General features: G+C 48.7%; 1 protein-coding gene across 4 annotated transcripts; it reads left to right on the top strand.

Moving 5' to 3' along the window:
- The first annotated feature begins 25,910 nt into the window (after positions 1–25,910).
- Positions 25,911–126,809, top strand: LOC139276120 (NXPE family member 3-like). 4 transcript variants are annotated; one of them, XM_070893635.1, is made up of 7 exons: positions 25,911–26,242; positions 54,091–54,256; positions 57,103–57,263; positions 60,494–61,275; positions 62,880–62,953; positions 97,189–97,398; positions 120,123–126,809. In XM_070893635.1, exons 4-7 carry the CDS (start codon positions 60,527–60,529, stop codon positions 120,674–120,676), a joined length of 1,587 nt encoding a protein of 528 aa, XP_070749736.1. In that variant the 5' UTR covers positions 25,911–26,242; positions 54,091–54,256; positions 57,103–57,263; positions 60,494–60,526; the 3' UTR covers positions 120,677–126,809. The 4 variants fall into 4 exon arrangements, with proteins under 4 accessions (XP_070749736.1, XP_070749735.1, XP_070749734.1 ...); XM_070893634.1 differs by lacking the exon at positions 57,103–57,263 and adding an exon at positions 53,934–54,007; XM_070893633.1 differs by lacking the exon at positions 57,103–57,263.
- The last annotated feature ends 17,370 nt before the right edge of the window (positions 126,810–144,179 follow it).

The following is a 144,179-nucleotide window of genomic DNA, read 5'->3' as shown; positions in this document are numbered from 1 at the left end:
GGGGGGGGCGGAGCGGGAGGCCTCGGCAGACATGGGGGTCTCCCTGCCTCCGCGTGCCCCCAGGAACAAAAGGAGGCGTGGCTCCGATGAGGCGGAGGGGGAACAACATCCCTCCGTGGAGGAGTCGGTGCCCGCCGCGTGTCCCGCGTCCCCCACCAGCGCTCCCAAATTGCGCTGCAGGCGCGAAGAGTCTGTCCCCGGGGAGGGTGAGGCAGTCGAGGCTGCCCAGCCGCTGCCTCCTGGGGATGGCATGGAAGATCTGCCTGTCGTGGGGGGCGTGGGGACCGCGGAGGAATGCGTAGCCGCCGGGCCGGGCGTCCCGGGGACTGAGGCGGGCGAGGCCGAAAAGGCCGAACCTGAGCCCGCCCGGCCAATACCCAACTTCCCCCGGGAGTCGCTCGACCCGGCAGAAACACAAACTGATTTTAATGAAACTGTAGATGCTGGGCCGGGGGGTTGGAGTGGGGAGGGGGAGGAACACCCACCCTCGCCTCTTACTTTGGAGCTGGAGCACTTGGGGAGCCTGGGGATCTCCTATGGCCGGGTCTCTCCTTGTTCTCCGGTTCCTGGGGCGGAGGGGGAACCCCTTCCGCTGTCATTTCCCGACCCAGCACCATTTTTAAAAGAGCCCAGTGGGGACTCCTCTGCCGACGATCCTGGGGGTGGGATCGGGGCAGTGCCAGGGCTGGTTGGAGCGGCCGGTTCATTTGCCGTACCTTGTGCGGTCGATGGGCTGGCTGCTGGCGGCCACCTCCCGGAGGAGGACGGGGACTCGGTGGGGGACGCGGGTGAAGACCTAGAGACCACCGCCAGCGAGGCGGTGGATCTGCTCGCGGCCGCCGCTGAGGCCCTCCTCATTCCTGCAAAGGAACTCCGGGACTTTTTGGCCCAGAGCCGGGGTCGCCGCGACCAAGCCCGACTGGCCCTGGAAAAATGGTCCGAGCCGGAGCTGATCAAGGGGTCTGTCCGCGCCGCCGTTAAAACCTTGGCCGCGGGCGGGCCCTTGACAAAGGAGCAGCACCTTGAGCTGCGCGAGCTCGAGGGACTCCTCGCTGGGCTGCGGAGGGAGCGGAGTTCAACAGAAGACTCCGCTCCCTCCCCCACATTAGGTTAAGGTAGAGGTTGCACTATGCTTTTGCCATGAAGATAACCATAGCCAGCCTCAACATCAACGGCGGCAGAGGGGCACGCCGTAGATTTGACAATTTTTCGCTCCTGCGGGAGGGGAAATATGCGGTGTGCTTCCTGCAAGAAACCCACACCGTTCCGGGAGACGAAGCCACGTGGCTCCTGGAATGGCAAGGAGAGGTCCGCATGAGCCACCTCACCGCCATTTCTAGTGGGGTGGCCATCTTGCTGGGCCCGCATTTTCAGCCGGAGATCTTGGGGGTCGAGGAGCCCGTGCCAGGCCGCTTGCTGCACGTAACGGTTCGCCTGGGGGACGTGCCGCTCCATCTCGTGAATGTGTACGCCCCTCATCCCGGCCCGCAGCAGACGCGCTTCTTTGAAGAGGTGTCCGCTCTTCTTGGCTCCGTCGACGTCGGCGACTGCATTGTCCTCAGGGGGGATTTTAACTGCACCCTCGAGGCGAGGGACCGCTCCGGTGCCCCGCAGTGCATGACGGCGATGGAGAAGTTGAGGGACCTGGTCGGGTCCTTCGAATTGGTGGACGTCTGGTGAAATCTCCACCCCGACTCCAGCGCCTTTACTTGGGTGAGGCCTGGAGTTGGATGGTCTAGAGTCGACCGCCTTTACGTGTCTCGGGCGTACGTTTCCTGCGTCCCGGCGGCCTCCATGCGGCCGGTGCCGTGTTCGGACCACCACCTGGTGTGGGCGGAGCTCGCTTCGCTCCGCGCGAGGACGGGGTCCGCGTACTGGCACTTTAACAACCAGCTGCTGGAGGACGTGCGGTTCCAGGACTCGTTCCGTCGATTCTGGTCCGACTGGAGAAGGAAGCGGGGGGCTTCCCCTCCTTGAGGCTATGGTGGGACGTGGGCAAGGCTCACGTCCGCGTCTTCTGTCAAGAGTACGCGAGGGGGTCGACCAAGAGGCGGGCGGCCAGAGTCGGGCGCCTAGAAAAAGAGGTGCTCGACCTGGAAGCCCGTCTCGGTCAAGTCGTCCAGGACCCGGCCCTGCGGACGGTGTACGAAGCGAAGAAGGCCGCGCTGAAGGACCTGCAGCTCGTCGGGTCCCGAGGCGCGTTCGTGAGGTCGCGGATCCGGTTCCTGCGGGATCTGGACCGCGGCTCCCCCTTCTTCTACTCGCTGGAAAAAAGGCAGAGTGTCCGTAAGCAGCTCTTGACGCTGCTGGCCGACGACGGCTCTCTCGTCTCGGATCCGGAGGGCGTCAACAACAGGGCCCGTGAATATTACGGGGCTCTGTTCTCTCCGGATCCGTCCAGCGAGGAAGCGCGTAGAGTTTTGTGGGAGGACCTGCCGAAGGTCAGCCCGGAGGGCGCCGAAAATCTGGAAGCTCCGCTAAGCCTGGCGGAGCTGACCGGTGCCCTCGACCGGCTCTCGAGGGGAAAATCCCCGGGGCTGGACGGGCTGACCGTGGAGTTCCACAGGGCGTTCTGGGACGTCCTGGGGAGCGACTACGCGCGGGTCCTGGGGGAAAGTCTGGCGACCGGGGAGATGCCCCTCTCTTGGCGCAGGGCAGTCATCGTCCTGCTGCCTAAGAAGGGCGATCTCCGCCTCCTTAAGAACTGGCGCCCGGTCTCCCTCCTCAGCACGGACTACAAAATCTTCGCCTGGGCGATGTCTGCTCGCCTTGGTGCCGTGCTGGACCACATGATCCACCCCGACCAGTCCTACACGGTCCCGGGCCGGACAATCCACGATAACATCCATCTGGTCCGGGACCTCATCCATTGTTCCCAGGAGGCTGGTCTGTCGGTCGCCTTCCTATCCCTCGACCAAGAGAAGGCGTTCGACAGGGTGGATCACGACTATCTGCTCGGAACTCTGCGCGCTTTCGGGTTCGGGACGCATTTCGTCGCCCGGATCCGACTTTTGTACGCCGCCGCGGAGTGTCTGATTAAGGTTAACGGGTCCTTGACGGCGCCCCTTCGCTTTAGGAGAGGGGTGCGCCAGGGATGCCCCATGTCCGGCCAGTTATACGCCGTTTGCGTGGAGCCTTTCCTGCGCCTCTTGCGGATGAGGTTGACGGGACTGGCTCTGCAAGGGCCGGGCGTGGAGGTCGTCCTCTCGGCTTACGCCGATGACGTGCTCCTCGCGATAGAGGATCCCGCTGACCTGCGGAGGATGCGTGAGTGCCAGGAGATTTACTCGGCCGCGTCCTCCGCCAGGATCAACTGGGAGAAATGTTCCGGACTCCTGGTGGGTCAGTGGCGGGTGGACTCCCTGCCGGAGGAGCTCAGGCCTTTTGCCTGGAGCACGACCATCTCCTCTATCTGGGAGTCTACCTTAGCCCCGACGAGGGAGCCTGGCCGGCGAACTGGCAGGAGCTGGAGGCCAAGGGCGCCGCTCGCCTAGGGCGCTGGACAGGACTGCTCCGAGTGCTGTCCTACAGGGGTCGAGCGCTAGTCATAAACCAGCTGGTGGCCGCAATGCTGTGGTACCGGCTGGTCACTTTGACCCCTCCCCCTGCGTTTGTCGCCAAGATACAGAAGAAGCTGGTGGACTTCTTCTGGAACAACAGGAAGCACTGGGTCTCTGCTGCGGTCTTGAGTCTCCCGCTTGAGGAGGGCGGTCAGTCGTTGGTGTGCGTCAGCGCCCAGCTCGCGACTTTCCGTCTTCAGACCCTGCAGAGATACCTTTAAGTCGAGCCCCCTCCTAGGTGGTGTGCTCTGGCGAGGTATTTCTTCCGCCAGCAGCGCGACCTCAATTATGACACGCAGCTCCTGTTTGTGAACTTGGGGGGTGCCAGGACCGCCCTCCGGGAGCTGCCTGTCTTTTACAGGGAACTCATCAGGGTCTGGAACAAAGTCTCCACCAAGCGCAGCTCTCCGCCGTCTGGAGTGGCGGCCGTCCTGCAGGAACCGCTGCTCGGGAATCCGTACCTCCACGGCCGAGGTTTTATGTGGCGGTCGGAAGAGAGGGCTGTGGCTGGTGAGGTGACCAGGGTCAGGGACCTGCTCGATGGCGGAGGAGCGGGCTGGATGGCGCCAGACACGCTGGCGCGGCGCCTAAATTCTGCCAACGTCCGCCACGCGGCCGATGCCATCGAGTCGCTAAAAACAGCTCTGGGCCCTGACTCCGTTAGGTGCATCGAGGAGGCTCAAGCACGTGGGGAGATCCCGTCCGAACTGACCCCCGTCCGGACGGAATTCCTCATCGGCGCCAAACCCCGGAACCTCCCTCGGGGGCCGGCGCCTCACAACTTGAGCCGCCTCGGGGAAATCCCCTCCGCGCCTTTCAGTTCCGCGCGGAGGGGTTTCCTGTACGGGCTGCTCCTGCACACCCTCAACTTTGCCATCCTCGCCGGCCGTCCGGACACGCCATGGCGTACCATCTTGCCGTCCGGAGGAGGCGGGGGTCCCCGATGGAGGGCACTCTACGCAGGGGTCCTCCCACTATTCATCGGGGACTTGGCCTGGAGGGTGGTGCACGGAGCAGTGCCGTGCAACAAATTTTTAAGCCGGTTCACGGACTCCCAGGCCGCCTGCAATTTCTGCGGTCTGGAGGAGTCCGTGTTCCATGTTTTTATTGAGTGCACGAGGTTGCAGCCCCTGTTCCATTATTTGAAGGGGCTGCTCCTGAAATTCTGGCTGCACTTCAGTCCCACTCTCCTGATCTTTGGGCACCCTGTGCGGAGGGGAGCAGGTAGGTCCGAAGGCCTCCTCGTAGGACTGCTCCTGGGCACGGCCAAGGGTGCCATCAGCCGGTCCAGGCAGCGGGCGGTCGAGGGGGTCGTTCAACCTGACTGCCTGCCTCTCTTCCGCTCTTACATCCGGTCCAGGGTGTCCTTGGAGATGGAGCACGCGGTGTCCACCGGTACGCTCGCGGCCTTCCGCGAGAGGTGGGCACCGGAGGGACTGGAGTGCATCATCACGCCCGGCAACCAAATTTTAATTTGATTTTACGTTTTAAAGTTTAATTTGTTTTAATTGCCAGTGCTTTTAGTGTCCCCCTTCCCTTTTATAGGGGGCACTGGGGAAAATTGTGATTTTTGTGCCCAAAAAAAACAAAAAAACAAAAAAAGAAAAACACAAAAAAAAACAAAAAAACGGGGGAAAAGAAAAAAAGGGCCTTGTAAATGTCTGGAGTGTCACCCAGGTCGGGTGGCACCGTTTAATGTTTCATGTTTTCGCAGGTGAACTCAAAAGAGTTTCATGCACAAGAACCAATCGTGGAGCAGTTGAGGCGTGTCCTGCTCAGTTGGAGCTGTGAGCAGTGAGAGAAGGAGCTAGCAACCTGTGCTCCTGCCTGGAGAGCCCTGAGACCAGCCAGGAAGAGAAGGAAGGAAGGGGTTTCAACACCAACTTTCACCCAGAGGGAGAGGAGGAAAAAAGACAACTTTTAACAACTTTACCATTTCTGCAAGGAGTTGGAGAGAGGGGGAAAAACCAACAACATCCAGTGTGGAAGGAGGGAGACTCTACATTTCTACAGGTGGGTGTGGGTGCATTTCCCAAAAGACTTTGTTGTATCGGTGGGGGGAGGAAAGAAGACCACTGAGGGCCGGAACATCGCGGGGTGTGTGTGTGTGTGTGGTAGTGTGCGTGGGGGCCTTGCTTACAACTAGGCCCCCCCTCACAATTGGAACCCCCCCCCACCCCCCCCACATTTGCCTAGCCTGGGATAGCTGGAGCTACCAGGCTGAAGTTTCTTTAAATCACCAATTAACATCGTTAGGAGTGTGTGCCTGGTGGCTCTAGCTACCCCAGGTGAAGACATCTTCTCCCCCCACCTGAAGACCAACCCAAAGACTGTGCTTGTGTGTTTTGCCATCTGGGGAGTGCACCCACCCACAGCTGCGAAGGGAGACCTGCCCTAGCAGTCCCCCCCCCCCCTTCCCACCCCCCTCTCTCTTTTCTCCGTTACTCTCTGTTTCTCCCCTCTCTCTCTGAGAGCCCTTTTCCTCCCAAATCGATTAAAAAAAACCAAAAAAAAACAAACAAACAATTGAGACAACTGAGCAGAGGGAGCAAGGCCCCTCCCCAATTGCCAACTAGGGGAGAGGTACCTCATTAAGGGCTCCTCTGCTCAGTCTAATCAAACGAGGCCAATTAAGACCATTAAGGCCTGTGACTTTGGGGTGGGTGTAGCCCTTAAAGGGACCCCGTGATGGCGACCACATCCACGCCGGTGGCAGGGCCAGCGAGGACATATGCGCAGGTGGCAACCGCTTCCACGGCACCTCCTGCGCCACCCGCTGCCCTGCCACCTTTCAGATTAATCACTAAAAAACACGGGGTCAAGAGCTACACTCACCCCACAATGAGCATTGAGGAGTGCGTGCGGGCGATGGCTGGGGTAGTCGGCCCCTCGGCCATTGTCGCAGCCTCCAAGATGTCTGGGAAGGCCGTGTTCTTCCTGGGGTCGGAGCGGGCGGTGTCCCTGGCCCTCGAAAAGGGGCTCACGGTGGGCGGGACGTTCCTGCCGGTGGACCCTCTCGAGGCCACCGCGCAGAGGGTCATCATATCGAACGTCCCGCCCTTTGTTCCCGCTGAGCTCCTCCTCCCTCACCTACACCAACTGGGGGAGGTAAGGTCGGGGATCAACCCCATACCGCTCGGCCTCAGGGAGAGCAGCCTGCGCCACGTGTTCTCCTTCCGCCGCCAGCTCTTTGTCCGGCTGGCGCGGGAGGAGACGACGGAGGGGAACTTTAATGTGGTGCACGAGGGGACTGCCTACCGCGTCTTTTGGACGTCGGACGGCGTGCGGTGCCATGCCTGCAGGGAGGTGGGGCATGTTCGTAAGAACTGCCCCGCCTCCAAGGCCGCCAAACCACCGAAGGCGGCCAAGGCTGGCGCCGCCGCCACCCCTCCCCCTAGTTGCGTCCGTGTGCCGGGAGCCGTAGGTGCGCGGGCATCGTCGGAGGCCTTTGTTTTCAGGGCCTCCGGCGGGGGGGAGGGAGAGCGTCCGACCGGAAAGAAGGCGCGGAAGAAGGCAAAACATCAAGAGGCGGGTCCCCTCAGTGCGCCAGATAATTTGACCACTGCGCTCAGCCCAACCCCGTCACCGGCGAGCGCGTGGTGCCCCGAGCCCGTGCCCGAGCCCTTGAACAACACCACAGAGGGGCCCGGGCGCGGGCAAGAAAAGGAAAAGGGGGGGGCGGAGCGGGAGGCCTCGGCAGACATGGAGGTCTCCCTGACTCCGCGCGCCCCCAGGAACAAAAGGAGGCACGGCTCCGATGAGGCGGAGGGGGAACAACATCCCTCCGCGGAGGAGTCGGTGCCCGCCGCGTGTCCCGCGTCCCCAACCAGCGCCCCCAAGCTGCGCTGTAGGCGAGAGGAGTCTGTCCCCGGGGAGGGTGAGACAGTCGAGGCTGCCCAGCCTCTGCCTCCCGGGGATGGCGTGGAAGATCTGCCTGTCGTGGGGGGCGTGGGGATCGCGGAGGAATGCATTGCCGCCGGGTCGGGCGTCCCGGGGACTGAGGCGGGCGGGACCGAAGAGGCCGAACCTGAGCCCGCCCAGCCAATACCCAACTTCCCCCGGGAGTCGCTCGACCCGGCAGAAACACAAATTAATGCTTATTATGACACTGTAGATGCTGGGCCGGGGGGTGGCAGCGGGGAGGGGGAGGAACACCCACCCTCGCCTCTTGCTGTGGAGCTGGAGCACTTGGAGAGCCTGGGGATTTCCTATGGCCGGGTCTCTCCTTGTTCCCCGGTTCCTGGGGCGGAGGGGGAACCCCTTCTGCTGTCATTTCCCGACCCAGCACCATTTTTAAAAGAGCCCAGTGGGGACTCCTCTGCCGACGATCCTGGGGGTGGGATCGGGGCAGAGCCAGGGCCGGTTGGAGCGGCCGGTTCATTTGCCGTACCTTGTGCGGTCGATGGGCCGGCTGCTGGCGGCCACCTCCCGGAGGAGGACGGGGACTCGGTGGGGGACGCGGGTGAAGACCTAGAGACCACCGCCAGCGAGGCGGTGGATCTGCTCGCGGCCGCCGCCGAGACCATCCTCATTCCTGCAAAGGAACTCCGGGACTTTTTGGCCCAGAGCCGGGGTCGCTGCAACCAAGCCCGACTGGCCCTGGAAAAATGGTCCGAGCCAGAGCTGATTAAGGGGTCCGTCCGCGCCGCCGTCAAAACCTTGGCCGCGGGCGGGCCCTTGACAAAGGCGCAACACCTTGAGCTGCGCGAGCTCGAGGGACTCCTCGCTGGGCTGCGGAGGGAGCGGAGTTCAACAAAAGACTCCGCTCCCTCCCCCACAATAGGTTAAGGTAGAGGTTGCACTATGCTTTTGCCATGAAGATAACCATAGCCAGCCTCAACATCAACGGCAGCAGAGGGGCACGCCGTAGATTTGACAATTTTTCGCTCCTGCGGGAGGGGAAATATGCGGTGTGCTTCCTGCAAGAAACCCACACCGTTCCGGGAGATGAAGCCACGTGGCTCCTGGAATGGCAAGGAGAGGTCCGCATGAGCCACCTCACCGCCATTTCTAGTGGGGTGGCCATCTTGCTGGGCCCGCATTTTCAGCCGGAGATCTTGGGGGTCGAGGAGCCCGTGCCAGGCCGCTTGCTGCACGTAACGGTTCGCCTGGGGGACGTGCCGCTCCATCTCGTGAACGTGTACGCCCCTCAGCCCGGCCCGCAGCAAACGCGCTTCTTTGAAGAGGTGTCCGCTCTTCTTGGCTCCGTCGACGTCGGCGACTGCATTGTCCTCGGGGGGGATTTTAACTGCACCCTCGAGGCGAGGGACCGCTCCGGTGCCCCGCAGTGCATGACGGCAATGGAGAAGTTGAGGGACCTGGTCGGGTACTTCGACTTGGTGGACGTCTGGCGAAATCTCCACCCCGACTCCAGCGCCTTTACTTGGGTGAGGCCTTGAGTTGGATGGTCTAGAGTCGACCGCCTTTACGTGTCTCGGGCGTACGTTTCCTGCGTCCCGGCGGCCTCCATGCGGCCGGTGCCGTGTTCGGACCACCACCTGGTGTGGGCGGAGCTCGCTTCGCTCCGCGCGAGGACGGGGTCCGCGTACTGGCACTTTAACAACCGGCTGCTGGAGGACGTGCGGTTCCAGGACTCGTTCCGTCGATTCTGTTCCGACTGGAGAAGGAAGCAGGGGGGCTTCCCCTCCTTGAGGCTATGGTGGGACGTGGGCAAGGCTCACGTCCGCGTCTTCTGTCAAGAGTACGCGAGGGGGTCGACCAAGAGGCGGGCGGCCAGAGTCGGGCGCCTAGAAAAAGAGGTGCTCGACCTGGAAGCCCGTCTCGGTCAAGTCGTCCAGGACCCGGCCCTGCGGACGGTGTACGAAGCGAAGAAGGCCGCGCTGAAGGACCTGCAGCTCGTCGGGTCCCGAGGCGCGTTCGTGAGGTCGCGGATCCGGTTCCTGCGGGATCTGGACCGCGGCTCCCCCTTCTTCTACTCGCTGGAAAAAAGGCAGAGTGTCCGTAAGCAGCTCTTGACGCTGCTGGCCGACGACGGCTCTCTCGTCTCGGATCCGGAGGGCGTCAACAACAGGGCCCGTGAATATTACGGGGCTCTGTTCTCTCCGGATCCGTCCAGCGAGGAAGCGCGTAGAGTTTTGTGGGAGGACCTGCCGAAGGTCAGCCCGGAGGGCGCCGAAAATCTGGAAGCTCCGCTAAGCCTGGCGGAGCTGACCGGTGCCCTCGACCGGCTCTCGAGGGGAAAATCCCCGGGGCTGGACGGGCTGACCGTGGAGTTCCACAGGGCGTTCTGGGACGTCCTGGGGAGCGACTACGCGCGGGTCCTGGGGGAAAGTCTGGCGACCGGGGAGATGCCCCTCTCTTGGCGCAGGGCAGTCATCGTCCTGCTGCCTAAGAAGGGCGATCTCCGCCTCCTTAAGAACTGGCGCCCGGTCTCCCTCCTCAGCACGGACTACAAAATCTTCGCCTGGGCGATGTCTGCTCGCCTTGGTGCCGTGCTGGACCACATGATCCACCCCGACCAGTCCTACACGGTCCCGGGCCGGACAATCCACGATAACATCCATCTGGTCCGGGACCTCATCCATTGTTCCCAGGAGGCTGGTCTGTCGGTCGCCTTCCTATCCCTCGACCAAGAGAAGGCGTTCGACAGGGTGGATCACGACTATCTGCTCGGAACTCTGCGCGCTTTCGGGTTCGGGACGCATTTCGTCGCCCGGATCCGACTTTTGTACGCCGCCGCGGAGTGTCTGATTAAGGTTAACGGGTCCTTGACGGCGCCCCTTCGCTTTAGGAGAGGGGTGCGCCAGGGATGCCCCATGTCCGGCCAGTTATACGCCGTTTGCGTGGAGCCTTTCCTGCGCCTCTTGCGGACGAGGTTGACGGGACTGGCTCTGCAAGGGCCGGGCGTGGAGGTCGTCCTCTCGGCTTTCGCCGATGACATGCTCCTCGCGGTAGAGGATCCCGCTGACCTGCGGAGGATGCGTGAGTGCCAGGAGATTTACTCGGCCGCGTCCTCCGCCAGGATCAACTGGGAGAAATGTTCCGGACTCCTGGTGGGTCAGTGGCGGGTGGACTCCCTGCCGGAGGAGCTCAGGCCTTTTGACTGGAGCACGACCCATCTCCTCTATCTGGGAGTCGACCTTAGCCCCGACGAGTGAGCCTGGCCGGCGAACTGGCAGGAGCTGGAGGCCAAGGTCGCCGCTCGCCTAGGGCGCTGGACAGGACTGCTCCGAGTGCTGTCCTACAGGGGTCGAGCGCTAGTCATAAACCAGCTGGTGGCCGCAATGTTGTGGTACCGGCTGGTCACTTTGACCCCTCCCCCTGCGTTTGTCGCCAAGATACAGAAGAAGCTGGTGGACTTCTTCTGGAACAACAGGAAGCACTGGGTCTCTGCTGCGGTCTTGAGTCTCCCGCTTGAGGAGGGCGGTCAGTCGTTGGTGTGCGTCAGCGCCCAGTTCGCGACTTTCCATCTTCAGACCCTGCAGAGATACCTTTACGTCGAGCCCCCTCCTAGGTGGTGTGCTCTGGCGAGGTATTTCTTCCGCCAGCAGCGCGACCTCAATTATGACATGCAGCTCCTGTTTGTGAACTTGGGGGGTGCCAGGACCGCCCTCCAGGAGCTGCCTGTCTTTTACAGGGAACTCATCAGGGTCTGGAACAAAGTCTCCACCAAGCGCAGCTCTCCGCCGGCTGGAGTGGCGGCCGTCCTGCAGGAGCCGCTGCTCGGGAATCCGTACCTCCACGACCGAGGTTTCATGTGGCGGTCGGAAGAGAGGGCTGTGGCTGGTGAGGTGACCAGGGTCAGGGACCTGCTCGATGGTGGAGGAGCGGGCTGGATGGCGCCAGACACCCTGGCGCGGCGCCTAAATTCTGCCAACGTCCGCCACACGGCCGATGCCATCGAGTCGCTAAAAACAGCTCTGGGCCCTTACTCTGTTAGGTGCATCGAGGAGGCTCAAGCACGTGGGGAGATCCCGTCCGAACTGACCCCCGTCCGGACGGAATTCCTCATCGGCGCCAAACCCCGGAACCTCCCTCGGGGGCCGGCGCCTCACAACTTGAGCCGCCTCGGGGAAATCCCCTCCGCGCCTTTCAGTTCCGCGCGGAGGGGTTTCCTGTACGGGCTGCTCCTGCACACTCTCAACTTTGCCATCCTCGCCGGCCGTCCGGACACGCCATAGCGTACCATCCTGCCGTCCGGAGGAGGCGGGGGTCCCCGATGGAGGGCACTCTACACACGGGTCCTCCCACTATTCATCGGGGACTTGGCCTGGAGGGTGGTGCACGGAGCAGTGCCGTGCAATAAATTTTTAAGCCGGTTCACGGACTCCCAGGCCGCCTGCAATTTCTGCGGTCTGGAGGAGTCCGTGTTCCATGTTTTTATTGAGTGCACGAGGTTGCAGCCCATGTTCCATTATTTGAAGGGGCTGCTCCTGAAATTCTGGCTGCACTTCAGTCCCACTCTCCTGATCTTTGGGCACCCTGTGCGGAGGGGAGCGGGTAGGTCCGAAGGCCTCCTCGTAGGACTGCTCCTGGGCACGGCCAAGGGTGCCATCAGCCGGTCCAGGCAGCGGGCGGTCGAGGGGGTCGTTCAACCTGACTGCCTGCCTCTCTTCCGCTCTTACATCCAGTCCAGGGTGTCCTTGGAGATGGAGCACGCGGTGTCCACCGGTACGCTCGCGGCCTTCCGCGAGAGGTGGGCACCGGAGGGACTGGAGTGCATCATCACGCCCGGCAACCAAATTTTAATTTGATTTTACGTTTTAAAGTTTAATTTGTTTTAATTGCCAGTGCTTTTAGTGTCCCCCTTCCCTTTTATAGGGGGCACTGGGGAAAAATTGTGATTTTAGTGCCCAAAAAAAAACCAAAAAAAGAAAAACACAAAAAAAAAACCCAAAAAAATAAAAGGGGGAAAAAAAAAAAAAGGGCCTTGTAAATGTCTGGTGTGTCACCCAGGTCGGGTGGCACGGTTTAATGTTTTTTGTTTTGCAGATAAACTCCAAATAGAGTTTCATGCACAAGGACCCCCAGGTCCCTCTGCACCTCAGCATGTTGTAATTTCTCCCCATTCAAATAATATTCCCTTTTACTGTTTTTTTTCCCAAGGTGGATGACCTCACACTTTCTGACATTGTATTCCATCTGCCAAACCTTAGCCCATTCTCTTAACCTATCTAAATCTCTTTGCAGCCTCTCTGTGTCCTCTGCATAACCCATTTTCCCACTAATCTTTGTGTCATCTGCAAATGTTGTTACACTACACTCTGTCCCCTCTTCCAGGTCATCTATGTATATTGTAAACAGTTGTGGTCCCAGCACTGATCCCTGTGGCACACCACTGATTTCCAACCCGAAAACGACCTATTTATCCCGACTCTCTGCTTTCCGTTAGCCAGCCAATTCTCGATCCATGCTAATACATTTCCACTGACTCTGCGTACCTTTATCTTCTGCAGTAACCTTTTGTGTGGCACCTTTTCGAATGTCTTTTGGAAATCTATATACACCACATCCATCGGTACACCTCTATCCACCATGCTCGTTATATCCTCAAAGAATTCCAATAAATTAGTTAAACATGATTTCCCCTTCATGAATCCATGCTGCGTCTGCTTGATTGCACTATTCCTATCTAGATGTCCCACTATTTCTTCCTTAATGATAGCTTCAAGCATTTTCCCCACTACAGATGTTCAACTAACCGGCCTTTTGTCTGCCCCCTTTTTTAAACACAGGCGTTACATTAGCTGCTTTCCAATCCGCTGGTACCTCCCCAGAGTCCAGAGAAATTTGGTAGATTATAACGAATGCATCTGCTATAACTTCCGCCATCTCTTTTAATACCCTGGGATGCATTTCATCAGGACCAGGGGACTTGTCTACCTTGAGTCCCATTAGCCTGTCCAGCACTAGTGATAGTGATTTTCTCAAGGTCCTCCCTTCCCACATTCCCGTGACAGCAATTTCTGGCATGGTTCCTGTGTCTTCCATTGTGAAGACCGAAGCAAAATAATTGTTTAAGGTCTCAGCCATTTCCACATTTCCCATTATTAAATCCCCCTTCTCATCTTCTAAAGGACCAACATTTACTTTAGTCACTCTTTTCCGTTTTATATATCGGTAAAAGCTTTTACTATCTGTTTTTATGTTTTGCGCAAGTTTACCTCCGTAATCTATCTTTCCTTTCTTTATTGCTTTCTTAGTCATTCTTTGCTGTCGTTTAAAATTTTCCCAAGCTTCTGGTTTCCCACTAACCTTGGCCACCTTATACGCATTGGTTTTTAATTTGATACTCTCCTTTATTTCCTTGGTTATCCATGGCTGGTTATCCCTTCTCTTACCGCCCTTCTTTTTCACTGGAATATATTTTTGTTGAGCACTATGAAAGAGCTCCTTAAAAGTCCTCCACTGTTCCTCAATTGTTCCACCGTTTAGTCTGTGTTTCCAGTCTACTTTAGCTAACTCTGCCCTCATCCCACTGCAGTCCCCTTTGTTTGAGCATAGTATGCTCGTTTGAGACACTACTTCCTCACCCTCAATCTGTATTACAAATTCAACCATACTGGGATCACTCATTCCGAGAGGATCTTTTACCAGGAGATCGTTTATTATTCCTGTCTCATTACACAGGACCAGATCTAAGATAGCTTGCTCCCGTGTAGGTTCTGTAACATACTGTTCGAAGAAACAATCCCGTATGCATTCTATGAATTCCTCCTCAAGGCTACCCCATGCGATTTGATTTGACCAATCGATATGTAGGTTAAATACCCCATGACTACTGCCGTTCCTTTTTCACATGCCTCCATTATTCCCTTGATTATTGCCCGCCCCACCGTGAAGTTATTATTTGGGGGCCTATAAACTACGCCCACCAGTGACTTTTTCCCATTACTATCTCTAATCTCCACCCACAATGATTCAACATTTTGTTCATTAGAGCCAATATCGTCTCTCACAACTGCCCTGATATCATCCTTTATTAACAGAGCTTCCCCACCTCAACACGGTAAGTTTCCAACAAGGTCAAACTTCATCAAAACACATATCTGACACACACTTATAAACTATGAAAATCTATGGGAAGAAACGGACACAACGAAAACCTTACACAATTTTATCTTTACAAGACATTTCCAACAATACTCCCACCCCTCTTTTTACCTGACTGACCGAGGCTGACAGTTGGGAAAAGAAACCTCAGGATAATACTTACGATCCCTTTTGACAGTTATTTTTTTTAGCCTAAGGATGGTTGGTTTACGGGGTAGCTGGAGTGAATGTTGCCTCTCCCAGTTACCTCGGTCTCCGGTTCTTCAGCTGGTTGGCCTCGGAGCGTTGTTCGGTGTGCGGTTCGGCTTCTTGAGATGATGTTGGGCCTCTCGGTAGTTGGGTTGTATATTCTGCACACAAGTCGTGTCCAGGGCCTGTTCGATGGTAGATTTCCCAGCCGGTAACAGTCCGTCTCCGTTCTCTCTATATTTCTGTCTATCTGTGACTGCTACTGCTCCTTGACTCCTTCTCCTACTGCTCCAGCTGCTTCTTCCCTTTTCGGTGGTTCTGTAGGTCCTATATTTGTATTCAATTTAGTTCTGGCCTTTTCGCGCCCAAACTCAGTTGGTGGTCCATTGTGTAAGTTTGGGCGGGGAGATAGCTTTGAATATTTAATCAGAAGATGTCACAGGTACAGGTAGGTGTGAGGACAGTGGTATTGTTTCAGTGCACAGTGGTGCCTCAAAGTCTGCTGGTCCATTGTAACAGTCCTGGGCATCCCCTTTGATGGGCCATCACCGCAGTGATCTCAGGACTATTGTCCACTGTCCATATTAATTAGGTAGATGATGGTCCACATTCATAATTTGATTCGGGGTGAGTCATATTTTCAAACTGGGCCAGGTAGTCCCCACTGGTTGAGGATTTCCCCGCTTCAGGCCCAAATCGACCCCTGATTGGCCTGCCAGAATGCACTTTCCCCCCATTGGCCAGTGCCCCTGTCTCGCTTGTGAGCCAGACTCCACAATGTCTGTATCCACCCACACGTTTCCCAGCCTGCCTGGACTGAGGATTTTAGTTGGCCAAAAATGTTCATTTAAAATGAATAGAACGATCCCATCTTAGTTTTCTTGTCCTTAGGGTGTTCCAATAAAATGCGGCCGTGGATTTTCGAACCTTACACTCCCCCATCTTGACACACCTGGATATAGAGGGAATGTGTCAAAAGGTTTGCAACAAAATCCTAGAGCTCCCCAAGTGTCAGCCATCCCCATAATTACTTTAAACTATGGACCCACATTAATCAATGTGCACAAACAATATTTCTATCCATAATTTGTGCACTACCCACGCTCCTTTACAGGTAAACTACAATCAAGGTACCATTTTTGCTTTTAGTTACGTAGAGTTAATACATAATTATAGCACATCATGTCGCGTGTTCCTTGCGTTCCTTGAAAGATTTTTCCGCCATCACAGCATATCGAACAGATGTATTTACGCTGTACAAATTATATCTGTGATAATAAGTCCGTATTGTGTTCTGTCATGGATAGTTTTAACAGCTTACGTAGTTGACAGAGCCACTCAGTTTCCAGGTACGGGCTTTTGTGGTGCTACGGTAAACCAGAATGTTCCCTTTTGTTTAAAACCACCTGGAAACAAAATGGCATTCTTGTGTGTTAGACTGGGCTGTTCTTCTGTTGTTTCTGGAATATTTTAAGATAACCCCGTGCTATTTGGACTCTTTTGGATCTGCAGGCATTGATGCTGAGACATAGGACACTACTCGATGCCAAGCTTGCAGCCAACATCTCGCCGTATGCAATAGGCTCATACAGCAGTGCCTGGTATCCAGTTGTCTTGGAACCCCTTGTCATTAGACCAAGATATTGCTCAGCTCAGCCCATGTGGTTGCCGGCCAAGTTAAAAGAACTTATGCACAGGCATCTTCCACTTCGTTAACATGAAGTTCTGGACCTGGAACATCGGCACCCTCATGGACAACTTCAACAGCGACAGGCCGGAACACCGCACCGCCATAGTTGCCCGGGAACTTAGATGCTTTGACATCTTCATCACTGCCCTAAACGAGACCCAGCAGGCAGGGGAGGGCCAGCTCAAGGAACAAGGTGGAGGTTACACCTTTTTCTGGAAAGGAAAACCAGAGGAAGAACGCTGCTTTCATGGAGTCGGCTTCGCCATCAAAAATGAGCTGGTCGACCGTCTCAAAGACTCCCCCTGCGGGGTTAATGAACGCCTCATGACTCTCCGACTCACCCTATCCTGGAACTAATGTGCCACAGTCATCAGTGCGTATGCCCCAACACTCGATGCAACAGATGAGAACAAAGAGGGCTTTTATTCCAACCTTGTAACATCTCTGTCCCGCGTCCCCGTGGGCGACAAATTGATCCTCCGAGGTGACTTCAACGCCAGGGTCGGCAAAGACACAGCCCTCTGGGGAGGTGTGATTAACAGAGAGGGGATAGGGAAAGCCAACTCGAGCAGTACCCTACTCCTGACAAAATGTCTCGAACATGAACTCCTCATCATCAACACCCTGTTCCACCAGAGGGACAAATACAAGGCATCGTGGCAACACCCTCGCTCCAAACACTGGCACCTGCTCGACTATGTCATCGTCCAAGCCAGGGATCGCAAGGATGTGTGCATCACCCATGTCATGACAGGAGCTGACGACTGCTGGACGTACCACCACCTGATCCGATCCATCATCGACATTAACATATCTCCAAAGCAGAGGGGACAGCAGAAGCAGTGCCGCAAAAATGTCAATGCTGAGGCACTTAAAGACCCAGCTAAGAGAGCCCTATACAGCCAGTGCCTCACAGTTAATCTGGCGTGCCTTCATGACCCTGAGATGCAGAATGCCCACAGCGCTTGGTCTGCCCTCCAGGCCTCCATAACGAGTGCCTGTGAAGACACTAGGTCACTCAACCAGGAAACACCAGGACTGATTTGATGAAAATGATCTGGAGATCCAAGAGCTAATAGATCACAAGCACAGAGTATTTCTGAGCCTTAAACAACAACCCAACACGGAAGCAGCAAAGCAACATTACAGACAGCTCAAGGCTGAGGTCCAACAAAAAACCCGGGACCTAAAGAACAGAAGATACAACAACTGGCCGACAGCCACGATATGCGAGGATTCATCATCGCAGTCAAGGCCACCTACGGTCAAACTCCCAAGGCCCCACCCCACTGCTGGCCAAGAATGGGGAAACACTCACCAAGGACACCGAGGCAGTCAGAGCCCACTGGAAGGAACACTTCGAAGATCTCCTCAATCGAGACTCTGCCTTTGACTCGAGTGTTACTGACTCCATCCCGCAGCATGTGACCCGCCACCAACTCAGTGAAACCCCAACGTTGCATGAAGTCGGAAAAGCCATAAAACAGCTCAAGAACAACAAGGCTACGGGAGTGGATGGAATCCCTGCTGAGGTGCTAAAGTATGGCGGAGAGGCGCTGTTGGCGCGGATACATGACCTCATCTCTCTCATCTGGAGGGAGGAGAGCATGCCGGGAGATCTCAGAGATGCAGTGATCGTGACTGCCTTTAAAAAAGGGGGACAAGTTCGACTGCGGCAACGACGGGGGAATCTCCCTGCTATCAGCCACTGGGAAAGTTGTCGCAAGAGTTCTCCTCAAACGTCTTCTCCCTGTGGATGAGGAGCTCCTCCCGGAGTCACAGTGGGGATTTCATCCTCTACGGGGCACAACGGATATGATTTTTGCAGCACGACAGCTGCAGGAAAAATGCAGGGAGCAGCATCAGCCCTTATACATGGCCTTCTTTGACCTTACAAAGGCCTTTGACGCTGTCAACCGCGAGGGTCTATGGAGCGTCCTCCTCCGTTTTGGATGCCCCCAAAAGTTTGTCAACATCCTCCGTCTGCTCCATGACGATATGCAGGCCGTAATCCTTACCAACGGATCCATTACAGACCCAATCCACATCCGGACCGGGGTCAAGCAGGGCTGCGTCATTGCTCCAACCCTCTTCTCAATCTTCCTCGCTTCCGTGCTCCACCTCCCTGCTGGAGTGGAACTAAACTACAGAATTAGTGGGAAGCTGTTGAACCTACACAGCCTCCAGGCCAGGTTCAAGATCATCTCAACCTCTATCGTTGAGTTACAGTACGTGGACGACGCCTGCGTCTGCGCACATTCTGAGGGTGAACTCCAGGATATATTCGATGTATTTACTGAGGCTTATGAAAGCATGGGCCTTACGCTAAACATCCACACGACAAAGCTCCACCAGCCTGTCCTCGCTACACAGCACTGCCCCCCCAATCAGCGTGGCCCTTGACAACGTGGACCATTTCCCATACCTCGGAAGCTCTTGTCAACAAAAGCAGACATTGATATGGAGATTCAACACCGCCTCCAGTGCGCTAGTGCAGCCTTCGGCCGCCTGAGGAAAAGAGTGTTCGAAGACCAGGCCCTCAAATCTACCACCAAGCTCATGGTCTACAGGGCTGTAGTAATACCCGCCCTCCTGTATGGCTCAGAGACATGGACGATGAACAAAAGACACCTCAAGTCGCTGGAGATATATCACCAACAATGTCTCCGCAAGATCCTGCAAATCTCCTGGGACGACAGACGCACCAACATCAGCGCCCTTGACCAGGCTAACATCCCCAGCATTAAACCGCTGATCACACTCGATCAGCTTCGCTAGGCAGGCCACATAGTTCGCATGCCAGACACGAGATACCCAAAGCAAGTGCCCTATGTTTAGCACCTTCACGGCAAAAGAGCCAAAGGTGGGCAGAGGAAACTGCATTTTCCCAGCCTGCTTTTACTTGGCCAAAAATGTTCATTTAGTGTATGGAACGATCCCACGTTAGTTTTCTTGTCCTTATGGTGTTTCAAATGCAGCCGTGGATTTTTGAACCTTACGCTGGGATGACCTGGCGCGATAGCCTGAGCCTTCTAAAATACTGCTGCTCAGTCATGTTGAGGAAGCTCGCCCTCTGCCTGTAAACCCTGTGTTGGGGGTATCACCCCCTGCATGGTCTAGCCCTGCACTGATGCCCTCTGCCCTATGCAGTATCAGGTGGTTGAGGAGAAGGTTGACAGTTTTGTTGTTGGTGCTGCTGGTATGCCTGGTGCTGCTGCTGTTGCGACGGATCATCATCAGATTCGAGGACCAAGGTGAGACAGTATAAATCGTGCTCATTCTAAAGTAATATGTGGCAGATGAAGTTGAGATGACAGAAGCAATCTATCAATGGGGAGAGAGATTGTTCGAATGAGGTGACACGGGATAGATCAGCCATGTTCTTATTGAATGGTGGAGCAGGCTTGAGGTCCATATGGCCTACTAGTGGTCCTATTTATTATGTTCTTATGGCAGCAGTCATGATGCCTTCATCCTGCGTCAGTTCATTGTGCAAGCAAGCAATCGCCCAGCCACCATGTCAATCCCATGAGACAAGGGCTATCCATTCTGAACCTAGCTGATGACTCACCTCCACAACCCCACCGCTCATATAAGATCATGAGCACAGAGCTTGGAGACAGAGCTGGGAGATTCACAAACTGAGTGATTCGTAAGCAGAGTGAGGAATTTTGTGAGCACAGAAATTGGTGGAGAGATGGAAGGAGGTGGAGACTTCAGACTGAAAAGGAGGAATGGAGCCACAGAACCTAAGGTCTCTAATTTACCAGAAAGGAGAGTGGACCTGCGGGATAGCTAGAGCAGCAGCGGAAGATCAAGGTAGGCCCAAGAGCCCGGTGGGAACGCAAGTGTCAAGGAGCAAGGTAAGTTACATCAGCGCAAGGGAAGGAGCTGATAAGTGAGTAGTTGGTGATTGGTTTTTTTTAAGTCTTAAGTTTATTTCTGTTAAGTTACTTAAAAAAAAGAAGTTAGTTAATAGTTAATAGTTGAATAAATAAAGGCATGGCAAGGCAACTTGGTCCAGCAGAATGCACATCCTGTGCCATATGGGAACTCCAGGATGCTTCCCATGACCTGGAAAATCACATGTGCCGGAGGTGTTGTCAACTGGAGGAACTCGAGCTCCGGGTTTGGGAGCTTGAGAACCTGCTGGTGTCACTATAGTGAATCTATGAGGCTGAGAGCTACGTAGATAGTACATTTCAGGAGGTAAGGAGTACGCAGGCAGAGAGGGAATGGGTGACTGCCAGAAAGAAGAGGAGGACCAGGCAGGTAGTGCAGAAATCCCCTGAGCGCATCTCACTCCAACCAGTATTTTGTTCTGAGTACTGGTGAGGGCGATAGTTCCTCTGAGGAGTACAGACAGAGCCAAGTCCATGGCACCACAGGTGCCTCAGCTGTACAAGGTGGGAGGAGGAAGACAGGGAAAGCAATAGTGATGGGGGATTTGATAGGGGAGCAGACATGCATTTCCGCAGCTGCAGATGTGACTCCAGGATGGTATGTTGCCTCCCTGGTGCCAGGATTAAGGATGTCACTGAGCAGTGGCCAGGACATTCTGAAGGAGAGGGTGAACAGCCAGAGATCATGGTACATATTGGTGCCAACGACAAAGGTAGAAAGAGGGATGAGGTCCTACAGACAGATCTTAGGGAGCTAGGAAAGAGATTAAAAAGCAGGTCCTCAAAGGCAGTAATCTCTGGATTGCTCCCTGTGCCATGCGTGACTGAGTATAGATATTGAAGGATAGAGCAGGTGAATGTGTGGCTGGAGAAATGGTGCAATTCATTTGTGCCTGTCGTTCGTGTGCCTTTGCCTACTCTAGTGCTCTGACAATGTGTTTCCCCCCCAATGGCTGCAGCATGGCTGGTGGAAGGCTGCAGGATGACCTTGACCAGCTGTAGACCTAGAAATCATGGGCTCCAAGCATTGCGTAAAGCCCCATCCAATGTTGGAGCCAGACTCCTTCATGTTCCTTGACATTTCCAAGAAGCTCTCTGGCAGGCTTGCCATTGCACCTAGCAATTCGGTGTGCATGGCCATCACCCTTCTTCTGAAGGCCGCCCCATCGAGATCATCGTCTGAGTTGTGTGCAGCAGAACACGTAGGTTAACTCGCCCTCCGGGAAGCTGGCCCCTGAGCTAGTGCTAAGGATGTGAGGGCGAAGTGAAACCATGATTGTGAGGTATGAGTGTTGCTAGTTAGAGATTCTTGGTGGTGAATGATGGGAGGGTGGTGCATTGAGCAGTGTGTGAGGCTTGTGGTGCAGATGGTGGGATCTGGCATTTGCTGAAGCCTTCACTCACCTTGACCTGTCGTGTGAGGTCATTAAACTTCTTTTGGCACTGTATCCAGGTCGTTGGCACGACACTGTTGGCCGTGATGTGGGTAGTTATCTCCTGACAGAGCCTTCTACTGGTAGCCACCCTGCAGCACACCTTCTCTCAAGGTGTTACTACCAAAGCCTTGAGTGCAACATCCAGAAACCTTCTGGCTCACTCTCTGGGTTGTTGTTGCTGTGCCATGGCTTCAGTCTGTAAGAATGTACAGACCCTTAAATTTTGGCATATATTAAAATGCTCTGCCAGGTCAAAAGACTTTTTGAAGTAAAATAACATTGCTGAATGTAACAAACTGTCTTTCACTGATAAATGGAGATAGACGACCAACGTTGATATGCCTACATTTGTTGAGAAAATGTACCTGCTGAACTTGTAAACTGTTTTGTGAGTTCAAAAGCTGTGTTTAGGTGGATGAGCGCAGGTGGTACTCACAGATAAACAAACCTCTTTTTAGCTGAAAACAAGTTCCAGACCAAGTGTCTCCAACAAGGGGAAACTGGGTTATAAAATGACTTTTGGGGCTCAAAGGAGGAAACAAACCTTGGGAATTCTGCAAAAACTGGACACGAATTAATGAGGTGTATGTGACCAAATGGTTGCTGACCACTTCTGACAGCTAACAGGTGACAACGGACATAGGACGTGTATGCGTGAAAGATTAACAGCTCTGGCAACTCAAGTCGAACATTGGAGGAACGCATCTCACAATCCCTGAATGATTGATGAAAGAGCAAAAACTGTATAAATGACAGTGACTAAAAGTTATAAGCATTGCAGTTGGAGGGAGCGTCCTGGCCAGTCATCTCGTCTACGAGGACCAACAATCAATGCTGGACTGATCATCCGCAGCTGGTTGTATGTATGAACTCTTGTAACATTATTGGTGTACTGCTCGAACTGTGATTGGGGTTTTGAATCTGTCTTGGGAACACGAAAATGTTAAAGGCAGATCTCATGTGTCTTGCATAATTTTTCACAAATCTCAAGTCTGAACTTTATAACCTGTTAGACGGGGCAAGGTGTAATTCCGTATGTCTTACAACTCTGCAATAACTATGAGGTGTTGGGGCTTCAAAGCCTTCTCTTTAAGTAGTGGAACGAGCCTATGCCAAATATTATGGGCCATTAGACTGCACCTGATATTGGCCCCCACCCCTCTGTTGAGTGCGAAGCCAAGCAACAACAACAACTTGTATTTATATAGCACGCTTCATGCAGTAAAACGCCCCAAGGTGCTTCTCAGGCGTGTTATAAGACACAAAATTGACAATGAGCCACATAAGAAATCAGGCCAAATGACCAAAAGCTTGGTCAAAGAGGTAGGTTTTAAGAAACATCTTAAAGGAGGAAAGAGAGGTAGAGAGACGGAGAGGTTTAGGGAGTGAATTTCAGAGCTAAGGGCCTAGGCAGCTGAAAGCATGGCCACCGATGGTTGAGCAGTTATAATCAAGGATGCTCAAGAGGGCAGAATTAGAGGAGCACAGATATCTCGGGCGTGGGGGGGAGGGGGGGTTGTGGGGCTGGAGGAGATGACAGAGATAGGAAGAGGCGAGGCCATGGAGGGATTTGAAAACAAGGATGAGAATTTTGAAATTGAGGCATTGCTAAACCGGGAGCCAATATAGATCAGCGAGCACAGGGTGATGGCTAAGCAGGACTTGGTGCAAGTTCGGACATGGGCAGCCAACATTTGGATGAACTCAAGTTTACATAGGTTAGAATATGGGATGCCAGCCAGGAAAGCATTGTAATAGTCAAGTCTAGAGGTAACAAAGGCATGGATGAGGGTTTCAGCAGCAGATGAGCTGAAGAAGGGTCAGAGATGGGCAATGTTACGGAGATGGAAATAGGAGGTCTTAGTTATGCCATGGATATGTGGTTGAAAGCTCATTTCAGGGACAAATATGACACCAAGCTTGTGAACAGTCTGGTTCAGCCTCAGAGAGATGCTAGGGAGAGGGATGGAGTTGGTAGCTCGGGAACAGAGTTTATGGTGGGGCCCGGAGACAATGGCTTCGGTCTTCCCAATATTTAATTGGAGAAAATTTCTGCTCATCCAGTACTGGATGTCAGACAAGCAATGTGTCAATTTAGAGACTGTGGAGGGGTCGTGAGAAGCAGTGGTGAGGTAGATCTGGGTGTCATCAGCGTATATGTGGAAGCACTGCAATCATGACAATGAGCAAGCAGCAAGAATGTTCAACAGACGCAGGCAATTAGTGCTGGCCCGTGACACTGCGGGGCCGGAATTCACTTCCGCAAGAAAGCTGGCGGACCTACGCTTTTTTGAAAGTTTTTTCCGCTGGGATCATTGAGGCTCTGTTGATTTTCAGCACTTATGTTTATTTTTGACATTGGACCGGATATCGGTCTTAGTGGGGGCGGGAGATCGACTGAAAGGCAGGCTATGGGGCTGAATTTGGGTTGGGACCGGGACTCCGTCAATGTCAATCAGCGGTGGAGCGGTGGTGACGTCACAGTACATGTGCGTCACCACACTCTCTCCCCTCCGTTAAAGGGGAGAGAATCAGTCATTTTAAATCTTCGGCCACTGGGCCACCAGGGAGGGTTTCAGACAGGCCAGTGGCCTGGCACCCAAGAGGGCGTGCCAGGCTGCCCACTGGTAGCCCAGCTGATCCCGTGGGCAAAAGTAAATACATGGCGGCCGTGGCAGTGGACTCTCCCCTTGAAGGGCCATCATGCCGCACACACTCTGGATAAGGTGCACCGACAGAAAAGGCTGTCGGGGGCATCACGCAGCGGGGTATCGATTTTTTGTGCTAAAGTCCGCTCGGTGTCTTTTTCAGGTGAGAGAGAACGGCGGTGCGCATTCTGCTGACGTGCTTGCGGCGGTCATCAGCATCGGGGCGGAATCAGGTCCAGGCCGAAAAATCCCCGACCTGACTTTGGGTCAGGGCGGCCAGTTGACCACACAGCGGTCGCCGCATGGCCGTCGCAAACGGGTAGTAACGGGTCTTTCTGAGACCCTGAATTTCGTCCCCCGCATGTTTTCAGGTCAAATCCAATTTCTCGTCTTACTGTTTTTATTGTCATGTGATCCTTGTGTGCTATATGCTGCACCAGTAGGTGGCAATATTGCACCATATATGCTTCATTCTAACTGGAATATGGGAAACATTTCAGATGAATGTTGATTACTTCAAAATGTTAAGATAACCTTCCATGATTGAGTCAGAAGGTTGTGGGCTCAAGTCCCATTCCAGAGACCTGAGCACAAAATCTAGGCTGACATTCCAGTGCAGTACTGAGGCAGTGTTGCACTATCGGAGGTGCCATTTTTTGGATGAGACATTAAACCAAGGTCCCGTCTGCCCTCTCCAGTGGATGTATAAGATCCCTATTCGAAGAAGAAGAGAGGAGTTCTCCCCAGTGTTAAGGGCAATATTTGCCCCTCAGCCAACATTACTTAAAAAAAAACAGAGTGCTGCATTTCCTACATTACAACAGTGACTACACATCAAAAGTACATCATTGGCTTTAAAGGGATTTGGACATCCTGAGGTCGTGAAAGGCGCTATATAAATGCAAATCTTTCTATTTAAACATTCACACTTTTCCAGAATATTAGCAATTTAAACCTCGACATGATGGGAGCAATAGTGTAAAAATGTGAATTTCAGCACACACACCAAATGTTCCCTCTCCCCTCCTATCGACTTTCAGCATTGGTTTTTCAATATAACCGACTGGCTGTTCCTCTTCCCGTGACTAGCTTTGGCCTGAAAACATTCTAGTGTCCTCGAGTAGACATTAGAAATTTCCTGTTTGTGTTGACCGTACTGCATAAAACATTGTGAACTTTTGAGAGTTCACACTACAAGGGAAGTGTGATTTGTGGTTGTGTGTGCAGTATGCTCAGATAATAGTTTATCTTTCTTGGTGCTGTTATTCTTTTGATTTTGTAGTTAAATCAGATGCTTATACTTTTATTTTTAACTCCACAAGTTTCGATAACCAGTTCCTTTAATTGTTTTGCTCACGTATAAGTACACAACAGAATAACCAGAGAGGCCACCTTAATGGAAAAAGTGGAGAATTTGGTAACAGTACATCACGTGGGCTGTTTTATTCTGCAGATGGTGCATGGTTAGCAGAGTGACAGTTAATTGAATGTAATAAACAGGAACCCGGATATTTGTCGCAGAATACACTGGTACAGGAAACTAAATCAACCATTTGGGGGCACAAATTAACTGAAGTTTGAAGGCATGCAAGAAGAGAATGGAGAAATAAAATTGGAAAAAAAACAAAGACTTCTTAAGAAACAGCAGCAAATTTCAGCCAAAAGGAGGGAAGAGTTATAATTACTTCCAAAAGTAAAATGAAATATAAACACAGCACAGTGTTTGTGGGCAGACAGTTTTGAGACAATTCTGCTGGTGAAAAAGGAGCTGAATAGGAATCGCCGGATTATTAAGAATATGACTGTAAGTTAGTTAACATTGCAAAATATATTGACATGAATGTTTATACAAAGTTAATAATTAAAGATGTGAGTAACTTTATCAAACAAATTTACACTTTTAGTGATGGTTGAATGACAGAACAAGACTGAATAATTTGGAATTATGGTTGTGTTTATGTATTTGTTTTATCTTCCAGAAAGATAGTTACTGTTTAAAAAGGTAAAAATATGACAGCAGATAGTCGCAGCCTGATGTGAACAGACTGATTCCTGTTTTGAATTGCTTACGGTGTTGCTGTACAAGTAAGATGTAAAACTGTATGCGAAGTCTGATGGCATGACGGTTCCCGGGTTTACTTAGTGCTTAGAATTCTTTATTGTACTTTTTTTCCTGCAGATTTAAGAAGCAGAAAGTATTGACCAGACTGATTTATGATCCAAGTGCACCGTATCCCTCTTTTAAGTTTGACTCTATGTCCCCATAATCTAGTTTTGGCAATCTTGAACATATTATTGGAGTTCAATTTAGTTATTCCCCCATCTCGGCTCTTGAATAATATGTTCCCTGAGCTTTTTCTTCTCCAGAAAGCCATACCCATGAGGAACTCAGTGGTGACTAGCAAGCACCAGCAGCTGAGGTGCAAAATTAGGCATGAAGATGGGCAATGGTCCAGTTACGAGAGATTTTCTTTTCATAAGCCTATAAATTATTTATTGCAAATGTAAGTAGCAGGTAGGAAACGAGCTATTGGGCAGAAACCAGACAGGCAGGCAGTTAAAATGGAGGGAAGGAATTACCAACTTGTTTCCTGCCCCAATCTGGCCGACAGCAATCCTAAATTTCAGGCAGCAAAGACACCTGCCCCAAGCTGGCAGGGTCACCTTTAAATACGCCTGATCTGCCATTTTAACCTGAGGCCTAAACGGGGGAGCACTGATGGGTCTCCCCTACCCCGGACTTCCTCCCTTGACTGAGGTTCTCCTCACTTACCGAGTGCAAGAAACCATATCCCTGGCTTTCCGGTGGTGGCTTCCAGCTGCCCAATTTCAATGGCCAAGCAGCCACTTCCTGCCCGTTTTGGTTGGGATATTGGTAAATGGCATAAAATGGGCTCCGGCTGATATGTCCTTACTATACAGTATAAATGCACACGAGGCCCAGTGCCACGTGCAAGTCAGAGTAGGAATCGCAGGATAGCTCAGATGAATACGTGGCTTGAGGAGTGGTGCAAGAGGGAGAGGTTCAAATTCCTGGGACACGAGAACCGATTCTGGGGGAGGTGCAACCAGTACAAACCGGATGGTCTGCACCTGGGCAGGACCAGAACCAATGTCCTCGGGGGAGTGTTTGCTAGTGCTGTTGGGGAGGAGTTAAACTAACATGGCAGGGGGATGGGAACCTATGCAGGGAGACAGAGGGAAATAAAATGGAGGCAGAAGCAAAAGATAGAAAGGAGAATAGTAAAAGTGGAGGGCAGAGAAACCCAAGGCAAAAAACAAAAAGTGCCACATGACAGAAAAATTCTAAAGGGGCAAAGTGTGTTAAAAAGACAAGCCTGAAGGCTCTGTGCCTCACTGCGAGGAGTATTCGGAATAAGGTGGACGGATTAACTGCGGAGACAGCAGTTAACGGATATGATATAATTGGCATCACGGAGACATGGCTCCAGGGTGACCAAGGCTGGGAACTCAACATCCAGGGGTATTCAACATTTAGGAAGGATAGGTAGAGAGGAAAAGGAGGCAGGGTGGCTTTGCTGGTTAAAGAGGAAATTAATGCAATAGTAAGGAGGGACATTAGCCTGGATGATGTGGAATTGGTATGGATGGAGCTGCGGAATCCCAAAGGGCAGAAAACACTAGTGGGAGTTGTGTACAGACCACCAAACAGGAGTAGTGATGTTGGGGACAGCATCAAACAAGAAATAAGGGATGTGTGCAATAAAGGTACAGCAGTTATCATGGGCGACTTTAATCTAAATATTGATTGGGCTAACCAAACTGGTAGCAATGCGGTGGAGGAAGATTTCCAAGAGCGTATTAGGGGTGGTTTTCTGTATATCGAGGAACCAACTAGAGAGCTGGCCATCCTAGACTGGGTGATGTGTAATGAGCAATCTTGTTGCGTGAGGCTCCTTGGGTAGGAGTGACCATAGTATGGTAGAATTCTTTATTAAGGTGGAGAGTGACACAGTTAATTCAGAAACTAGGATCCTGAACTTAAGGAAAGGTAACTTCGACGGTATGAGGCGTGAATTGGCTAGAATAGACTGGCAAAGGATACTTAAAGGGTTGACGGTGGATAAGCAATGGCAAACATTTAAAGATCACATGGATGAACTTCAGCAATTGTACATCCCTGTCTGAAGTAAAAATAAAACGGGGAAGGTGGCTCAACCATGGCTAACAAGGGAAATTAAGGATAGTGTTAAAGCCAAGGAAGAGTCATATAAATTAGCTAGAAAAAGCAACAAACCTGAGGACTGGGAGAAATTTAGAATTCAACAGAGGAGGACTAACGGTTTAATTAAGAGGGGGAAAATAGAGTACGAGGGGGAGCTTGCAGGGAACATAAAAACTGACTGCAAAAGCTTCTATAAATATGTGAAGAGAAAAAGATTAGCGAAGACATACGTATGTCCCTTGCAGTCAGATTCAGATGAATTTATAATGGGATACAAAGAAATGGCAGACCAATTGAACAAATACTTCGGTTCTGTCTTCACGAAGGAAGACACAAATAACCTTCCGAATGTACTCGGGGACAGTGGGTCTAGTGAGAAGGAGGAACTGAAGAATATCCTTATTCGGCGGGAAATTGTGTTAGGGAAATTGATGGGATTGAAGGCCAATAAATCCCTGGGGCCTGATAGTCTGCATCCCAGAGTACTTAAGGAAGTGCCCTAGAAATAGTGGATGCATTGGTGATCATTTTCCAATAGTCTATCGATTCTGGATCAGTTCCTATGGACTGGAGGGTACCTAATGTAACACCACTTTTTAAAAAAGGAGAGAGAGAGAAAGTGGGTAATTATAGACCGGCTAGCCTGACATCAGTAGTGGGGAAAATATTGGAATCAATCATTAAGGATGAAATAGCAGCACATTTGGAAAGCAGTGACAGGGTCGGACCAAGTCAGCATGGATTTATGAAAGGGAAATCATGCTTGACGAATCTTCTGGAATTTTTTGAGGATGTAACTAGCAGAGTGGACAAGGGAGAACCACTGGATGTGGTGTATTTGGACTTTCAAAAGGCTTTTGACAAGGTCCCGCACAAGAGATTGGTGTGCAAAATCAAAGCGCATGGTATTGGGGGTAATGTACTGATGTGGATAGAGAACTGGTTGGCAGACAGGAAGCAGAGAGTCGGGATAAACGGGTACTTTTCAGAATGGCAGGCAGTGACTAGTGGAGTGTCGCAGGGCTCAGTGCTGGGACCCCAGCTCTTTACAATATACATTAACGATTTAGATGAAGGAATTGAGTGCAATATCTCCAAGTTTGCAGATGACACTAAACTGGGTGGCGGTGTGAGCTGTGAGGATGACGCTAAGAGGCTGCAGGGTGACTTGGACAGGTTAGGTGAGTGGGCAAATGCGTGGCAGATGCAATATAATGTGGATAAATGTGAGATTATCCATTTTGGGGGCAAAAAAACGAAGGCAGAATATTATCTGAATGGCAGCAGATTAGGAAAAGGGGAGGGGCAATGAGACCTGGGTGTCATGATTCATCAGTCACTGAAAGTGGGCATGCAGGTACAGCAGGCGGTGAAGAAGACAAATGCTATGTTGGCCTTCATAGTAAAGGGATTTGAGTATTGGAGCAGAGAGGTCTTATTGCAGCTATACAGCCTTAGTGAGGCCTCACCTGGAATATTGTGTTCAGTTTTGGTCTCCTAATCTGAGGAAGGACATTCTTGCTATTGATTGACTGCAGCGAAGGTTCACCAGACTGATTCCAGGGATGGTTGGACTGTCATATGAGGAGAGACTGGATCAACTGGGCCTTTATTCACTGGACTTTAGAAGGATGAGAGGGGATCTCATAGAAACGTATAAGATTCTGATGGGACTGGACAGGTTAGATGCGGGAAGAATGTTCCCGATGTTGGGGAAGTCCAGAACCAGGGGACATAGTCTTAGGATAAGGGGTAGACCATTTAGTACTGAGATGAGGAGAAACTTCTTCACTCAGAGAGTTGTTAACCTATGTAATTCCCTGCCGCAGAGAGTTGTTGATGCCAGTTCATTGGATATATTCAAGAGGGAGTTAGATATGGCCCTTATGGCTAAGGGGATCAAGGGGTATGGAGAGAAAGCAGGAAAGGGGTACTGAGGGAATGATCAGCCGTGATCTTATTGAATGGCGGTGCAGGCTCAAAGGGCCGAATGGCCTACTCCGGCACCTATTTTCTATGTTTCTATGTTTCTATGAGCACATAAATCTAGGCTGACACTCCAGTCCAGTGCTGAGGGAGAGCTGCACTGTCAGAGGTGTCGTCTTGTAGGGTGTTTGTTTTCCACTCTACTTTGATTCATAGACCTTGGGAATTACAGGAAGGACTCCACGTAATGCAAAGTTTAGGCTTAAACCCAACTGTTAGTTTATTACACAAAAAACAACTTAAAATTACAGAACAAGATTTCTTAGATATTGATCGAAGACATACAATCACCCATCCAGCCAGTTGCTGTTGTTGTCGATTGTAGGCTCATGCAGCTGGGGAAGATGTTGGGTCCCAACTGCTTGCTTCATGGTCATTGTTCCTTTGACCTGTTGCTCTGAGGTGTTTATTCGACCTGTTCCCCCTCTTCCTTCTTCTGAGCTGTTTGTTCTCTGCTCTTACATATATATCCATTCGATTATACAAGTCTCCTACTGAGCTGCTTTCCAGTTAATGTGTCTGGATAGGTCTCGATGGCTGTGATGATGGGTCTGGATCTGTTTGGATGGCCACAATTCACACCTTCTTCCGTGCACGGAATCGACTGAGCAAAAGATATATCCTTATCTTTTGTGCCCCGTTATCCAAACATGCACGCCTTGTCAGATCTTTTGTTGTCTTGGGTTTTCGCAGACTTGTAGTCTCCATAGGGAACTGTTTTTCCCCCTCCAACCAATTAATCCATGGGCTTCTCTGCTTGATTGTATCAAAACCCTTTGTCTCGATGTTAATCGGGCCTCGCTCCTGACCGCAGAAATTGCATTAATCAGTTATGAGTCACCATCTGCCCCAGGCTGAAGCTCTTTTTCTCAGCCAACAGTCCCACAGGTTTTCTTTTAAACCATTTTAGTTCGTGGCCTCTTGCTGTGCCTTGATCACAAAATGTGTAACCCTGTAATGTCTCTTGTTATAAACTCAGAGACATTACTGTAGGTTGCTTCTTCTTTTCCCTGAGCCTTTTTGGGTGTATTGCAGTCTTCAGTCAAATCTCCATATTGCATACTTTTTGCATAAAAACAATGTTTGGCCTTAATCCATCTGACTTCAGTTTATGCTTTTACAAACACTTTGGCCTTGGATCATTTTAGTAATCCTTCAAGATTCCCTTTCCTCGTCTTTTGCTTTAACTTATAGGACAAGACGAATAGATACAATACTGTTACTAACTGTACAATTACTAACAAGTATAATACGATTCGAACCTGGGGGTAGGGGGAGATCTCAATATTGAGTCCCACATCCCATCATGGAAGGCCAATTATTTCCCCGATTTATTCCCTTACTTTTTCGTTCTTTGGTGTAACGTGTAATAATGTTCTTGGGAGGATAGTGACATAGAGGGTCACGAACTTCAGGAAGACCAGGTAATAACAATCCATTTGAAGGAGATGGTAGCTGAGGTGGAGCCACATGCTCAGACCATCAATGCTTTCATAAATGAGGATAGAAACGCGTCAGATCAAGCTGCTCAGAATGACGTGTGTGTCATGTACGGAGCTTGGTTGTTAAATGAAGGACGCAGTAATTTAGAGGATTCAAAACAAGACCACGTACCATCGTGGGTCGGTAACAAGCACCTAAAAGCTTTGAGTGTCTCCAATAGCCTCCTTATAGAAACTCGATTCGCTTCTATAAAGACAAAATTAAGGAAATAACTCTGCACTGTGGGGGGTCTCCCCCTCACAGGTCCTCCTTCAGTTATACATATATGTACATTTACATGACTTAGATCACTGCTTTCCTCTTCCTTTATCCTGATGCTTGGGCTTTTGGAGACTCGGGAGTGAAGATGGAGGAGGCGTCCAGGAAACCCTAGGTCGCGGCACCCGACCACTCTGTCTTAATGCTCCATCCCTTACATTGCCATCATCTTCATCCCACAGCATGGATGGAAGGCTTACGTTAATCAAACTCATCACAGTTCCTTGGGCCTTGGCCCGCTTTTTACTTTTCTCGACGAGGTTGTACATCTTACATTGGTTTATGTGAAACCACTTTATTCGTTTTGACAGCTGGATCGTAAAGAGCATAGGACTTGCCTTGTCTACTATGTTATATGGTCATTTTACAATGGTTCAAATGCCCTATTCTGGCATAATTCCTGACTATCACTTGATCCCCTACACTCCATTCCTGTGTAACCCGGGGTTCCAGCAGCAGTTTATTCTGCTGGTGCTTTTTGCCCATATTGTTAGCTGCTTCCCAATGCAGCCCCTTCAGAGTATCATACAGATCTCTGACAAACCTATCCCGTGTGACATCTTTAATTTGCATTTTAGTTAGGACTGGTGCTAATATATGAGTCATTAGTCTCCCTGTCATCAGCGCATGCGGGGAGTGTCCCGTACTTTTAGAGAGACTGGCTCGATGATTCATCAGTACTAGCAGTAGGATCTCATCCCATTTCTTCAGGGGATCTCCTATTTCCTTCCTAAGCCACTCTTTTAAGGTCCGGTTTGTCCTCTCTACTGGACCTGACGATTGGGGGTTATATACCAGATCCATTTTTCCTGTATTCCGAACAGCTTTAAGGTGGCCTGCATTTACCGCTCCGGTAAAATGACTCCCTTGATCTGATTCCACTATCAGGGGCAGTCCCCATCGAGAAAATACTTCTCGCACTAGAAACTTTGCTGTGACTACTGTGGTGGCCGCCCTACAAGGAAAATCTTCTACCCATTTCGTAAAAAGATCTACTAACATAAGAACATAAGAAATAGGAACAGGAGAAGGCCATATGGCCCTTCGTGCCTGCTCCGCCATTCAATACGATCATGGCTGATCTGATCATGGACTCAGCTCCACTTCCCTGCCCGCTCTCCATAACCCCTTATTCCCTTATCGTTTAAGAAACTGTCTATTTCTGTCTTAAATTTATTCAATGTCCCAGCTTCCACAGCTCTCTGAGGCAGCGAATTCCACAGATCCACAACCCTCTGAAAGAAGAAATTTCTCCTCATCTCTGTTTTAAATGGGTGGCCCCTTATTCTAAGATCGTGCTCTCTAGTTCTAGTCTCCCCCATCAGCGGAAACATCCTCTCTGCAGCCACTTTGTCAAGCCCCCTCATAATATTATGCGTTTCGATAAGATCACCTCTCATTCTCTGAATTCCAATGAGTCGAGGCCCAAGCTAATTAACCTTTCCTCATAAGTCAACCCCCTCATCTCCAGAATCAAACTAATGAACCTTCTCTGAACTGCCTCCAAAGCAAGTTTATCCTTTCGTTAATATGGAAACCAAAACTGCATGCAGTATTCCAGGTGTGGCCTCACCAAAACCCTGTACAACTGTCGTAAGACTTCCCTGCTTTTATACTCCATCCCCTTTGCAATAAAGACCAAGATTCCATTGGCCTTCCTGATCACTTGCTGTACCTGCATACTAACTTTTTGTGTTTCATGCACAAGTACCCCTAGGTCCTGCTGTACTGCAGCAATTTGCAATCTTTCTCCATTTAAATAATAACTTGCTCTTTGATTTTTTTCTGCCAAAGTGCATGACCTCACACTTTCCAACATTATAATTCATCTGCCAAATTTTTGCCCACTCACTTAGCCTGTCCATGTCCTTTTGCAGATTTTCTGTGTCCTCCTCACACATTGCTTTTCCTCCCATTTTTGTATCATCGGCAAACTTGACTACAATACACTCAGTCTCTTCTTCCAAGTTGTTAATATAAATTGTAAATAGTTGGGGTCCCAGTACTGATCCCTGCGGCACCCTACTAGTTACTGATTGCCAACCCGAGAATGAACCATTTATCCCTACTTTCTGTTTTCTGGCAATATTTGTTGCCTCTGCCTGAGGTGGGCAGTGACCCAATGAACTCTATCTCTGTAGACTGCCATGGCCCCTCTACCCTCCTTGTGTGTCCCAACAGAACCTTCTTCTGCTGGGGGTCTGGATTGTTTGCAGCACATACCAGACAGTTCTGACAATAATCCTTTACATCGTTTCTAAGTCCAGGCCATCATCCCACAGCCTCCATTTTATTCCACGTCGTTTCTGGCCCTGGATGTCCAGCCCCTGGTCCCCCATGAGCTAGCTGCAAGAATTCTTCCCTGCACTGCCCTGGCACGATCCAACTGCCTCCTTTAAATAGCATTCCCTGTCTTACTGCTACGTCTGCAGTTCCTAAAGGTCCCGCTACAGGCTTCCCGTCTACCTTGTCTCTAATTGCTGTCTAACGTCTGCATCTCGTAGTTGAGGCTGTTTTAAATCAGGCGGCAATGGTACTTCTTTGGGTCCCTCTCTGCCTGTTACAGCCATGATCTGTCCACAGTGATATGGGTCCCAAGGTATCTCTTCTTCTGTGCCTGTTTTGGCCAGTGTGTCAGCTTTCTCATTCCCTTCCCCCTTGGGTTCTGTCTTAGAGTGTGCTTTGATCTTTTGGATGTAGTAATCCTTCTGGACCCTACCTGTAACGTCCAGAATGACTTTTAACAGAGGAGACATCACCAACGGCTTCCTGTCTGAGAACTTAAACCCTCACCGAGCCCATATTGCTAAATACTCTGCACAGGAGTTACAAGTGAACATGGAGTCCGAACATATCGTATAGGGAGTTGGGGATTCATTAGGGTGTGTGACCACATATGCTACGGCTGCCAGTTCGGCCTGTTGCGCAATTAAAGTGTTGGGAAGCTTTATGGCCTTTTCTATCCCTGCCTGTTTTTCGCTCTCCATTCGTCACTGAACTCAACCCATCTACATAAATGTTTCTGCCTGTTGGATGTTCCCCTGCTTGGAATCCCACAGCTACATCCCACACTTCTTCCACTGAACACACGTGAGCTGCTCCCGGATAAACTAGGTTCGGGGCTAGCTTTGGTTCTCCAAGCCTTTCTTCCTTCAGGTCTAACTGACTAAGCAACAATGTCCAGCGGGCAATCCTGTTACTGCTCACTGTCCCATCTTTCATCCTACCGTCCAGTAACATTTGTGTCGGGGTATGACAGGTCAGTAGAGTCACTGTTGCTAACCCTGTGAGCGACCGAAAATGTTTTACTGCCCAATAAGTTGCTAACAGATATCGCTCTCAATTCGAAAAGCTCTTTTCTACTTCGGTGAGAACCCGGGAGGCATAGGCCACCAGTCTCAGCTTGCCGTGTCGTTCCTGGAGTAACACTGCACTCAAACTGTCCCCAGTCGCTGCTACCTCCAGACTTAATTCCTGGTCCCCATTTACTGCTCCCAACGCTGGTGCTGTCTATAACACCGCCTTTAAACAAATGAAAGTTTCCTGACAACTCTCACTCCAGTCCCACTCTATTCCTTTCCTAAGTAGCCTCAACAAAGGAGCTGCCATGGCTGCATATCCTTCGATAAATTACCTGCAGTAACCCGTTATTCCCAGGAAAGACCTGACCCCAGACACGTTGTTAGGAACCGGTAGCTCCTGGACTGCCTTTCTCTTAGCTCCATCTATAGCTCTCTCTCCTGCTCTAAAGGTCAATTCTAGAAATTGCACCTCCTCTTAGCCGACGAGCTTTCTTTGAATTCACCTTAAAACCTGTTATGTCTTTAGATGCTCTGATAATGACTCCATGAGGCAATGTGTTGTACTTGAACTGTGGTGACAGTTCTTTATTAGTAACTCCAGAGTGAGGATCACACATAGTGGCCTGCCTTTTATACTAGGCCAGGCACAACTGTACAGGTAACTTACATGTCTCCCACTGCAATGCCCTCTGGTGGTACATCATGTGTAATGTTACCAGCAGTAAACATGTAGGATACATGACATCACTCCCCAAAGACTTTAATGCAAATCGCCATCCTGCTTAGGTTGGAAGCCCAGGTGAGGAGCTCACTCCCTGTGGTCAGGGTGTGCATTACAAAGGTACAGGTACAGTATGCATGAGTTACAGTTACATACTTATAGTCATTGCAAGATGGTGAAATACATGACATCACCTCCCCCTTAGGTCTTTTAGTTTCAGAGGTTAAGTCTATCGGGTGGTCGGCGCTCTCTCGTGGAATGTCGCAGTTGTGATTCTGGTGGCTGAGCCTCAGCACGCATCTCTGTCACTTGAGGTGATTCTGGCCTGTCCCGGCTGGCCGCAGGGACTGTGCATGCTGAGGGCTGACTTAGTTACTCATGCGCTGGCAGTGGTGTGGGTGCTATCTCATCATACTCTTCTTCCGGTTCCTCCGTGTCTGCACTAAACCTTGTCTTTACTTGTCCGATGCCTGCAGGGGGGGGATGTTAAAGGACTTTTTCATCGAGGGCATTAATCATGCCGGCATTTTCAAGAAGCTCATAAAGACTAAGAATTTGACTTTAGAAGGGGCAACGTTGATAGCTCAGACCTTCATGGCAGGGGAAGAGGAGACCAAGCTAATTTACGCACACAGCCCTGGTTTCAATGTTGCGATGAACCAGGGAGTTAATGTTGTAAAAAGGACACAGAACCCCACAGGCAGGCAAGGGCAATTCGACACCGTCCAGGCAGGCAGGCAAGGGCAATTCGAAACCATCCAGGCAGCAACTAGCTCCAGGTTGCGCCTGCAACAGGGACAATGGAAAGGGGATTGGCAATGCACGCCATCCGAGGAACAATGCATCCTGTGATGGGATAATTAACACCATCCATCAGAGTGCTTAGAAACAACCAAACGAGCCTTCAGAGAGGAATGCCTGGGATTAACCCTTTTGTTAACAGCAATCTCAGCTCATGTTGGAGATGTGGGGGTAGACACACTGCAAAAATCTGCAGGTTCCAACTTTACACCTGTAGGATTTGTAATGTCAAGGGACACCTGGCCAGGCAATAGCGAGGCTAGTCTGCGAGACAGACGAACCAGACGAGGGGTCTGAAATGCACGATGAAGCCTGGGGAACAACCATGGATGCTAAAGTTCAGAGAGTTCATGTGGCCGACGTCCACAGCTCATGTACCAAAACGCCACCCATGATGATGAAAGTCTTACTGAATGGCATCCCGGTGCACATGGAGCTGGATACCTGAGCTAGCCAGTCCCTCATGAGTGCCCAACAATTTGAGAGACTATGGCCACACAGAGCTAGCAGGCCCAAATTGGAACGCATTGAGACGCAGCTACGCACATACACCAAAGAGATCATCCCAGTGCTGGGCAGTGCAAACTTGGTGGTAACGCATAATGGATCACAGAACCGGCTGCCACTCTGGATTGTTCCGGGAAATGGCCCCGTGCTCTTGGGGAGGAGTTAGCTAGCTGAGATGAATTGGAAATGGGGGGATGCGCACGCCATTTCATCCGTGGAGCGAAGTTCATGCTCTCAGGTATTGCAAAAATTCGAGTCACTCTTTCAACCCGGTGTCGGAACGTTCAAGGGCACCAAAGTAGTGATACACATCACTCTGAACGCCATACCAGTGCACCACAAAGCCAGAGCGGTGCCACACGTGATGCGTGAAAAAATTGAAAGGGAACTGGACAGGCTGCTCAGAGAGGGCATAATTTCGCCCGTTGAATTCAGCGACTGGGCAAGTCCCATTGTTCCCGTCCTCAAAGCAGATGGCTCGGTTAGGATTTGTGGCAACTACAATGCCACCATCAACTGAGTGTCGCTGCAAGACCAATACCCGCTCCCGAGAGCGGAGGACCTTTTTGCCATGCTGGCAGGTGGAAAGCTGTTCACAAAGCTGTACCTCCCTTCGGGCTACATGACTCAGGAACTGCCTGAAGAATCCAAGTTTCTGACCACCATCATGACACACAAAAGATTATTTGTTTACAGTAGGTGCCCATTTGGCATTCGTTCGGCAGCGGCTATCTTTCAGTGAAACATGGAAAGCTTGCTCAAGTCCATCCCTGGAACAGTCGTGTTCCAAGACGACATCCTCATAACGGGTCGAGACACTGAGGAACATCTCCGCAACCTGGAGGAGGTGCTACGCCGATTGGAACGGGTAGACCTGCAGCTGAAAAAGGCAAAGTGCGTGTTTTTGGCCCCAGAGTCGAGTTCCTGGGCAGGAGGGTTGCCGCAGACGGGATCCGGCCCACCGAATCAAAAAGTGAGGCGATTCACTGGGCGCCCAGGCCTGGCAACACGTCGGAGTTGCGATCATTCCTGGGACTCTTGAACTATTTTGGGAACTTCCTGCCGAACTTAAGAACATTGTTGGAGCTGTTACACATGCTCCTCCATAAAGGTTGTGAATGATCTTGGGGGGATTGTCAAGAACGGGCTTTCAATAAGGTGAGGAATCTGCTGTGTTCCAACAAATTGTTGACTTTGTATGACCCCTGTAAAAAACTGGTTTTAACATGCGATGCGTCATCCTACGGGGTTGGGTGTGTTTTGCAGCAGAGTAACGATGACGACCGACTCCAACCGGTGGCTTATGCATCCAGGTCGCTCTCCCAGGCAGAGCGTGGATATGGCATGGTTGAGAAGGAGGCACTCGCGTGTGTGTACGGTGTGAAAAAGATGTACCAGTACCTTTTCGGTAGACGGTTCGAGCTAGAGACGGACCACAAGCCGTTAACATCCCTGTTGTCCGACAGCAAGGCTGTCAACGCTAATGTGTCAGCTCGCATACAGCGATGGGCCCTCATGCTGGCTGCGTATGACTACACCATACAGCACCGGCCAGGCACCGAAAATTGCGCTGACGCGCTCAGCAGGCTCCCACTGGCCACCACCAAGGAGGCGTCGGAGCAGAGCGCCGAGATGGTCATGGCCGTTGAGGCTTTTGACACTGCGGGCTCCCCATCACAGCCCGCCAGATCAAACTCTGGACCAACAGGAACCCCCTCCTATCCATGATAAAGAAATGTGCCCTGACTGGGGACTGGGCGCCCGCACATAGGGCGTGCCCCGAGGAAGTCAGGCCGTTTCAGAGACAGATGGATGAACTCTCCGTCCAAGCCAACTGCTTGTTATGGGGCAGCCAGGTAGTCATGCCCCTGAAAGGAAGGGAAGCATTCATCAGGGAACTCCACAGCGAGCACCCTGGCATCGTGTTAATGAAGACCATTGCCCAGTCAAACGTGTGGTGGCCGGGGATTGACTCAGACCAGGAACACTGGGTTTGCAGGTGCACGATGTGTGCCCAGCTGGGCAATGCCCCCAGGGAGGCCCCACTCAGCGTGTGGCCCTGGCCCACCAGGCCATGGTCACGTATTCACGTGGACTATGTGGGCCCATTCATGGGAAAAATGTTCCTGATCGTTGTCGATGCATACTCGAAGTGGATCGAGTGCATCATATTGAACTTGTGCATGACATCCATCACTGTGGAGAGTCTGCGTACGGTTTTCATGATCCACAGCTTGCCAGACATCCTGGTCAGCGATAATGGCCCATGTTTTACCAGCCATGAATTCCAGGAGTTTATGTCGGGCAATGGGATCAAGCACGTCTGGATAGCATTGTTCAAGCTGGCCTCCAATGGCCAGGCGGAACGGGTGGTCCAACTCATAAAGCAGGGCATGCTACACATCCAAGGACCCTCCCTTCAGTACCACCTACAGGTCCCGGCCGCACTCGCTCACGGGAATCCCGCCAGCGGAACTCCTCATGAAACGCACGATCAAGATGTGGCTGTCCCTTATTCATCCAGCCCTGGCAGACATTGTTGAGGGCAAGTGGCAGTCCCAAACCGAGCTCCATGATCGAGGCTCAAGGGGGAGGTGTATAGAAATAGATGACCTGGTATTTGTTCTTAACCAGGCTTTGGGACCCAAATGGCTTGAGGGCACCGTAATTGGCAAAGAAGGAAACAGGATCATGGTGGTCAGACTAAACAATGGGCAGATATGCCGCAAACACTTGGACCAAGTAAAGACAAGGTTCAGTGCAGACACTGAGGAACTGGAAGAAGAGCATGATGAGATAGCACCCACACCACTGCCAGCGCACGAGCAACAAAGACTGCCCTCAGCATGTACAGTCCCTGTGGCCAGCCCAGACAGGCCGGAATCACCAAGTGAAGAGACGCGTGCTGAGGCTCGGTGCTCCACGAGAGAGCGCCGACCACCCGATAAACTTAAACTCTGAAACGAAAAGACCTAAGGGGGGAGGTGATGTAATGTATTTCACCATCTTGCAATGACTATAAGTATGTAACTGTAACTTATGCATACTGTACCTGTACCTTTGTAATGCACACACTGGCCACAGGGAGTGAGCTCCTCATCTGGGCTTCCAGGTATAAAAGGGGAGGTTCCACCCAGGATCAGCACTCTTCAGTCCTGGAAATAAAGTGAAGGTTACAGTGTGACCATGTCTGATATAGCCATGCCTCGTGTGAGTTTGTAACAAGGTGCAGAGACACTACAGTCCCGGTCCCATTTGGGAAAACCGTTGCAGGTGACCCTTCATTCCCGGGTATGGCCTTGCTGGCGATGGGGTCTGGAGGCTGGCTGTGCCTTTGCTCTTTCAGGCTCTTGCCGGTTATCGACCAGGGCCAGGGTGTCGTTGCCCTCCTGAGATTGCTTGCTCTGCAGCTTGTCTATATTGGCTGTTTGTGGCCACACTCCATGGTGCATAACTCTGATCCCAGGGACGCAGGCGACTGCATTGGGTAGCTCACTAGACCTGTGTGCTCCTGATGGGTGTCTGCCCGCTGCACTGACTGAATGCAGTTGAAATCCTACATCGCACAACGTTTCATTACTCATTGTAAATGACCTGTAGCTCCGATCGCGCGACTTTTCTTTGCTTATTGCATGAACACAACTCTGATCATCAATTATACATTTTACATCTAACTCACAGTTGCTATTACATTAATTGAGAGTGTGGAACTGTCCTTTTAAGTGTGGTGGGTTGCAGACCTCCTTTAAGAGAGCCTTGCTATCTTTACCCCAATCCTCTTCTCCGTTTGGTGCCACGTGTTGCTCCATCAGCGCTGCACCTCGTGGTCTGGCCGCCGCCGTCTTTTCCTTCAGCGCATCACCTCGTGGTTTGGGCGCCATCTTTCCTCCATCCATGATGTCAACTGCGGTGATCCTCTTCTCCCCGGGTTCTGCCACCGAAGCTGGGAAGTCGCCTTTGGATTCAATTTTCTTCCTCCGGAGTCCTGCCACTGGAGCCTGGAAGGTGTGTTCGGGTCGTCTCAGCTGGATCATCTCCACGCAGTCATGTTGGGCAGTCTGTGCCTCGGGTGCCGTGCTGGTCTGCTCTCTGGTGCCGGATCCAACCTCAGGTGAGGGCTTGCTTTGCCTCTGAGCGCGGGGGACGTCGATCGCTGGAGGGGTGAAGTCTTCCGAGCTCCAATGGATCTTCTCCATCCACCTTCTTCCGAGTCGCATTGGTCCATCACCTGCAACAATCCACAGGGGTAACTTGTGCACCATGCCATCATGGAGTACCTTTACATCCGCACTACCAACAACTGGGATAAGTTCATCGGTGTAGATGCGCAGCTTTGCCTGAACCGGGACCAACTTGGGTCGTTCAGTTTGATTGTCCCATAGCCTCTCAAAGACTTCTTGATTCATTACTGACTGGCTCGCCCCAGTGTCCACTTCCATGAAGACTAGAACACCACTTATCTCGACTTCCATCCTCAACGGAGAACATTCGGTGGTGCAGGTAAACATGCTTTATACCTCGCCGTGGGGCTGAGCTGCCTCCCTGCCTATCGTTTCATAATCCGCGCTGGATTCATGGCCATCTGCAGACTCTTCATCAACACAGTGAGTCATATTTCTCTTACACATTCACTGGAGGTGGCCCTTTGTGCTGCAGCCTTTACACACATAGTCTTTAAAGCGGCACTGGTGAGTCCTGTGATTCCCTCCACAACGCCAGCATGGAGCTACTCGGTTAGCCCCCCTCGGCGGACTCTGCGTTAAGGGACTTGGGGGGCCTGTTCTCTCTTCCCTGAGAAGATTCACGCTCTACAGTCCAGCCTCTAAAAGGTGCCATTCTGTGTACAGAACTTGCCGGGTTTGAGTCCTGAGGATGAGTCATCCTCCTAGAGCCGCAGGTCGAGGTCATGAATGCTTGGCTCACAGAGATGGCCTTCTGCAGTGTGACTGTGATATCTGCAGATAGTAGCTTATGAAGAAGGCCCTTAAGGCCGATTCCGATGACAAAGATATCCCGCAGAGCTTCGGTGAGGTGGTCATCGAAATCACACGGTGCCAGCAGCCTCCTGAGGTCTGCAGCATATTTGCGATTTCCTGGCATTTGGGCTGTTGGTGTGTATAAAAGCGGTGTCTGGGTGTGAGGATGCTCTCTTTGGGCTTGAGTTGTTCTTGGATCAGCATTACAAGCTCCTCGTACGTCTTGGTCGTTGTCTTCGCTGGTGCCAGCAAGTCCCTGATGAGGCCATAGACGGTGGGCCCACAACTGGTTAACAGGATCGCTCTGCGCTTATCAGCCAGTGTGGCCGGATTGTCGCCTGCCAGATCATTTGCTGTAAAGAAATGATTGAGCCTCTCCACAAAGCCGTTGCAATCATCACCATCGGCGAACTGCTGCAACGTCCCAAGGTTAGCCATTTTCGCGTGAAAGTCCGTAATCTTGTCGCCAATTGTGATGTCTTTGGATGCTCTGATAATGACTCCACGAGACAATGTGTTGTACTTGAAAACTGTAGTGACCTTAGTCCTTTATTGGTAACTCCAGAGTGAGGATCACACATGGTGGCCTGCCTTTTATACTAGGCCAGGCACACCTGTACAGGTAACCTACAAGTCTCCCACTGCAGTGCCCTCTGGTGGTACATCATGTGTAATAGTACCAGCAGTAAACATGTAGGATACATGACAAAACCTGCTTCCTTTAACAAATGTAACAATTCACTCAATAATGGTCCGTGGTCCTCCGCACTTTCGGAGAAAAACAACAGGTCATCCACATATTGGACCAACCGATCTGGCTGACTAAAACCTCTTAGTGCCTCGTACATACTCTGGTGAAAGATTGAGGGACTGTTGTGAAACTCTTGCGAAAGACATGTCTACGTGTATTGCTGACCCTTAAAGGTCCTCCCATCTCAGGGGAATGAACCAAAGCCCGTTTGAAATGTCCAGCACAGTAAAAGTTGTTGCGGCCGCAGGGATATTCACTATCAAATCTGCTACCACTGTTACCGTGGATGCACAGGCTGAAATATTTTTATTCAGCACTCGGTAATCTATCGTGGCCCTCCATGAGTTATCGAGCTTCTTTACTGGCCATCGGGGTGAATTTACGTGTGTGGCTATGGTTCTTAACGCACCTTGCGCCACCAGGGAATTTATAGCAGTTTCAAAATCCTTTTCTGCTTCGCGGGGAAAATTATACTGTTTCTGGGGCTGTGTCCCCGTCTATCTTCACCTCTACCCCAGTTACTCTCTCGCAAGCATGCTTGTGCTTTGCAAATGCATCTATATTCTCCCATACATGCCATTGATACCGGGCTGGAATGTTATCGACTAATCTTTCTAAGTCATAACTCCCTTTCGGCTTCACTGTGCAGGTGTTGCCTTTATCTGTACTGTTCCTGGGAATCACTATGATCTCTCCCATCCTATCTGCATCAACTGCCCCCCATAGACAATTGTTCTTCATATCCACTATAGCGTGGTGTGCCAACATGTAGTCGGCCCCGTGAACTCCCGAACCAGGCTGTGCCCACTTCATTAAAATGCATTCCCACTTTGTTGTATTCGGTCCTAATTCTATGGTTAAGGGTTTTGACACTGTCCCAGCCTGTTCATTACCCGTAAAGCCTGCCTGTTTAAATGGGACTCCACTCGAATACGGGGAAGTGGTCAGATTTGGTGAGTGGACAACCGTGCTAGAGGCTCCTGCATCTACCAGATATCTTCCCCCAACGGCTTCCATCTTTACATCTACACATGGTCTTCCCCACTCATTGTAGATGAGCGGACACAGGTATTCTGACTGGGTGCAACGTCAAAGTGGGAATGCCGACGCATTGGGTCCCTTTTCACCCACTGCAGCGTCCAGCTTTCCTCCTCCATTTCCCATAACCTGCTGTAATGTGGCCACTAAAACCTGTAGTGGTCATCGGCTATCTTCCTTTGGCCCTTCTCTGCCTCAGCACCCTCGTAACCTGGCTTCCCTCCTCTTGAGTGCCTACAATCCTTGCTCCAGTGTCTTAACTTCCCACAGTTAAAACACCCTCTGGATCGACCCACATTACCTCCTTCTTGTCTTCATTCTCTCTTTGCCCGAACCTCTGCTCTTACTTCATGCACGTTCCCTTTTTGTTTCTACTCTTGCCCTTGTTTGGACTTAAATGCTAGAGTCAATCTTCTCAATACCCCGGCCTCAGTATTTTGGAGATCGTCTGGTCAAACCATGCTACGACCTTTGCTCTGAGCCGTGGCAAACTGTTAGCTATTATGGTTCTCGGCCAATGAACATAAGAACATAAGAATTAGGAACAAGAGTAGGCCATCTAGCCCCTCGAGCCTGCTCCGCCATTCAACAAGATCATGGCTGATCTGGCCGTGTACTCAGCTCCACTTACCCGTCCGCTCCTCATAACCCTTAATTCCGTTATTGGTTAAAAATCTATCTATCTGTGATTTGAATACATTCAATGAGCTAGCCTCAGCTGCTTTCTTGGGCAGAGAATTCCACAGATTCACAACCCTCTGGGAGAAGAAATTCCTTCTCAACTCGGTTTTAAATTGGCTCCCCCGTATTTTGAGGCTGTGCCCCCTAGTTCTAGTCTCCCCGACCAATTGAAACAACCTCTCTGCCTGTATCTTGTCTATCCCTTTCATTATTTTAAATGTTTCTATAAGATCACACCTCATCCTTCTGAACTCCGAGTAAAGACCCAGTCTACTCAATCTATCATCATAAGGTAACCCCCACATCTCCGGAATCAGCCTAGTGAATCGTCTCTGTACCCTCTCCAAAGCTAGTATATCCTTCCTTAAGTAAGGTGACCAAAACTGCACGCAGTACTCCAGGTACAGCATCACCAATACCCTGTACAGTTGCAGCAGGACCTCCCTGCTTTTGTACTCCATCCCTCTCGCAATGAAGGCCAACATTTCATTCGCCTTCCTGATTACCTGTTGCACCTGCAAATTAACTTTTTGGGATTCATGCACAAGGACCCCCAGGTCCCTCTGCACCGCAGCATGTTGGAATTTCTCCCCATTCAAATAATAGTCCCTTTTACTTTTTTTTTCCCCAAGGTGAATGACCTCACACTTTCCGACATTGTATTCCATCTGCCAAACCTTAGCCCATTCGCTTAACCTATCTAAATCTCTTTGCAGCCTCTCTGTGTCCTCTACACAACCCGCTTTCCCACTAATCTTTGTGTCATCTGCAAATTTTGTTACACTGCACTCTGTCCCCTCTTCCAGGTCATCTATGTATATTGTAAACAGTTGTGGTCCCACCACTGATCCCTGTGGCACACCACTAACCACCGATTTCCAACCTGAAAAGGACTCATTTATCCCAACTCTCTTCTTTCTGTTAGCCAGCCAATTCTCGATCCATGCTGATATATTTCCTCTGACTCCGCGTACGTTTATCTTCTGCAGTAACCTTTTGTGTGGCACATTATTGAATGCCTTTTGGAAATCTAAATATACCACATCCATCGGTAAACCTCTATCCACCATGCTCGTTATATCCTCAAAGAATTCCAGTAAATTAGTTATACATGATTTCACCTTCATGAATCCATGTTGCGTCTGCTTGATTGCACTATTCCTATCTAGATGTCCCGCTATTTCTTCCTTAATGATAGCTTCAAGCATTTTCCCCACTACAGATATTAAACTAACCGGCCTATAGTTTCCTGCCTTTTGTCTGCCCCCTTTTTTAAACAGAGGCGTTACATTAGCTGCTTTCCAATCCGCTGGTACCTCCCCAGAGTCCAGAGAATTTTGGTAGATTATAACCAATGCATCTGCTATAACTTCCGCCATCTCTTTTAATACTCTGGGATGCATTTCATCAAGACCAGGGGATTTGTCTACCTTGAGTCCCATTAGCCTGTTCAGCACTACCCCCCTAGTGATAAGTCCTCCCTTCTCACATTCCCGTAACCAGCAATTTCTGGCATGGTTTTTGTGTCTTCCACTGTGAAGACCGAAGCAAAATAATTGTTTAAGGTCTCAGCCATTTCCACATTTCCCATTACTAAATCCCTCTTCTCATCTTATAAAGGACCAACATTTACTTTAGTCACTCTTTTTCTTCTTCTTTTTTGGTCAAAGCTTTTACTATCTGTTTTTATGTTTTGCGCAAGTTTACCTTCGTAATCTATCTTTCCTTTCTTTATTGCTTTCTTAGTCATTCTTTGCTGTCGTTTAAAATTTTCCCAATCTTCTAGTTTCCCACTAACCTTGGCCACCTTATACGCATTGGTTTTTAATTTGATACTCTCCTTTATTTCCTTGGTTATCCACGGCTGGTTATCCCTTCTCTTACCGCCCTTCTTTTTCACTGGAATATATTTTTGTTGAGCACTATGAAAGAGCTCCTTAAAAGTCTTCCACTGTTCCTCAATTGTGCCACCAGTCTGTGTTCCCAGTCTACTTTAGCCAACCCTCTGCCCTCATCCCACTGTAGTCCCCTTTGTTTAAACATAGTATGCTCATTTGAGACACTACTTCCTCACCCTCAATCTGTTTTACAAATTCAACCATACTGTGATCACTCATTCCAAGAGGATCTTTTACCCGGAGATCGTTTATTATTCCTGTCTCATAACACAGGACCAGATCTAAGATAGCTTGCTCCCTTGTAGGTTCTGTAACATACTGTTCAAAGAAACAATCCCGTATGCATTCTATGAATTCCTCCTCAAGGCTACCCCGTGCGATTTGATTTGACCAATCGATATGTAGGTTAAAATTCCCCATGATTACTGTCGTTCCTTTTTCACATGCCTCCATTATTCCCTTGATTATTGTCCGCCCCACCATGATGTTATTATTTGGGGGCCTATAAACTACTCCTACCAGTGACTTTTTCCCCTTACTATCTCTAATCTCCACCCACAATGATTCAACATTTTGTTCATTAGAGCCAATATCATCTCTCACAACTGCCCTGATATCATCCTTTATTAACAGAGCTACCCCACCTCCTTTCCCTTCTTGTCTATCTTTCCGAATTGTCAGATACTCCTGTATGTTTAATTCCCAGTCTTGGCCACCCTGCAACCACGTTTCTGTAATGGCCACCAAATCATACCCATTTGTAATGATTTGTGCCGTCAACTCATTTACTTTATTTCGAATGGTGCGTGCGTTTAGGTAGAGTGTTTTAATACTAGTTTTTAAACTATGATTTTTAGTTTTGACCCCTTCTGCAGCCCCTTTATATTCATACATATTGTCCCTTCCTATCATCTTGTGGTTTACACTTACCCCAGTGCTACTCTGCTCTGTTGCCTCCTGCCTTTTGCATTCTTTCTTGGGGTCCTGTTCATCTGAGCTCTCACCCACTCTAACTAGCTCAGAGCCCTCTCCTGGGTTCCGAATACTCCTCGCATTTAGGCACCGAGCTTTCATGCTTGCCTTTTTATTACACTTTGACCCTTTAGAATTTTGCTGTAAAGTGGCCCTTTTTGTTTTTTGCCCTGGGTTTCTCTGCCCTCCACTTTTACTCATTTCCTTTCTGTCTTTTGCTTCTGTCTCCATTTTGTGTCCCTCTGTCTCCCTACATTGGTTCCCATCCCCCTGCCATATTAGTTTAACTCCTCCCCAACAGCACTAGCAAACATTCCCCCTAGGGCATAGGTTCCGGTCCTGCCCAGGTGCAAACCGTCCGGTTTGTACTGGTCCCACCTTCCCAGAACCGGTTCCAATGCCCCAGGAATTTGAATCCCTCCCTGCTGCACCACTGCTCAAGCCACGTATTCATCTGAGCTATCCTGCAATTCGTAGTCTGACTAGCACGTGGCACTGGTAGCAATCCCGAGATTACTACTTTTGAGGTCCTACGTTTTAATTTAGCTCCTCGCTCCTCAAATTCTTCTCGTAGGACCTCATCCCGTTTTTTACCTATATCGTTGGTATCAATGTGCACCATGACAATTGGCTGTTCACCCTCCCTTTACAGAATGCTCTGCAGCCGCTCCGAGACATCCTTGACCCCTGCACCAGGGAGGCAACATACCATCCTGGAGTCTCGGTTGCGGCCGCAGAAACGCTTATCTAATCCCCTTACTATTGAATCCCCTATCACTATCGCTCTCCCCCTCTTTTTCCTGTCCTCCTGTGCAGCAGAGCCAGCCATGGTGCCATGAACTTGGCTGCTGCTGCCCTTCCATGATGAGTCATCCCCTCAACAGTACTCAAAGCGGTGTATCTGTTTTGCCGGGGGATGGCCGCAGGGGACCCTGCACTACCTTCCTTGCACTGCTCTTCCTGCTGGTCTTCCATTCCCTAGCTGGCTGTGGACCCTTCACCTGCGGTAAGATCAACTCGCTAAATGTGCTATTCACGTCATTCTCAGCATCGTGGATGCTCCAGAGTGAATCCACCCTCAGCTCCAATTCCGCCACGCAGTCCGTCAGGAGCTGGAGGCGGATACACTTCCCGCACACGTAGTCGTCAGGGACACCAGAAGTGTCCCTGAGTTCCCACATGGTACGTGACCGAGCTCTCCTGCCATGACTTAACCCTTAGATACACTTAAATTGGCAACAACAATGCTAAAAGTTACTCACTGTTTTGGAAGAGAAAAAAGAAAAACTACTTACCAATCACCAGCCAATCACTTACCCCCTTGGCTGTGATGTCACCTTTCTATTTCTTTCTACTTCTTTTTTGCCTTCTCCCTGTAGCTGTACAAGCTGGTTTCTGTATTCCCCTATTAAGTCGGCCCATATCAGATTTCCTCCAGTGGCCCTTAAATAAATAGGTCATAGACTATCTGCAAACATATTGGGTGATTTGTTTACTTGCTGCCTAGTCTGTTCTACCTGCCAGAATGGACTACCTTGACTGTACCCTAACGCTGCCAAGATTTCCTCCTTTATGCCCTGTGGGGTTCCTCCACCTAACTTGGTGGCTGTTGACAAACTCCGATATAGCTTCCCTTCCAGGGAGAGCAGTGTTAACTTCGCTATCTCCTCCTTGCTGCAGTTATTGATATCCCCTATCTGCTCTATGTTGTCAAAATGAACGGAGGCATCCCCTCCTTGCTTTAATTTTGCCCGACCTGTCAGCATCTCCTGAGCTGAAGCAGCGTGTATGGGATCACATCGTCGCTCTGTAATGGTGCCGGACCACCACTTGGTGGGAGTGGGCCGAATTTCTGCTCTCTCAAGGGTCACAGTGATCTCGGGGGTCCCGGTGCCTCGGGAGCTGACCGATGTTCACTATATTGGGGCCCATCGTCTGACTCCTTTTCCTCTGGGTCCCAAACTTCCTTGCCTTCCGCGGGTGCCATAAGACAAACCAACCCTTTGGCCCCGTCTAACTCTCTCATTAACTGGCGGATCTTTTCTTTACAAGGTCCATGATCTGCCCTCTCGTAACCCTGTTTCTGTGCTACCTGATATGCTATCTTTGTCCTTAGCTGTTCTTCTGCTTCTTTGGCTCCCTCTAAGTGCCTCTCACTTTGCTCGATGTATGCCTGCTGCTGCCTTTTGCACTTGGTCACCTGACACTGCAAAAATTCTAGCAGATTCTGCGCCATTTCTTCTTTAATACCTTGGTCCTGCTTTTTTCTATTCAAATGGCTTATCTCACCTTTTAATTCTCTACTCTCATCCTTCAGCTGTCCTACCTTTTCCCTTAACAGTTGCGTTTGCTTCTGCAGGCACATGAGCCAAATCGCTTTCTCTTTTGACCCTTTGTGGTTACTACCAACTGTCCACTCTGCCGCTTTTTCCTCTGGATCCCCAGAGTGTAGCATTTCTCGTGCCCATGGCTCCGAAATGTCCAGTTTGTTGCATATATATGCAGCTACCTTAGTCTCCATGGACTTCCTATGACTACTCTTAGCCATTGGCTCTACCTCGTTTTGCTGTGGTGAGTCCATTTCCAGTGCCTCAGGCTGAGAAATTATCCTGACTACCTTGGTATCCCCTGAGATCACCTCGCAGTGATCTGCGCTTACTGTTACTCAGCCTTCTCTCTGTGGCTACCCTCGTCGACCCGAGATTACTTCAGTCGATCCGAGACTGTTTCTCTCCTCCAATTGCTCTGGCTGTCCATGAGATTACTTCTGGTCTCCCTGAGACCTCTTTGCAGACTATCTGCGATTACTTTTCTCGGTGGCTACCCTAGTCAGCCTGCGCTCTTCAGCTAACCTAGTCGTCCTTGAGAAAATACTTTGGTCTCCCTGAGACTCCTTCACAGACTATCTGCAATTACTTTGATACCTGAGACTTAACCAAGCCTCCCCAGGGTTTCTTGCCTTTGATTTGTGTCCGTGATCCTATTTCAAACTCCGAGGTCCTGCTGCATTCGCCATTTTATGTTGGCTGTTCATTTTCCACTCTATTTTGATTCCTAGACCTCTGGAATTACTGGAAGGATTCCACGTAACACAAAGTTAAGGCTTAAACCCAACTGTTAATTTAATACACAGAAACCAACTTAAAATTACAGAACAAGACTTCTTAGAGATTGATCGAAGACATACAATCACCCATCCAGCCAGTTGCTGCTGTTGTCGATTGTAGGCTCGTGGAGCTAGGGAAGATGTTGGGTCCCAACTGCTTGCTTCATGGCCGTTGTTCCTTTGACCTGCTGTTCTGAGGTGTTTATTCGACCTGTTCCCCCTCTTCCTTCTTCAGAGCTGTTTGTTCTCTATTCTTACATATATATCCATTCGATTATACAAGTCTCCTACTGAGCTGCTTTCCAGTTAATGCATCTGGATGAGTCTCGATGGCTGTGATGATGGGTCTGGATCTGTTTGGATGGCCACAATTCACACCTTCTTCCATGCACGGAATCGATTGGACAAAAGACCCCGTTATCCAAAAATGCACGCTTTATAGGATCCTTTGTTGTCATGGGTTTTCACAGATTAATAGTCTCCATAGGGAACTGGTTTTCCCCTCCGGCCAATTAATCTATGGGCTTTTCTGCTTGATTGTATCAAAACCTGTCGGATTTGGTTGGTGCCAACATCAGTGTGTGCATGGGTTGGAAGGAATTTTGGACTTTTAAAATGGATCTGTACCCTTTTAAAATGGAGACGCACATGGGCTCATGGGCTGCATTTCAAAATGAAGTTTGGACATTTGGACTTTAAAAAGGACTGATTTTTGGTTTCTTTGAAGTATAGCAGGAGCTGTCTATCTTTTGGGTTGCCATGGAACCAGTCTCAACGCTGATGTCATTAAAGGCAGGGGCCTTTTCATTTCGAACTTTGTGTGATTTGTGGAAAAACACCTATTGTCCATGTGGCCGGGATGGCTGGATGGACAATGAGGTTTGCAGGCCAAATGTAACACCTCTGGGCTCTTTCAATGAAGGAGCAGTCAAGAACTCAATTAACAGTTAACACTTCAAGAACTGCTCGGTTACAGAAATGGCCCACCGTTGTTTTCATCGGGATGACTAATCCAGGACAGAGACATCATCAGGAAGATCAACTAGTGTCTCTGCAACCATAGTAACTAGGAATCGCCCAGCCAGTTTTATGTATTATACGGGGTATAAAGATGCTGAACTTTGGGGGATTCAGTGGCTTACTTTTCCTCTACCATCTGGAACGGGATTCCCCGCATGGCTACGCTGCCGTCAACTCTCCAGGAATGCCCAAAGTGAGTGCCTCGTCGTACTGCCTGAACGTAACTCTCTAGGCCCCATCGCATGCCTTTGTTAGGCACAGTTTTGTCTTTAGAGTTGAACGGATCCAGGACCGCGTGAATCAATGACAAGGACTGGTAATTATATCCAGCATACACCTCCGGAAATCCCCAAGACCGCCAGCGTGTTTGGCTGCAGAGGAACTGCAAGTGTCCAAGACACAGGCTGAGACGTGTGTGTGTGAGGAGGCTTCCAAGTGTGGGTTCTGACCAAACCGGGAGAGGGGTTTGGTTAGAAGGGTTTCCATTATCTCAGCTTAGATTCTGGGAAGGGGGTTAAGGGGTTAGTTCGACGTAATCGACAGGGTGGGTATTTAGTCTAAGATTTTAAGTAATGTTCACAGTCACCTATTCTTTAAGCCATAAGCTAGAGGAGTAGGGGTTGTCATTTTGTGAGTGTAATAAAAGGAATCGATCTTTGAACATCCTGAACCATTTTGTTTTGTCTGAGTCAATTATAATCTATCCATCGTAACTCCTTGGGTCCAAACATGTGAGTTGTGGGGCTTGTGGTTTGCGGTATAATTCGGAAGACATAGAAATATAGAAAAATAGAAAATAGGTGCATGAGCAGGCCATTCGGCCCTTCAAGCCTGCACCATCATTCAATATGATCATGGCTGACCAATCGGGTGGCATCCGCTCACGGCCGGGTTACACAGTAATCCCGCTGGAGATGCTGTGCATTGGCCATAGGAAAAGACCTATCTGACCTTGGTCTCTCTCTCTCTCTGGGATTACCCACTAATCGACGGCCTAGGCAGGAACTATTGGCAAAAGCTCCTGCCGTCCAAAGGGAAACAACCCGAACCGGGGAGTTTTAAAGCACGGGTCGACTCAAAGGAGAGTCATAAAGACACGGGGCACACAAAACACCCGACAAACCCTTTGTCTCGATGTTAATCGGGCGTCATTCCTGACCGCAGAAATTGCATTAATCAGTTACAAGTCACCACCTGCCCCAGGCTGGCGCTCCTTTTCCCTTTCAACAGTCCCACAGGTTTTCTTTTAAACTATTTTCATCCGTGGCCTCTTACTGTGCCTTGACCATGAAATGTGTAACCCTTACAGTCTTTCAGGTGAGACGTTAAACCGAGGCCCCGTCTGCTCGCTCAGGTGGCACTATTTCGAAGAAGAGCGAAAGAGTTCTCCCCGGTGTTATGGGCAATATTTATCCCTCAACCAACATCACTAAAAGAAAAACAGATTATCTGGTCATTATCACATTGCTGTTTGTGGGAGCTTGCTGTATGTAAATTGGCTGCCATGTATCCCACATTACAACAGTGACTACACTTCAAAAAGTACTTCATTGGCTGTAAAGCGCTTTGAGACGTCAAGAGGTCGTGAAAGGCGCTATATAAATGAAAGTCTTTTTTCTTTTTTGAATGCTGCAGAAACCAGTACATTGAGGATATGGTACATGGTGTACATATCATTGATTACATAATCAGCCACGCAGGGCAGACTTTTACTTTGGGCGATAGCATAAAACAAATGGTAGTGAATCAACAGCCCATTTTATTACTGACCGGATTTTTATTTTTATAGACTTCAGTAAAACTACAAGTCAGGAGAGATGTACAAAGGACTGTTGATTCACTAGCATGCTGACCTGTTACTGTGTAAGTAAAATATAAAACAATATGGGAAATCTGATGGCAAGGTTTCTTCAGTGCTAAGTTTTCTTGGTTGTGTTTTTTTTCAGATTTCAGAAGAAGGAAGTGTTGGCCAAACTGATTGATAATACGGCTGCACTGTGAGCGGCAAGTATGGATAACAAACCCACAAAATCATTCGTTCGCTGCTCCAACTTATTTTTTTATGTGCTCTTGATGTTGATAGCATCGATTATGCTGTTTCTATACATAAAGGTGTGTAGAGTAATAAAACAGTAAATTTTGGAGTAAGTTCACAACAGGAAGGTCGGGGAATGAAACAGGCCTAGAAATTCCCCATTTTAGCACCGGCCTTTAAAGCCGGTTTTGTTGAAAAATTGACGGCAACCTCACTTCCGCTGTGAGACATGATGGCCAACATTTTGGTGAGGGTCATGGGGCTAAATTTTACACTTTTGTGTAGATCGCCCAAAAATTGGCGTTATTTCCGGTGTGGGCGGTAAAAATGGGTTTTTAGATTGCCGGTTTGCCACCCATCCTCAAAGCCGCTAGTCTCCATTTTTGAAATTGGGCGTTACCACGAGCGATCTGAAATGGCCGTTAGTGTTAAATCTCTCTGACCTTCTGCCGTAAAGTGTCGCCGTCCTTAGCAACAGCATGGCAACACTCGTTTCCCACGATTCAGGAAGTCAGGGGTCATCATTACATGCGCAGAAGAGGAGACAGAGAGAGAGGGAGCAGAAAGGGACTGAAAGCGTGTGTGGGTGTGGTGTGTGCTTGTTTGGTTGCTCTGGGAGGCATAAGGGAGATTCACCAGCAGTAAAAAGCCTACTAAGCTTCAAGAACATAGTTGGCACCGAGTTTTTGTCCAACAAATATGATATAACATGGAAGGGATGGAGGAGGCCCTGGAGCTGGTAGCCGGGAACACTGGTGGCAGAGGGCTCCCAGTGGTCCCGGAGCGCAGCACTGCACCCCAAGGTGCCGCACCCACATTTCCAACGACACGAGAGCCAGGAGCAACATCTTGCTTCTGGCTCGGAGCACTTTCCCACATCGGTACAGTATCCGTCCAAGCAGCGGTTTGGCCGTTATCCCCACCCCCAATGAAGTAGCACCTGAGGAACTCCTCGGCCAGGCGGCTTGGAGTCAGGAGGGGAAGGAGAAGGGGTAGAGGCGGGGATGAGAAGCGGGGCGAGGGGGGTGGTGAAGAGTTGGTTTGTACCGAAATACTGATGATTTAAGAGATAAGTTCGGTTTAAATGTTTTTTATTTAACAAAACCTTGTTGCACATTGGCTCAGATAGCTGCCCTGTTACACGCTAGTGATTCCTTATCAAAGGGTATAATTACACTTAACTTGAATCAACTTAAACTTTAACTGTCACCAAGGTGATGCCCAACATTGATGTATGACCTGCACACCCAGCAGTGTGTCAGCCTAGTAAATACCACTCAGGCAAAGCGCTCATTTATGACCTCCTGACGTAAGAGTCTTGCAGCTATCATGCCACCATGGGCCCTTTCATGTGGTCTACAGGGGGGCGGGGGCATGGCTTCAGCATCAGCCTGATTGTCTGGCTCGATGTCAGCATCCACCTCCTCGTCCTCCTCTTTCTCTCTCTGGTGAGGTGGACTGTCAGACTCTTCGAGCAATTCTTGTCCCCTCCTGATAGCCAAGTTGTGCAGCATGGAGCACACCACCACAAATTGAGCTACCTGCTCACGGTGGTATTGGAGCTTGCCTCCTGTGTGGTCCAGGCATCGAAAGCGCCGCTTAAGCACTCCAATGGTTTTCTCCACGCTATTGCTAGTGGCTCTGTGGCTCTCGTTGTATCGCCTCTCAGCTTCAGAGTGGGTGTCACGCAGAGGGGGGGTCATCAGCCAGGTGGTGAGGCCATATCCTTTATCACCAAGCATCCAGCATTGACCTTGTGGCTGATTGTTAAACAAGTCAGATACAGTGCTCTCACACAGGATGTGAGCATGATGGATGTTGCCTGGAAATTTAGCATTCACTGCCATAATAATTTGCTGGTGGTCAACAACGAATTGCACATTCAGGGAGTGGAATCCATTGCGGTTCCTGAAAACCTCTGCATCCTGAAAAGGTGCCTGCATCGCGATGTGCTCCCTGCACCTTGGGGAAGTTAGCAATTCAGTAGAATCTTAGAGCCCTCTCAGTCTGAGCCTTCCTGGTCATAGGGAAGCTGATAAAGTCCATCCTGCATGTGTATAGGGCTTCAGTTACCTGTCTAATACAGCAATGTGTGGTATGCTGAGACATACAGCAAATGCCGCCAACTGAGGCCTGAAAAGAACCCGACGTGTAGAACGACAGTGCCGCGGTGACCTTACCTCGACGGACAGTGCGGTACTGATGGTGCTGGCAGGCTGCAGATCTCACCTTATGAGCTGCCATACCTCAGTGATAACCTCCGTGTGGAAGCGCAGTCTCCAAAGGCAGGTGGTGTCAGGCAAGTTGAGGTAAGACCGCTTGTCCCTGTACTTGCAGGGGGTGTAACGTCTGGTCCTCCTCATCAGTCTGGCACATCTTACATTGGGCACATAATGCTGTGGAGCATACCTTCTGTCATCTCGAGTCTGCAGCATGAAATTGGTCATCAAGAGCAGGTGAGAAAGGACAGGCCCCATTCCAATAGCTATCTGTTTTCCACCGATTGGTCACAAAGAATGAATGTCCTGACGAAGACACCTATTAAATTCCAATCATTCACAGTATGATAAAGATGTTTGTTCAGATGTTCACATCACCTCCAAATACCTCCAGAGTACATCCAAACTCCCCCGAGTTGAAGCAGAGCAGCCTTTTAAATGATGCGACATGTGATTTAGAACATGGCGTCCATACCGCTGTGAGTAGTTCTGGTTAGTTCCAATTTCTCCCGAAGGTTTTTTGGGCGAGCGATATTATGGGCGTCAGTTTCCATTTTGTGGCTAAATGGGCGCTATCTGGGCATTATACCTCATTTCTGAGGTCAAATGGACATGAAGTGGGCGTTATGCATGCAAAAAAAGTGTAAAATCTAGCCCATAGTGCTACCATCGCCAGCGCTAAGCTCTCAAATTTAAATGTCCAGATCATGACATCAATCAGCATGCAACACTTGATTTGACGTCACGACTGCTATTTTGGATGTGCCGCACGCCATAATACCCTGTCCTGACTACACATGGAAAAGCGTGTGTGTAGCAGGCCAACACTGTCAGCGCTCCATAAAGGAACACACACATCTTTCAGGTAAGTTTGGATTTCAGCTTGTGGACTTTTTAAAAATATTTTGTTGAAGTGGTGGCTTGTTGCAACACATTTTAAAAGTTGTTAAAGTAAGCAAGGAGTGCAGGGTGTGCTGTTGGTTGCATGCGAGGCTTTGGAAGGTAAAGGAAGGCCTCTAAGAAGATAGAAAATTCTGGAAAGACTGAGCAGGTCAATCAGCATCAGTACAGAGATAGACACAGCGCTAACATTTTAGGGTGAGATGTTGCCTGACCAGCTGAGTATTTCCAGCATTTTCTGCTTTTATTTCAGATTTCCAGCATCCGCAGTATTTTGCCTCTGAAACCACTTGGTCACAGTTCTGCGGGGCACATGGAGATGAAGCAGAGGCAGCAAAGGGAGCAGGCGGCAGTCAGTGGCAGTGGGCAGTGAGGTGCTGAAAATCGGCCCCCATATATCCATCCAATATGACATCAAGAAATCAACTAATCACCTTTGTGAATGCCCTTAGTGACTGTCTTGTGTGTGTCTTTGCAAATCCTACTGATGTCACCTAGTGCTACTCTAGTGGCTGCAGCATGGCTGGTAGAAGTCTACTGACAGTGAATGGGGGAGACTGCAGATGGTCTTTCTGGTCGACCTTGAGGAGCTGGTAGCTGGGAGCATCAAATCAAGTGACGGTGTTTATTCTTCTTCTTCATCACTCTTCTGTCTCTCTTCTTGGTCAACCATTGGCTGGGCAGGTTGGATTTCTTGGGTGTCTGAAATGAGGAAGGCATAGGGGTAGGGTTGTGGTGAGGGGAGGGCGGGAAAGCAAGAGCTGCATGCTTACACCATGCGCAGCTTGACCATCTGAAGAGACTGTTGGATGATGGGGAAGTGGGATGTGAGAAGGAGGATAGCCTTTGAGGATACCGGCATCTAGTATTCTTTCAGCCTTGCCACTAGCCAGGGCTCAGCCATGTCCCTGCCAAGAATGGCCAGCACTGTCTCCTCCGAGGAGGTAAGGTTAAGCTAGGAATGTGAGGGGTGCCTTGTGTTTGGTACAGATTGTTGGCAGGTGAGTGATGGGGGTGGGGGGGGCCATGCATTGAGCAGTGAGTGAGGCAAGTGATATAGTTGGTAGGAGACGGCTTTTAAAGATGCATTCACTGTCCTTCACCAGTGATCTAAGTTCATCAAATCTATATTTAATGTGGAGATAGACAGAATTTGTAAGATAAAGGAGTCAAGGGTTATGGAGAGTGGGCGGGGAAGTGGAGGTGAGTCCAGGATCAGATCAGCCATGACCTTATTGAATGGCGGAGCAGGCTCGAGGGGCAAAATGGCCTACTCCTGCTCCTATTTCTTATGTTCTTATGTGCTTTGGGCACTGGAGCCAGGTGGTGGGGGCAACACTGCTGGCAGTGATGGCCTCAGTGATGTGGTCCCACATCCTTCTTTTTGGAGGGCCTCCTGGGCCCTGTGGAATTTCAGTGTAATTTCCCCGGCTTGTTGAGTCCCTTGTGTTGGTGCTGAAGCACTTTTACCATTTTTTTATGTGCAGAAGGCAGTTCAGCTTCAAAATTTTTGGAATTATTTTCAATCCTTTTTTTCAGAAGGCAGTTGAGCTCTAAGGGCTAAAGATTGCCTATTTTTAAATTATTTTTTTTTTCATTTTAGAAGGCAGTTCAGCTTTATGGGCTCGAGTCTGCTTTCTAAATGACAGCCTGGCTTTAAGAAAACGTTGCCTCACTCCAGGGATGCTACGACCACGCTATCTTGGGCCTCCTGCTGAGCACACCACCTGAAACAGCACGTTGCACAATGGGTTCTGCATTGCAATTATTTAAATCAGCAGGCAGCACCAAAATAACCCTGTTCCCTGAGCTATTTTTACGTGTGCGAGTTAATCTCACCCCGTGGTGGCACCGTTATCGGATTTCTAGGCCAAGGTAGCCAGCCCTGAAGTTACACCATTGGATATAGAATGTGAACACCTAATGAATTCATCTGAAATTGTTTCAATAGAAAATAAAATCAGCTGGTTTCCATAACGGGCGCTGACTTACAACTTCGGTTTTTTTACTCCAGTGCAGCGGTAAATTAGAAAAAACATTAAGGCCTAGAAATTTATTCGGGCAGTCAGACAAAACGGGTGGTATTGGAGCAGCCGCACGTTATATGCAACGCCTGATATTCAGTTCCATTGCAGGCCTAAGTGCTCAGATGTTTCAATCCCATGACATAATTTCAGGGCCTCTAAGATTATGAAGAAAATTGAAGCGTTTACCAGGGCAAATCTGCCGAAGGGTTCAAATCTGAAGAGGCACACATTTGAAAAATTAAAACAAAGAAGCAAGGTCAAGTGAAATGGGTGATAAACTTGTGAACACCTCCATTCAGTCCAAGTGTGACCTCAAGCTGCCTGTCACTTTAATTCTCCACTCCACTCCCACTCTGATCTCTCTGTCCTCGGCCTCTTACACTGTTCCAATGAAGCTCACTGTCAGCTCGAGGAACAGCACCTCAACTTTCGATTAGGCACTTTACAGCCTTCTGGACTCAACATCGAGTTTAACAATTTCAGACCATAACCTCTGCCCCTATTTTTTTTCTCTCTCTCACAGTTGTTGATTCTGCCATTCCCATTTACATCTCACCTAGAGTCATCTTTTGTTTCTTACCTTGTCTCATTGCCATCTCCTTTTGCTTTGCACCATCATTCCTTTTGTCTTTTAATCTCTCCTGCCTTCCATCCTATCACAAACCATTTTGTTCTTTCCTCACCTCCCCACTTTCCCAGGCTCTGTACTTGCTTAAAAAATCTGTTACATCTCTAACTTTTTCCAGTTCTGACAAAGGGTCATCGACCTGCAACGTTTACTCTGTTTCTCTCTCCACAACATTTTCTGTTTTTATTTGTGAAGTAAATTATCAAGGAAGGCCATTGAGGTGGAGGTGTGGAACTGATCTTCAAAGTCTCTGCTGATGACAGGAAACTGCACAACAGCACCATATATCAGCCAATCAGATATCACTACCAATTATTTTTCTGTCCCTTGTGATTATAATAAAATACAAACTGCTGTATTCAACTGTACACCCTTTAATCAAGGAGTGGAATGGTCTTTAACCCTGAGGAAATTTTTATTCCGAAGCACAGTTCTTTGTTTCTTTCTTGACTGAAGAACGTGGTATATTGAAAAGTAGCCAATAAGAACTGTAAATAGAAAATATATTTACTGTATTAAAAAAATTGTTCCTTTTCACAGGTTTATACCAATTCAAACATTGGAGCATATTTGATGATTTCCCCAGTTCCGAAGTATAATTTCACAAAGGAGCAACAAATAGAGCCAGAGAGGGTTCCTTGGACACACAAATTGGTGCAATGTGGCTACCAGAATCAAAGCTTCACCCCTGAAGAAAGATCAGAGGGGACAATCCTTATGAAAATGATTGAATGGCCAAAACCACCCAAGCCTGCTGTGCCCTTTCTGAAAAGCAGCGACCCATCACATGTTCACTTTGTTATTGTAAATTCTGGAAAGACTTTCTATGTTGGAGATCAGTTACAAGTGATGCTGCGTATGAATGATTTTGAAGGACACCCAAAGCAATATGGGGGTGACTATCTGCAAGGCCGGATCCACACCCCAGCTTTAAAAGCCGGCTCAGCAGGAACAGTTGTAGATAATCAAAATGGATTTTACTATATAAATTTTAATTTATCTTGGCCAGGGAAAGTCGAAGTGTCTGTTTCCTTGGTTCATCCCAGTGAAGGGATCCAAGTGCTTGACAGGCTACGCGAGGAACAGCCAGATAGAGTGTATTTTAAAAGTACCTTCAAATCAGGGGATATCTCTGAGACCACTGTGTGCAATCTCTGTTTGCCTCAAACTGAACCGCTCTGTAACTTTACTGATCCCAGGACTGGGGAGCCCTGGTTCTGTTACAAACCACAGAAACTCCCCTGCTCTGCCCGTATCAACCATATGATGGGAGGTTACAAGCAGAACCTCTTAAGAGGTGAAGAAGGTCATTATTTGCAAAGGTATGTCACTTAATGTTTCTTATTTATAGCTTCCTTTCTGCCTGCTGATTGTAATCTTTGTACTTGACATAGAACCAGACACGAGAATGTCAATTCAAAACTCTCAATATGGGAAGTCCTAGAATATGAGAATGTTTAAACCATTTTTTTGGCATTCAGTTGGAGCTTTCATTAATTTAAGAGAGAAGAAATTGTTTCCTCAAATTGGGGGAAGAGATGTCAAAGCGGAAGTCACAATTGACCATTCCCATACATCCACAGGAGTAGAATGAGTGAGGGGAATCAGAACATTGCACCTGCAAGCCTGAGACATGTTTTACAACCAATTCCTTTTGCTAACAGTACTATTGGCAGCAAAGTTAAAATTCTTCACCCCTCTTCGAAATAGTGTCCCCATCTCCCCACACATGCTCACAAGTGCACACATTTCTAGGAAGATCCAAAGTCATGCATCACAGAGAGGATAAAGCACTTTGACTGTCCAGTACAAATCTGGTTAATTCTAATGTATATTCTGTATTCTGTCTAAGCATCCATTACCCATTTTCCTTTATGGTCCCTCTCTTTCTAACTCGGTTAAGCACTCTTAAATCAACAGATTTATTGAATGTAATTTTGCCACTTGCAGTGATAGAATTTGAAATCAAATCCTGCTCGTCCAGTATCATGATCACTAGAAAGAAAATAATGTGCATTTATGCAGCACCTTTCACATCCTCAGACATCTCAAAGAGCTTCGCAGCCAATGAAGTACTTTTGAAATGTAGTCACTGCTGCAATGTCGGGATAAGTCGTAGCCAAATTTGGGGACAGCAAGGTTCCACAAACAACAATGAAGTAAATGACCAGGTCATCGGTTTTAGTTACGTTGATAGAGGGATAATTGTTGACCAGGACACAGGGAAATCTCTTCATCTTCAAGTCATGCTGTGGGACCTTTTAGTTCACAAGAGAGTAGGCGGGGCCTGGGTTTAACGCCTCATCTGAAAAGCAGCAGTCTCAGCCTAAATTATGTGTTCAAGTCCTGGAGTTGGGTTTGAATTCAGAGTACTACCACCGAGCCAAAGCTGACACCTACTGCATTGTAATCATTAATTAGCACACCCTGGTACAGACAAAACATGGAAAAGCACAATTCTTTAAGTAAAAATACCATTTTACAGACAGTAGTGAGACTACCTGTGTCCGCCACAGTGTAACAGACCCCCAAGACCAGCTGTGCCAGAACACCATCTTCTTTCTGACAGGATTCCCTGGCAGAGACTGGGAGACTAATGACCCTGAGATTGCAAAGTTGGCTGAGATCAAGGGTGCAACTCCATCATGAGTCTAAGGCATGCCTCCCCCACTCCCGGAGACATGGCCAACTAATGGAGGGATGGGAAATGTTGGCTTGATCGTCTTGTTGTTTCAGTTGACCAGCCAGGAATTTGAGCAATATCTAAAGTCATTCTATTAAAATAATTTTTAGCCAAAGCTTTAGGTTTCAGAATCTTGAGGAACATGACAAGTGAAATTATATTTTTAAACTTCCAACTGTCTGAATTATTCATTTCTCCAATGGAAACAGTGGTTTAACATGCACAATAATAATATATTTTCAGTGGGGTCAACATCAAGAAGCCCATATTACCCAGTGGTCCGGGTTATGTAACTGTTGAGCCTTCACCTCGTACAGGTAAGGGAGCTGTGAAATATTGCACTGACTAGCAGATTGGTGGTTTCATGTATTAGAGGGAGTATGGAGTCATTCTTTGATGCTGCCAACACTCAGAAATTTCTATCTCTCTTTTTGAATAAAATGTGATTAATGACTTCATTTATTATTTTCTGAGCTTCATGTGTAGAGTCAATGGGATTTCTGTACAACAAAAACTTTATTTTCATGAGTTCACATTCATCTGATTAATACTGCTCCGATTACAGTGTGTAAGTTGTTACTGTGAAAGCCTTCCAACACCACACATACATTGTGTTTTTTTAACCATTTAATCCATTCATCTTTGTGATTTGAAAAGTGTGATTTAGGAAATTCCCTTTTTCCACAATATTTCAGGTCTGAGATTTAACAGTTTGTGTGTTTGCAATTGACTATAAAAGGTAATCTGAACAAATTAACGTCCATGCACACTCAGTGTCGATAATGCCAAGCTGCGTAATCAACTTACAGTCTCCACTTTGGGCCCAGTCGGGAATCCAGGTTCAAATTACGCTCAAAATTGCATTTGTTTTGCAAAGTAAATTTTACGCTCAGTTTTTCGTTCAAACTCCTTTGCATATCACCGAACGTGAGAACTTCCGTGAACCTGCGCAATCGGCCAGCGATTTAGAACGTAATTATTTTTTTTAAAGCATTGAAAATATTCCTTGATATATTTAAGAGTGGTAACCTGATGCAATTTTATTAATAAAGCTGAATATAAGTGTATCACAAGCATTTTTAATCAGAGTGTCTAGTCCACCGCCTCTGAGTAACCCGATTTTAAATAACTGAAAATGACCTTATAAAACTATACCAAACCATTTTCTAGTTATATTAGAACATAAGAACGTAAAAAGTAGGAGCAGGAATTGGCCATTAAGCCCTTCAAGACTGCCAATCAATGAGATCATGGCTGGTCTTCTACCTCAGCTCCGACACTATTCCCATATTCCTTGACTCCCTTAATATCCAAAAATCTATTGCTCTCTGTGTTGAAAATACCCAACAACTGAGCCTCCACAGCCCTCCGGGGTAGAGACTTCCAAAGATTCATCAACCTCTGATTGAAGAAGTTTCTCCTCATCTCAGTCCTAAATGACCGACCCCTTATTCTGAGACTGTGACATCTGGTTCTAGACTGCCCAGCCAGAGGAAACATCCTCCCTGCATTTACCCTGTCAAGCCCTGTAAGAATTTTGTATGTTTCTATGAGATCACCTCTCACTCTTCTAAACTCTAGAGAATATAGGCCAAGTCTACTCAATCTCTCCTCATAGGACAATTCCCCCATCCCAGGAATCAGTCTGGTGAACCTTCGCTGCACTCCCTCTAAGGCAAGTATATGCTTCCTTAGGTAAGGAGACCAAAACTGTGTACAATACTCCAGGTGCAGTCTCACCAGGGCCCTATATAATTGCAGGAAGTTGAATTTATTCTTATACTCAAATCCTCTTGTAATAAAGGCCAACGTAACATTTGCTTTCTTAATTGTTTGCTGTATCTGCATGTTAACTTTCAATGATTCATGACATTTCACAATCTCTCACCATTTAAAAAATACACTGCTGTTCTACATTTTGTTACATTTCTCCACATTATATTCCATTTGCCATGTTCTTGCTCGCGCTCTCAGTCTGTCTATATCCCCTTAAAGCCTCTTTACATCCTCCTCACAACTTACGTTCCCATCTAGCTTTGTGTCATCAGCAAACTTGGATATATTACATTTGGGCCCCTCATTCAAATCATTGATATAGACTGTGAATAGCTGGAGCCCCAAGCACAGATCCTTGCGGCACTCCACTAGTTACAGCCTACCAACCTGAAAATGACCCGTTTATTCCACTCTCTGTTTTCTGTCCATTAACTAATCCTCAATCCATGCTAGTATATTACCGCCAATCCCCTGAGCCCTAGTTTTGTTTAATAACCTCTTGTGTGCACCTTATCAAATGCCTTCTGAAAATCCAAATACACCACATCCATTGGTCCCCCCTTATCTATTCTGCCAATTACAACCTCAAAAAACAGATTTGTCAAAAATGATTTCCCTTTCATAAATCCGTGTTGACTCTGCCCAATCCTATTATTCTTTTCTAAGTGCCTTGTTACCACATCCTTAATAATAGATTCTAGCATTTTCCCTACTACTGATGTCAGGCTAACTGGTCTGTAGTTCCCCGTTTTCTCTCTCACTCCTTTCTTAAATAGAGCGGTTACATTTGCTACCTTCCAATCCACAGGAACCATTCTAGAATCTATGGAATTTTGGAAGATGACAACCAATGCATCCACAATCTCTATTGCCACCTCTTTCAAAACCCTAGGATGTAGACCATCAGGTCCAGGGGATTTATCCACGTTCAATCCCACTAATCTCTCCAGTACTACTTTTTTACGAATACTAATTTCTTTCAGTTCCTCATTCTTGCAAGAACCTAATACTATCTTTAACTTCTCTTGTTAGCCACAGTTGGACCACTTTTCTTGTGGGCTTTTTGTGCCTTAAAGAAATGTATATTTGTTGTAAATTATGTATTAATTCTTTAAATGCTAGCCATTACTTGTCCACCATCATACCTTTTAATGCAGTTTACTAATCACCCCTCATATCTACGTAGTTTGCTTTGTTTAGATTTAAGACCCTAATTTTGGATTTAACTAAATCACTTTCAAACTCAATATAAAATTCTATCATATTATGGTCACTCTTTCCTAAAGCCCCCTTTACAACAAGGTTATTAATTAACCCTTTCTCATTGCACAATGCTAGATCTAAAATAGCCTGTTCCTTAATTAGTTCCCTAATTAAATATTGATCTTGAAAATTATCTTGTATACATTCCATGAATTTATCCTCCACACTATTACTGCAAATTTGGTTTGCTCAGTCTATATATGCAGATTAACATCCCCCATGATTACTGTATTACCCTTGTTACATGCACCTCTAACTCCCTGCTTTATATTCTGCCCTACATTACAACTACTGTTTGGGGGCCTATAAACAACTCCCACCAATGTTTTCTGCCCCTTGCTGTTTCTTAACTCCACCCAAATTGATTTTACTTCTTGATTTTCTGATCCGAGATCCCTTCTCTCTACTGTATTTATCCCATTCCTTATTATCAGTGCTACCCCTCTCCCTTTTCCATGTTGCCTATCCAAAAATAACAGACACAAACCTGGTGGTGGTGGAGGGTGGTTTGGGAATAGGTGTTCCATTTTTTAAATTCTGCTTTTACTGTTGGTTGGAGGCTGCCAGCACTGCTATACCTGCCACGGAATAACTCCCCTCCCCACACCCGCCCGCTCACTGACCAGACTCTCACGCAAAGATCAGGGAGCCCAACTTAATATATTAAAGGGAAAGACCAGAAGATTGGCTGGGGTCAGGAGCATGTCTTTGTAGCAGGTGGATCATCTGCCACACCACAGATGTGATTCTCTTCTACTAAAGCAGAAATTCTAGTCCTCTGTTTCTTCAGGAGCTTTTGTAAAATGAAGAATTATGATTTGAATACCTATGTTGTCTTTTTTCCTGGCTCTTAATTCTTTTAGATATTGCTAAAGTTTGAAATGTGAGGGATGCTGCATAATGACTGTGTATTATATCCGTTGTTGATTGAGAATGGATCAATGTATACACTCTTAAAGGCACTGGTGATGGGGCGGTAATGTCCTGTTTGCAGGGTGTGTTGCAGAAATTAAGTGGAAGGATGGTGGTAATGTTGTCACCTAAGGACAAATCATCTGGGAGGACAGGTGCACCAACATTAGCATCCTTGTCCAGGCCAACATCCCCAGCATCGAAGCATTGACCACATTTGATCAGCTCCGCTGGGCAGTCCACATAGTTCGCATGCCAGACACGTGACTCCCAAAGCAAGCGCTCTACTCAGAACTCGTCCACAGCAAATGGGCCAAAGGTGGGCAGCGGAAGCGTTACAAAGACACCCTTGAAGCCTTCCTGATAAAGTGCAACATCCCCATTAATACCTGGGAGTCCCTGTCCAAAGACCGCCCTAAGTGGAGGAAGTGCATCCGGGAGGGCACTGAGCACCTCTAGTCTTGTCACCGAGAGCATGCAGAAATCAAGTGCAGGCAGCGGAAGGAGCATGCGACAAATCAGACTCCCCGCCCACCCTTTCCTTCAATCACTGTCTGTCCCACCTGTGACAGAGACTGTGGCTCTCGTATTGGACTGTGCAGCCACCTAAGAACTCATGCTAAGAGTGGAAGCAAGTCTTCCTTGATTCCGAGGCATTGCCTATGATCATGATGAAGTGTTCAGTGGGGATGCAGAAGTACGCAAGCACATCCGAAGTGCATAGGGCAGACCTTGCAGGATTTTGCAGAGTCCACTTGTTGAAAGCAATTATTTAGCGCTCCTTGCAAAGATTGCACTGTGTGCAGGAAGGATGCAGGCCTTTAGGCAAAATTTTAAAATCATGTAAGCTGCCCAACATTTTCTGCTTTAGTGGAATTGTGGCACATTGTTGGCCTGGTGTGATAGCAGATTTAACAAACTGCTGCTGTGCCTTAAAGGTGAAGTCATACCATTGAAGCTGTAGAAATGTGGAGTTGAATAAGTTGTACAGACTGCATTGGAACAGTGGATAAGAGCAATGCAGGGGCTTGGGGAGGAGGTAGAACTACCTCCTTTACCAAGAGGTGCCTGGAGGTGATGCTGAGGGAGGTACATGAAAGCAACATTACCATCCTTAAATTTGAAAAGCGTCCCCTTCAAATATCTGGGAGTAAGTGGCAAGACAGGAAACTGTAACTTCACATGTGTGGAGGTCTTCAGCACAAAAAGCTCATTTGTAATGGGGCAGCTTTAGGTCGGAACAGATGAATGGACGAGCATTCATTGTAGATGAAATATAAAGGGTAATAGTGTTTGGTGGGCCAGATGATTGGAGATATGTGATCAGAATTGCTTGTATATGAGCACTGTCATGTTTGTAACTGGAACACTGTGTTCGCAGGTGCACGACCTGTGTCCAGCTGGGTAATGCCCCCAGGGATGCCCCGCTCAGCCCGTGGCCCTGGCCCACCAATCCATGGTCACGCATTCACGGTGACTACGCGGGCCCGTTCATGGGGAAGATGTTCCTCATTGTAGTAAATGCATACTCGAAATGGATCGAGTGCATCATCCTGAATTCATGCACTTCATCCACCACCGTGGAAAGCCTACCTGCGATCTTTGCAACCCATGGCCTGCCGGACATCCTGGTTAGTGATAATGGCCCGTGTTTCACGAGCTATGAATTCCGGGAGTTTATGTCGGGCAATGGCATCAACCACGCCAGGACTGCACCATTCAAGCCGGCCTCCAACGGGCAGTCCAAATCATTAAGCAAACTATGCTCAGAATTCAAGGATCCTCCCTACAATGCCTCCTATCGCGCCTCCTGCTGGCCTATAGATCCTGCCCGCACTCGCTCACGGGGGTTCCGCCCGCAGAGCTACTCATGAAACGGACACTCAAAACTCGGTTGTCCCTCAGCCACCCAGTCCTGATAGTTGAGGGCAAGTGCAAGTCAAAAAACGAGTACCATGACCATAACTCAAGGGGGAGATGTATCAAAATAAATGATCCTGTATTCATCCTCAATCACGCCATGGGGCCCAAATTGCTTGAGGGTACTGTAATTGACAAAGGGGGGAATAGGGTCATCGTGGTAAAACTCAACAATGGGCAGAAATGCCATAAGCATCTGGACCAAGTAAAAAAAAAGGTTCAGCATGGACACAGAGGAACCTGAAGAAGACCATGAGATGGAGCTCACACTACCGCCAGTGAACGTGTAACAAGAGTAATCAGAGGAATGCACAGTCCCTGAGGTCAGCCCGGACAGGCCGGAATCACCACAGGTGACAGACACTCACATCAGTGTCCAACAACCAGAGCCCCAACTGCGGCGCTCCACAAGGGAGTGTAGACCACCTGAAAGACTAAACCTATGATCCCAGTAAGACTTTGGGGGTTGGGGGGAAGGTGATGTCATGTTTGTAACTACAATGTAACACCACTGTATTACTGAATACACTCAACTTAGATGCACACCTTGACCACAGGTGGTGAACTTGTGGGAGACACTCCTTACCTGACCACACAGGTATATAAAGGGAGGTCCCACGCAGGGTCATCACTTCTGGAGTCCTGTAATAAAGAGTTAAGGTCACAGAGTGGCCTTGTCCCTGGAATGTGCCTTGTGTGGTTTCATGCTGTAGAGTAAGGACTTTACAAGCACTGTATGACATTTTATGAAAGTGTTGTGTATTACATTTTAGCCAAGGAATTATTCCTTGCTGCAACTGAACCAGCAGCCAACATTCCCGCCTTTCCTCATTCCTCTGCAATGCCTCCTCATCTTGTGGCTCCCTGGAGGCAAGAGGGAGTCTCAGGGAGATGGCTAACATTATACAGCATGGTGTTTGAAGGGGTTTAAGCTCCTTAAAATGTTATATATGTTTTTTTTCCTGGAAAATGTGGGCGTCACTGACAAAAACCTGAAAGCCTTTACATGAAGCAGAGCAGCACAGCTTTGAGACAAAGGAACGCCGAAAGGCCAAGACGGGTGAGTCACTGCAATCATTTGCTGAAAATCTTTCCAGGAATTGCAGAATTCTCTCACAATTTTGCATTCACAATAAGGGTTTTAAAGTTTGTCAGAAGCAAGAGCCTCCCACGATGTCAGTGTAGCCCAATTGTAAAATACTCTGGGGTGAAATTCGGGGTGTTTGCGCCTCCCGTTACCACCCCCAGAGGGCGCTAAGAGGGCGTAAATGACTTTTCACCCAGGTGCGGCAGCACTACCAACGCCTGCAAAATTCTGCGAGAGCTTAGCGGCGGCGCTAACCGGTATTGCCCCGTTCCAACCGGTAGCGTCCTGCTCCGCTGCACCGACGATGCCCGTCACCATCATCACCGTGTGCAGCGACCTGTTTTTGGCCAGGAGGGAAAATTTGGTAGCAGCCCCTGAAGCTACTGCAGGCGATGCCTGTGACAGCTTCAGGGGGTGCATACCGAGGTGTAGGCCCCTCGCGGCGTGAAAATTAAAGGGCAGTTGCCCAGTTCAACATTTTTCAAATGGCTGACTTTTCAAATCGCGGCCTTCTTGCTGATGGATCGCGGGGTCTGTGCCGCGATCTTGTTGCTGCCACGGTACCCCGCTCCCTGGTAGTCCAGGGATGGCCCCATTTCCCACACATAGATTCAGCAGCTTAGCCCTCCTCTTTAATGAAGGGGAGGGCCCTGTCTACGTGGCAGTGCTGCGCATCCCATCGCAGAGCACTGTGCCCTTTGCCAAGCCCTTCCGCCCTGCTCACGCCCCACAGAGCAAGTGGAGCGTGATATTTTGCTCTCCATTTGCTCTCGGTGGCGTTAAGCCCAATATAAGTCATGGGGCACATCTTCCACGCCTGGCGCAGGAACTCGAGGCAGTTACCGTCCTGCAATTTCGGCCCCTCTATGTCCCCGGTACACATTAGGCTCTCGATTTAATAACTCTGCCTCATACCTCTCCATAACCAGTCACATATATGCCAGCATTAACTACTCTATGCTTTTTATGTGCAATTAGTGACACCAGAAATAAACATGCTCATAGAGAAGTTTAATTCAACGTCATTCATTTACAGTACTGTACAGAAGAATGCATTACTTGACTGGGAGAATAGATGCATCGTGGTGAAGCTGCCTTTATCCTAGGTCTCTTCTAAACACAGAGCCTAACTCAGCCATTTTATGCACAACTTTTGCTAATTTCATGAATGGTTATCTCTGTTGGATGTCTTTTACAGATTCCTAAAGCTAGAGACAGTAATATGTTTGATAATTCATTTAATTTATTATTGACAAAACATTATCCTTAAACACCCAAACCATCCACACAGAGTAACACACATCAGCCCTCCATCTAATCTCTCACGTGCGTGGATTTAATGAGGACCTGTGATGGTGACTTCTCCAGCATGTTTAAGCCACAGGGTCTCAAAGGCAGCAAAGGTCTTTCTTCCTGTCTACCTAAGCAAAAACATGGCATCTCCTTATATCGTTATCTTTTTTGGTTCTTTTCCTGTTGCATACAACACTATCTGATGTTTCATGAACCGATTGCCAAACATACCGTTACTTCATATCATTGCTTTTCCCCGAGGCATATCTTATATTGATGGCCTCTAGTTATGCTCTTCCGCACAAGTGGAAACATTCTCTCGGTACACACTCTTATCAAAACTTTTCTTAATTTTAAAAACCTCTATTGGGCCACCCCTCAGCCTTCCTTCAAGAGGAAAGAGACCCAGCCTGTTCATCCTTTCCTGATATGTATACCCTCACATTTCTGGTACCATCCTTGTAGATTTTTTCTGCACCATCTCCCAGTGCCTCTATATCCTTTTTATAATATGCGATCAAAACTGTACGCAGTACTTCAAGTGTGGTCTAACGTCTCCAATCGTCTTGGTTAATCCTTGCCACTGGACCAAGACCTATCTCTGTCAAGCCCGTGTGGTGGCTGGTGTGCAATGGCCACCACACATTAAAAAAATCCATGCACAGGCATCTTCCACCCAGTGGATGTGGTGTATTTGAACTTTCAAAAGGCTTTTGACAATGTCCCACACAAGAGATCGGTGTGCAAAATTAAAGCACCTGGTACTGGGGGTAATGTATTGACATGGATAGGTTGGCAGACAGGAAGCAGAGAGTCGGGATAAATGGGTCCTTTTCAGAATGGCAGGCAATGACTTGTGGGGTGTCGCAGGGCTCAGTGCTAGGACCCCAGCTATTTACAATATACATTAATGATTTAGATGAAGGAATTGAGTGTAATATCTCCAAGTTTGCAGATGACACAAAGCTAGGTAGCCGTGTGAGCTGTGAGGAGGATGCTAAGAGGCTGCAGGGTGACTTGGACAGATTAGGTGAGTGGGCAAATGCATGGCAGATGCAGTATAATGTGGATAAATGTGAGGTTATCCACTTTGGTGGCAAAAACACGAAGACAGAATATTCTCTGAAGGCGGCAGATTAGGAAAAGGGGAGGTGCAACAAGACCTGGCTGTTATGGTACATCAGTCATTGAAAGTTGGCATGCAGGTACAGCAGGCAGTGAAGAAGGCAAATGGCATGTTGGCCTTCATAACTAGGGGATTTGAGTATACGAGCAGGGAGATCTTACTGCAGTTATACAGGGCCTTGGTGAGGCCTCACCTGGAATATTGTGTTCAGTTTTGGTCTCCTAATCTGAGGAAGACCATTCTTGCTATTGAGGGAGTGCAGTGAAGGTTCACCAGACTGATTCCCGGGATGGCAGGACTGACATATGAGGAGAGACTGGATCGACTGAGTCTGTATTCACTGGAGTTTAGAAGGATGAGAGGGGATCTCATAGAAACATATAAAATTCTGACGGGACTGGACTGGTTAGATGCATGAAGAATGTTCCCGATGTTGGGGAAGTCCAGAACCAGGGGACATAGTCTAAGGATAAGGGGTAAGCCATTTAGGACTGAGATGAGGAGAAATTTCTTCACTCAGAGACTGGAATTCTCTACCGCAGAGAGTTGTTGATGCCAGTTCATTGGATATATTCAAGAGGGAGTTAGATATGGCCCTTATGGTTAAAGGGATCAAGGGGTATGGAGAGAAAGCAGGAAAGGGGTACTGAGGTGAATGATCAGCCATGATCTTATTGAATGGTGGTGCAGGCTCGAAGGGCCAAATGGCCTACTCTTGCACCTATTTTCTATGTTTCTATGTTTCTAAGGTAGTTCGGGATCTGGAATATTATGTCCTTTATTGAAACACCTGAGAACTCATCCCTTTTTAGTGTGGAAGCAAGTCATCCTTGATACGAGGGACTGCCTAAGAAGAAGATCTTGAAAACAACCTTTAATGCATCTCCTCATCGTCGCATATTGCCTTTTATGTTGCAACAGTCTCCTGCCCTTACACCACCCCCTGCTGTGATGAAAAGACTGTAAAAGCTTATATGGTTCAATCTTTACACATATTTTAAGTTCAATATTTTTCCACCTGGCTTATTCATTTTGCTTAGGAATAAAGATGTGCCTATCTTTACAGATCCTTGGTCCTGAAATTCATCCTTTTCTATGTTGTCAGCAACATTGAGGGGAAAGGACAGGATTTTCGAGAACACAATTGAAACCAATTCCATCTACATTATTGCTCTGGCTTCGTTAAAAATAAAAGTAATATAAAAAAATATTCTTACATTCCCCACTTCGAGGCTAGAAAAGACTTCCTTTTTTGGTCTCGTAAACTTATTTCACTGTCAGTGCTAACATTTTAATCATATTTTCTCTTATCTTAACTTGTTTCAGGTTTTTTTTAAGTGAACCATTTCTGCAAGGACAATCAGCACGAAAAGCTGTGCTACCAGCAGGAATGCAGAGCCTGTTCTTACCCAAAGATATCGCCGGCTCCCACCATTCATGGTTACCCAAAGTGGCAATAAGTCTATATCATCGTGCTGCTGCTGTATAACAATGATATTGTCCCTGCAAAGTGCTGGTGCATTGCAATACAGATTTAACACTCAAGAAAGCAGCAGAATTGGATGGTCCAAATTTACAACTACTCGTAATGTTTTTGTCTGGAGGATAATGCTTCTTTGAAATTCTGTAACATTATGGGCCCCAACAGGCATCAATATTATATCCTAAATTTTAATCACTTTTGTTGATGTAAGGCAAAAAGTTGTTTGCCAAACCATGCATATGGTGGGCCTGAAATTCAGTACAGGTTGAGCGTCTGAAATCCGGAAACCTCGGGACCAAGGCCGTTCCGAATTCCAGGTATTTCTGGATTTTGGAACGGCTTTGCCTGGGCCGAGGTAGATGGGGTCGGGCAGCCAAGGTAAGGGGGCGAGGTCAGCCCACTGAGGTAAGGGGGAGAGAGGGGAGAAGTGGGGGAGCCGGGGCCGGGGCTAAGTTGGATCTGGGTGAAGTCAGGCTGCTGAGGTAAGGGGGAGAGGGGGGAGAAGGGGGGAAGCCGGGACCAGGGCGAAGTCGGGCCGCCGAGGGCTGGGGCGGGCGAAGTTGCGGCGAAGTCGGGCCAGAGCGAGGTCGGGCCGGAGTAAGGTCGGGCCGCCGAGGGCTGGAGCAAAGTCGGGTCGCCGAGGCGGGGGGAGTCCAGATTTCGAAACATTTTCCGGTTTCCAGACGACCCCGCCACGGATCGGCCCAGTGTCCAGATTCCAGAACATTCCGAATTTTGGAACTCAGATTTTGGGCGCTCAGCCTGTACCGCTGGAAAGCTGGTGCTCCGTCCACCTTTTTGTGGCCATTAGTGCCAAAAAGTTTTCGTGGTTGGGCCACCCCATATTGAGTTCCAAAAGTGAACAAATGGGTTCCAGCGCTAATAAACCCTTCCAATGTGGATTTTTCAGCAGTGTGGCTGTCTTAATTTGAGCCTTATTATCACTGAGAAATTCAGCATGTAGGTAAGGGTTTCTAACGAGCCAGCTGCTCCCTGGCCTATTTAAAGGCCAATGTTTGTAGTAAGCCCCTGAGGGGGGAAGGAGTTTGGAAGGAAGGCTGATGTAAGAGGTGCAAGGAGAGCCAGCAGGTTCACTGATATGAAGCTGAAGACACTGATGGACAGTGTGAGGACAGAAGAATACTGTTTCATGACATGGGGAGACCTGGCAGACCGCCAGTACATAATGCATGGAGGGAGATTGCAGGGGAGGCATCGAGCACCTCCATATCTGTGAGGACGCATCCTCCCAGGAGGGTGGTGGCCAGTCTGCAGCCAGCCCTTCCAGGTTGGCGATGGGTCAACGCCTCCTAGCTCTGGGGTGATGGGGATCCTCTTCCTCCTCCTCATGCGCCTCCTGCTCCTCCTCCTCAGGTGGTACTGCTGGCTCGACCTCCAGCAGCTGTCCCCTCATGATGGCCAGGTTGTGCAGCATGCAGCAGACCACCACGATTATAGAGATCCGTTGAGAAGAGTACTGCAAGGTGCCACCAGAGCGGTCCAGGCACCGGAATCTCTGCTTAAGGATGCCTATGCACTGCTCGATGATGCACTTGGTGGCACAATGAGTGGCGCTGTCCTCGGGTTCCGCAGAGGAGTGAGCAGCCAAGAGGACAGGGGATATCCATTGTCCTCAAGCAGTCAACCGCAATCCTGATTCAGGCCGGTGAAGACGGCGGGCACACGGGTCTGGCACAGAATGAAAGAATCATGCTGCCTCCCTTGCCCGCTGCCTGTCTGCACGGTGCTGACGGTGACAGTCCTGCGAGCCGCGCTGCTTCTAACCAGGTGTACCAGGTATTGCCCTCCCAACACTCCTCCCATCCTCAGGGTGAACCCTGCCAAGCAGCTCTCTGCAGCCCACAGGCCTCCACTAAAGAGTCAGACCTGAAAGTTGTACAAAAGTGCAGGGGTATGTGCAAACATCTGAGCAGCACTCAGCAGGTTTAATGGAGTCAAAACAATTAATAAAACTAGATCAAGAGATAAATACTGCAGATGCTGAAAAATGAAATAAAAACATTAATAAGTAATAAAACCATTAACCTACCAAAGGGCCCCAGTGGTGTCGTGTTCGAGCACCGCATCGTAAATTTCACGGGAGCACTGCCGGGAAAAGTCCTACCTTTCCCTCGGTTAATTTTGCTCTGGCAGCCCCTTTCCAGCGGCCTGCACGCTGCAGAGCTCACCACTTGAAACTTTGCTTTACAGTGGCTTCACCGCGCCATTTCCAGCAGAAGTGAGCACCGCTGAAATCCTCCCCAAGCTGAATATGGCTTGGGGAGGGAATAGTAGCCAACCGTGGCAGCCGATCGATTTTTTTGGTCAACCGACCAAACTCTGCGGTAGCCGACCCTTCGGGGACGGTGAATTTCGGCCCCGGTATGTACATAGGCTCTCTCCGAACACGAGTTCTCTTTGATTCCAGGGTGAAGCCACGTGTTGACATTGAGCTCTGCAGCTCATCACAGCCACATTGCCAGGCACCACTTTTCCTGGAACAACGGTCGGTATCTGGGGCTATCCTGAAGCCCTCTAACTAGTATTCTTGGACAGTTTGCAATCTCCTTGCCAATATCATCTTAAAGCAAGTCTATCAAGTCCACATCACCGACGCCGTGGCAACCGGCGAGGGTCAATCCTTTGGGGACAACAGTATGTTCATTCCTAATCCTTCATCTTACATCCCACTTCCCCCTCATCCCACAATCTCTTCTGATTTACAAGCCGCTGATGGTGTAAACCTGCACATCTGGCTTTCCCCCTCCCCTCACCACAACTCTATTCTTGTGCCTTTCTCCTTTCAGATACCCAAGAACATCAACTTGGCCAGCCAGTGCAGGAAGAGCAAGAGGAGTGCGATGGAGAAGAAGAGACACCGTCACTCAATCTCACACTTGCAGTTACCAGCTCAGATATTGGCACTGTGTGTACTTTAGAGGGTGGTACAAGAATCATAAGAAATGGGAGCAGGAGTAGGCCACCTGCTCCACCATTTAATAAGATCTTGGCTGATCTGATCTTGGGCTCAGCTCCACTTCCCTGCCTGCTCTCCATAACCCTTTATTCCCTTATCACTTAAAAATCTGTCTATCTCCGCCTTAAATATATTCAATGACCCAGCCTCCGCAGCTCTCTGGGGCAGAGAATTCCATAGATTTACAGCCCTCTGAGAGAAGACATTCCTCCTCGTCTCAGTTTTAAATGGGTGGCCACTTATTCTGAGACTATGGGCTAGAACCTCCACTTTTGAGCTTATCGCCCAAAAATGGGTGCTATTTCCGGCATGGGCGTTAAAAATGGTTTTTCAGATTGCCGGCTTCTCGCCCATTCTCAAAACAATTAGTTTACATTTTTGAAAATGGGCGTTACCGTGAGCGATATCAAATGGACGGTAGCGTTACATTTTTCTGACCTTCTGCCGTAAAGTGTGGCTGTCCTTAGCAACGGCATGGCAACACACGATTCCCACCATTCAGGAGGTCAAGGGTCATCATGACATACGCAGAAGAGGAGACAGAGAGAGAGGGAGCTCAGAGGCACTGAAAGCATGTGTGGCTGTGGTGTATGCTTGTTTGGCTGTTGTGGGAGGAACGACGGAGATTCACCAGCAGCAAAAAGCCCACTAAGCACCAAGAACCGAGTTGGCACCGAGTTTTTGTCCAACAAATAACATATAAAATGGAAGGGAAGGAGGAGGCCCTGGAGCTGGTAGCCAGGAACACTGGTCCCGGAGCGTTGCACTGCACCCCAAGGTGACGTACCCCCATTGCCAACTACACATGTGAGCCAGCAGCAACATCTTGCTTATGACTCAGAGCACGCTCTCACCTCGGGACAATCTTTTCCCGTATCCATCCAAGCAGTGCTTCAGCCATCATGCGCCCCCCGCCCCCCCCATCCCCCCACAATGAAGCATCGCCTGAGGACCTCCTCGGCCAGGCAGCTTGGAGTCAGGAGGGTAAGGGTAAGGGGTAGAAGTAGGGAGGAGAAGCGGGGGTGCGGTGGGGGCGGGGAAGGGTTGGTTTTTACAGAAATACTGATGATTTTAGACAAATGTTCGGTTTAAATGTTTTTTATTTCACAAAACCTTGCAGCACATTGGCTCAGATAGCTGCACCGTTACACGCTGGTGATTCCTTAACATCAAAGGGTATAACCACACTTAACTTCAATCAATTTAAACTTTAACTGTCACCAAGGTGATGCCCACCATTGATGTATGATCTGCACACCCATCAGTGTATCAGCCTTGTAAATAACACCAACATTCTTTCAAGCAAAGCGATCATTGATGAGCTCCTGACGTAAGTCTCTTGCAACTATCATGTCACCATGGCCCTTTCATGCGGTCTACAGGGGGGGCGGGGGCATGGCTTCAGCGTCAGCCTGATTGTTTGGGCGGATGTCAGCGTCTGCCTCCTCGTCCTCCTCTTCCTCTCTCTGGTGAGATAGACTGTCAGACTCATCAGGCAAATCTTGTCCCCTCCTGATAGCCAAGTTGTGCAGCATGGAGCAGACCACCACAAATTGAGCTACCTGCTCAGGGTGGTATTGGAGCTCGCCTCCTGAGTGGTCCAGGCATCCAAATTGCTGCTTCAGCAATCCAATGGTTTGCTCCACGAGATTGCGAGTTGCTCTGTGGCTCTCGTTGTATCGTCTCTCAGCCTCAGTGTGGGTGTCACGCAGGGGGGTCATCAGCCAGGTGGCGAGGCCATATCCTTTGTCCCCAAGCATCCAGCATTGACCTTGTGGCTCATTGTTAAACAAGTCAGGCACAGTGCTCTCACGCAGGATGTGCGCATCATGGATGCCGCACGGATATTGAGCATTCACAGCCAGTATAATTTGCTGGTGGTCGACAACGAGCTGGACATTCAGGCGTGCATACAGGGTTTCAGTGACATGTCTATTGCAGCAATGCGTGGCATGCTGAAAGAGTCCGCAAATGTCGCCAGCTGTGGCCTGAAAAGAACCCGAGGCATAAAACGACAGTGCCGCAGTGACTTTGACCTCGATGGACAGTGCAGTTCTGATGCTGCTGGCAGGCTGCAGATCTGCCCTTATCAGTTGGCATATCTCAGTGATAACCTCTTTGTGGAAGCGCAGTCTCCGAAGGCAGGTGGTGTCGGGCAAGTCAAAGTAAGAATGTTTCTCCTTGTACTTGCGGGGGTGTAACGTCTGCTCCTCCTCATCTGTCTGTCACTTCGTTCACTTCGTTCATTGGGCACATAATGCAGTACAGCATTCCTTCAGCGATGTCAAGTCTGCTGCATATATTTGGTCACCAAGAGAGGGTGAGAAAGGACAGGCCCCATTGCAGTAGCTCTCTGTTTTCCACCGATTGCACACAAACAAGGAATGTCCCCGATGAACACACTTCTTCAATTCCAATGGGTCACAGTGTGGTCAAGATGTTTTTAGAGATGTTCACATCAACGACCTGCAGAGTACATCCAAACTCTGCCGAGGTTGAAGCACAGCAGCCTTATAAAGGACGCGACATGTGATCTACAACATGGCGTCCATAATGCTGTGATTCGTTCCGGTTAGTTCCACTTTCTGTGGGCGGTTTTTTGGGCGAACGATATTGTGGACGAAATGTGTGCGAGGTGGTGAAATTGACGATGGGCAACTCCATGGCCGCTAGTTTAGGTAAATATGCTCTTTACGACAAAAAACAGTCGCCGGGCGTTAATATTGAATCTCGGCGTTAGTTCCGCGCAGAAAGTAACACTGGCCGATATTATGGCCGTTGAATTCACCCATTCTGCTGAGTCCGGCCCAAAAAAGTGGGCAGGCGGTAATATTTTTTCTCGGCATTAAGCACATGGGGAAAGTAATGCTCGGCAATAAGTTTCCGAAAAATGCCCGCCAGTTTCCATTTTGTACCAAGATCGGCAATATATGGGCGTTATACGTCATTTCAGAGGTAAAATGGGTGTTAAGTGGACATTAAGCAGGCAAAAAAAGTGGAGGTTCTAGCCCCATGTCCCCTAGTTTTAGTTTCCCCTATAAATGGAAATATCTTCTCTGCATCCACCTTGTCGAGCCCCCTCATTATCTTACATGTTTTGATAAGATCACCTCTCATTCTTCTGAACTCCAATGAGTATAGGCCCAACCTACTCTTGCATAGAGGCAGGATCTGCATGTGTTGAGTCACTGGGCATGACTGGCCTGCAGCCAATACAGGGGGAAAGGGCAAAGCAGGTGCCAGCTTCCCAAAGGACGAGGTCACACACGGGTTCTGCTGCAGGGGACTCAGATGAGGATTTCGTTGGGGCGGCCTATAGAAGAAGGATTATGGGCAGCACACAGAAATGCTTGGTGCATTGGCAGGCCTGCCAGAGAACCTGTTGTCACTGTCAAGCAGCAGGAAGGAGTCCAGCACGAACTTTGCACAGAGCTTTGCGCAGAGCGAGGAACTCATGATTTCCAGGATGGAAGTGATGGGCAACTCCATTCGTACACTTGTGGACATAACCATGTTGGCTGATGTCTCAGCTTCCACTGCAGCACAAGCAGAAGCCACCCAACACCTGAGTGCAGCAGGGGAAACTCAAACTTCTGTTATGCAAGCTCAGACTGCTCTCATGCAGACTCAGCTTACTGCCACGAAAGCCCAGACTGCTGCCATCATGGCTGGGTTTATCAGTGTTGAAGTGGGCCTGCAGGGTGTCACAGCAGTGCAGCAATCTGTCCTCCAACAGATGACTAGAATTACTGAGGCGCCATCCTGGAGGCGTGTCATTGGCTCCGTGGAGCAAGAGCCAGCTTTCCTCTCTCAGGGTGACAGCATTCGTCCTCCCAACACTGCCACTCCACCAGTGCCCTTGCTTTTGCCTGTCAGCCAGCCAGCCCAGACTTCTGTCGCCCAGACTAAGCTGGTGCAGTCAGCAGCTGGGCCTTTTAGGCCCAGAGCTGCTCGTGGTTGACCTGCAAGGCCATCTGCAGTCCCCCCTCTGAAAGTCATGGGGCAGCACTTTGTAGGAGCACTAGGGCAGGCAAAGGCACACGGAAGGCAGGCACTAAAGTTGATTTTGTGAAGTAATATTGATTGACAATTTATGTTTGGAATATTTGTTTTGTGATGGTTTTCATTTCAGCATTGTGCCCAAGAGGGTGCTATGATATTGCGTGACAGAGGGCTGGTAAGGTGGGGAAGTGTTGAGCAACGGAGATCTTGGGTTTTATTCAGGGGAACTGGAGACTGACGATGCGCTCATAGACAGCCCATCCGAACGTGGATGTGCAGGCGGACTCCTCCCTTCCTCCTCCTCCTCCTCTTCCTCTTCCTTCTCCTCCTCCCCCTGAGGTGGTCCCCAAACTGTTGGTGGCAAGGGCTGCACACTCACGATGGCCAAGTTGTAGAGGATGCAGCAGACCACCACGAATTGGGGTAACCACTCCACCGAGTACGGGAGAGCTCTTCCCGAGCGGTGAAGACAGCGGAACCGTTGCTTCAGCACCCCGACAGTCTGCTCGATGAGGTTCCTCATGGTAGCATGGCTGTTATTATGACCACGAGTGGTGGGGTTGCAGAGGGGAGTCATCAGCCAGGTGTAGAGCGGAAAGCCCTTGTCGCCGAGCAGCCACTCTCTGGTTTGGATGGTACCTAGAAGATTGCTGACACAGCGGACTGGCGCTAGAGCAAGGGATCATGACTGCTGCCTGGAGAGCGAGCATTAACCAGCAGGATGTGTTGGGCATGGTCACACACCAAGTGCTCCTGTATGGATCCAAGGCATGGACGATGTATAGAAGGCACCTCAAGTTGCTGGAGATATATCACCAACGATATCTCCGCAAGATCCTGCAAATCCCCTGGGTGAACAGGCGCACCAACATCAGTATCCTCGACCAGGCTAACATCCCCAGTATTGAAGCACTGACCACACTCAATCAGCTTCGCCGGGCAGACCACATAGTTCACATGCCAGATACGAGACTCCCGAAGCAAATGCTTCATGCGGAGTTCCTTCGTGGTAAACGAGCCAAAGGAGGACAGCGGAAACATTATAAGGACACCCTCAAAGCCTCCCTGGTAAAGTGCGACATCACCACTGACACCGGGGAGACCCTGGCCGAAGACCGCCCGAGGTGGAGAAAGTACATCCGGGAGGGCGTTGAGCTCTTCGAGTCTCAATGCAAAGAACGTGAAGAGGCCAAGCGCAGGCAGCAGCAGGAGCGCGCGGCAAACCAGCCCCACCGACCCCTTCCCTCGACGAATGTTTGTCCCACCTGTAACAGGGTCTGTGGCTCTCATATCAGACAGTTCAGCCATCAAAGAACTCACTTTGGGAGTGGAAGCAAGTCTTCCTCGATTCCAAGGGACTGCCTATGATGATGATGATGCACATTAAATGAGTGGTACTCTTTGTGGTTATGATACATCTCACCATTGAGATACGGCACCTGGCATCTCGTGTGTAGAGTCGATGGCACCCTGCAGCATGGGGAAACCTGATATCCCTGCAAAGCCACTTGCGCGCTCCTCCTGATGCTCTCTGTTTAGAGAGAAGACAATGAAGTCCCCTTTCTTGGTGTACAGAGCCTCTATGACCTCCTGGATGCAGCCATGGACAGCGAACTGCGAGATGTTTGCTATGTCGCCTGTTACAGCCTGGAAGCAACCGCCGATAAAAACATTCAGGGCCAACGTCATTTTGAGAACCACTGGCAGCACTGTCATTGTCCTACTCTGAGGCTGCAGGTCTGGTTCCAAAAGGTGGCAGAGTTCTGTGAGCACCTCCTTGGTGAAGAGGAACCACCGAATACACTGCTCCTGGATTAGATGCAGGTAGGCATGGTGCTCCTTGAAGACCCTAGTTGGATAAAGCCACCTGCTGTGAACCCTTCTCCTCCCTCTGCGAGCAGATTATCTTCTTTGCTGCCTCTGCTCCATCTCCCTGTTATATTGCAACTAGAGCACCCATAACTGGGAGCAAGGGGTGTCCCTGGAGCAGCCAACACCTTCCCAATGTCCAACAGCACTCCCTGCACACTTTAACCACTTTTGAAATTTCTTCCAGCAACCCAGTATTCATACAAACTCTGCAAGAGCCAGTACAAAAGCAATAAGCAATTTACCTGCCAGTTGGATGTATCGCTTTAAGTAGTACTGGTGGGATCCCTCATGTAGTTGAATGCATGTTTAGGAGATGACATTGAATGGAGCGGCGACATCGAAAATGGCAGGTCATGCATCAAATCAGAGGTGCATGTTGACTTATGTTACAATCTGCCTACTTTGCATACAGCCGCGCGCGCACGTATCACCCGCACTATCGCCCTCACCAAGATGGCGAACAAAGCGGGCCGCATCGGAAGTGAGCGGAAGCGAGGCAGACTCTATTTTTTTTTAAGAAACGGCCAAAAGGTGAATCTCGTGGCCCAGGTACCTTAATCACATTCAATCATTCAAGCCTTATTTGCTGTCATCCACCATAAAATACTGATTCCCTGCTACAGAACTGCTTTATAGATTATGAGGAGAGATGACACATACTAGACTTGTGTTCCCTGGAATATACAAGGTTAAGGAGTGATTTGATTGAGGTTTTTAGGATTTTGAAAGGATTGATAGGCAGATATAGCGAAATTACTTGTGCTGGTGGGCAGTCTAGGACAAGGGTACATGACCTTAAAATCGGAGTCAGACCATTAAGGAGAGAAGTTAGGAAGCACTTCTTCATGCAAAGGGTGGTAGAAGTGTGGAACTCTCTCCCACAAAAAGCAGTAGATACTCGCTCAATTATTTTTAACTCTGAGATCGATAGATTTTTGTCAGCCAAAGGTATTAAGGGATATGGAGCCAGATGAGTGGATGGAGTTAGGGTACAGATCAGCCACGATCTTGTTAAATGGCGGAACAGGTTGAAGGGCTGATAACCTACTCCTGTTCCTATGTTCCTCACCTCCAACAAGTGTGAGGAGCTGATGAAATTCTTTGTCACTATGATTGCGACCATCCATTCAACTGCCGTAGGCCTGAATCTGCATCTTTCTCTAGTTTTTTCTTTTATCTCCCCTTATGCCCACTCTCAGATTCTTTTGTCTATGAGACCCGCCTTCTGAACTCTTGACCTCATTCCCACTAAACTACTGGCCACCCAACTTCCATTCCTGGTCTCTGTGCTAGCTGATGTAAACAAGTTCTCTCTCCTCGGGTACTTTTAAGTCCCTTTCAAAACTGCTAACCCCCTCCTTATAAAACTTATCCTTGGTCCCTTTGTCTTTGCAAACTACTTCCCTATATTCCCTTCCTCCTCTAAGTCCTTGAACATATTGTGGCTTCCAAAACCTTTCCTGCAATCCATGGGCACAGCACTGAAATGGCACTCATCAGAGTCATAAATTACATCCTGTATGATAGTGATCATGATGCACTATCTCTTCTCAACCAACCTGCAGTCTTTGATGCAATCAACTACACCATCCTCCACCATCGCCTCTCATCCATTGTCCAGCTGAATGGGACTACCCTAGCTTGGTTCCACTCATACCTATCCAATTATAGTTCAAGCATCTTTAGCAATGGCTTCACTGTCATCTCCACCACCAACCCACCCCCTCCTGCCACCCACACACATTGCACAATGTTCTCTGGAGTCCCATTCCAATGGCGTTACTCAGTGTATTAGTATCTTGCCCCTCAGTTGTATTAAACGAAGACATGGCATTAAGTTCTACATGTACGCAGACACCACCCAGCTCTACCACTATTGACACTTCTGCTGCCTCTGTGTTGTCAGCCAGTTTAGCATTGAGTCCTGGATGTGCTGTAATTTTCTCCAGTTAAACATTGGGAAGACCAAACCCATTGTCTTTGCTCCCTCGACCCCAATATTTTGCTCCCTCGCCACCGATTCCATCCCTTACCTCAGCCATTCTCTCAGGTTGATTCAGACTATTCACAATCTTGGCATCCTATTTGACCCAGAGCTAAGCCTACATCCTCTTTATCACAAAGACTGCCGATGTCCACCTCTGTAACAGCATCCATTTCCTCTGCCTCAGCTGATCTGCTGCTGAAACCCTCATTCATGCTTTTGTGACATCCAGATTTGAATATTATAATGCTTGCCTGGCTGGCCTCCCATCCTCCTTATTAACAGGGGGCACTAAAACCCCTCCATAGGCGCAACCCAATTAAGGACAATGTGGCTAGACAATAATAGCATAACCTGAATTCATTTGATTAGCTCACACAAGCATGACCGAATTAAAAATGCCGGTGTCTGCAATAGTAAGAGTCATTTTTCATTCAAAGGTTTACTGGCCCTCATCTTGGGCAGGCATGCATAACAGCACAACAGTGTACTTGTCCAGATAGGAAAATCTCACCTGCTTACACATACTGATACTGAAGCCAAGCTTGTGCAGAGCTAACCAGAGAGGAATCATGACATTAATACAAGTGCAAATTCTTATTCTTTTAAGAAAAAATCCACATTCCCACTCAGCCAATGTAATTGTCATGAATGAACTTTTGGGATCACTAGCCACTAGATGGCGTCACTGTTGGAGGCCATTGGGCTGCACGCACAAGTATAAAAGGCTAGCCATTTTGTATATTAGGCACTTTGGGCCTTAATAAAGCAGAGCCAAGGTCATACCTCTTGGAGTTAAACAGTACTCAGTCTAACGGTTGTTGCATACACAACATTTGGTGACGAGGCAACAAGAACCTCTGCATGCAAAAATGAGCACAATTGGATTGTTGGAGCAATTTGTGGAAGGAGAAGATTGGGCAGACTTTGTGAGCCATTTGAGCCAGTTCTTCGTGGTCAACAAAATGGAGGAGGTCGGCGACGCAGATCGGCGCCGGGCGGTGTTCCTCACGGTTTGCGGTCCAAAAACTTATGGTTTGATAAAGAATCTACTCCTGCCTGTGAGTCCAACAGAGAAGACATATGAAGAATTGTGTACACTGGTACAGGACCACCTTAAGCCAGACAAAGGCATCATCATCTCAAGATACAGATTTTACACGCACGTTCGCTCAGAGGGCCAGAATGCGGCGGAATTCGTTGCCGACCTGAGACGTCTAGCGGGACCATGTAAGTTCGGGGCTGTGTTGGCAGACATGCTGCGGGACTTCTTTGTAATCGGCATCAACCACGAGGTGATCCTGAATAAACTATTGGCGGTGGAGATGTTGGACTTGAACCAGGCCATCACGATCGCTTAGTCATGCATGGCGACGGATAGAAGTCTAAAGCAGATATCAGTGAAAAACCAAAACTCGGCAAGTACTGTCAATATGATTGGTTCGGCGTTTGGCAGAGCAGCACGTGGCAGGGCCTATCCGACTGCATACGCGAAACCTGTGGCTGCCCAAAGTCCGCCAGCGGGAATGCATCCGATTTCTCCGTGTTGGCTTTGTGGGGGAAATCACCGGCACCAGCAGTGCTGATTTAAGCAATATAGTTGCAAAGGCTGTCTGAGAGTGAGGCATCTCCAGCGCAAATGTCCACAGATGAGCAAGCGTGCTGCGACACACCACGTGGAGGATGATGGTCAGACTAGCGCAGATCTGGGTACACAATCCGAGATACCAGAGGAGGAAGTGTATGGACTGTACTCATTTCTAACTAAGAGCAAACCGATAATGATCAACGTGAAACTTAATGGGGTGTCGATATCGATGGAACTGGACACGGGGGCAAGTCAATCGATAATGAGCCAGAGGGCACTCGACAAGCTGTGGGATACTAAGGCTATGAGGCCCAGGCTGAGTCCAGTCAATGCCAAGTTGCGCACATACACCAAAGAACTCATAACGGTGTTTGGCAGTGCCACAATTATAGTGTCGTATGATGGTGTGGTTCACGAGTTACTGCTATGGATTGTCCCAGGCAATGGCCCAAAGCTGTTTGGCAGGAATTGGCTTGAAAATAATCAGATGTTATTGGAACAACATCAAGACGTTGTTGTCGGAGAAAGATACATGTGCCCAAGTACTGAGCAAGTTCCCCTCGCTGTTCGAACCAGGGATCGGATACTTCACGGGAGCCAAGGTGCAGATCCACGTGGACTCGGATGCAAGATCCATCCATCATAAAGCTTGGGCAGTTCCGTATATGATGAGGGAGAAGGTTGAAATCGGAGAGTACAGACTCCAGCGTGAATGAATCATATCACCGGTTGAATTTAATGAATGGGCCAGCCCTATTGTTCCTGTGTTGAAAAGTGATGGCACAGTCAGAATCTGTAGAGATTACAAGGCGATGATCAACAGGGTTTTGAAACAGGATCAGTACCCATTACCGAAGGCTGATGACTTGTTTGCAACGCTAGCCAGGGGGAAGTCGTTCACCAAACTGGACTTGATGTCGGCCTACAGGACACAGGAGCTGGTCAAGATGTTGAAGAGACTTACGTACATTAACACGCATAAAGGACTGTTTATTTATCACAGGTGCCTTTTTGGAATTTGCTCGGCTGAAGCAATATTTCAGGGGAACTGAAGTCCATTCCCAGAACCGTCGTGTTCCAAGATAACATCCTGATCACAGGTCATGACTCCGAGGAACATCTGAACAACCTGGAAGAGGTTCTACATCATCTGGACAAAGTGGGACTCAGACTGAAACACTCGAAGTGCATCATCATCACACCAGCGGTCGAATTCCTTGGGAGGAAAATTGCTGCTGACGGCATCAGGCTCACGGATGCGAAAACCAAGGCCATCAAAAATGCACCCAAGCCGCAGAATGTGACGCAGCTGCATTTGTTCCTGGGTCTACTCAACTACTTCGGTAACTTCCTACCTAAATTGAGCACCTTATTAGAACCACTGCACGTGCTGCTAAGAAAAGGCGATAACTGGGTATGGGGTGTGTCTCAAAACAGAGCTTTTGAGAAAGCCACTAATCTGCTTTTCTCTAACAAGCTGCTGGTACATTATCACCCATGTAAACATTTAGTATTGGCCTGTGATGCTTCGTCATATGGAATTGGTTGCGTACTCCAACAAGCTAATGTGTTGGGTAAACTTTAACCAGTCGCTTATGCTTCAAAAAGTTTGTCTAAAGTGGAAAGAGCACACAGCAGGGTAGAGAAAGAAGCACTAGCCTGTGTGTATGGGGTTAAAAAGATGCATCAGTACCTGTTTGGTCTTCAGTTTGAACTGGAGACAGATCACAAGCCGTTCATTTCACTGTTCTCTGAAAACAAAGGTATCAATACCAATGCTTCATCCCGCATCCAGAGGTGGGCGCTGACATTATCCACGAATGATTATATCATTCACCATAGGCCTGGCACTGAGAATTGTACCGATGCTTTGAGCCGTCTGCCGTTACATACACCGGAGGTGGAAATGCCACAACTGGCGGACCTATTGTTAGTTATGTATACTTTTGAGAGTGCCACTGTTCAACAAGTTAAGACCTGGACCAGCCAGGACCCGATTTTATTGGTGGTGAAGAGTTGCATCCTCAAACGTGACTGGTCTGTCATACCCAAGCAAATGTGCGAGGAGACCAAACCTTACATTTGTCGCAAAGGCGAACTGTCTATTCAGTCGGATTGCATACTGTGGGGCAATCGTGTTGTTATGCCCAAGAAATGGAGAGAGAAATTTGTATATGAGCTACATAGCACACATCCCGGCATTGTAATGATGAAAGCCATTGCCAGGTCTCATGTATGGTGGCCGGGAATTGACTCTGAGCTGGAATCATGTGTGCATCAGTGCAACACTTGCATGCAGCTCAGCAAAGCACCAGCAGAATCTTTTTTTTTATTTCAAAATATATACTTTATTCATATAAAAATTTGCACGCTACATTTGAAGGCAGTTCAGTACATTTGGATGCGGTCAGCAATTCCATACAATACATTTGGATGCTGACGGCAGTTCCATTCAATACATTTGCTTGCTTTACATTTCAGGGTACAATTCAGTTCAATCCAGGATACATTGTAATACAGTCATCAAATTACGTTACATGTGGCACTATACAGTACACGGAACGGGTGAGGGTACAGTTACATTTCTTTACAACATACAACTAAACAGTTGCTGAACTTGCATTATACATGGCACTGCACAGGTGTTTTCAGATCATGGTGCTCTATGTATACAAAGGTTTACAAGTTCAGCCCGAGGGGAGTTTGATACTGATTCCAGCCCCTGGGTTTACCGTGCCTTTGCGGCGACTGCACCAATTTTTAGTGCGTCCCTCAGCACGTACTCCTGGATCTTGGATTGCGCCAGTCTGCAACAGCCCGACATGCTGAGGATCAGCAAATCCTTCTGTGCCGGGCTGTATGACGTCAAGCCCAAAGACCGTGCGGCCTCCCTGTCTTTACTGTCGTCTATCTCAGAGGTCATGGACAACAGCGAGCGGGAGAGTCTGGACCACCCGCTAACTCTGGACGAGATGACAAAGGCCGTCCGGTCCCTCGCGACGAGCAAATCTCCCGGGAGCGACGGCTTACCGGTCGAGTTGTATTCGGCTCTGTGGGACTGGATGGGTCCAGACCTGCTGGAAGTGTACGGGGGTATGCTTCTGGCCGGCAGTATGTCAGAATCAATGAGGAAAATAATTACCACCCTCATCTACAAGCAGAAGGGGGAGAGGGAGGAAATCAAAAACTGGCGACCCATTTCGCTGCTCAATGTGGACTACAAGATCCTGTCGAAGGTCATCACAAACAGGGTCAAGTTTGCTCTGGAGCTGGTGATCCACCCGGACCAGACCTGCGCTGTCCCCGGCAGGAAGATCACTGATAACCTCGCGCTACTCAGGGATATTGCCTACATGCGGGACAGGAGGGTGGGCACCTGTTTAATCAGCTTGGACCAGGAGAAGGCCTTTGACAGGATATCGCACACGTACCTGATGGACGTGGTCTGCAAGATGGGGTTTGGGGAGGGTATCCGCAATTGGATCCACCTGCTCTACACAGACATCAGTCGCACAGTTCTAATCCATGGTTGGGAAACTGAAAGCTTTCCGATCAGGCCTGGAGTGGAGGCAAGGCTGTCCCCTCTCCTCCGTCTTGTTTGTGTACTGTATCGAGCCCTTTGCCGAGTCCATCAGGAAGGAAGCGGGGTGACAATCCCAGGCAGCAGAGGCGCTCAGGTCAAGACCTCCCTGTACATGGACGATGTCACCGTCTTTTGCTTGGATCCACAATCGGTCCGCGGATTGCTCACAATCTGCGACCAGTTTAAACTGGCCTCGGGAGCGAAGGTAAATCGCAGCAAAAGCGAGGCCATGTTCTTTGTGTCATGTATCTTACATTATTATATATAACTGTATCCTAACATGCTATGCATGACTGTAATAAGATATGACCAATAACCACCAGCAAACCTTACCACCAGGGGTGCACTTGCAAGAGACAGGTATATGAGGACAGGTCTCAGGCAATTGCAGCATTCCAGAGCTGTGAAATAAAGGTGCAGGTCCAGAGTGACCTTGACTTCACTACATGCCTCGTGTGAATCTGTACTGAGGGGACAGGACTTGACAGTGGCGACGAGTTACGGGATTACAGAATCCACAGAATAGCGAACAACGGATCAGATGAAAAGTACAATGCGGGAGACAATTGGGAGGACTTTATAGAAAGGCTCCAGCAAAGCTTTGTAACCAAAGACTGGTTAGGCGACGATAAGGCAGACAAGAGAAGAGCCCATCTCTTGACCAGCTGTGGCTCGAAAACATACGCTTTAATGAAGGATCTGTTAGCACCCGAGAAACCAGCAAGCAAGTCGTTTGAAGAATTGAGCACACTGGTAAGAGACCACCTGAAGCCAGCGAGCAGCCTACACATGGCCAGACACAGGTTCTACAACTACAGACGCTGTGTGGGCCAGAGCATACCCGACTTCATGGCGGGAGATTGGCTAGTTTATGTGAGTTCTCCGATGAACTGAGGAGAGAAATGCTGAGAGACCGAAAGCTCATAGAGATCAAGAACCTGACCTTAGAGGCAGCAGCACTGGTTGCACAGACATTCTTGGTAGGGGAAGAAGAAACGAGGTTGATTTACAATGCAGGTCTGACAATTAACGAAATATCGGAACAAGAAGTTCACAGCACTAAACAAGCTGCTACCCCCACACACAGACAAAACCGGGAGAACAGGTTCTCGACAGCAGGCAGAAGCCATCAAGGGACACAGGAACACCTCATCAACCCACAATGCGAGTAATCAACTACAAACTGAGAGAAGCTCAAGAGAGATCAGCCAGACGCAGCTCATTCTTTGGGAACACTTTGAACAATGGAACAGGTCTGTGCTGGAGGTGTGGGAGTGGGCACTCGTCAAGGGGTTGTCGATTTCAGTAGGCTGTTTGCAGAAATTGTGAATATACAGGGCATTTGGCCTGCATGTGCAAAAAAACGGCAGCTCGGCTGGTATACGAATCGGATGGTTCAGAAAGCGGACCAGAAAATGGTGGGGACATTACCCGGGACACCGATGTACAGCGGGTCAACACGATCAATGGCCACTGCTCCTACAACAAGACGCCTCCTATAATGATGAGGGTCCTACTCAACGGGATATCTGTCAACATGGAGCTGGAAACGGGAGCGAGTCAATCTCTCATGGGCGCTGAACAATTTGAAAAACTGTGGCCGCATAAAAGAGACAGACCAAAACTCACAAGGGTCGACACCACACTAAGGACCTATACCAAAGAAATTGTACCAGTCCTCGGCAGCATAATGCTCTCTGTCACACACAAAGGGACAGTGAACCGACTTCCCCTGTGGATTGTCCCCGGAGACCCCCCAGCACTGCTGGGGAGAAGCTGGCGAGCAAAACTAAACTGGAAATGGGATGACTTCCATGCCATGTCATTAGAGGAACAGACCTCCTGCTCAACAGTTATAAAGCGATTTGAACATCTCTTTCAGCCAGGTGTGGGCACTTTCAAAGGGGCCAAAGTCAAAATCTACATCACACAGGATGCTAGACCGGTCCATCACAAGGCCAGAGCTGTACCCTATGTGATGAGGGAAAAGATTGAACACAAACTAAACAGGCCTCTGCGGGAAGGCATTATATCACCTGTGGAATTTAGCGACTGGGCAAGTCCCATCGTCCCAGTCATGAAGCCTGATGGATCCGTACGAATCTGTGGGGACTACAAATCTACCACAAACAGAGTCTCCCTACAGGACCAGTACCCGCTGCCCAGAGCGGAGGACTTATTTGCCACATTGGCTGGAGGCAAACTTTTCTCAAAATTAGACCTCATATCTGCGTATATGACGCAAGAATTGACCAAGGAATCCAAGCTACTCACCACCATCAACACACATCGAGGCCTTTTCATGTACAATCGATGCCCATTCGGCATCAGGTCGGCAGCTGCCATATTCCAGCGCAACATGGAGAGTTTGCTCAAGTCCATCCTGGGGACGGTTGTATTTCAAGACAACATACTTATCACGGTCAGGGACACCGACTCCCATCTCCGTAATTTGGAGGAAGTACTAAAGCGGTTGGATCGGGTAGGCCGAGGAGTCAAGAAATCCAAGTGCCTGTTTCTCGCGCCTGAGGTTAAATTTTTGGGCAGAAGGATTGCCGCTGATGGAATTCGCCCAACAGAGTCCAAAACAGAAGCAATTCGCCTGGCACCCAGGCCCCGTAATGTCTCGGAACTGCGCGCCTTTCTTGGGCGACTCAATTACTTTGGGAACTTTATGCAGAACTTAAGTACGCTGCTGGAGCCTCTCCACGTGCTACTCAGGAAGGGGTGCGATTGGTTTTGGGGGGACGCCCAGAAACATGCCTTCAATAAGGCACGCAACCTTCTGTGTTCCAACAGTGTTTTGACTTTCTTTGACCCAGGTAAAAAGCTAGTTCTCACATGCGATGCATCAGCGTATGGGGTCGGGTGCGTTTTGCAACATGTCAATAGTGCGGGCAAATTACAACCCATAGCTTATGCCTCCAGGTCACTTTCGCAGGGGGAGCGCGGGTACGGAATGGTAGAGAAGGAGGCGCTCGCGTGCGTGTACGGTGTCAAAAAGATGCACCAATACCTTTTCTGGGCCAAGTCGCGTTGGAAACTGACCATAAGCTCCTCACGTCCCTCCTATCCGAGAGCAAGGCAATAAACGCCAATGCCTCGGCGCGAATTCAACGGTGGGCACTCATGCTGGCGTCCTACGACGATACCATAAGGCACAGACCAGGCACAGACAACTGTGCCGACGCGCTCAGCAGGCTAACCCTGGTGACCACGGAAGGGTCTGACGAACAAGACTGTGAGATAATCATGGCAATCAATGCCTTTGAGTCCACAGGTTTGCCTATGACGGCTCGCCAAATCAGAGCCTGGATGGCCAGCGACCCCACGTTATCCTTAGTAAAAAGATGTGTCCTAACCGGTGACTGGGCAGAGGCTCGCGATGCCTGCCCCGAGGAATTAAAATCCTTTCACAGGCGCATGCATGAGCTATCACTACAAGCAGACTGCCTGATGTGGGTCAGCCGAGTAGTCATGCCTCTGCGAGGCAGAGAGGCATTTGTCCAGGAGCTCCACCGCGAGCACCCGGGGATCGTTCTCATGAAGGTCATAGCCAGATCCCACGTCTGGTGGCCTGGTATTGACGCGGACTAGGAGCTCTGCATCCGAAGGTGCGCCATTTGTGCCCAACTCAGCAATGCCCCCAGGGAGGCTCCACTGAGCCCCTGGCCCTGGCCTACCAAACCATGGTCGCGGGTGCACGTGGACTATGTGGGCCCATTCATGGGCAAAATGTTCCTCGTAGTTGTAGATGCATTTTCAAAGTGGATCGAATGCACCATTTTAAACTCGAGCACAACCTCCACCACTGTGGAGAGCCTCGCAACCATGTTTGCAACGCACGGAATCCCTGACATATTGGTCAGTGACAATGGTCCGTGCTTCACCAGCGCAGAATTCCAAAACTTCATAATTGACCATGGCATAAATCACGTCAAGAGATGGCACCGTTCAAGCCGGCCTCCAACGGCCAGGCAGAGAGAGCAGTGCAAATCATTAAACAAGGCATGCTTAAAATCCAAGGTCCCACGCTGCAGGGTCGCCTGTCGCGACTGCTGTTGGCATACAGATCTCGTCCGCACTCACTGACTGGGATTCCCCCCCCCCCCTCCCCCGCGCACTTGTTGATGAAAAGGACTTTAAAAACAAGGCTCTCATTAATCCTCCCAGACGTGCATGAAATCGTTGAGGCAAAGCGCATAAGCTGACTGAGTACCATGACAGAAATTCGAGGGGGAGATGGAATGAGATAGGGGACAAAACGTTTGTACTAAACTATGGCGGGGTCCAAAATGGCTTGCAGGGACAGTAACGGGCAAGGAAGGAAACAGGCTACTGGTCGTACAAATGGACAATGGCAAAATCTGCTGGAGGCATGTAGACCAAGTCAAAAGCAGATTTACCAACGACACTGCGGAACCAGAGGCAGACTACAATGTGGAACTCGCACCACACCTGGTGGACAGACAGAGGGAACAACCTGAGGAAAGGGCAATCCCAACAGACAGCCCAGGCGAGTCAACAACAATCACACCAATCAAAACAGACAGCCCAGGTGAGATACCAGCAACCACACCCAAAGAAAAACAGACACCAAGGCAAACAACTGAACCACAACTCAGATGCTCCACGCGAGAGCGTAGACCACCTGAGAGACTGAACCTATAAAGACAATAAGACCTTGGGGGAGGGTGATGTCATGTATCTTACATTATTATATATAACTGTATCCTAACATGCAATAATGACTAATAAGATATGACCTGTAACCACCAGCATACCTTACCACCAGGGGTGCACTTGCAAGAGACAGGTATATAAGGACAGGTCTCAGGCAAGTGCAGCATTCCAGAGCTGTGAAATAAAGGTGCAGGTCCAGAGTGACCTTGACTTCACTACATGCCTCGTGTGAATCTGTACTGAGGGGACAGGACTTTACACTTTGGAAGCTGGTCCGACCGATTCTTTATTCTCTTCACCGTGAAGTCAGACTACCTGAAGGTTTTGGGAATATGGTTCGGAGCGGATGGGGCATGCATCAAAAACTGGAAGGAGCATATCGCTAAAGCGAAACATAAACTGGGATGGTGGAAGCTGCGCTTTCTCTCCATTGCAGGAAAGAACCTGGTCATCAGGAGTGAGGTGCTCTCGGTGTTGTTGTACGTGCCGCAGGTCTGGCCCATACCCCGCTCCTGTGCCATGGTAGTCACTTCGTCTGGAGATCGAAAATGGACCATGTCCGCAGAGACACAATGTACAACTTTCTGGACAAGGGGGGAAAGAACGTTCCAAACGTGGCCCTCATCCTGATGGCCACTTTTGTGTGCAGCTGCATCTAGCTGTGCATAGACCTTTTGTACGCATACGCCAAGTGTCAGTCCGTGTTGAGATTCTATCTGTCCCCGGTGTTGCGAAGGATGGGTCTGGCCAGGCTGCCGCGGAACGCTCCGAGCAGTAGGACCATGCCTCAGCACCTGTCCTTCGTGGAAAAGTTTTTCAAGAAAGCACCAACGGAATCGCCGCTGAGTCTGTGGTCATTGCCGTCCAAACCATGGACCAGGATCCACATAGACTTTGCAGGTCCCTTCCTGGGGAAGATGTTTTTAGTTGTGGTGGCTGCATATTCGAAGTGGATAGAGTGTATAATCATGTCATCCAGCACATCCACAGCTACCATTTGAGAATCTCAGTGTCATGTTCGCGACACATGGTCTGCCTGACATTGTTGTTAGCGACAACGGATCGTGCTTCACCAGTCAGGAGTTTCAAGAGTTCATGAAACTCAATGGTATCAAACATGTAAGGTCAGAACCATTCAAACCTGCATCCAATGGGCAAGCAGAATGTGCTGTTCAAATCATAAAACAGAGTATGAAGCGAGTAACCCAAGGGTCACTGCAGACCTGCCTGTCATACATACTGCTTAGTTACAGGACAAGAACACACACGCTGAACCCCATGGCACCAGTGGTCGAATTACTGGGGAGGAAAATTGCTGCTGACGGCATCAGGCCCATGAACGCAAAAACCAAGGTCATCAAGAATGCACCCAAGCCGCAGAATGTGACGGAGCTGCGTTCGTTCCTGGGTCTACTCAACTACTTCGATAACTTCCTACCTAAATTGAGCACGTTATTAGAACCACTGCACATGCTGCTAAGAAAAGGCGATAACTGGGTGTTGGGTACATCTCAAGACAGAGCTTTTGAGAAAGCCACTAATCTGCTTTGCTCTAACAAGCTGCTGGTACATCATGACCCATGTAAACATTTAGTATTGGCCTGTGATGCTTCATCATATGGAATTGGTTGCGTACCCCTACTGAACTAATGATGAAGAGAGGTCTTAAGACCAAGCTATCTCTTGTACACCCTGATTTGAATAATCATGTTGAATATAGAAGACAAAGTCAGCAAAGATATCACGATCACGCAGCTGTGTCACGCGATATTTCTGAAAATGATCCTGTATATGTTCTGAATTATGGTCCAGGTCCCAAGTGGATCGCTGGTACTGTCATGGCCAAGGAGGGCAACTGAGTATTTATTGTCAAGCTCAAAAATGGGCAAACATGCAGGAAACATATGGATCAGACAAAGCTGCGGCACACAGACGAACCGGAACAGTCGGAGGAAGAAACAATCGACGACCAACCAACCTACCCCCAGTCATCAGAGGACTCAGTGGTCATCAGTGAATTGGGACTTTCAATCACTGACATGTTCAATGAAAATGGACTTTCAATCCCTGACATGGCCATTGCCACTCCCAACAGGTCAGCCACCCAGCCACCAATCACAACAGACTCTGAACACTCACCCAAGGCTGGAGTTGAACTGAGACGGTCAACCCGGGAGTGTAAAACACCGGACCGTCTCAATTTGTAAAAGACTGTGTTATGATCTCAGAGCGGCGTATTGTCATGTATGTACTTTTGGGATCACTCGCCACTAGATGACGTCACTGTTGGAGGCCAGTTATAAAAGGCCAGCCATTTTGTATATTAGTCACTTTGGGCCTTAATAAAACAGAGCCAAGGTCATACCTTTTGGAGTTAAACAATATTCAGTCTAACAGTTATTGCATACACAACAGTGGTGGCGCAGGACTTCTTCACTCAGTTATGTACCTGATCCTGTCAGAATGCCTGTGATCAGGCAATTTATGTGCAGTGGGCCCACACCAGTATCCGTGCAGTTGGGGTGCCTGCTGTGGGTGGTGGCAAGCCGCTGAAGACAGCCAGCAGGTGAAGCAGAGAATGAAGAAATCCCAATAAATTGGGCCCCTTTGTGTGAAGTGTACAACTGTTTTATTCATACTGCTGCTACAAAGTGAGCAAAAATTATTCTGGGCTGTTCCAATGGTCTGGTTTTCCCTTTGGAGCCTCCTCTTGACAGACAGCCAAGATGGTGTGGTGACTAATCATGTCCAAAGCCTTTATTTAAACATGGAAGAGATAAGAAAGCTCATGCCAGCACTTTTTTAAAGCATATTAATGCTAATTAGTAGTTGGTATCTATCATTTTAAATGCACAATTCTTAAATATGAGAGAATTTCAAAGTAAATATCTTTTTCTAAAAAGTTACATTTTTGTTCTTCTGTATATAAGTCTGCTTAAGGTACTGTGCATCAGTGCTTACGTATCTAGTTTACATTTCAGCCTTGCTTCTCTTTATTTTCAGGCACAGATCTCGGAAAATGTGTCCCTGGCAAGCCTCTGCTTTCACCATCTGGATTTTATTATCAGGACCAGTGGGTATCATCAATCTGTAACATTCGGTACTTCGACACTCCTGCAAGTATTACAGACTGTCTTCGGGGAAGAAAAGTTTACATTTTTGGAGATTCCACTATACGTCAGTGGTTTGAATATTTGACAGAATTTGTGCCAGGTTAGATTCAGCCATTTCTTGTGTATTTTGGCATTGTGGTATAATCTGCTTTGCCTGTTAAATATATCTCAGTTTAGAACTAATTCTTATAAGCTCCTCATTCAGCACCCACTTGCTTGAGTACATACAGTTATAGACCTAGACAGCTCATCATTTCTGCACAACACAACTTAAGCCTCAAGCCAAAATCCTTGTGCCACAAATAGTGAATAGGCTGTATACAAATAAAATGTATTTTTATTAAAGCGGAGCACTTTGAGAGGAGCCCCTACTTCTATGCCTTCTCTCACCATCATCCCTCTGATAGGCCATCCATATTTCCCTGCTAGCAAGGAGTTGGACAGCACATTGCTGCACAGCAGTGGGGCCATGAGGACCCAAGTTTACGTTTAGATCCCTCCTAGACAGGAGGTCTATGAGCCTCAGACATCTGTTCTCCCGAGCTCATGTGCTCATGTGAGTGGCACATTAGCTGCTCCATGCAGGTGGCCATGCTTTCTATGGAGGAGCCAACTGTCGCCATCGCCTGCGATGTGGTGGTGCTCACGTTGGAGACAGACTTCTCCATTCTCTGCACATTTGCAGATAGCCGACATTTCTACCTACACCTCCAGGATCGCACTCCTTCTCAATGGTCCCCGAGGATCAGTGTCTGCATGCAGCTGAGCAGAGCTGGGAAAGTCCTATAGCCTCTGGTGAGGAGTTTCCACTGCTGTCCCTGTCCCCATCATCTGCTCTTGCTCCCTTGTCAATTGTGAGACACCAAGTGACAACACTATTCTATCTCGCATAGGACCCATTGAGGTGTGTGTATCTGCGCTGGTGCTGGGTGCGTTTGGGTCTGCTGATGGAGCACCCCCAGAGGCTGGAGGCTCCTTTAAGGAGTTGTCTTCCTCCTCTGGCTGGACACTGAGGGGGGCTCTTGATGGACCTGTGGAAGAGTAAAGAGATGATTTGGAAATGTTATTTGAAGAATGGGTAACGATACCATTATGATGAACATTCACTGGCTGCTGACATCAGCCACCGTATGAGTGCCTGCTGTATGCCATGTGCCTGTATGATATAATTCTGTCACCAGGTTGCTAAGAGGTCCCCCTCTCTCCGTCTCCCACCGTCAGCAGCTCTGCAACTCGTAACACCTCCGGTTCTACCTCCTCTGTTGCAGTCTGTTATGTATGCAATAAAGGTACAAACTGAGTACTGTTTAACTGAACAAGGTACAACCTTGTTCTGGTTTACTACGGCCCAAAGTACCTGACTCACAAAATGGCTGGCCTTTTATACCAGAGCAGCACCACGTGTGTGCTGCTCAGTGGCCTCCAACAATGGCAACATCTGGTGGCTACAAACAGCATGTGCATACATGACAATATCCTCCTCTGAGACTTTAGCACAGTCTTTCACAGGTTGAGATGGTCCGGTGCTTTATGCTTCCGGGTTTACCGTCTCAGTTCGATTCCGGTCTTGGGTGAACGTGCGGAGTCTGTTTTGGCTGGTGGCTGGATGGCTGACTTGTTGGGGGTGGCAGTGGCCATGTCAAGAATTGCAAGCCATTTTTATTGAACAAGTCCGTGATGGAAATTCCGGGTTCACCGATGACCCTTGAGTCCACTGAAGGCTGCTGGTAGGTTGGTTGGACGTCGACGGTTTCTTCGTCCGACTGCTCTGGCTAGTCTGTGTGCATCAGCTTTGCTTGATCCATGTATTTCCTGCAACTTTGCCCATTCTTGAGCTTAATAGCAAATACTCTGCTGCCCTCTTTGGCCATGATCGTACCAGCGATCCATTTTGGATCCTGACCATAATGCAACACATATACAGGATCATTAACAGAAATCTCGCATGACACAGTTGTGCGATCATGGTACCCTTGTTGACTCTGGGGAAGGTGGCTCAACCGTGGCTAACAAGGGAAATTAGGGATAGTGTTAAATCCAAGGAAGAGGCATATGAATTGGCCAGAAAAAGCAGCAAACCTGAGGACTGGGAGAAATTTAGAATTCAGCAGAGGAGGACAAAGGGTTTCATATGGAGGAGGAAAATAGAGTATGAGAGTGAGCTTGCAGGGAACATAAAAATTGACTGCAAAAGTTTCTATCGATATGTGAAGAGAAAAAGACAAATGCAGAGCCCTTTCAGTCAGAATCAGGTGAATTTATAATGGGGAACAAAGAAATGGCAGACCAATTGAATAAATACTTTGGTTCTGTCTTCACTAATGAAGACATAAATAACCTTCCGGAAATACGAGGGGCCCGAGGGTCGAGCAAGAAGAAGGAACTAAAGGAAATCCTAATTAGTCAGGAAATTGTGTTCGGAAAATTCATGGGATTGAAGGCCGATAAATCCCCAGGGCCTGATAGTCTGCATCCCAGAGTACTTAAGGAAGTGGTCCTAGAAATAGTGGATGCATTGGTGGTCATTTTCCAACATTCTATAGATTCTGGATCAGTACCTATGAATTGGAGGGTAGCAAATGTAACCCCACTTTTTAAAAAAGGAGGGAGAGAGAAAACGGAGAATTATAGACCGGTTAGCCTGACATCGGTATTGGGGAAAATGTTGGAATCAATTATTACAGATGTAATAGCAGCGCATTTGGAAAGCAGTGACAGGATCGATCCAAATCAGCATGTATTTATGAAAGGAAAATCATGCTTGGCAAATCTTCTAGAATTTTTTGAGGATTTAACTAGTAGAGTGGACAAGGGCGAACCAGTGGATGTGTGTATTTGGACTTTCGAAAGGCTTTTGACAAGGTCCCACAGAAGAGATTAGTGTGCAAATTAAAGCACATGGTATTGGGGGTAATGTATTGACGTGGATAGAAAACTGGTTGACAGACAGGAAGCAAAGAGTAGGAATAAACGGGTCCTTTTCAGAATGGCAGGCAGTGACTAGTGAGGTATCGCAAGGTTCAGTGCTGGGTTCCTAGCTATTTACAATATACATCAATGATTTAGACAAAGGAATTGAATGTAATATCTCCAAGTTTGCAGATGACACTAAGCTGGGTGGCAGTGTAAGCTGTGAGGAGGATATTAAGAGGCTGTAGGGTGACTTGGACAGGTTAGGTGAATTGGCAAATGCATGGCAGTTGCAGTATAATGTGGATAAATGTGAGGTTATTCATTTTGGGGGCAAAAACACGAAGGCAGAATATTATCTGAATGGTGACAGATTCGGAAAAGGGGAGGTGCAACAAGACCTGGGTGTCATGGTACATCAGTCATTGAAAGTTGGCATGCAGGTACAGCAGGCGGTGAAGAAGGCAAATGACATGCTGGCCTTCATAGCGAGAGGATTTGAGTATCGGAGCAGGGAGGTCTTACTGCAGTTGTACAGGGCCTTCATGAGGCCACACCTTGAATATTGTGTACGATTTTGCTCTCCTAATCTGAGGAAGGACATTCATGCTATTGAGGGAGTGCAGCAAAGGTTTACCAGATTGATTCCTGCGATGGCAGGACTGACATATGAAGAAAGACTGGATTGACTAGGCTTATATTCACTGGAATTTTGATGAATGAGAGGGGATCTCATTGAAACATATAAAGTTCTGATGGGATTGGACAGGTTCGATGCAGGAAGAATGTTCCCAATGTTAGGTAAGTCCAGAACCAGGGGCCACAGTCTAAGGATAAGGGTTAAGCCATTTAGGATCGAGATGAGGAGAAACTTCTTCACTCAGAGAATTGTGAGCCTGTGGAATTCTCTAGCACAGAAAGTTGTTGAGTCCAGTTCGTTAGATGTATTCAAAAGGGAGTTAGATGTGGTCGTTACGGCTAAAGGGATCAAGGGGTATGGAGAGAAAGCAGGAATGCGATACTGAAGTTGCATGATCAGCCATGATATTATTGAATGGTGGTGCAAGCTCGAAGGGCCGAATGGCCGACCCCTGCACCTATTTTCTATGTTTCGATGTTCCTGTGACTCTGTCTTCTGTATTCAACATGATTACTTAAATCCGGGTGTACAAGAGATAACTTGGTCTTAAGACCTCTTTTCATCATGAGTTCAGCAGCCGAGACCCCTGTGAGTGAGTCGGGTCTTGTCCTGTAACTCAGCAGTATGCAGGACAAGCGGGTCTGCAGTGACCCTTGGGTTACTCTCCTCATGCTTTGCTTGATAATTTGTACTGCACGTTCTGCTTGCCTGTTGGACGCAGGCTTGAACAGTGCTGATCTTACATGTTTTATGCCGTTAAGTTTTACAAACTCCTGAAACTCCTGACTGGTGAAGCACGACCCATTGTCGCTTACCACTATGTCAGGCAGACCATGTGTCGCGAACATGACATTGAGATTCTCTGTGGTTGCCGTGGCCGTGCTGGATGATCTGATTATGCATTCTATCCACTTCGAATAAGCATCCGCCATCACTAAAAACATCTTGCCCAGGAAGGGACCTGCAAAATCTGCATGGATCCTGGAACAAGGTTTAGATAGCCATGACCACAGACTCAGCGGCGATTCCGCTGGTGCTTTGCTGAGCTGCATGCGGTGTTGCACTGATGCACAGCTGAGAATCAATTCCTGGCCACCATACGTGGGACCTGGCGATGGCCTTCATCATCACTAAACCAGGATGTGTGCTGTGTAACTCAAGCACAAACTTCCCTCTCCCCATCTTAGGCATTACAACTCGATGGCCCCACAATATGCAATCTGCTTGAATAGACAGTTCGTCTTTGCGACGAATGTACGGTTTGGCCTCCTCTCACATTTGCTTAAGTATGGCAGACCAATCCCCTTTGAGGATGCAACCTTTTACCACCGAGAATATCGGGTCCTGGCTGGTCCAGGTCTTAAATTGTTGAGCCGTGACAGGGTACCTTCACTCTCAAAAGCATCCATGATTAAGATTAAATCTGCCGGTTGTGGCATTTCCACCTCCGGTGTGGGCAACGGCAACCGGCTCAAAGCATTGGCACAATTCTCTGTGCCAGGTCTGTGGTGAATTACATAATCACAGGCAGATAATGGCAGCACGCACCTTTGGATGCGGCATGAAGCGTTGGTATGGATATCGGAAAAGAATGAAATGAGCGGCTTGTGATCAGTCTCTAAATCAAACCTCAGACCAAACAGGTATTGATGCATCTTTTTAACACCGTACACACACGCTAAAGCTTCTTTTTCTACCATGCTGTAGGCTCTTTCTGCTTTAGACAGACTTTTGGATGCATACGCGACAGGTTGAAGTTTCCCCGACTCATTGGCTTGTCGTAACACGCAACCAATTCCATATGACGATACGTCACAGGCCAAAACTCAACGTTCACATGGGTCATAATGTACCAGCAGCTTGTTCGAGCAAAGCAGATTGGTGGCTTTCTCGAAAGCTCTGGCTTGCAATGCACCCCCTACTCAGTTGTTGCCTTTTCTCAATAGCATGTGCAGTGGTTCAAGTAAGGTGCTCAATTTAGGTAGGAAGTTACCAAAGTAGTTGAGTAGACCCAGAAACGAACGCAGCTCCGTCAGGTTCTGCAGCTTGGGTGCATTCTTGATGGCTTTGGTTTTCAAGTCAGTAGGTCTGATGCCATCAGCGGCGATTTTCCTCCCGAGAATTTCGACTTCCGGTGCCATGAAGATGCACTTCGAGCATTTCAGTCTGTGTCCCACTCTGTCCAAATGCAGTAGAACCTCTTCCGGGTTGTTCAGATGTTCCTTGGAGTCACGACTGGTAATCAGGATGTCATCTTGGAACACGACGGTTCTGGGAACGGACTTTCCATATTCCTCTGGAATATTGTTGCAGCTGAGCAAACGCCAAACGGGCACCCGTGGTAAATGCACGCAAGTCTCTTCAACGTCTCAACCAAATCCTGCGTCATATAGGCCAACGTCAATCCAGTTTTGTGAACGACTTCCATCCGGCAAGCGTTGCAAAGAAGTCATCAGCCTTCGGTAACTGGTACTGATCTTGTTTCGAAACCCTGTTGATTGTAACCTTGTAGTCTACACAGATTATGACTGTGCCATCACTTTTCAGCACAGGAACAATGGGGCTGGCCCATTCATTAAATTCGACCGGTGATATGATCTCCTCACCTGGAGTCTGTCCAATTCAATTTCGACCTTCTCCCTCATCATATACGGCACTGCCCGAGCTTTATGATGGACGGGCCTTGCATCTGAGTCCACATGCATCTGCACCTTGGCTCCTGTGAAGTTGCTGATACCCGGTTAGAACAGCGAGGGGAACTTGCTCAATACTTGGGCACATGTATCTTCCGACGACGACAACGCCTTTATGTTGTTCCAGTCGCACCTGATTTTCTCCAACCAGCTCCTGCCGAGTAGCGTTGGGTCATTGCCTGGAACAATCCACAGCGGTAACTCTTGAACCGCACCATTATATGGCACGTTAATTTGTGCAATGCCAATCACCTTTATCAGTTCTTTGGTGTACATGCGCAGTTTGGCGTTAACAGGGCTCAGCCTGGGCCTCACAGTCTTAGTATCCCACAGCTTATTAAATACCCTCTCATTCATGATCGATTGACTCGCCCCTGTGTCCAGTTCCATCGATACCGGTAACCCGTTAAATTTCACGTTAATCAAAATTGGTTTATGAAGGAGTACTGTCCATACACTTCCTCCTTTGGCATCTCAGATTGCTTATCTGGATCCGCGCTAGTCTGACTCTCATCCTCCACGTGGTGTGTCGCAGCTCGCTTGCTCATCTGCGGACACTTGCGCCGGAGGTGCCCCACTGCTGGTGCCGATGATTTCCCCCACAACGCCAACATGGAGAAGTCGGATACATTCTCGCTGGCGGACGTTGGCCAGGCACAGGTTTCGCGAACGCAGCCGGATAGGCCCTGCCATGTGCTGCTCTGTCAAACGGCAAATCCTTCGCGAACGCAGCCGGATAGGCCCTGCCATGTGCTGCTCTGTCAAACGGCAAATCCTTCACAAACGCAGTCGGATAGGCCCTGCCATGTGCCACTCTGTCAAACGGCAAATCCTTCACAAACGCAGTTGGATAGGCCCTGCCATGTGCCACTCTGTCAAACGGCAAATCCTTCACAAACGCAGTCGGATAGGCCCTGCCATGTGCTGCTCTGCCGAATGCAAAATCCTTCGCGAACGCAGCCGGATAGGCCCTGCCATGTGCTGCTCTGCCGAATGCAAAATCCTTCACGAACGCAGCTAGATAGGCCCTGCCATGTGCCGCTCTACCGAACACCGAATCAATTGCATTTACAATACTTGCCGAGGTTCGGTTCTTCACCGATATTTGCTTTAAACTCCTGTCCATCATCATACATGATTGAACAATCTGATGGGCCCTTTTTAAATCCAACTCCTCCACCACCAGAAGTTTACGCAGAATCACCTTGTGGTTGATACCGATACCAAAGAAGTCCCGCAGCATGTCTGCTAACACCGTCCCGAACTTGCATGGTCCTGCTAAATGTCTCAGGTCGGCAACGAATTCCGCCGTGCTCTGGCCCTCCGATCGAACGTGTATATAAAATCTATATCTCGAGATGATGATGCTGTCATACCAATGTACACAACTCCTCGTACGTTTTCTCTGTTGGATCACTAGGCTTGAGTAGATTCTTTATCAGACCGTAGATCTTTGAACCGCACACAGTGAGGAACACGGCCCGGCGCCAATCTGCATCGTCAACCTCCTTCATTTTGTTGGCCATGAAGTACTGGTTCAAACAGCTCACCAAGTCTGCCCAATCTTCTCCCTCCACGAATCGCTCTAAAAATCCAATCGTGCTCATTTTGCAAACAAGGTTTTTGTATTCTCGTCGCCAAATGCTTTTTTATATAATGGAGATACAAACTGAGAAAAAACCTTGTTCTGCTTTATTACGGCCCAAAGTGCCTGACTCACAAAATGGCTGGCCTTTTATACCAGAGCAGCACCATGTGCATGCTGCTCAGTGGGCTCCAACAATGACACCACCTAGTGGCTACAAACAGCAGGTACATACATGACACTGTGAAAGTACTGAAGACTGGAGGGCTACCCCCGGTTCTCTCCCTCTCCCTGTTGTTGTGGGCTTTTCTCTCCTGCAAGGAGGGAAGAAGAGTTTGAGTAAGAGTGAGAGAGTGAATGCAAGGAATATGTGGGTTACATCTGCAGAGGGTGACTATGAGAGAGTGTGGTGCCAATTCTAAATGGCCTCCTTCTTCTTCTTACGTAATCCCCTGGAATCAAGGTTGCTTCCACACTAAAATGATGTCTAAGGTGTCTGATGAGACCAATGCGGGATCTACAGTCTCTGTTACAGGTGGGGCAGTTGATGGTTGGAGGGACAGGTGCTTGATTTGTAGTGCACTCCTTCCGCTGTTTGTAGTTGGCTTCCACGTGCTCCCGGCGAAGAGACTCGAGGTGTTTGGCGCCTTCTCGGATGCTTCTCCTCCACTTTGAGCGGTCTTGGGCCTGGGATTCCCAGGTGTCAGTGGGGATGTTACATTTTTTTAAGGAGCCCTTGAAACGTTTTCTCTGCCCTCCTGGGGCTCGCTTGTTGTGACATAGCTCGGAGTAGAATGCTTGTTTCGGGAGTCTAGTATCGGGCATGTGAACAATGTAGCCCGTCCATCGGAGCTGATCGAGCGTGGTCAATGTCTCGATGCTGGGGATGTTGGCCTGAGAGAGAACACTGACATTGGTCAAATACCTTCCATCTGTGTTGTTACTTGGTATGATTGTATTCGGATGAGGATAAGTTTGATGGGGTGGTTAGTCAGATGGGGATGTGAGTTTGTAGACAGAGATAGAGGGATGGATATATGTGCAAGTTATGTTGGTGTGAAGAATGATATGCAGGAGTAGGCTTTTGAAGGCAGAGTGATGAGGATGTAGTGACAGGCACATCAGCATGAAGGTGAGTGTGACTTTGCACTCACCTTTCCTGATCTCATCAGAACATTGAATCTTTTTCTGCACTGGTGAGCTACAGGGATCAGGGATTTCATTCATGTGAATTAGAGTGTGATGAGCTGGTCATGGACAGCCCGTTCCGAAGGCCAATTGTCTGGCTGCCTCCTCCCTCCCTCCTCCTCGTCCTCCTCTCCCTCCTTCTCCTCTTGAGGTAGTCCCCCAATCACTGGTGCCAAGGGCTGGGCCATCATGATGGCCAAGTTGTGGAGCGTGCAGCAGACCACCACAAATTGCGACACCCGTTCTGCCGAGTACTGGAGGGCTCTTCCAGAGCAGTCAAGGCTCTGGAACCTTGTGGAATCATTGCTTCAGTCGACTGATGGTCTGCTCAATGATGTTCCTGGTGGTAGCATGGCTGTCCTTATATGAATGCTGGGCACAAGTGTTGGGGTTGTGGTGGGGAGTCATGAGCCAGGTCGAGAGCATATAGCCCTTGGATCCTAGCGGCCAGCCACAAGCTTGACGTGGTGGCTGGAAGAGGGCTGGCACACTGGTCTGGCACAAGATAAAGGCATCATGGTTGCTGCCAGGATAGCGGGCATTGACATTGAGGATTTTCTGTGCATGGTCACACACCAACTGCACATTAAGTGAGTGATGACCTTTGCGATTATGGAAGATCTCAGGATTTGTATACAGTGCCCACAAAGGCACATGGATGCAGTCGATGGCGCCCTGCACCATCTGCTTTTCTGGCAAAGGCACATGCACACTCGTCCTACTTCTCTCTGGTGATCGGGAAGCCAATGTAGTCCTGTCTCCTGCTGTAGAGATCCTCAGTGACAGCTCAGATGCAGCGATGGGCGATGAACTGTGAGATGCTAACTATGTCTCCACTTCCAGACTGGAAGGATCCGCTGGTGAAGAAACTGAGGGCCACGGTGACCTTGACTGTCACTGGGAGAGCCGTGGTCATCATGGTCTGAGGCTCGAGGTGGAAAGTTCCGTGACCACCTCCTTGGTGAAGCCGAGCCTCCTCAGACACTGCTCCTCGCTTAATTGAAGGTAGGAGAAATGCTCTCAGAATACCCTCAGAGGGTAAGGCCACCTGTTGAGAGCCCTGATGGTCCTCCTCCTCTCTTTGTTCTCATCTTTCTTACTGCCTTCGCTCCCTGCGTCTCGAGGGAGAGTTCAACTGCCAGCACAGCCCCCATGACTTTTAGCAAGAGTTGTAGGTTGGAGCGTTTCACAATAATGATGGAGTCTTGCACTTGTCAGAATACTCCCTGACACCAACTAACCTTCAAATGACTAAAGAAAGTTCTAGTAAGTAGCACACAACCACTCAATCTTCAAAACCCTGTCAGCTGCAAATGATTGGTGATGATCCCTTTAAATATTATTGCTGGAGCTGGCTTCCTGCTGCTGCATGCCACCTCTACCTGTCATTGCTTTCTCCAGCTGATAACTGCAATGGCCAAAATGAATTTGGCGGATTGTGCATTAAGTGCGCGTTTCACACTCACTGACATCAAGATTTCTGTGATTGCGATGTCCCCAGCCAGCAAGTTTTGCCGCAGTGCTACCGGTGACTCGGATATGGTGTGTGCTGCTGGAACCGCCATCGGCTGGCGGTGGAGTACCAACCGGTGTTTCATTGTGCTAACATGTGGCGCTAACCACGTGAATCTCTCCCCCAGAATAAATAAAATGGGAGAGTTGTGCAATGGGCTGCTGATTCACTATCAGCAGTTCTACATTATCGCACAAAGTCAAATTTATCCCGATTATGTTTAATTATTATTATCCTCGACAGGAAACATAATGTGCTCCGTTGCTAGTGTCATCTGGACCTCAGGTTGCTCCTGCTCCTCCTCCTCATCTGCCAGCTGTTGCTCCTCCTCCTCATCATCTTCCAGCTGTTGCTCCTCCTCCTCCTCATCTTCCAGTTGTTGCTCCTCCCCCTCCTCATCTTCCAGCTGTTGCTCCTCCTCCTCCTCATCTTCCAGCTGTTCCTCCTCCTCCTCATCTTCCAGTTGCTCCTCCTCCCCCTCATCTTCCAGTTGTTGCTCCTCCTCCTCCTCATCTTCCAGTGGTTGCTCCTCCTCCTCCTCATCTTCCAGCTGTTGCTCCTACTCCTCATCTTCCAGTTGTTGCTCCTCCTCCTCCTCATCTTCCAGTTGTTGCTCCTCCTCCTCATCTTCCACCTGTTGCTCCTACTCCTCATCTTCCAGCTGTTCCTCCTCCTCCTCATCTTCCAGTTGTTGCTCCTCCTCCTCCTCATCTTCCAGCTGTTGCTCCTCCTCCTCCTCATCTTCCAGTTGTTGCTCCTCCTCCTCCTCATCTTCCAGTGGTTGCTCCTCCTCCTCCTCATCTTCCAGTTGTTGCTCCTCCTCCTCCTCATCTTCCAGTGGTTGCTCCTCCTCCTCCTCATCTTCCAGTTGTTGCTCCTCCTCCTCCTCATCTTCCAGTTGTTGCTCCTCCCCCTCATCTTCCAGCTGTTGCTCCTCCTCCTCCTCATCTTCCAGTTGTTGCTCCTCCTCCTCCTCATCTTCCAGTTGTTGCTCCTCCTCCTCCTCATCTTCCAGTTGTTGCTCCTCCTCCTCCTCATCTTCCAGTTGTTGCTCCTCCTCCTCATCTTCCAGGTGTTGCTCCTCCTCCTCATCTTCCAGCTGTTGCTCCTCCTCCTCCTCATCTTCCAGTTGTTGCTCCTCCTCCTCCTCATCTTCCAGTTGTTGCTCCTCCTCCTCATCTTCCAGCTGTTGCTCCTCCTCCTCATCTTCCAGCTGTTCCTCCTCCTCCTCATCTTCCAGTTGTTGCTCCTCCTCCTCCTCATCTTCCAGCTGTTGCTCCTCCTCCTCATCTTCCAGCTGTTGCTCCTCCTCCTCATCTTCCAGCTGTTCCTCCTCCTCCTCATCTTCCAGTTGTTGCTCCTCCTCCTCCTCATCTTCCAGTTGTTGCTCCTCCTCCTCCTCATCTTCCAGCTGTTGCTCCTCCTCCTCATCTTCCAGCTGTTGCTCCTCCTCCTCATCTTCCAGCTGTACCTCCTCCTCCTCATCTTCCAGTTGTTGCTCCTCCTCATCTTCCAGTTGTTGCTCCTCCTCCTCATCTTCCAGCTGTACCTCCTCCTCCTCATCTTCCAGTTGTTGCTCCTCCTCATCTTCCAGTTGTTGCTCCTCCTCCTCCTCATCTTCCAGTTGTTGCTCCTCCTCCTCCTCATCTTCCAGTTGTTGCTCCTCCTCGCCTTCCAGTTGTTGCTCCTCCTCCTCCTCATCTTCCAGTTGTTGCTCCTCCTCGCCTTCCAGTTGTTGCTCCTCCTCCTCCTCATCTTCCAGTTGTTGCTCCTCCTCATCTTCCAGTTGTTGCTCCTCCTCCTCATCTTCCAGCTGTACCTCCTCCTCCTCATCTTCCAGTTGTTGCTCCTCCTCATCTTCCAGTTGTTGCTCCTCCTCCTCCTCATCTTCCAGTTGTTGCTCCTCCTCCTCCTCATCTTCCAGTTGTTGCTCCTCCTCGCCTTCCAGCTGTTCCTCCTCCTCCTCATCTTCCAGTTGTTGCTCCTCCTCCTCCTCATCTTCCAGCTGTTCCTCCTCCTCCTCATCTTCCAGTTGTTGCTCCTCCTCCTCATCTTCCAGTTGCTCCTCCTCCTCCTCATCTTCCAGTTGTTGCTCCTCCTCCTCCTCATCTTCCAGTTGTTGCTCCTCCTCCTCCTCATCTTCCAGTTGTTGCTCCTCCTCCTCATCTTCCAGCTGTTGCTCCTCCTCCTCCTCAAGCTGTTGCTCCTCCTCCTCATCTTCCAGTTATTGCTCCTCCTCCCCCTCATCTTCCAGTTGTTGCTCCTCCTCCTCCTCATCTTCCAGTTGTTGCTCCTCCTCCCCCTCATCTTCCAGCTGTTGCTCCTCCTCCTCCTCCTCTTCCAGTTGTTGCTCCTCCTCCCCCTCATCTTCCAGCTGTTGCTCCTCTTCCTCCTCATCTTCCAGCTGTTGCTACTCCTCCTCCTCATCTTCCAGTTGTTGCTCCTCCTCCTCCTCATCATCCAGCTGTTGCTCCTCCTCCTCATCTTCCAGCTGTTCCTCCTCCTCCTCATCTTCCAGTTGCTCCTCCTCCCCCTCATCTTCCAGTTGTTGCTCCTCCTCCTCCTCATCTTCCAGTTGTTGCTCCTCCTCCTCCTCATCTTCCAGTGGTTGCTCCTCCTCCTCCTCATCTTCCAGCTGTTGCTCCTACTCCTCATCTTCCAGTTGTTGCTCCTCCTCCTCCTCATCTTCCAGTTGTTGCTCCTCCTCCTCATCTTCCACCTGTTGCTCCTACTCCTCATCTTCCAGCTGTTCCTCCTCCTCCTCATCTTCCCGTTGTTGCTCCTCCTCCTCCTCATCTTCCAGCTGTTGCTCCTCCTCCTCCTCATCTTCCAGTTGTTGCTCCTCCTCCTCCTCATCTTCCAGTGGTTGCTCCTCCTCCTCCTCATCTTCCAGTTGTTGCTCCTCCTCCTCCTCATCTTCCAGTTGTTGCTCCTCCTCCTCCTCATCTTCCAGTTGTTGCTCCTCCTCCCCCTCATATTCCAGTTGTTGCTACTCCTCCTCATCTTCCAGTTGTTGCTCCTCCCCCTCATCTTCCAGCTGTTGCTCCTACTCCTCCTCATCTTCCAGTTGTTGCTCCTCCTCCTCCTCATCTTCCAGTTGTTGCTCCTCCTTCTCCTCATCTTCCAGCTGTTGCTCCTCCTCCCCCTCATCTTCCAGTTGTTGCTCCTCCTCCTCATCTTCCAGTTGTTGCTCCTCCTCCTCATCTTCCAGCTGTTGCTCCTCCTCCTCATCTTCCAGCTGTTCCTCCTCCTCCTCATCTTCCAGTTGTTGCTCCTCCTCCTCCTCATCTTCCAGTTGTTGCTCCTCCTCCTCCTCATCTTCCAGCTGTTGCTCCTCCTCCCCCTCATCTTCCAGTTGTTGCTCCTCCTCCTCATCTTCCAGTTGTTGCTCCTCCTCCTCATCTTCCAGCTGTTGCTCCTCCTCCTCATCTTCCAGCTGTCCCTCCTCCTCCTCATCTTCCAGTTGTTGCTCCTCCTCCTCCTCATCTTCCAGCTGTTGCTCCTCCTCCTCATCTTCCAGCTGTTGCTCCTCCTCCTCATCTTCCAGCTGTTCCTCCTCCTCCTCATCTTCCAGTTGTTGCTCCTCCTCCTCATCTTCCAGTTGCTCCTCCTCCCCCTCATCTTCCAGTTGTTGCTCCTCCTCCTCATCTTCCAGCTGTACCTCCTCCTCCTCATCTTCCAGCTGTACCTCCTCCTCCTCATTTTCCAGTTGTTGCTCCTCCTCATCTTCCAGTTGTTGCTCCTCCTCCTCATCTTCCAGTTGTTGCTCCTCCTCCCCCTCATCTTCCAGTTGTTGCTCCTCCTCGCCTTCCAGCTGTTCCTCCTCCTCCTCATCTTCCAGTTGTTGCTCCTCCTCCTCCTCATCTTCCAGCTGTTCCTCCTCCTCCTCATCTTCCAGTTGTTGCTCCTCCTCCTCATCTTCCAGTTGCTCCTCCTCCTCCTCATCTTCCAGTTGTTGCTCCTCCTCCTCCTCATCGTCCAGTTGTTGCTCCTCCTCCCCCTCATCTTCCAGCTGTTCCTCCTCCTCCTCATCTTCCAGTTGTTGCTCCCCCTCCCCCTCATCTTCCAGTTGTTGCTCCTCCTCATCCTCATCTTCCAGTTGTTGCTCCTCCTCCTCCTCATCTTTCAGTTGTTGCTCCTCCTCCTCCTCATCTTCCAGGTGTTGCTCCTCCTCCCCCTCATCTTCCAGCTGTTGCTCCTCCTCCTCCTCATCTTCCAGCTGTTGCTCCTCCTCCCCCTCATCTTCCAGTTGTTGCTCCTCCTCCTCCTCATCTTCCAGCTGTTGCTCCTCCTCCTCATCTTCCAGTTGTTGCTACTCCTCCTCCTCATCTTCCAGTTGTTGCTCCTCCCCCTCATCTTCCAGCTGTTGCTCCTACTCCTCCTCATCTTCCAGTTGTTGCTCCTCCTCCTCCTCATCTTCCAGTTGTTGCTCCTCCTCCTCCTCATCTTCCAGCTGTTCCTCCTCCTCCTCATCTTCCAGTTGTTGCTCCTCCTCCTCCTCATCTTCCAGTTGTTGCTCCTCCTCCTCATCTTCCAGTTGTTGCTCCTCCTCCCCCTCATCTTCCAGCTGTTCCTCCTCCTCCTCATCTTCCAGTTGTTGCTCCTCCTCCTCATCTTCCAGTTGTTGCTCCTCCTCCTCATCTTCCAGCTGTTGCTCCTCCTCCTCATCTTCCAGCTGTTCCTCCTCCTCCTCATCTTCCAGTTGTTGCTCCTCCTCCTCCTCATCTTCCAGCTGTTGCTCCTCCTCCTCATCTTCCAGTTGTTGCTCCTCCTCCTCCTCATCTTCCAGCTGTTGCTCCTCCTCCTCATCTTCCAGCTGTTCCTCCTCCTCCTCATCTTCCAGTTGCTCCTCCTCCCCCTCATCTTCCAGTTGTTGCTCCTCCTCCTCATTTTCCAGCTGTTCCTCCTCCTCATCTTCCAGTTGTTGCTCCTCCTCCTCCTCATCTTCCAGCTGTTGCTCCTCCTCCTCATCTTCCAGCTGTTCCTCCTCCTCCTCATCTTCCAGTTGCTCCTCCTCCCCCTCATCTTCCAGTTGTTGCTCCTCCTCCTCCTCATCTTCCAGCTGTTCCTCCTCCTCCTCATCTTCCAGTTGTTGCTCCTCCTCCTCCTCATCTTCCAGCTGTTGCTCCTCCTCCTCATCATCTTCCAGCGGTTGCTCCTCCTCCTCCTCATCTTCCAGTTGTTGCTCCTCCTCCTCATCTTCCAGTTGTTGCTCCTCCTCCTCCTCATCTTCCAGTTGTTGCTCCTCCTCCTCCTCATCTTCCAGTTGTTGCTCCTCCTCCTCCTCATCTTCCAGCTGTTGCTCCTCCTCCTCCTCATCTTCCAGCTGTTGCTCCTCCCCCTCCTCATCTTCCAGTTGTTGCTCCTCCTCCTCATCTTCCAGCTGTTGCTCCTCCTCCTCATCATCTTCCAGCGGTTGCTCCTCCTCCTCCTCATCTTCCAGTTGTTGCTCCTCCTCCTCCTCATCTTCCAGTTGTTGCTCCTCCTCCTCCTCATCTTCCAGTTGTTGCTCCTCCTCCTCCTCATCTTCCAGTTGTTGCTCCTCCTCCTCCTCATCTTCCAGCTGTTGCTCCTCCTCCTCATCATCTTCATTGACATCGACATTGATGGGCTCGATGATTTGCTCCACAGCGGCAACATGGTGCTAATGGATTTGCATTCACACCCGATAGCGGACTCTGAGTCATCCTAGGTCTTGCAGCTGCAGACGTGTAGGCCCTGCCATATACAGTTCTCCATGCTAGCGACGTTATTTTATTTGCCGGTGAGCTTCGATGCTGGGAAGATATCTGCCTGGTATTATCACTCATGGATATGAATGCCTGGGCTGCCTTGATGGCCTTGCTCAAGTCTAGGGATTCGGCGGACAGTAGCTTGCGAAAAATGACCTCGTGGCTGATGCCAAGCACAAAAAGGTCCCACAGCATTTCCCCCAAAAATCCAGCAAATTTGCAAGTTCCCACAAGGCGTCTCAGGTTAGTAACATAACTCGCCACGTCCTAGCCTTCAGAGCAATGGTGGATGTAGAAGCAATACCTGGCCATTAAGATGCTCTCCTTCAGCTTGAGGTGGTTCCGAACCAGCGTACACAACTCTGTATATGTTTTCTCCGCTGGTTTCTCCATTTCTAGCAGATTCTTGATGAGACCATACATTGTGGACCCACACATGGTGAGGAGAATCGCCCTGCGCTTGATCGCTTTATCATCCCCATCCAGGTCATTGGCCACGAAGTACTGATCGAGATGCTCAATGAAGGCTTCCCAATCATCGCCCTCTACAAAGCTCTCTAAAATACCAACAGCAGCCATGACCGCGTGAAGGTTCGTAATCTGTTACTCGTCGCCAATTGTTAAGTATGGAAGAACTCCACAAGACTGAGTACTGTGAGCTAAAACTGATGTCACCTGAGTCTCTTTCATATAACTCCAGAGTGCTTAAGCAGCATGGCAGACAACCTTTTATCCTCCCTTGCACGAGGTGTGCAGGTGACTTTTGGGCCTCCAACAGTTGCGCCCTCTGGTGGCAAGTCTTACACAGTTACATAGCAGCCACGATGCCCACAACCTGGTACCCAATGATCTCCAGCACTGGTGTCTCCAGCTGTTCAATGTGGGCTTGGCCTCCAGCTGCCTGCTCCTGCTCCCGGCAATTGTGAGCGACCTTAGTCTGAAAAAGCAAGGGAAGTATGTTCATGAGTGTGGTGCAATGTGTTTGGATGATGTTCCTGCCATAGTTGAGCAGCTGTCATTGTGCACAAGTTGTGAGATGTAGGTGTGAGTGTTGGTAGATGAGTGCTGGGGGTGTGGTGTATTGAACAGTTTGTGAAGCTTGTATATAGATGGTGGTATCATCATAGGCGCTCCCTCGAGCGAGGATGCCTTGCTTCCACATGAGTTCACAGATGTTTCAATGAAGGACCCAATGTTCCAGTCCTGAACTCCAATTGAGGGGGTGAAAGATGCCTGTGCGTGGATTTTTTTAACGTGTGGTGACCGTTGCTCATCAGCCACCACATGGGCATGACAGAGCTAGGTCTTTATCCAGTGGCAAGGATTAACCAGGATGACTGGAGACCTGCTCTGTTGCACGGACCTATCCATTTGTGGAAGCATTCACTCACCTTGACCACCTATGTGAGGTTATTAAACTTCTTCCTGCACTGTGTGTGGGTCCTGGGGACCATAGTGCTTCCCATGGCGTGGTCTGCTATCTCCCTCTACATAGTGCGGCAGACTTGTAGTGAGGGCCTCCTGGCCAGTTGGCAATTACAGGACTGCCCACCTTCTCTCCAGAGCATCATCCGAGAACCTACGGGCTCTCTCCCTCCTTCCGCCATGGTTCCAACAGATGTCTTCTAACTAGTGTTTGGTTTGCTGTTGGGGTAACTGCACAGCCAACAATCCTGAGAAAGAGGTGCTGCAGCATCAGTGAACTTCCTTTTAAGTAGTGGAAAAACCCTGTCTCAATCAATACTTGCAATTAGACTGCCACCTGAAAGGGGTCCATCTTTTCGGTGTAATGCCAATGAGATTGAGGGGCCGAAAATGGCCGCCTGTGCGCCAGCTGTTAGTGTCTCCGAGCAACGCTGGAGGCGGATTCCTCCACGCTCCGTACCACTGCCGAGAGGCTCTCAGGCACCCTTGCCATTGCACCTATGATGTCAGAGTGGGTGGCCATCACCCTTTGTCTGAATGGCTCCCCATCAAGGTCCTCATCTGAGTTCTGTGGAGCAGAACTCGTACCAAACTCACCCTCCGGACAGATGGCTCCTGAGGTTCCCTTTCCCCTTGTCCTTGCTGCAACCCACTGGGCCCAGCGCAACAGCCAGTGCAGATCCCTCTACTAGCCTAATCTCTAAGGAACACGTAGTCTCAGTATCTGAGCTCGTGCCTGTGGGTGTGAAACAATGCCCCAATGCTCGGCTCCTCCTCCTGCTGCTCTTCCTCCTCTTCCTCTTCCTCTCCCTCCAAACTCTCCTGGGGGGAGCTGAGGTGCAGGCTCCACGACTGCTGGCTGGTTATCTGAAAGCATAAAAGGCACAAGACTCACGTTAATGTGAGCACAGTGGGGTAGGAATGGAGCAAGGAAGGCAGAGAGTGTCTGGAGCTGGAAAGTGACAAAGCCTTCTGGTGTGGGGGGCAGTGGTCTGAGAAAACGAGAGAGGATTGGAAAGTGCTAAAGCCTTCTGATGTGGGAGTGGGGAGGGTGGGGGCAGGGGGAAAGTGGCATGAGAAAAGGAGAGGAGATAAAGGTACCGTTGTTGCCCCCAGCATGGTCGACATCTCCAACGGTCACGGCACCCACCACCTGCGGTCCAATGAGCCGCAGCACTCGCTCCTCAAAATCACTCAGCAGCCGCAGTTCAGGTTTCCCACCTCCAGTCCGCAGCTGCTCCCTTCTGTTATGTGCCATCTTGGTCTTCAAAAGAAAGGAACTCATGTGAGTAAAAGTCCAACTATGTATGTGAAAGATATGCCTGAGTGAGTGAATAGCTGTGAATGTAGGCAAGGCATGTGAAGAGGATGTGAGTGTGAGTATCTGCAGATGCTTGGTGGTTGAGTGGTGGAGCAGTGGTGATTTGCGCAGTGTGCACAGACAGAGGTTCAGAGGCTGGTATGGAGGAGGTGTGGAAGCTTGCTTCGCCTGGCATGGACACAAGGGGCCAAATGGTCTCCTGTGTAGTAATTTCCCATGATTCTATGTACTCACTTTCACCACCCGACAGAGGTCGTTGAATTTTTTCTGCACTGGGTGAGGGTTCTGTCCACCACGGTGCTTGACGACACCTCCTGGGCTATCTCTCGCCACATGGCCCTGAAAACTTGTGGAGATGTGCCCCTTCCCGATGAAGGAAACAGCGACTCCCTCCTTCTCTCCACTGACCCCACCAATGTCTCCAGCGTCACATCATTAAAACATATGGCTCTCTCCCTCGAAGAACAATTTGCAGCAGCCGTTTCAGAAAAGCTCTCTGAGTTCCTGAGATGCACAGATGACTCAAGTGCAGCAATGCTGAAAATGAGCAGCCGCAGGTTGAAATCGAGCTGGATTCAAGGTTTGAAGGCTTATTGCTGAATGCAACTCAGCTGAAATTGGCCAGCTGAGGCCATTAGCGCCTAACTTACCGCCCCCCCTTCACTGCCGGGTGAAAATGCTGAATTTGTCAAAGTATCTCGCCGGGCGCTGAATTTTCTAAAAGTGAAAAGTTACCGCCCCAATTGGGGTGCGACTGAATTTTGCCCCCGAAGTCTTTAGATTCGAATCATGACTGCAATCATGTTAACAAGGAGTCAGTATGAATTTTCCCACTTTCAAAGATTTGTGTGTGTGAACCACTTGTTTCTGCACCCTTTTTAAATTTGTACCATTTAGTTTCTTTTGCCTCTGCTCATTCTTTCTCCCAAAATGCATTATTGATGCACAGTAAAAGGTATTATGTAACAATGAACTTACAGGAACGATATGGTTCTGAGCCTGTAATAGACAGCTTCAGAAATAAGTTTAATTACAAGGGGCGTGTTTGATAAATTGATATTTAGAAGAATCCTGGAATCTTTCCTCGTAATCTCCATATAATAGATTATGAAGAGAACTCTCAAAAGCCACAAGGAAAAATTTGGATTAAAGTTAAAACAGGAACACTATCTCGTGCTCACCCTGTGTATATCATAAATAAATATGGAGATAAGTTCTTGATAGGCAATGTTAAATCTGGAAATCAGGAGTGATGGGAACTTTTGGTCTCTGTGATAAATACAGAACATTGGCATATTTAAAGAGGCTGTTATTTGCATGCCCTTAGGGAACAGATGGATGTCGTAGAGCATCACTGTAAAATCCCTCAATAGAGAGGAGATGTGGGTGATGAAGCCATTATTGCTCAGTGGAGTTGATAGAAAAGAGCACATCATATGAATGTATCACGAATGGTCATTTGCTTGAGCAGGATGAGTAGGACATTACATTCTACCTGCTGAAAAGTCTTTTCTGTTCAGCGAAAGCATCAGGGTGGCGTGCTTGTGGTGATATAATGATGCAGCATGGAGTGGGGGCATTACCATTGTCATATGAAGCAGATTTGGTCTGGGCAGAGTAGGATGGGACAAAAGCAAAATATTGCAGATGCTGGAATCTGGAATAAAAACAAAAACTGCTGGAAATCTCAGCGGGTCAGGCAGCATCTGCGGAGAGAAAGCAGAGTTAACGTTTTGGGTCGATGGCCCTTTGAAGAACATAAGAACATAAGAAATAGTAGCAGGAGTAGGTCATTTGGCCCCTCGAGCCTGCTCCGCCATTTAATAAGATCATGGCTGATCTGATCATGGACTCAGCTCCACTTCCCTGCCTGCTTCCCATAACCCTTTATTTCCTTATCACTCAAAAATCTGTCTACCTCCGCCTTAAATATATTCAATGACCCAGCCTCCACAGCTCTCTGGGGCAAAGAATTCCACAGATTTACAATCCTCTCAGAAAATAAATTTCTCCTCCTCTTACTTTTAAATGGGCGGCCCCTTATTCTGAGACTATGTTCCCTAGTTTTAGTTTCCCCTATGAGTGGAAATATCCTCTCTGCATCCACCTTGTCGAGCTCCCTCATTATCTTATATATTTCAATAAGATCACCTCTCATTCTTTTTGAGCTCCAATGAGTATAGGCTCAACTCAACCTACCTTCATAAGTCAACCCCCTCATCTCCAGAATCAACCTAGTGAACCTTCTCTGAACAACCTCCAGTGCAAGTATATCCTTCCGTAAATACGGAGATCAAAACTGTACGCAGTACTCTAGGTGTGACCTCACCAATACCCAGTACAGTTGTAGCAGGACTTCTCTGTTTTTATACTCTATCCCCCTTGCAATTAAGGCCAACATTCCATTTGCTTTCCTGATTACTTGCTGTATCTGCATATTAACTTTTGTGTTTCATGTACAAGGACCCCAGGTCCCTCTGTACTGCAGCACTTTGCAATTTATCTCCATTTAAATTATAATTTGCTTTTCTATGTTTTCTGCCACAATGAATAACCTCACATTTTCCCACATTGTATTCCACCTGCCAGATTTTTGCCCAGTCACTTTGCCTGTCTATATCTCTTTGCAGATTTTCTGTGTCCTCCTCACAATTTACTATCCCACCCATCGTTGTATCATCAGCAAACTTGGCTACATTACACTCGGTCCCTTCATCCAAGTCATTAATATAGATTGTAAATAGTTGACGTCCCAGCACCAATCCTTGCAACACCCCACTAGTTACTGCTTGCCAACCGGAAAATGACCCGGTTATCCTGACTCTCTGTTTACTGTTAGTTAGCCAATCCTCAATCCATGCTAATATAATACCCCAAACCCCGTGAACTTTTATCTTGTGCAGTAACCTTTCATGTGGCACTTTATCGAATACCTTCTGGAGATCCAAATACACCACATCCACTGGTTCCCCCTTATCCATCCTGCTCATTACATCCTCAAAGAGCTCCAGCAAATTTGTCAAACACGATTTCCCTTTCATAAAACCATGTTGGCTCTGCTTGATTGAATTATGCTTTTCCAAATGTCCTGCCACTGCTTCTTTAATAATGGACTCCAGCATTTTCCCAACAACAGATGTTAGGTTAACCGGTCTATAGCTTCCTGCTTTCTGTCTGCCATCTTTTTTAAGTAGGGCCAATATATTTGCGGATTTCCAATCCGCTGGGACCTCTCCAGAATCCAGGGAATTTTGGTAGATTACAACCAATGCATCCACTATCTCTGCACCACTTCTTTTAGGACCCTAGGATGCAGGCCATCAGGTCCAGGGGACTTGTCCGCCTTTAGTCCCATTATTTTACCGAGTACTACTTCTTTAGTGATAGTGATTGTAATAAGTTCCTCCCTCCCTATAGCCCCTTGATTATCCCCCATTGGGATGTTTTTAGTGTCTTCCAATTTGTTCATAGTCTCTGCCATTTCCCTATTTGCCATTATTAATTCCCCAGCCTCATCCTCTAGGGGACCAACATTTACATTAGCCACTCTTTTCCTTTTTATGTACCTGTAGTAGCTCTTACTATCTGTTTTAATATTTTGTGCTAGTTTACTTTCATAATCTGCTTTCTCTCCACAAATGCTACCTGACCCACTGAGATTTCCAGCATTTTCTTTTTTTATTAGAGTAGGATGGGAGTTGTGGCTCCATTTTGAGTTTCTGTGGTTTAAATGATATGCCTTCCGACTTCATTCCTGTTAATTATTATCTGCAATAAATATGACTCAGTATCATGTTTAATATGGCATCTGTTTTAGGTCTCAGGAAGTTTGATCTTGGCAATTCTCAAAATACCGGCCCTCATCTCGCTTTGGATATCGACAACAAGATCAAGATAGAATATTATGCTCATGGCAAACCAATCCGAATCGTACCCATTTCGCTTCAGGACCTGCCACTCATGGCAAATAAACTGGATGACATTAAAGGAGGAAAGAGCACAGTTATAGCCTTCACCATTTGGTGCCATTTCAACACTTTTCCAGTAGAACCATACATCCGAAGGCTGCAGAACGTCCGGAGATCAATTCTGCGATTGCTGGATAGGAGTCCAGATACACTGATTGTAATAAAGACTGCCAATGTCCAGGCCCTTCCACGGGAGGTCAGTCTCTACAACAGTGACTGGTACTCCTTTCAGCTTGATTTACTGCTCAGAAAGATGTTTGAGGGCATCAAGGTGGCATTTGTGGATGCTTGGGAGATGACGATAGCACATTATCTACCTCATGAATTACACCCCAAGCGAGTCATTATAAAGAATGAAGTAGATGTGTTTCTTTCATATGTGTGTCCTTTGAAAAATAATTAAATGCTGTTTTAGATCGGGTTCCAACCAGCTTTTGACAATCAAGAAATATTAAAATGATTTTAGATACTTGAAAAATTAACAATGCTATCAGAAATCTCAGGTTTATGGAACTGTCTTAAATGAATGCACATTGCATTTATTTCAACAAGGGTTTCTTGTTGGTGGCAGGAATGCCAATGAGGGACCACCATGCATATGGGATAGAATCATATAGAATCATAAAATGGTTATGGCACAGAAGAGGGCCATTCGGCCCACCGAGCCCGTGCCGGCTCTCTGCAAGAGCACTTTAGCTAGTCCATCACCCTTTCCCCGTAGCCCTGCAATTTTTTTCCTTCAGGTTCTTATCCAATTACCTTTTGAAAGCCATGATTAAATCTGCCTCCACCACCCTTTCAGGCAGTGCATTCCAGATCCTAACCCCTTGCTGAGTAAAAAGGTTTTTTTTCATGGTGCCTTTGGTTCTTCTGCCACCTCGATTGTCACAAACTATCTCAGTTGCCTAACTTGAGCCGAAATTAAGAGGGCGAATGCCCCACGTGAAGGCCAAGGATTAAGGTCGAAGGGAACAAACGAGAGGACAAAGTGGCGACGGAAAAGTGGAACAGTGAATGTGGTAGGAAATAATCTCATTGCAACTTTAAGCCACGCAGATCGGGACGTTGAGGGTCGTGTGTAGAACAGATTAATGAGATCGTAGTAAGTCACGGAGGCCATTTTGAAGAATCGCAAGTGTAATCAGACATCTCTGACAATAAAGATTGCAAGTCCACCTGGTAGAAGTGAGTAAGATCAGGCGTACCTCTGACAATCGTGAGACCGTGACGTGAGACTACGATGAGTGGTTGTAGTAAGTTGCGGGTGCAGCTGGAAAAGATCGTAGTGGGTCGGTGAGGCGCCATTTTTAATGAATCGCAAATGTGTTGAAACACCTCTGACGATAGAGACTGCAAGTCCTGAACGGACCGCTGACAGTAGTAAGACCGCGACGGGAAAGACTGCGAAGGAAACGGAGTGGGGCCCCCCGGGGTCCCTGACCAGACTGTACCTAGTCGACCAAAAGGGATTGAAGGAAACGGAGAGGGCCCCGCCTAGGGTCCCTCACCAGACTATACATGACCGAAAGGAGGGATAGGCCCCGACGGAAAAAAAAAGTGTGAGAGAACAGAGAGAGGGGTGGGAGACACAGAAACAGAAAGAAAAAACTGGGACATTTGAGATGATGAAAAGCAGCCCTCAAAGCCTACGTGCTAAACTCCGTTCTAGTTATGAAAAGAAAGGATAAAGATGCAGACTTGAAAGAAAACAAATTGAACGAAATTGAAAGAAAAAGTGTCTTCGATTGTCTGAATTAACAAAGTTACCGAGAGAGGAGCCCTCTGTGTAAGAACATAAGAACATAAGAATTAGGAACAGGAGTAGGCCATCTAGCCCCTCGAGCCTGCTCCGCCATTCAATAAGATCATGGCTGATCTGGCCGTGGACTCAGCTCCACCTACCCGCCCTCTCCCCATAACCCTTAATTCCCTTATTGGTTAAAAATCTATCTATCTTTGACTTGAATACATTCAATGAGCTAGCCTCAACTGCTTCCTTGGGCAGAGAATTCTACAGATTCACAACCCTCTGGGAGAAGAAATTCCTTCTCAACTAGGTTTTAAATTGGCTCCCCCATATTTTGAGGCTGTGTCCCCTAGTTCTAGTCTCCCCTACCAGTGGAAACAACCTCTCTGCCTCTATCTTGTCTATCCCTTTCATGATTTTAAATGTTTCTATAAGATAAAATACCAAAACCTAATTTGAAGAAAGGAGATCAAAAAAAAGAGAGGACATAACTTACTAAATACTCGTTGATATTGGCTGTGAAAAAAAAAGATATTGGTTTAATTGAAAGGATTTTTGGAAGAGGTAAAAGACACTCTCCATTGAAAATGATTTCAAATTACGAGAAAGTTTCATTGCAGTTTGAAAAGATTTCCAGAATAGACGTGTTTACCAAGAAAAGTCTCGAACAGTCTAAACAAGCAGGATGGTTTTGAAAATAATGAGGAGAAGAGATCTAAGCTATGCGAACTCAGCACAGAAAGAAAAATTGAGAATTAGAAAATCTTACTGATTTTAAAATTCTTATAGGAAATGTTGGAATGCATACAGCATGTGTGAAAATTGAAGTTCAGTAAACAAAATAGCTATTAAAAATGTGTGGTATCGTTTTAAATCAATTAAAAAAAAATATTTGGCAAGTACTTGAATTAGAAGTTCAGGAAAAAAATTGAAATTTAATCTAAAATGCTGTCTGTCCTGATGAGAAGACTTCTATTATGACGACTTTACGAATGATTTCTGCTGTTTTAACGGATTCCTAATTTCTAAGCAAGTTTTGAAAGCACAAAGACTTAAAAAAAAATGAAATTCGGATGATTACGTGAAGTCACGTAATGACATCAGGCCTCTTACAAACCTGTAAAGAAGTTAACCCTTTCCATTGACAACTGTTTTATATTGGACATTATTCATTTGGATTTCTTAATAGAATAAAGAAGACTCACCTGACAGATAACGGAAATGGTGGGATAGTCAGAATAAAATAAAACAGAACTAGCCCATGTAATAATACTCGCCTGATACAAATAATGAAAAAATTATTCTAGGAACAGACTTAATAAGGGAATTTAAACTATTAATAGACGCCGAGCTTAACAAAATAATCTGGCCGCAAGCGGATGGACGTAAAAGCAAGTACTCCGCACCCTTACGAAACATTGCGAAAATGGGCAGTGCTAAACCACTGGCCTGGGATTAGGGATAAGAGTCGGGGGTAGACGGGGTGAAATGCGAGGCCCTAGAGCCGGTATGGGCCAAAACAAAGCAGGACACGGGCCTCGTTGACATGACGCCAGCTAACATCCCAGGGCCCGAACATCAGGGACATAGGAGGTAAGCCGGCAGAAGGTCTCCTGGGGGCAGTGAAGCTGCACCAGTGTGAGGAAGTGGATAGTGAGAATATAGAAGGTCGCCTAGCAGGCGAACCCTTAACCGGGTCACAGATGACCCTCTACGTGGATGGGTCTAGAAAGTATGTCGAAGGGACACCACGGACTGGGTGGGCCGTGGTAAATGGTCAGTTACAAACCATGGTGTCTGGCAGATTAGATGGGGGACTCTCAGCCCAAGTTGCTGAGATTGTGGCCTTCATTGAAGCCTTGAAGCTGGCAGGGGGCCATGGGAAAATATACAGATAGATTTCACTGGGCCATTGCCGGACTCGTGGGGGAAAAGATATTGCTTAGTGGTAATAGGCCAGTTTACCCGATGGGTGGAAGCTTACCCAACAAGGAACTGTACGGCCACTGCAGTAGCTAGAATTCTGGCGGAAGAAATAATCCCTAGATGGGGAGGTGCCGTTGCAAACGGACTCGGACCAAGGCACCCACTTCACGGGGAAGGTAATAAAGGCCGTATGTCAACTAATGGGAATAAGACAGAAATTCCACATCCCATACCATCCCCAGAGCTCTAGGATGGTAGAACGGATGAATCGAACCCTCAAGGTGGCGATTGCAAAGGCAATCCGAGAAACCGGGAGGACCTGGGTTGACGTGTTGCCCCGCATTCTAATGAAGTTAAGAGCGATCCCAAACAGGATGACTGGGCTGTCCCCCTATGAGCTAATGACAGGTAGAGCGATGCAACTCCCAGAAGGAATTTTTATGGGAGGAGCGGATGTAGGACCCCTAAGGGATAGAATTCGGAGATATATATATTGGAGATGTGTAATAGTCTCCAGGAAATGTGAAAGCAAACCAGAGAAAGGCAGGCTCAATGCAATAAAAAAAAACTGGAGTTCGCCGCCTTCCCGGACATACCTCAAGCCGGAACGCGCGTGATGGTGAAGGTTCTCCCAGGAAAACCCAGGTTCGCCCCGAAGTGGATCGGGCCGTACGAGGTTATGATTAGTGGAGATACATGCGCCTGTATTGATATTAGGGGAAAAGGACAATGGAAACATAGAACCCAGCTTAAGGTTTTCGAGCCTGCCGCTCAATACATGTATTATCTGTCATTATTTTTCTGTTTACAGGTCAGGAGCTACTCTTCAAGCAAGCCAAACGGCCATTGTGCCTTTGAGTAATTGTTAACATAGAGTAATAAGATGAAACTATACGTCGCGATCTGTGTAATGGCCTCGGTCTGTATTGTATGTGCCCCATTGGTAAGACAAAAACGGGAGCTTCATGTAAAGACCTTTTTATATATGTCCTATGCCTATGCGAGGAATGGGAACTTCTCTAGTTGCTGGGTGTGCTCTCATATCCCCACACACTCGAGATGAGGGATCCCTTTGCGTCCCATTCCCCTAAATCTGACCGAAGTTGCCGCATGGGTCCTTCATCAGAACTCCTCCGGTCCCATATGGGAGGGATCCAAGGCCAAAGGAACATCTGCCTCATACAAGGTGGACGGAAGCGGGGACGAGGGAGATTGGGAAAGCGCTGGGTATCATACCAGAGGCGCGTTTCGTGGATGGTATCAACCATCCTACAATCGGCACGCGTTACCTCCATCCTTGGCCCTGACTAACACATCGAGGATAGGGAGACCCCAGGGAACAATATGCCTCACCCGAATTGTAACTGGCACAAAAGGACACAACATGGGATATAGTAATTGCACCTACTGCCTTAACGTAACCAAAGGGGCGGAGCCAAGTTTCCTCCGATGCCTCCCGAAATGACGGGGGGGGGGGCGAAATTGGACATGGTCATTCTATCCTGAGACACTGAGCACCCCAGCAGCATACAATGGCATGTATTTTGTGTGCGGGCATAGGTCATATCCCTGGTTATCCAGGCGATGGACAGGGTACTGTTATTTGGGATATGTGGTCCCCTTTGTCAGACAGGTACGTACCCTGGCAGAGGTGCATACACCAGGTCGACGAAGACGAGCGGTTACCCCGGTAGAAAGACTCTTTGGAGTTGTGATGTTCCCATACGGGATAGGGCGCACCATGGATGAACTAAGAAACATAGAGAGGGTTCTGGAACAAATAGCTAACCACACTGCCGAGGCGATGGAGAGCATAACAGCTGAAATGGTAGCCATACGTACTATAGTACTTCAGAACCGAATGGCCCTAGATTACGTATTGGCCCAGAACGGAGGCACTTGCGCATTGATTGGGGCCGAATGTTGCACTTATATACCCGATAATTCGGAGAATATAACCAACCTAGCCGACCATATAAGGAGAGAAGTGAGGAAACTAACCACCCCGGATGGTTTAGTTGGCTGGCTGGGGGGATGGATGTCTAAGTTGGGACAAAGTATTGTACAGGGGCTGATTTTGATTGTGGGCATATGCCTGGCCTTGTACCTCGCAGTAATGATGATTAAGATATGTATGTCCAAGTTGTGTACCGCGATACCCATAGCTGCCGGGACCCGCATCAACGATACAACAACCCAACTTCCACCCGCAACATATCAGAAGCTGCTCCTCCATTTTCAGCAGTACCACCAACTCCAGGCTCGCCCAAGAATCCTGGCACAAGATGACGAGATAGTCCGAATGTAGGATTGGATTGTTCTTATCCGCATGAGATGGGAAAAGATCAAAAGGAGGGACTGTTGGAGAGAAATTTCTCAACCTATAACCTTTGTAACTTTTATAATGTGTAGCCAGCTCCTCTGTCTTTCTCTGATGAATTATGGGACAAGGAGAGTAATCAAGTAAAAAATGTATACTCAAGCAAAAAGCAAGTACAGTCTCAAGTCCGGTGACCCTGAGTCATGAAGATAGGGGAAGTAGGGAAACGGATGGTTGGAAAGGCAACAGATGTATTCTTGTTTTTCTGCTGATGCGAGGAGAATAACCCCACTTGTGTCTGCATGCTAGTTAACCTTTGACTTGCCACAATGTAAAGATAGATTGTCATAGCATTACCATATAGGGTAAGACATTACAAAAATGTTAGATAATTGGACAATGGTGTAAGGGGGCGGGACCGCCCCCAAAGGTATAATTGTAACTTGGAAACTTCGCTCGGGGAGAAGGTGTGGCGAAGCTGCGGAGTTTCCCCACTTCTCCCAGAGCGCTCTGTACGAATAAACTGTGACGTTTCCCTCACTATTCTCGGATTCGGTGTGGAATTTATTTCCCTTACAGATTGACTATAGTAAATGTTGGTCCCTTAGAGGATAAAACCGGGGAATTAGTGCTGGGGAACATCGAGATGGCAGAAACTATGAATAAATATTTTGTTCTTAACCGATAAGGGAATAAGGAGTTATGGGGAGCGGGCAGGGAAGTGGATCTGAGTCCATGATTGGATCAGCCATGATTGTATTGAATGGCGGAGCAGGCTCGAGGGGCCATATAGACTACTCCTGCTCCTATTTCTTATCTTCTTATGGGATTATGTCAGGCTGAATAAGCGAGAGTTAGAAGATGTAAAGAAATTGCGCATTGCTGCAACTGATAGTCAGAAGAGCATTACATGAAGTATGGACCCAACCACAGACCCAATCCACATTCGGACCAGGGTCAAGCAGGGCTGCATCATCGCGACTACCCTCTTCTCAATTTTCCTTGCTGCAATGCTCCACCTCACACTCAACAAGCTCCCCGCTGGAGTGGAACTAAATTACAGAACCAGTGGGAACTTGTTCAACCTTCGTCGTCCCCAGGCCAGATCCAAGACTGTCCAATCCTCTGACATTGAACTACAATACGCAGACGACGCATGCATCTCTGCACATTCAGAGATTGAACTACAAGACATAGTCAACATCTTCACTGAGGCATACGAAAGCACGGGCCTTACACTAAACATCCAAAAGGCAAAGGTCCGACACCAACCTGACCCCACCACACAGCACTGCCCTCTGTCATGTATCTCACACCACTGTACATAACTGTATCTTACCAGCTATACATGACTGTAACTAGAGATAACCTGTAACCACAAGCTTACCTTACCACCAGGGGTGCACTTACAGGAGACACTGGATACCTGTCCCAGACAGGTATATAAGGACAGGTCTCAGGCAAGTGTGGCATTCGAGAGCTGTGTAATAAAGGTGCAGGTCCTGAGTGACCTTGATTTCAGTATGAGCCTCGTGTGAATCTGTACTGAGAGGACAGGACTTTACAGTGGCGACGAGTTACAGGATTACAGAATCCACAGAATGGCGACCAACGGCTCAGATGAAAAATACAATGCTGGACATAATTGGGAGGACTTTATAGAAAGGCTCCAGCAAAGCTTTGTAACCAAAGACTGGTTAGGCGACGATAAGGCAGACAAGAGAAGAGCCCATCTCTTGACCAGCTGTGGCTCGAAAACATACGCCTTAATGAAGAACCTGCTGGCACCCGAGAAACCAGCAAGCAAGTCGTTTGAAGAGCTGAGCACACTGGTAAGAGACCACCTGAAGCCAGCGAGCAGCCTACACATGGCCAGACACAGGTTCTGCAAGTACAGATGCTGTGTGGGCTAGATAATACCCGACTTCGTGGCGGAACTTCGGAGGTTGGCTAGCTTATGTGAGCGCTCCGATGAACTAAGGAGAGAAGTACTGAGAGACTTTTTTATTGAAGGAATAGGCCACACAGGCATATTCTGAAAGCTCATAGAGACCAAGAACTTGACCCTAGAGGCAGCAGCACTGGTTGCACAGACATTCTTAGCAGGAGAAGGAGAAACGAGGTTGATCTACACTGCAGGTACGACAACTAACGAAACATCGGAACAAGGGGTTCACAGCGTGAAACAAGCCGCTACTCCCACACACAGACAAAGGCAGGAGAGCAGGCCCTCAACAGTAGGCAGTGGCGCCAGAAGCTATCAACGGCCACATGAACAGTCGTTCACACCTCATCAACCCACAATGCGAGCAATCAACTACAAACTGAGAGAAGCTCAAGAGAGATCAGCCAGACGCAGCTCATTCCTTGGAAACAATGGAAGTGGTCTGTGCTGGAGATGTGGGGGAAGGCAGTCATCAAGGCGGGTGTCGATTTCAGCATGCCATTTGCAGAAACTGCAACTATACAGGACATCTGGCCCACATGTGCAGAGAAACGGCAGCTCGGCTGGTATACGAATCGGAAGGGTCGGAAAGCGGACCAGAAGATGGTGGGGACAGTACCCGGGACACCGATGTACAGCGGGTCAACATGATCAATGGCCACTGCTCTTACAACGAGACACCTCCAATAATGATGAGGGTCCTACTCAACGGGATACCCCTCAACATGGAGCTGTATACGGGAGCAAGTCAATCTCTCATGAGCGCTCAACAATTTGAACAGCTGTGGCCGCACAAAAGAGACAGACCAAAACTCACAAGGGTCGATACCAAACTAAGGACCTATACCAAAGAAATTGTCCCTCTTGGCAGAGCCATGCTCTCAGTCACACACAAAGGGACAGTGAACTGACTTCCCCTGAGGATTGTCCATGGAGATCTCCCAGCACTGCTGGGGAGAAGCTGGCTGGCAAAACTAAATTGGAAATGGGATGATGTTCACGCCATATCGTCAGAGGAACGGACCTCCTGCTCAACAGTTATAAAGTGATTTGAACATCTCTTTCAGCCAGGTGTGGGCACCTTCAAAGGGGCTAAAGTCAAAATCTACAGCACACTGGATGCTAGACCGGTCCATCACAAGGCTAGAGCTGTGCCCTATGTGATGAGGGAAAAGATTGAACATGAACTGGACAGGCTTCTGCGGGAAGGCATTATCTCACCCATGGAATTTAGCGACTGGGCAAGTCCCATCGTCCCAGTCATGAAGCCTGATGGATCCGTACGAATCTGTGGGGATCCGTACGCATCTGTGGGCATTACAAATCTACCATAAACAGAGTCTCCCTACAGGACCAATACCCGCTGCCCAGAGTGGAGGAACTATTTGCCACATTGGCTGGAGGAAAACTTTTCTCAAAACTAGATCTCACATCTGCGTACATGAAGAGTCTAAGCTACTCACCATTATCAACACAAATCGAGGCCTTTTCATGTACAATCGATGCCCATTCGACATCAGGTCTGCAGCTGCCATATTCCAGCGCAACATGGAGAGTCTGCTCAAGTCCATCCCGGGGACGGTTGTATTTCAAGACGACATACTTATCACGGGCAGGGACACCGACTCCAATCTCCGTAATTTGGCGGAAGTACTAAAGCGGTTGGATTGGGTAGGCCTAAGAGTTAAGAAATCCAAGTGCCTGTTTCTCGCGGCCGAGGTTGAATTTTTGGGCAGAAGGATTGCTGCTGATGGAATCCGTCCAACAGAGTCCAAAACCGAAGCAATTCACCTGGCACCCAGGCCCCGGAATGTCTCGGAACTGTGCGCCTTTCTCGGGCTACTCAATTACTTTGGGAACTTTATGCAGAACTTAATCACGCTGCTGGAGCCTCTCCATGTGCTACTCAGGAAGGGGTGCAATTGGTTTTGGGGAGATGCCCAGGAACGCGCCTTCAATAAGGCACGCAACCTTCTGTGTTCCAACATTGTTTTGGCTTTCTTTGATCCAGGCAAAAAGCTAGTTCTCACATATGATGCTTCAGCGTACGGGTCAGGTGCGTTTTACAACATGTCAATGGTGCGGGTAAATTACAACCCTTATGCCTCCAGGTCACTTTCGCGGGCGGAGCGTAGGTACAGAATGGTGGAGAAGGAGGTGCTCGCGTGCATGTACGGTGTCAAAAAGATGCACCAATACCTTTTCAGGGCCAAGTTTGCGTTAGAAACCGACCACAAGCACCTCACGTCCCTACTATCCGAGAGCAAGGCAATAAACGCCAACGCCTCGGCGCGCATTCAACGGTGGGCACTCATGCTGGCGTCTTATGACTACACCATAAGGCACAGACCAGGCACAGACAACTGCGCCGACGCACTTAGCAGGCTACCCCTGGCAACCACGGAAGGGTCTGATGAACAGGACTGTGAGATAGTCATGGTAATCAATGCCTTTGAGTCCACAGGTTCGCCCATGATGGCTCGCCAAATCAGAGCTTGGACGATCAGCGACCCCACATTATCCTTAGTAAAAAGATGTGTCTTAACTGGTGACTGGGCAGAGGCTTGCGATGCCTGCCCCGAGGAGATCAAAGCTTTCCATAGGCGCATGCATGAGCTGTCACTACAAGCAGACTGCCTGATGTGGGGCAGCCGAGTAGTTATGCCTCTGCGAGGCAGAGAGACATTTGTTCGGCAGCTCCACCGCGAGCACCCGGGGATTGTTCTCATGAAGGCCATAGCCAGATCCCACGTCTGGTGGCCTGGCATTGACACGGACTTGGAGCTCTGCGTCCGGTGGTGCACCACTTGTGCCCAACTCAGTCATGCCCCTAGTGAGGGCCCCCTGAGTCCCTGGCCCTGGCCCACCAAAACATGGTCGCGGGTGCACGTAGATTATGCGGGCCCATTCATGGGCAAAATGTTCCTCGCAGTTGTAGATGCATTTTCAAAGTGGATTGAATGCACTATTTTAAACTCAAGCACCACCTCCACCACTGTGGAGACCCTTGGAATTATGTTTGCAACGCACAGAATTATTGACATATTGGTCAGTGACAATGGTCCGTGCTTCATCAGCGCAGAATTCCAAGATTTCATAAGTGACCACGGCATAAATCATGTTAAGACAGCACCGTTCAAGCCAGACTCCAACGGCCAGGCGGAGCGAGCAGTGCAAATCATTAAACAAGGCATGCTCAAAATCCCACGCTGCAGGGCCGCCTGCCGCAACTGCTGCTGGCAAACAGATCTCGTCCGCATTCATTGACTGGAGTTCCCCCCGTGCAACTATTGATAAAATGGACCTAAAAGACAAGGCTCTCATTAATCCTCCCAGACATACATGAAATCGTTGAGGCAAAGCGCCGTAAGCTAACTGAGTACCATGACCGAAATTCGAGGGGGAGGTGGAATGAGATAGGGGACAAAGTGTTTGTGCTAAACTACGGCAGGGGTCCCAAATGGCTTGCAGGGATAGTAACAGGCAAGGAAGGAAACAGGCTGCTGGTGGTACAAATGGACAATGGCCAAACCTGCCGGAGGCATGTAGACCAAGTCAAAAGTAGATTTACCAACAACACTGCGGAACCAGAGGCAGACTACAATGTGGAACTCACACCACACCTGGTGGACAGACAGAGGGAACAACCTGAGGAAAGGGAAATCCCAACAGACAGGCCAGGCGAGACACCAACAATCATACTGAACGAAACAAACAGCCCAGGCGAGCTACCAGCAATCACACCGGAAGAAAAGCAGGAACCAAGGCAAACAACTGAACCACAACTAAGACGCTCCACGTGAGAGCGTAGACCACCTGAGAGACTGAACCTATAAAGACAATAAGACCTTGGGGGAGGGTGATGTCATGTATCTCACACTATTGTACATAACTGTATCTTACCATGCTGTACATGACTGTAACTAGAGATGACCTGTAACCACAAGCTTACCTTACCACCAGGGGTGCACTTGCAGGAGACACTGGATATCTGTTCCACACAGGTATATAAAGACAGGTCTCAGGCAAGTGTGGCATTTGAGAGCTGTGTAATAAAGGTGCAGGTCCTGAGTGACCTTGACTTCAGTATGAGCCTCGCGTGTCCCATGGTGTGGCCCTGGACAATGTGGACCACTTTCCATACCTCGGGAGCCTATTATCAGCAAGGGCAGCCACCGACGATGAGGTTCAACACCGCCTCCAGTGTGCCAGCGCAGCCTTCGGCCACCTGAGGAAAAGTGTTCGAAGATCAGGCCCTCAAATCTGGCACCAAGCTCATGGTCTACAGGGCTGTAGTGATACCTGCCCTCCTGTATGGCTCAGAGACATGGACCATATACAGTAGACACCTCAAATCGCTGGAGAAATACCACCAACGATGTCTCTGCAAGATCCTGCAAATCCCCTGGGAAGATAGACGCACCAACGTCTCAATGATTAAAGGAATGGCTGCTCAAGACTTTGTGGCTCTCAATTTACAAGACTGTCCCCTCTCCAACTCAAAGTCTGCCCTCTCCAACTCAGACTGTGCCCTCTCCAACTCAGACTGTGCCCTCTCCAACTCAGACTCTGCCTTCTCCAACTCACTCTCTTCCCTCTCCCATTCAGTCTGTCCCCTCTCTAACTCATTCTCTTCCCTCTCCCATTCAGTCTGTCCCCTCTCCAACTCAAAGTCTGCCCTCTCCAACTCAGACTCTGCCTTCTCCAACTCACTCTCTTCCCTCTCCCATTCAGTCTGTCCCCTCTCTAACTCACTTTCTTCCCTCTCCCATTCAGTCTGTCCCCTCTCCAACTCACTCTCTTCCCTCTCCCACTCACAGCTGCAAGAGAGTGGTGAGCCTTTAAGCTCATACACAGATGTCCCATCAGCCTCAAACGCGGCTAAACACATAACTTGTGGGGTCTCTTTGGGCCCGTGTGCACCCGGAGAGGCCGCAATTTCAGGGGCAACGTTTACTACAACAGACGGAGGATCTGAGAAGTGCTCTGGCACCCCGGCTTTCTGACCAGCCCGCTCCTTTCATGGCTTTTTTAAATTGTCCCTGCTTTCTCAACAAACCATCTCCCTTCATGACTTTTTTTTACATTTTCCTGGCTTTTTCAAAAACCTTCACAGCTTTAAAAAAAATTTTTATGAACCCACTCTCGTGACAAACTGACAGCGCGCATGTGCAGACTGCTTCCATTTCGTTGGCAGCAGTCGCGTCCTTTTTAAAACAAGTGAAGATTTTTAAATGCATCAATATGGGAATATCCATTGTGACTTAACCACGTGTAGTTTGATGCCTTTTGTTGTCTACAAATGATCCATTAAGATGAGAAAAAAGATATCATGTGTTTGTATTTTTTTTGCAAAAATTTTACCACAACTTTATCTTTATCCTCCTGTTGTAAATGCATTGGGGCCCATTTTAACTAACCAAAATCAGTGTTAATGGTACAGCAACAGCCTAAAAATGGGATTGGTAGCCCGACTGCCCTGTTACCTCTGATGCTGCAGTTGCCGTTATTTATTTAGGGGCACTCTGCTGGGCGACCGGAGTGTCCGTCTATTCCAGGCAGTTGGCCTCTTTACAAACCAAATTGGGCAACTATGACATAGTGAAGACACCAGCTGAAATTTTAAGGGACCTGTGGTCGGAATATATATAGTACATGATCCAGTCATCTGTCCTGGCATCCTAACTAGTGGTCCTTAAGTGCACCGGCTGCTGCAAAGGTGGTCCCAAAGCTCTTCCCAATTTATTTTTGTGAAGTGAACAGGAGCAGAAGTGCCAGCGTGCCATCTATGGACCTATCTACGGCATCAAAGTCATCTGATGTTGCACCTGTCCAAAGCCGGGGCAGCACCTGTCGGACGACCATTCTGCAGGATGGAAATGTGGCCCCGGACTGAAAATGACACACGGCCTTCCATTGCCGAAGAGTTTAAATCTACCACCTTGAATCCTTGCTGGGTTACATTTCCATTGGTGACAGTTGCTCTCCAGGACTGCGTCCTAGAGGTCATTATGGCCATGTGAGCTAAGTTGGTGAGTACATAAACCATGAAAACCTTCACAGCCAAGCTGGATCCTGTTTCTCCTCCAACATCTGCATGTGCTCTATGCAGAACAGGTCACTGAAGAACAATTGGGTATGCAAAGATAATGGAAGCAGAACTCCAACCTTTCTCACGTAGACATTTTTATATGAATTTTTAGATGGTTTTGGCTATTCAGGATAGATTTGTTTTAAAAGTTGGCTTTGTGTAGCTGTATTTGGAAGAGATGTTTTTTGTTTTTATGCTATGAAATGTCTGAGTCAGGCCTTTATGAGAAGTTAAAGTATGTTGTTTGCAGACTGTAGGAAGTAGACAAAATATATTTGGGGTTTATCTCCTTGTGAGTCCTCCCACTTGTCCAACATAACTTCGGTGGAAAAGCCATGGCGCAGCCAGAAAAGCGGCTGCAGTTACTGTGAATAAGCAGGAAAATCCCTGCGGAAATCCATGCCCATTATCCATGCCCATTATCACGAAACAGAAAATGCTGGAAGCACATAACATCGAGAGGGAGAAGAGATTAAGTTACTATTTCAGGTGTCGATCATGCATCACAGGTTCTGAAACATTAACTTATCTGCTCTCTCTACAGATACTGAGTGTTTCCAGCAGTTTCTGTTCTGTTTCTGATTTCCAGCATCTGCAGTTTTTCTTGTTTGTTCATTAACTCGAGGATCTGAACCCTTAGGTTGTTTATTGTTTAAGAATACTGGCAGGCACACAAGAACTGGAAAAGACATCAGCACAGAACTTTTATGGGACAAGATTCCGATGTTGTGGCAGTTGAGGGCAAGGAAATTGACAGGAAATCCATTTCCATCAGGGTTCTGTCCCTTACTCAGTCCTAGATAGCGAGGATGGACAGCTAGGCAGTTGTTGCAGCCCACTGATCTTCCAACAACACAATGGCATCGCTGGAATTTCTAGCCTATAATTTTTAGTGCCAGATGGCCAAGAGACTATTCACCGCTAATCTACACAAGTATTCAAATGGTTACTTCTCGATTATCATTGAGAAGAATCAATTTGATCTACAAAGAACCCATCACTCAGCCTCTGCTCTACTCTGCTTAATCCATCTGCAGAGGCTAAAGCAGGCTTCGTGGAGTCATTGTCCATGTGACGTTTCATCAGACTGTCATTCAAAAGTTACTGAAAACAACTGCTTAAATTCTGGACCCTTTCATTAAATTTTTTGAAACGATTTGTTTCTGGTATAACTCAATTTTGGTATTACTGTTTTTTGGATGCATTCTTCACTTTCTGCGTAATTAATCTACTTGTAAGTAAATCTGACTTAGATTGTAACAGTCTGACAGTGCAATATTTAGGAGATTTCTAATGGAGAGGTAAGCACGTAGAGCCCACATGGTCAGCAGCTCATAACACTGTAGCAATCTTGTTAGTCCTGGACAAGGTATCCCATTCACCACACATAGAAAAGAACAAGTTTCAGTGTATAGGGGAACTCGTGGAAGCTGCCTCTGTTATGTATGTAATAACTCGATAGACTGAATACTGTAAACTAACACAGGTACAAATCTGGCTCTGCTTTATTAGGGCCCAAAGTGGTAATATTACTGTTATACCTGGGCCGGACACACGCGCGTACAGCCCAGTGAACTCTGACAGTGGCGCCACCTGGTGGCTAGTAACCCCAAGCATACATACATGACAATAGCCCCCTTTAAGTAACAGTCTTTTTACAAATTGAGATGGTCCGGAGCTTTCCACTCCCGAGTTGATCGTCTCAGGTCAACTCCAGCCTTGGGCGAGCGTTCTGAGTCTGTTATGACTGGGTGCTGGGTAGCCGATCTGATGCGAGTGGCAATGACCATGTCAGGGATTGAAAGTCCATATTCACTGATGACAGCGGAGTCCTCTGATGACTGAGGGCAGATTGGTTGGTCACTGATTGTGTCTTCCTCAGACTGTTCCGGTTCATCCGTGTGCCGCAGCTTTATCTGATCAACATGTTTCCTGCATGTTTACCCATTCTTGAGCTTAACGATAAACACTCTGTTACCCTCCTTGGCAGTAACATTACCGACGATCCACTTGGGACCTTGACCATAATTTAGTACAGGATCGTTAACAGAAATGTCGCGTGACACAGCAGCGCGATCATGATATCGCTGCTGACTTTGACGTCTGTATTCAACATGATCGTTCAAGTCAGGGTGGACAAGAGAGAGCTTGGTCTTGAGACCTCTCGTCATCAATAGTTCAGCAGGGGGGACCCCAGTAAGTGTGTGGGGTCTTGTCCTATAACTAAGCAATATGCATGACAAGCGAGTCTGCAGTGAACCTTGAGTTACACGTTTCATACTCTGATGGTTTGGACAGCACGCTCTGCTTGACCATTAGATGCGGGTTTGAATGGTGCTGACCTCACATGTTTGATACCATTGAATTTGAGGAACTCTTGAAACTCCAGACTAGTGAAACAAGCTCCATTGTTGCTTACAACGATGTCGGGCAGAGTATGAGTGGCAAATATGACACGAAGGCTCTCAATTGTAGCTGTGGATGTACTGGATGACAGGTTTATACACTCTATCCACTTGGAATATGCATCCACAACTAAAAACATCTTTCCCAGGAAGGGACCTGCAAAGTTGATGTGGATCCTGGACCATGGTTTAGATGGCCACTGATACGTCCTTACTATACAGTATAAATGCACACGAGGCTCGTGCTTGAGAGGTCAGTCTGTGACCTGTCCTTTATTCCTTAGCACTCAAGTGATGGAAGTGGGTGGAGCTTCCCCGTTTATACCTGAAGGTCCAGGTTAGGAGTGTCTCCCACAAGTTCACCACCTAGTGGTCATTGTTCTCACAGTGTACAACTTAGGTCAGATTATACATGGGTTGCAATGCTGGTTGAATACATGACATCACCTCACCCCCAAAGTCTTATTGGGATCACAGATTAAGTCTCTCTGGTGGTTTACACTCTCTTGTAGAGCGCCTGAGTTGGGGCTCCAGTTGTTGGGCGCTGGCCTGAGTGTCTGTTGTTTTCGGTGCCTCAGGCCTATCCGGACTGCCCACAGTGACTGGGCTCTCCTCCCTTTGGTTCTGGTGTTCGGTCAACTGTGATGGAGTGAACTCAATAGCGTGTTCTTCCTCTGCTTCTTCTCTGGGGTTGCTGAACCTCCTTTTTGTTTGGTCCACGTGTTTGCGGCAGATTTGTCCATTGGTAAGTTTAACTACCAGAATCCTATTTCCCTCTTTGGCAATCACAGTGCCTGGGAGCCATTTGGGCCCTGCAACGTAGTTGAGGACAAAAACAGGGTCATTTACATCAATACATCGCGCCCTCACATTCCTGTCATGATAGTCATATTGTGACTGGCGCCTGCTCTCGACAATTTATTTCATGGTGGGGTGTATAAGGGATAACCGGATTTTGAGCATCCTTTTCATTAGCAGCTCTGCGGGTGGAAGCCCTGTGAGCGAGTGTGGTCGGGATCTGTAGGCCAACAGGAAGCGTGATAAGCGGCTTTGTAGGGAACCCCCTTGGATTCTGAGCATCCCCTGTTTGATTATCTGCACTGCTCGTTTTGCCTGGCCGTTCTGACATGGTTAATTCCATTGCCTGCCATGAAGTCGTGGAATTCAGTGCTTGTGAAGCACGGGCCATTGTCGCTGATCAAGATGTCCGGTAGACCGTGGGCGACGAACATTGCCCGTAGACTTTCTACCATGGCAGAGGATGTGCTTGAACTTAAAATGTCACACTCGATCCATTTGGAGTCGGCATCTACTACAACCAAAAACATTTTTCCCACGAAGGACCTGCGTAGTCCACATGGATGTGTTACCAAGGCTTGGCGGGCCATGGCCAGGGGCTAAGGGGAGCTTCCCCGGGCGCATTGCCCAGCTGGGCACACGTGTTGCACCTGCAAACACAAAGTTCCAGATCTACGTCTATCCCTGGCCACCAAATGTGTGACCTGGCAATTGCCTTCATCATGACAATGCCCGAATGCTCATTGTGGAGTTCTCTGATGAACACCTCTCTGCCCATCTGGGGCATGACTACGTGGTTTCCCCACAGTAGGCAATCGGCCTGAATCGAGAGTTCATCCCTGCGCCTGTGAAACGGTTTAATTTCCTCGGGGCATGCCCTGTGCGTGGCTGCCCAGTCCCTATTCAGGACACATTTCTTGACTAGAGACAACAGCGGGTCTCTATTTGTCCAGACTTTAATCTCACGGGCTGTCATGGGTGAGCCTTCGCTTCCGAAAGCTTCAACAGCCATGACCATCTCAGCAGCATGCTCGGTAGCCCCCTCATTGGTGGCTAGTGGGAGCCTGCTGAGTGCATCGGCGCAGTTTTCGATGCACGGTCTGTGCCGAATTGTATAGTCATAGGCGGCTAATGTGAGTGCCCACCTCTGAATGCTGGCCGATGCATTTGCATTTATAGCCTTGTTGTCAGCCAAAAGGGACGTTAGGGGTTTGTGATCTGTCTCCAGCTCAAATTTCCTGCCAAACAGGTACTGGTGCATTTTCTTTACCGCATAGACACATGCTAGCGCCTCCTTTTCTACCATCCCGTAGCCCCTTTCTGCCTGGGCAGATTTCTGGAGGCATAAGCTACCAGCTGTAACTGACCCTTGGCATTGACATACTGCAACACACACCCGACACCATAGAACGATGCATCGCACGTTAACACAAGTTTCTTACATGGGTCATATAGCGTTAACAGATTGTTGGAACATAACAAATTGCGTGCTCTATTAAAAGCCCTTTCCTGGCTGTCCCCCCAGACCCATTCACGACCTTTGCGTAGGAGCACATGTAGTGGCTCTAGCAGCGTGCTCAATTTGGGAAGAAAGTTGCCAAAATAGTTCAGGAGCCCCAGGAACGAACGCAGCTCCGTCGTGTAACATGGTCTGGGTGCTCTCTGGATCGCTTCTGTCTTGGACGCAGTAGGGCTATCCCGTCTGCTGCTACCCTCATCTCCAGGAATTCTACCTCTGGAGCAAGGAAGACGCACTTCGCCTTTTTCAGTCGCAGCCCTACCCGGTCCAGTCTGGGTAGCACCTCCTCCAGGTTGTGGAGGTGTTCTTTAGTATCGTAACCCGTGATGAGGATGTCGTCCTGAAAAACCACCGTCCCTGGAATCGACTTGAGGAGGCTTTCCATATTTGGTTGGAAGATCGCGGCGGCTGAACGAATCCCGAATGGACATCTGTTGTACTCAAACAACCCCTTGTGTGTCATGATGGTGGTCAGCTTCTTCGACTCACTCGCCAGCTCCTGGGTCATGTAAGCTGAGGTCAGGTCCAATTTTGAAAAAAGTTTGCCACCGGATAGCGTCGCAAAGAGGTCCTTCACTCTCGGTAGCGGGTACTGGTCTTGGAGTGACACCCGATTGATGGTGGCCTTGTAATCACCACAAATCCTGACTGACCCATCCGCCATGAGCACCAGCACAATCGGGTTCACCCAGTCACTGAATTCGACTGGCGAGATGATGCCTTCCCTCAGCAGGCAGTCCAATTCACCTTCTATCTTTTCCCGCATCACGTACGGCACCGCTCTGGCCTTGTGGTGTACTGGCCTGACGTCCAGGTTTATGTGAATCACCACCTTGGCCCCCATGAAAGTGCCGATGCCAGGTTGAAATAATGAGTCAAATTTGTCCAGGATTTGTGAGCATGATACTCGCTCCACAGAGGAAATTGCATTGACATCGCCCCATTTCCAGTTCATGACAGCAAGCCAACTCCTCCCCAGCAGTGCGGGACCATCCCCCGGGACAATCCAGAGTGGCAACCTGTTCTCCGAATATTTGTGGGTCACGACTACCGTGGCGCTGCCGAGCACCGGAATGATCTCCTTTGTGTATGTCCGTAGCTGTGCGTCAATCGGCGATAATTTTGGCCTCCTGGCCTTGGACGTCCACAACTTTTCGAACTGTTTGATACCCATCCGGGACTGGCTGGTCCCCGTGTCTAGCTCCATTGATACTGGGATGCCATTGAGGAGCACTTTCATCATTATCGGTGGCGTCCTAGTCTATGAACTGTATACATACTCCACATGAACTCGCTGAACTTCAGCTTCCAGCGATTTCCTCCAGCGTTCATTTCTGCAATTTCTGCAGGTATTTTGCTCATCTCTGCAAACTCCGGCTGAGTGTGTGCCTCCACGCCTCCAACATGAGCTGCTGTTTGGAAACAAAAGGTCCCTTGCCAGTCGATCGTCTCTGACTGCCCCTGTTATTGTCCTTGAGTGCGCCATTAACAGATGTTGATGGCCCCATTACTGGCCACATTGTCCCTTGCAATGGCGTGAATCACCGTTCAGCTTGCCATTGTCTCTGTCGAACTCCCCATTTGGGTTTTACTACATGTTGGGGCATGCCTGACTGCCCTTGTCTGTCTGGAGAACCGTGTGCTGCTTTAACAATGTTGAATCTCTGTCCCAACCATTCCTTAACACAGTACCTCTTGTCTGTTCTGCTAGTGGCCATGCTCGCATTGTTTAAATCCCAGTTTCTCGTCACCGTTGATACGTCCTTACTATACAGTATAAATGCACACGAGGCCCATGCTTGACAGAAGGTCAGTCTGTGACCTGTCTTTATTCCTTAGCACTCAAGTGATGGAAGTGGGTGGAGCTTCTCCTTTTATACCTGAAGGTCCAGGTTAGGTGAACCTGGTCTCCCACAAGTTCACCACCTAGTGGTCATTGTTCTCACAGTGTACAACTTAGGTCAGATTATGCATGGGTTACAATGCTGGCTGAATACATGACAGCCATGACCACAGACTCAGCGGCGATTCCGTTGGTGCTTTACTTAGCTGCATACAAATGTTGCACTGATGCACACATGATTCCAGATCATATTCAATTCCTGGCCACCATACATGAGACCTGGCAATGGCTTTCATCATGACAATACCGGGATGAGTGCTATGTAGATCATGTACAAATTTCGCTCTGCCTTTCTGAGGCATAACAACATGATTACCCCACAGTAAACAATCTGACTGAATGGATAGTTCATCTTTGCGATGGTTGTAAGGTTTGGTCTCATCACCCATTTGCTTGGGTATGGCAGACCAATCACCACTAAGGACACACGTTTCACAACCGATAATATCAGGTCTTGGCTAATCCAAGTCTTAACTTGTTTAGCCGTGACAATGGTTCTTTCACTTTCAAAAGCATTCATAACTAACAGTAGATCTGCAGGTTGTGGCGTCTCCACCTCCGGTGTGGGCAATGGCAAATGGCTCAGTGCATCGGCACAATTCTCGGTGCCAGGTCTATGATGAAAGATATAATCATAGGCAGGTAATGTCAGCGTCCACCTCTGGATGCGGGACGATGCATTCGTATTGATACCTTTGTTTTCCGAAAGCAATGAAATGAGTGGCTTGTCATCTGTTTCCAGTTCAAACCGAAGACCAAACAGATACTGATGTATCTTGTTAACGCCATACACACAGGCTAATGTTTCTTTTTCTATCATGCTGTAGGCTCTTTCCGCCTTTGACAAACTTTTAGAAGCATATGCAACAAGTTGTAGTTACCCGACCCATTAGTTTGTTGGAGCACGCAACCAACTCCATATGACGAAGTATCACAGACCAATACTAGGCGCTTACATGGATCATAATGTACCAGCAGCTTGTTAGAGCAAAGCAGATTAGTAGCTTTCTCAAAAGCTCTATCTTGCGACACACCCCAAACCCAGTTGTCGCCTTTTCTTAGCAGCATGTGCAGTGGCTCTAATGAAGTGCTCAATCTAGGTTGGAAATTACCAAAGTAGTTGAGTAGACCAAGGAACGAATGCAGCTCTGTCACATTCTGAGGCTTGGGTGCATTTTTGATGGCCTTGGTTTTCGAGTCCGTAGACCTGATACCGTCAGCAGTAATTTTCCTCCCCAGGAATTCGACTTCCGGTGCCATGAAGACAAACTTCGAACATTTCAGTCTGAGTCCCACTTTGTCCAGACGATGTAGAACCTCTTCCAGGTTGTTCAGATGTTCGGCGGTGTGATCAGAATGTCATCTTGGAACACGACGGTTCTAGGGACGTCTTCAGTAGATTCTCCATGTTCCTTCATATGGCTGCAGCCGAGCGAATTCTGAAAGGACACCTGTTGTAGATAAACAGTCCTTTATGAGTGTTGATGCGCGTACATTTCTTCGACGTCTCGACCAGCTCCTGTGTCATGTAGACCGATGTCAGATCCAGTTTAGTGAACGACTTCTACCCGACTAGCATTGCAAACAGGTCATCAGCCTTCAGTAATGGGTATTGATCCTGTTTCGAAACTCGGTTGATCATAATCTTGTAGTCTCCACAAATCATGACAGTGCCATCACTCTTCAACACAGGAACAATGAGGCTGGCCCATTCGTAAAATTCGACCGATGATATGACCCCTTCACGCTGGAGTTTGTCCAGTTCGATTTCGACCTTCTCCCTCATCATGTACGGAACCGCCCGAGCTTTATGATGTCTTGCAACCGTGTCCACGTGGATCTGCAGCTTGGCTCCCATGAAATTGCCGATGTCTGGTTCAAACAGCGAGGGGAACTTGTTCAGCACTTGAACACATGGAGTATCATCCTCCGACAACAACACTTTGATATCATTCCAATTTCATTTGATTTTTTTCTAGTCAATTCCTGCCGAACAGCATTGGACCATTGCTTGGAATAATCCAGAAAGGTAAATCATGAACCACACCATCAAATGACACCTTGACTACTGCGCTGCCAATCACCGTTATGAGTTATTTAGTGTACGTAAAGAACTTGGCATTAACTGGACTCAGCTTAGGTCTCACAGCCTTAGTATCCTACAGCTTGTCGAAAGTTTTCTGGCTCATTATTGATTGACTCGCACCCGTGTCCAATTCCATCGGTACCGGCACACCGTTAAATTTCACATTAATTATTATCGGTTGGCTCTTTGTTAGGAACGAATACAGGGATTGCATATCCGGATCCGTGCTGTACTGGTCATCATCCTCCACATGGTGTGTCGCAGCACGCTTGCTCAGTTGCAGACACATGCGCTAGAGATGCCCCAGTCTCGAACAGCCTTTAGAAATGTACTGTTTAAACCGATACTGATGAGGCCGACGATTGTCCCCACAACGCCAACACGGTGAAATCGGATTCATTCCCATTGGCGGACTTTGAGCAGCCACAGGTTTCGCGTATGCAGTCGAGTAGGTCCTGCCATATGCAGCTCTGCAAATGACGATATAATCTTGTTTACAGTTTGGTACACTTGTAATAAAGGATGAAACTGAGTACTGTGTACAATGAGCAAATGTGACTTTAGCTTCTTTAATAAGACTCCAGAATGCAGGTACCTCGTGGGTGGCCTGCTTCTATACCATGCTGAGATCCCTTGGGACTCCAACAGGTGGACCCTCTAGTGGTCAGGTGTCATACAGGTTACAAGGGGTCAAATACATAACATCACTCCCCCGTGAAGTTAACAGTACACTTATTTACCAGGTGAGATGATCTGGGGCTTTTCACTCCCTTGTCGATTGTCTCGGAACTAATGCAGGTCTGGGTGAGTTGGTCAGTTCTTCACTGGGCTGTTGGGCAGCCGGTCTTGCCGGGCTGCTGGGGATGATGAGTTCAGCTTCGTGGTCAACCATGATGTCAGTTGCTACTTGTGTGTTTTGGAGGGTCAAAGTTGGTGCTGTCTTCTTCGGGTTGTTCGTAGCTGTTGATGAGCCACAATTTGATTTGGTCCAAGTGTTTTCTGACCGTGCCAGTGAGCCATTTGAGACCATGTCCATAATTGAGCACAAACACAGGATCATTGACCTCAATATCGCGTGGCAAATTTGCACAGTCATGGTGCACACTTTGTTGATGCCGCTTGCCCTCTACGTGATCATGGAGATCAGGGTGGACAAGAGAGAGCCT

This window comes from Pristiophorus japonicus, chromosome 11 (assembly GCF_044704955.1).
Source record: "Pristiophorus japonicus isolate sPriJap1 chromosome 11, sPriJap1.hap1, whole genome shotgun sequence".
NCBI lineage: Eukaryota > Metazoa > Chordata > Chondrichthyes > Pristiophoridae > Pristiophorus > Pristiophorus japonicus.
The sequence above is the reverse complement of the archived record's forward strand: the minus strand, read 5'-3'. Positions and strand labels throughout refer to the sequence as shown.

Coding starts and splice junctions, on each gene's coding strand:
- LOC139276120 (XM_070893633.1), top strand. CDS start 54,155: ATGGATAACAAACCCACAAAATCATTCGTTCGCTGCTCCAACTTATTT. Junction 61,276..62,879: donor GAAGGTCATTATTTGCAAAG/GTATGTCACTTA, acceptor ATATATTTTCAG/TGGGGTCAACATCAAGAAGC. Junction 97,399..120,122: donor TTTGACAGAATTTGTGCCAG/GTTAGATTCAGC, acceptor CATCTGTTTTAG/GTCTCAGGAAGTTTGATCTT.